The sequence below is a fragment of the Struthio camelus genome, chromosome Z (assembly GCF_040807025.1).
Source record: "Struthio camelus isolate bStrCam1 chromosome Z, bStrCam1.hap1, whole genome shotgun sequence".
Taxonomy (NCBI): Eukaryota; Metazoa; Chordata; class Aves; order Struthioniformes; family Struthionidae; genus Struthio; species Struthio camelus.
Window position 1 is genome coordinate 73,050,445 of NC_090982.1, and position 122,690 is coordinate 73,173,134.

A 122,690-nucleotide genomic window follows, 5' to 3' on the forward strand; every position below is an offset into this window, starting at 1 on the left:
AGTCTATTACCAGTATTGTAGCTGATTTACAAACCTCATAATTATTTCTCTACTTATCATTTATTTATTTTGATTTATGTAAACAATAAGGAAAGAACCTACCCCTGTCCCTAGGCACTCCTCATAACTTTTGAGTATCTTAAACCTCCGAAGCTTTAGCAGACAAAAACACCAGCAACGATATTTACTCCTCACAAATATTTTAAAGGTCACATTTTAAGTTCTTGACGTTTACCCTCCTGAGACGTTTTGCCCTCAAAATCAAGCAAATAAGGACAGGCTTTGTAGTATTGACCAGAATACCTCTCTTTGGGAGAAAGAAATGTCAAACAATAATAACTGTCAAACAATAATAATTTGGGGCAGTTCCTTCCCTTTGATGCTGTGCAAGGCCAACCTCATGAGCCGCAGGCCAGGGAGGTGAGTGGTAGAAACACCAAATCAAAAAGAGGCCCAGGATTTCACACGTACATTTTAACCACCTGAATACCAGTATGCTAATTATTGATTCCTGTTATTGCATTGTATTATATTAGCAAGTAGAGGTCCCAATTAGCATATCACTGTGAGAAAAACCTGAACTAGAGAATTTACTACTATAGGAAAGAAATTACTGTAGGACAAGAAGTGAACACGAGGAAAATGGAAAAGCTAATGGTGAGGCATTTCTCGTTAGGGTAGTAAGCACTGCTGTCTATACACCTTCCTAACCATTGTAAAGTGTTCTGTAGGTACTGTGCTGTAAGGGGACTGCAAGGAGAATTTAAAGGAAAATACTATTCTTTCTCCTTTCTCTTACACTCTTGTCTCTGATTGACACATGCATTTTTAACAGAGACATGCACTGCCTTTTTATATTTTTTATTTTTAAATATTTTCTTTAGGAATTGCATGTAGAAGAAATGCCAGAAGTTCTTTCTATATCTGATAAGACTTTCTTTTTTCAAGGAGTGGATGCACAGTAAAAGGATGCTCAGATTATTCCAATGTACTTTTGTAAGGATTTTTTTCCCTAAGATTTTATTTCTTGGTCAGTAAAACAGTTATCCACTGCTGTCACACACCCAAAATCTGAAATCCTTTGCTCTGCTATTTATTATTCACTGTCTTGCAGCTCCTCTTTGTGCAGCAGATAAAGGTGGCATTTCAAACCAATCTCAGCTGAACTTTTCTAACTTACTGAAAGTTGCTGAGCTCCTCCTAGCAAAGAAAATAGCCGGTCGTTTATCGCCAGAAGTGTTGGACAACAGATCTGGAGCGGTGGCTATCAGATACTCTTCTTCAAGAAGGCTTGAAACCCCTCTAGTGTTAGTGACGCATCCTTTCCTAGCCTGACTTCTAACTTCAAGTGTGTATGTCTGAAAGACATTTATCAACATTACTTTTTCCTGAAGGTAGCAGTGTTTAAAAGTATCGCTTTTGCCCCTTGGATGTCCTTAGTTTGGGGAACTAAGGATGTCTTTCTCCACACAGGTCAAGAAAGTTTTCAGCCTGGGATCCTAAGCTTGTTTCTAGGGAAGAAGAGTGATACAGTAGATCATAATTTTTTACCAGTATATTTTTCTCTTTTGCACTGAACAAGTAGCTCAAACTTCATTTTCTTTCCACAACAGAGCAGCTGTTTAGCCAACAGTGTGACTTGAAAAGCTTTGCCACATCCCCACGACAGTCAAAACAGTAGTCTTGAAGGCTGGTGCTCTTGCATTTGGTGGCAAACCTCCTATTGACTTCAAAGGGGCAAAGACTTTACCTGCTGTAACTCCTCAGTCTGTGTTTGATTCAAGTTGTTTATCATCCAGAACATACAGAAACCTCCTGTTGTCATTTCTCTTTCAGCAATGGAAAATTCTTCCAAAAATGAAATTCTAAAAATGGGACTGAGTTTTGCTGGCTTTTTCACTTCATATGGCTAGTGGAATAACACATCAACACTCCTATTTTTCAGATGGCATATGTTTAACATAACAGTGAGAAACATTATCAGTCTATCTTTACAGTTTAGCTGCTGATGAATATGCCATGTCATTTTCATTCAGATAGTTTAACCAAATAGTAATGCCCTGAATCAATATACATTTTCTTCCATTCACAAACAGGTACTGTCTGATTCTGATACGCTCATATAGGTACATTTGTATAAATCTGTTATACAGAACTACATCTTACCACATGTTAACCCAGAAAGAACACAGTTAAATAGAAGAATACTTAGAAGTCTTCAAATTTAAGCTAGTACTTGAAATTACACTAATTAAGTCTAGATATTTTGTTAAGCTCTGCCACTGTGCTCTGTTTAGAAAGAACCTTTCATTTGTTTGGAGAGTAATAACACCAAAACCCAAGCTGTTTCTCTCCAGCTTCTCCCTCTTCTCCAAGTTCCTCTGTGCTTCCCTCATTTTACCTTGCTGTTGCCGTGGACAAAAGCGTGCACTTCCCTGAGTTTTCCAAGAACCGGCCTCAGTTTCAAACCCAGCACCTGAGGTGCTTTTTCTATAACACAGCTGACTAGCAGTTAAATTCCCAGCCTCACACCAGTGAGTTGCCTTCTGCCATTATTTTAATTTCATCCTGAGATAAGCAGGCTTTACAAAGCTATAATTACCGCACAGAAAACATCCAGAAACTCCTCTTAGGTGAAAGTACAACTGCAGCACTAGCTAGATTAGGTTTCAGCTTTCCACAGCAGCAGAAATTGGAACTCTATTGCTTTGTACACAAAAAAGACATATTTCAGTTAAGTCTGTATGTGTCTGTGTGCAAGTTACTGCAGACAGTGTGGCCTTTGGAACTTGAATTCATTTGCTTTTAGTTGTCTTGTTCATGTGAGCCCCCATTGACCTTTGCAGTGTTGGGAGCTGACATGAGGAGAAGTAGATGTTGCACATTACAGTACTGTCACGTTCTAACCTGCAAAACCCTTAAGAAAAATAACTATCAAAAGTGGCTGATCCAGAGAAACAACTTGAAATATTGCTGTAAAGGATTGTTTTTCCCTATTGCCCTGAAAACTTTTAATGAAAAGAGTGGATCTCAGAAAAAAATAGAACAACTGCAAGAGATGGCAAAGTGATTGTATCCTGAGTTCAGGAAAGCAAAAGAAATGAGCTGCTCTGAGCTGTATGAAACATCAGGGCTTTATTTCTTTGTAGGATTGACTCCTTGGATTTGCAAATAACATTTTGAGTTTATATTCCAGTTTTGATGGGAGAGCCTTCTTCCCATTACAAAAAAAAAAAAAAAAAAAGGTGATCCTGAATGCTTATACTGGGTGTCAGAGGGGAAGCCATGAACAGCCTGCCTGGCCCAGCAGCTGCTCCTGAGCGGGTGCTCGTGCTGCTGCGGTTCCTGCCGGGGAAAAGCAGCAACGTGACCTTTTGTCTCCAGCTGCAGAAGAAAGTTCATCTAAAATGAACCAAGCGAGTCAACCCCATCTCTCCTACCACTGTGCTGAAGAGATCTTTCTTCCCTGCTCCCGTATACAATTTAATTGATGCCAAAGGATACTTCTGAAGGGAAGATTTTGATTTGATTTTCACATGTTTTTTCCTAACAGGCAGGAAAAATCCAATAGTCCTCTGGGTGTCAGGAAAATGTAGCTAGCCTCTCAGGCCTTGAATCAGAAAAGCTCGTGCTGAAGTTCCCTTTGTTAGGCTAAGAGCATACTTAGGTGCTTCACTGAATCAAGGCCTTATTCTGATTTCTAGACTATTGCCTCAAATGAAAAATATTTTAAAATGACTAGAATGAGAAAGCACTTTTGAAACATTCACAGACTGTGAGGAGCACATTATTAAAGCTGCGTTCATCAGCCCTCCAGGGGTCCAGCAGAGCTTTGTGAGACATGCTGGCAGTATTTGGCCCTGGAAATGAAGTTCACAGGCCTGATCCTTCACTGAGGGCCACCCTGAAAACCAGGCCCCAGTATGGTCCACATGACAGCATGACTTCAAGCAAAATGAGTTACTAAATTTGATCTACTGTAACTTGTATACAAGTTGCTAAGGGTGTGCGGAAGTTGGAACGAGTTTAAGGGCAGTTTGCAGAGTTTCTCACATGCTCAAGAAGCAGGATGAAGCTGATTAGGACAAAACAGCACTTTCATCCTTTGAGTTATTTTATATTGCTTGCAGGTTATGTAGGGAGAAGTATCCCACAGCTTTCTTAACCCTGATCTTTCCCAAGGGAATTAGGCTAATGTTGTATAGCCTACTGGCTATATTGCAAAAATAATGAATTTTAATTCTAAGGGGATTGTATTTTTATTAGGGATTCCTCATATCTTTTATTCACTCAGTGTCACACAAATCATTGCATTTTCAAACTTAATTTCATCTTTATAATCCAGAGCTGCACTGCATTTAATGAAACTGTTTTTAACAACTTTTCTTTCTGGTAGCAAGTCATGATGTGCAACAATTAGAACCAATCCTACAGGCAAAAAAAAAACTTTTGGAAACAGATGCTTTATTTCCAAACTTTAGTTAAAAATATTTATGACCTTTATGGAATGGTTCATTAGGTACTGCATGGTTCAGGCAACTAAGATGTTAGGTGCATAATTTAATTTGCCAGATAAGTCAAGGGCTAGGCAGCAATTCAAATCAGAAACAGAGCTGAGTACGCAGGAATCACGGGAGGAGTTGTATTGCAGAGGGTCACGCTCTCCGAAGGAAAGGTGGGACCAGCTCTTCCATCCCATCATCTCTGAGGATGGAGAGCTAGTGACTGAGCTGCACCCCACAGCCTGGCCTCTCACGTTCAGCACTGTAGGCTCTCTCTGCTTCCCTCTCTGGCTGCTCTCAGTAGCACTGAGAGGCTGGCTTCCCCTAAAGGGTATGTCAGCGACATCATGGGTCCCTTGTGAGCAAACTGAATTTATAATCCAGTTTCTCCGGGCTTTGAGGTCTGCTACTCTGGTCCCCGGCCCCTATCAGCGTTTCAGGGTGCCACCTACTTGGTTGCTGACCACAGCTGGCTGTTCCCAAATCTGTCTGGTTTTCTACCTTTCTTGGGGCCCAGCATCAGTTAGACTTGCATTTCCACAAAGCTTTGCTTGACTTCCCTACATGTGGTCCTTTATTAAGCAGTATGAGAAGTCATACTATCGGGTAAATATCATATCCTACTAACACCATGATCATCAGCAGACCTGGTGTCTGCATCTGGATCCAAAAGTTGTGAGCGCATGTTCCCCTTGCAATTATTTGACTGTCTGCACTGCATTGTATCAGTTGTTCTCCTACTGATCATCACTTTTTATTGTGCATCTTAATATCTTACTAATTCATACCCTAGCCCAGCTAGTGGGCATCTAGTTTTGCATGCCATATTTAGTTTTTCCTGGTCTGCAAGTCCTCACTGTGCTGTATCCTTTCCAGGGCTGATATCACAGAATCACAGAATGGTTTAGGTTGGAAGGGACCTCTGGAGATCATCTAGGCCAACCCCCCTGCTCAAGCAGGGACCTCTAGAGCCCATTGCCCAGGATCGCATCCAGATGGGTTTTGAATATCTCCAGGGAAGGAGACTCCACCACCTCTCTGGGCAACCTCTGCCAGTGCTCTGTCACCCTCACAGGAAAGGAGTTTTTCCTCAGGTTCAGATGGAACTCCCTGTGGTTCAGTTTCTGCCCGTTGCCTCTCGTCCTGTCGCTGGGCACCACGGAGAAGAGTCTGGCCCCATCCTCTTGACACCCCCCCCTTCAGATACTTGTACACAGTGATCAGATCGCCTCTCAGTCTTCTCTTCTCCAGGCTGAACAGGCCCAGCTCTCTCAGCCTTTCTTCATAGGAGAGATGCTGCAGTCCCCTCATCATCTTTGCAGCCCTCCGCTGGTCATCGAGGTCATTGAACAAGACTGGACCCAGGACTGACCCCTGGGGGACACCACCAGCTACAGGCCTCCAACTAGACTCTGCACCACTGACCACAACCCTCTGAGCTCTGCCATCCAGCCAGTTCTCAAGCCACCTCACCGTCCACTCGTCTAGCCCACACTTCCTGAGCTTACCTAGGAGGATGTGATGGGAGACGGTGTCAAAAGCCTTGCTGAAGTCCAGGTAGACAACATCCACTGCTCTCCCCTCATCTACCCAGCCAGTCATTCCGTCATAGAAGGCTATCGGATTGGTCAAGCATGATTTCCCTTTGGTGAATCCGTGCTGACTACTCCTGATCACCTTCTTGTCCTCCACATGCTTAGTGATGACCTCCAGGAGGAGCTGTTCCACCACCTTTCCGGGGATGGAGGTGAGGCTGACAGGCTGGGAGTTTCCTGGCTCCTCCTCCTTGCCCTTTTTGAAGACTGGGGTGACACTGGCTTTCCTCCAGTCCTCGGGCACCTCTCCTGATCTCCAGGACCTTTCCAAGATGATGGAGAGTGGCCTAGCGATAACATCCGCCAGCTTCCTCAGCACTCGTGGGTGCATCCCATCAGGGCCCATGGATTTAGGGATGTCAAGTTTGGACAAAAGATCTCTAACCTGATCCTCCTCCACCAAGGGAGAATCTTCCTTTCTCCAGACTTCCTCTCTATAAATCCTCTATAAATCAATTCCTTTCTTTAATTAGACTGGCTTGGTTGCCTGTTTAGTTTGACCTGTTGAAGTCTCATCACTTTGTTACTTGGCTGCAAGCAATTAGCCAAATGTGCAGTTTAGAGCAGGTTTCCAGGTAATGCAGTTGCCTTGTGCCCAGCTGTTAGTTATCTAGCATTTGGCCGAGACAGCTGTGCTCAGTGGTTTCCAAGCCTACATAACACTGCATGACTTACAAAAGATGCTCTTCCCCCAGTCTATAGCTCTCTTCCCCCCACCTATCCTGGAAGATATGTAGAAGAACAAGGTGTTTAGGATCGCTGTGACGTGTGATTTGCCTGTGGGATTTAACCTTTTCATAGTTCAGAGGCTACCTAAAACCCTGCTGTCTGCTGACAGGATGCGCTTGCCCACAGGTGTCCCTGGAGTCTGTCTGCCTGGGGAATTGTCAGGACAGGCGAGTATGACATATATTTTCTTGCTTCCTTTGTTGTGTTAACATCATCTAGCCTTGCAATAATCTGTAGGGATGTTGATACCACCAGGTAGCTGATCTCCAGGAATCAGCCGTGTATATCAACTTCCCCCACTGCCTTGACGGATTCTTTCTCTGTCTTTTTTACCTCCTTTTTTTTTTTTCATTCTTTTGTTCTATCCCTCTCTCTCTCCCACCTCATTCTCTTAGGCTAGAAGAACAAATATCCTTGGTTTCAGGTATGTTTTTATGTTGTTGCATAGGACATTACCTCTGAGCAACTACTGTGTAGCATTTCTTAACATCACAAAGTGGAATGGGTTTCACTACGGAAAAGGCCGACTTCCCAGACTTAGTCTTCTTTGTTTCTCCAGCACCAGCGCCTATCTCTTCCTCTACAGAAGCCAGACTCATCACCCATTTCGTTGGGGTTGAGACAGTGCCCTGCATCCTGCACTACCTGGCCTGCAAATCACAAGATGGAATGACTGTGCTGCTCATACTAATCACAGGGTGGGTGTAATTAAAAAGAAACATTATCTCTCATCCCCCCAGACATGCACTGGAGCCTAGGAAATGTGGCTAGCATACCGATTTAAGTGCGTGCTAAAATCTCATTAGTCCCGCTGACTATTTTCAGCACCTTTGGGGAGTGCTTCATTACCATGCAAATAGCAAGAGTCTGTCTGGAAAGCCTAATCCAAGATGCAGAAATGCATCTTTTATGAAACATGATTCCAGTTGACAAGAATGGAGCTGACCATCGTTAATGCTCTGCAGCTCCTGCTGGAAAGTTTCTGTATCATTCGTCATACTCCTCAGAATCAAGCAGGTTAAAAATAGGAAAGACTTTTCACCCCTAAAGGCTGAGGATATAGGTACAGTAGATGCATCAACTATTTACATAATATCTGCTCTTGCCAACTGATACTAGTTTTTCATCCAGGGAGACCAAATACCACTGAATTCAGTGGAGTGTTTTCATTATCTTCACTGATTTTGAACTATTTTTTAACAGGCAGAGAAATAGAAATATTTTGTTTGTTATTGCTCAATATTAATTGCTTAGACAGTCATTATACATTTATTTGTTGTCATTATTTCCCTATTTGATGTAGTTTCCACTTCCTGTAGCCTCTTTTAAATATCTACTGCAGAAGATGAATGGTACTTCATCTTCTCAATCGCATGGTATTTGCTTTTTTAAAACTGATCTTACAGCAGGGAAGTGGGAACTACATAATGGTGCATATGTGCAGTCACAGCCCAGATTAATTGCAAGATGCCATTCAGAGTATCTTGATGGTAAAGAAACAATCAGAAAATATCAGTCACTTTTTATAGTATTTAATTTCCATACTTTAAGAAATACTCTATTTTTAGACCATCTATTTAGAAATAACATTCCTTTTTCCCTCAGTTGCTGAATACCCTGTCTAGGACATCTGAGCTATATTGTAAATGGCTGACATTTACAATCTGATTGTATCTTTGGTGGTCCACTGTAAAATCCTGCAAATGCTATCCACCACTAATAATCTCATGCATTTCATTCCTACTACCTTCACTGATTTTTCTATGTATAGATATTTTTCTTACCTCAATGCAATGACATAATAAATATTGTCAAATGAGCATCATATTTTTTTCTTGACTTGGTTCTGTCTTGCACTTTTAACAGTCTTTACCCTGACTTGAACATCCCCATTTTGTCTATGCTAAGTACAACCCCAAAGGTAGGATGCTAGCATTCAGATAATCTGGATTCTTCTTATTCTGGAGTGTTTTCTGTTATCACATCTCTTTTCAGTAGAGATTTCCAAGTTTGACTGGCCAAAATTTTCAGTTCACACGAAGAGGTGGGTTTTTTTGACAAAATTAAATAGAATCCTTTGGAATATATGACTGCCTTGAAAACTTCATTCTTTTTGCTGTTGTTGGAAAGCTTTAAAATTGTGAGGGGAGAGAGAGGAGCAGAGATTGATTTGGAGCTTTCAATCCCCCCCCCCTTTTTTTTTCAACCAAAAGTAGAGATTTTCCTGTTCAAAAAGCCTTCTGGGAACCGCTTCAGTGCTTTTGGTTGGCTACATAGGTTATGATCAGCACTGGAGCCTGCATTGCCTCTGGTCACTCCCCTGCTAAACTAAACAATATTTTTGTACAAAACCAGTTTTCATTCTTGAGAACTTGCTGAAATCGATATGTATGAATCAAGTTTTCTCTGCTAGTTCTTTAGCAGGCTAAACATGGGGTCTTTCAGTAAGAGACACTTGTTAATGAGAAAATGTTCACGAGCATCTATAGAAAATTTTGAAACATTATAAACTCTGCTTAGAAATAAAAAATGATTTCTCTCTTGTCCTTCCCTGCTTCGAAGTTTCATCCTTTTCTGTGATCTTCTAAAATTGGCTAAAAAATAGGGCTTTTCATATTCTGCCATCACTGCACTTGTTAATTGCACTATAGTCTGTGCAATAATTCCAACCTTACCAGCCTTGTTTGGATTTAACCAGGTAAAAATGTAGCCAGTGCTGCACATTTAAATCAACATTTCAGATGCCACATAACGTGGGTGATATCTGAAGAGCTTTCATTTGGAAATGTTTTGCATTTTTAGTCATTTTCTTGTTTCACGTGGCTTTTCCTAAATACTAAATAGCTGATAATGACAGAGTGAGAAAACAAAACAAACACTCCCTTCCCGAAACCTTAGAAACATTTTCAGAGAGGGGTAGCTATGGGGACATTGACTTCCATTTGAGTTTTGGATACATATATTATCATTCATCTTTTAGTGGTTTTATTTCAGTTTTCTGGATTTTGGTTAAATATAACAAACTGCCTTTCCATACATTTTTATTATTTTATTCCATTTTAACAGTGGATGTAATATGTATTTTGGATCCAATTGTTATTCACAGTAAGACGTGCACTTTTCTTGGGACCTTTGTATGTTATTTCAGTAGCTCTGTTTTGCTTATAAAGAATGCAAGTATAAGTGTTTATCGGATATTTACCCATCTGGTTCAGAGATTCTGTAGTTCACAACAACTACAGAGCAGGAATAACGCTGCTCTTTTATCAATAAAATCCATGCCATCAGCTGCCTAGAACAAATGCCGCTTCTTTTCAGTCTCAATACCAGCACTAGCAAGGATGGTCAGTTTTTCATGGCAGAGAATGACAAATAACAGTGCAGAATAAACCATATTTTCTTTTGGTTGAAAGAAACACAGATAATCTTTTCTATAGAATCAAGAAAAGACTATTTACCCTATTTTTACAAGGCTTTTTTATTTTAAATTTTGTAGGCTGTTTTGACAGCATGAGTACTGCCAAACACAGATTGCTCAATGAACGCAAGGTGAGATTGTCAAACTAGCGTGATGAAGTATGAAATGACAATAAAAAGACTTTTCACCTCCTCTATTCATCTTTATGGTGACTTTAAAAATGATCTCTTCTCCTTCAACCATTCTACTTCCTTTGACTTGTTAGGGTTATATGCACTTGTCTTACAGATAAAATGACTTTTGACTCTTGCTAGCCATGAAGAATAATGAAGTTGAGAGTAACTTGGATTCACTGGGTTCTCAGGTAATAAGATAATTGGGAACTCAGCTGCAAACCACTGGCAGGACTTTGCTTCATGGATTTGACTGAGGGCATCATTTGAAAGCATGAGAGCTGCAATGGTGGGATGGTGGCCAGGATTTGCGCTGGAAACCTCCAATTAATGGAAGCAGGCTGTAAGAGGGAGGAAAACACCAAATCTCAGAAGCTGAATCCACCAAAATCTTCAAATATATAAAAACTGCTAATGCTTTTTGTGTTCAAAACCTCATTTTGAATTTATTAACACAGGGTTTAGAGTAACCTCTAAATGTAGAGGAAAAGATCCTGTTACTCCTTTGTTGTTCACATGATTAAAATAGATGCCAAGGACATGTGAAAAGACAAAGTATCTGACTGCTAAATGACAAAGTTTAACTGTGAATGTTTACCATTAAAATGCTAATTTTTTCGAGAATGAAAACAATAGAGAACCTTTTTTCACAATGAAATTATTTTTGAGTGCTGAAGTGACATAAGCCTACTGGCTAAATTACTTTGTTTTTCTACAGAATAGGTTGAGCAGAAGCAGAGATGTTGTCACTATTCATCAATGTGGTTATAGTCCCAGACTGGAGAGAACACAATATGTGATAAACGGATAGTATGATTTCTATTTTTCTTCTCTTCCTGCCATCTTCAGTGAGCTCAACATAATTGTCATTAGAAGAGCAAGGGTGGTATTTTTCAGTGTCTTGGCACTGCCTTTCATTTTCATTTTATCTGGTCCCTCTCAAACTTTTAAAGTATTGGATACCTGGAATCTGCTTTCTTTGACACCTCAGGCTTGTTACGCGTGGGGGTTTCAGTAATCTAACTCCTTCCCTCTAAATAGGAGCAAAAGACTGTAGGGATGCTCTGACTTTGATTTACAGCCTACCATTGTTTCAGTTGATTGAAAATGGTTAAATGGCAGGCTTAAGCTACGCCAAAATAAGTTGCTCTTCAGTCAGAGAGGAGTTTGCTCTGGCTTTTATTAAACTCTTCCCAAGTCGATACATGGACAATTCCTTATTCTGAAATTTAAAACCACTGAAAAGCTTCAAAAAGCTACCTTTTTATTTTAAGTCAAAACTTCCACATAAGTGTTTCTTTAAGCTGCTAGAGAAATGTTTCCTTCTTTCTGTTCCGTATAAGCTTCCTCTCCTATCCCGCTTCCTTCCAAATTATTGAAGTCTGCCTTCTTAGAAGTTACAGCGTATTAGAAACAAAGGCAAACGTCTTCAAACGTGGTTAGTCTGAGACACATGTTAGAAGGGAACTGGCTTTCAAAAAGTAGACTATCCATGTCTGAAAATTGAGATCTCTAAGAAATCTTACTTTGGATATCAAAAAATTAAGAGACACAAAAGCTGTAATTACTTTTGGAAGCAAAGACCAACATTTACAGTTCTGCAGTAAAGCAGAAAGCATTACTGAGAGACCTGAATGCCTTCCATCTTCAGGTCATTACTAGGTTTTCTGTCTTTACATCTGTGATGCGGACTTCGGCTTTTTTTTTTTTTTGGTCTTAAAAAAAATATGTACTAATATCAATGCTTTTGCAAAGAATGGATTAGCATACTAACAGGCAGGGAGCTAATACCGGAGAAATTATACCGGTCTCACAGTTTGTTCACTCCTCCCCCTTTTTCATGCAGTACCGAATTCCAATTCAACATCTCTCCCGAGGTCAATCATCTGTTCGTATTTCTCCGTTCAAATTCCACCTTAAGAGCTATTTCTATTGCAATAAATGAGTCAGCATATTTCCTTTATTTAAAGTATCTTTAAAATATTTAGTCATTTTCCAAGAAATTCCTCCTTTATTTTGTGGCTGAGGGAAGAGCTTGTCTTTTTACTTGCTCTGGGAATTCAGACTGAAAGAGAAAAAAAAATTGTAACTGTCTCCTGCATTTTTGTTTTTAAAAAGTCAGCTGTTACAGAAAACGTGGAGTAATATAAACTAAAAGACCACAGTCTGGTCTGCTAGGAATTCAAGGTGAACTCATAATTGAGCCCGGTTTGCGCGTGGCTCTTTTCAGGCACTGGTTCTGATGTATCAAAATGAACTTCTCTCGAAGTCAACAACCTTAAAAAAAAGTCACGTTGAAGTCTGAAGATCACAATTGTTCCACCGTTTCCGGATGGCTGACGGAGCTTGATCAGGTTCATTAATTCACTGTTTCAGAGGCAGAAATATAAATGCTTGGTTAACGCCAACTTGTAATCTGCGTCTTGAAACAAAGCCCGTCAGGTTGGGAAGAGCGAGCACGGCTACTGCCATCGCAAAGAGAAGAGAAACGTGCACCAGGCGCGGCCGGGGGCAAGAGCCGCGGCTCGGCCCGGCCGAGGGCGCTGGCAGAGGCCGGGTGGTGCCCGCCCGGCCGGGGCTGCCCCGCGCCCGCCCTGCCCGCTCCGGCTCCGCCGCCCTCCGGCCGCAGCGCCGGCAGCCCCCCACGGACGTGGATTTGGACGCGCGGACGGCAACTTGGCAAACTTGGGTCAGCGCCCGCCGCGGGGCGGCTGCGGGGGGAGCCCCCCGCGGGGGCGGTGTCGAGGCGCGGGGCGTGCGCGGCCTCCCGCGGGCGGCGCCGGGCGGGCGCAGAGGCGGCGCCGGGCCGGGGGGGCGGGCGGCAGCGAGCGGCGGCGGCGGCGGCGGCGGCGGGAGAGCGGCTGGGCACGGCGGCGGCGGCATGGCTTCGTCGCAAGGGAAGAGCGAGCTGCGCTTCGCCGACTGGATGGCAGCTCTGCCCGACAGCATCCGCAGCGCCCCGCTCACCAACCTGGCCATCCCAGGTAGGGCCGGCGCGGCCGCCCCATCCCTCCGCTCCGCTGCGCGGCGCGGCGCGGCGAGGGGGCGAGCGGCGGGGGCCGGACGCTGCGCCCCGCGGGCAGCGCCTGGTCCGGGCGCTCCTGGCTGCGCCGGGGCCGCCGCCCGCTCCGCTCCAACAGGTGGGTCGGGGCCCGACGGCGGCGGCGGCGGGGGCAGCTCGCCCTCCGCTCCCCGCGGCAGCCCCCGCGGCAGGTGGCGCCGCGGCGGGGCGAGGTGCCGGGCGGCGGGCGCTGCCCCCGCGGGGGCCCCGGGCCCGGTTGGCGCCGCTGCGGGCCCCTCTGCAACGGGGCGCACCGGCCTGGGCTGCGCGCTGCCGCTTCCCTCCGGAGACAGCGCATCCTGGTGCCGTGCGCTGCCCAAATGCGGACGAGCGCATCGGATGCTCAGAGAGGGATGGCTGCGGTACGCCCTGCTTGCAGCTGGAAACTGGAGCTAACTTGCTGGTTAACAGAAAGCACCGGCTTTCTTTTTTTTTTTTTCTTTTTTTTCTTTTTTTTCTTTTAACTTAGGGAAGTAACGTGCTTATGTGCTGCTTTGCTGGCATAATAATTCGTTCCCTGGACCAAATGTAAGAGCAAAATGCCGTCTAGTTTATATTTCTTGGTTAACTTCTATCATAAGGTTTGAAAATCTTAGCTCTGTGCTGTGGGGGGAAATCGGGGAAGGATGCAGGGTTGTCCACTTCCGTGAGGGTAAACGTACTATACTGGTATGAGACTTTATGTCTTGTAGTATTTAGAGAACATACTTTGTCGACGTTGTTTTAAATAAGATAAGAAATGACAGTTCACAATGCTCTGGCTCTACAATTAGCTAGTTAATTATTCTTTCTTGGACTTTCTTTTACGAGTAAGGAATTAACTATAACTGCAGACTTAACATAGGCAAAATATGTGTTGAAATCTGGAACATTAATTGGTTTGGCTGATCCCTGATTTGAGGAGGTCAGCTTGTTTTGCAAGTCCTCTTTTGCTGCTTCCCATTCCCTTTTATATGTGGGAAGGAGATTTCAAAGATGCTAAAACTGTAACATTTCTTAGGCCCCTTATGAGAAATGTTCATTTCCTGCAAGTTTTGTATAGCAGCTGTTAGTGTTGCAACGATTATTATAACACTAGCCAAAGACATTTTAAGGTTAATAAAACTACAGCTACTATTTACTAGCATGTCTTCTGTATCTGTTTTGTTTAAACATAGGTATGTCCGTTTTAAAGCATTTATTCATCTCTTTCATAGTCTCCTATTGTCTTCACAATGTGATATGTCTAATGTTTTACTTGCTATACTGTTTTTTTTTTACTCTTAATTGAATATATCGTATTTAAAATGATGTTTCCCCCAAGGCATAGGAACCCATAAGAGACTGTTACGTCAAACCATGTTGGAGCTGTAGACAGCTTTTGATGTTAATAAGTTTTCCTTAACCCACAAGATGTATAATATTCTTACAGAATGCTGCCTATGATGAGAAATGACTCTATTTGCAATACATAGAGGCTTTTACAGGTTAAATTTATTCTTTGAGAGATGATTTATTGGTTTTGAGGAGATCGTCATTGAACTTGCTGGCTTTCAAATGCATGTTATTGCCTTTGATAGGCATTAGAGTTAACAGGCTTCTTGATTGATGTCACTAGCATCTTAAGACTGCATCTGTCTCAGCAAAATCTCTGAGTTATTTTTTTCTCATAGCTTTTTCTGTAAAATACATGGCTGCTTTCACGATGGACTTCTGCTGAGAGCTTTCCTACAGCTTAAGCAGTAATAATATAAGCTTTCACGCTTTGTTAACATGTCTAAACTGTTTTAAAAACTAACCTACCCTAGACTGTTACTGCCACTTAATCCCAGTATAACATTAAGCACTGGGCCAATTCTGCAGTCTTTAAGGGAAGAAAATGCCCCTTTATGTTAGAAGAAGGGTTTTGCTCATGTAACGATGATGCACACAGTCCTGCTTTCTGTGAAATCAGCAGCAAAACTTCTCTGATTCCAGTGGCATAGGATTAAGACCTTTGAAATGTGTCCTTCTGTTGGTATGAATTATCATAAACCCCATTTATTTGACTATGTCACTTTTAAAATGCCAGCTTTAGCAAATAGAGCTTTATTGAGGGAGGGAACGTATTTCATATAAATTTGTCCATTAGGAAGCCTGGCACGTAGACTAAGCGTATTTCTTTGTGGGGCATTTGGGTATCAGTGCAGTTAAAGTAGTATTATCTTTGGGTAATCGATTTATTATCATGTTCAACGTGTAACGTGGAATACACAGTATTAGTGCAAGGGCAAACATTGAATTGATTTCTTCTTTCAAGAAGAAACAACCTTTTGGACATTTGTAATGTTTCTTTGTAATCTCATCCCATTGGTTCGCATGTGCGCATTTAATGCTATGTGTGCGCCTACGAGCTTTGGAAGCTTCTTGTGTCAGATCTCTGTAGCTTTAACTTGCGTAGTTTTTATCTGATTTGGAAACTAACGCTTAATGTGTTTACAAAATTGCTGATATGTCTTGTAAATAGCATTTTATTTGCAATTTCTTTTTTTTTTTTGGTAACAAAAAAGTTGAGAGTATGTTCTTATTTCTTTCCAGCAGTGCCTAAACTTCTCTTGCAACAGTTAGAGTACTGATTTTGAACTTAATTCATCAGAAGTAGAATAGAATTTAGTTCAGGAGCTTGAGTAACATTCCGGCACTAACGTTATAGAAAATTATATTATAGAAAATAAACTGTTAGCTTGAAAATGTTGTAATAATTTTTCCAAATGGATGCCTCATCACTGATCCAATACAGAGGACATTCCAGTGTATTCAAGAATAAAATGTTTTTTATTAGAAAACATCAGTGCAGTTCTCACTGTTTAGAAGGAATGCTTGGAGCTGAGATGATGCACTGTATTTGCACAGACATGCATATAATTGTAGCTGTTGAAAAAGAGAAACACAAGGAGCAGTATTCAGTCATGCTAGTGTTTAAACAGTACAATTTAAGGTAGTGTTTGTATTACATTTAATAGTATGATTGAGCACACATCATGTGGGTGTTTTTTTGGTCGTTTGTTAACCTAATGCAGGCACAAATTTATACTGCTTACCAGCACTTACATTTCTATGTGCCAGACTTTGTCAGTATCCCAGTGAATTGATTCACTCATTTCATCCTTGGTAATTCTAGCCAAGTATTTTTGATTTCCTAAAATCAGAAATCCTGTATCTGAGGCAGAGGTCTCCAATATAACTTCTGTCAGTTTTGCCAATAATAAACTTTTCTATCTGGATTTGTTCCAAATATATGAGAGGGGTTCCTTATAATGATGATGTTTTCTTCTTTCATGCCGTTTGTATGTCTTTTCTCCTGCATTGCAAATGACAGATTTTCCTCAAGTGGAGGAAGTTTCCTCAGTGCAAATTCATGTATATACAGTGTTTGGAAACAAAATAATCACTTAAGTACCAGAAAATAATACCAAGCGTATTTAATCTTATATTGCTATGACAATGAGAAGAATGTAAAGAGACATTCCTTTGGTTTCTGCCCAAGGTGTGTGTCTCCTAGCGTTTGTAAACTGCCTTTTGTGTTAAAAGATCTACCCGGCTAAAGACATAACAGTCCGATGAAAAAAAAAAAGGTGGAGTATTGTTTTTGGGGGTGCGGAGGGCAGAGTTCTTTTGGTAGTTGGTAAAGTGTAGTTTTGTTGAATGCCTGTGCCTTCTTGGCCAGAAAGAAAAGTAGTTTTCCATAGCTAATACAGGTTTATATAACGAAAACTTTATGTCCCCAAATTGGTTATAGAAAGTGAATTATAGAGTCCATTCATTCTGATCTGTTGATGACCCCTTCTTATCTAGGTTGAGGACATGAACTGTATGCAATGCAGTAATGTTTTCCTCTGCTAATCTTTCCACCAAAACCGGTGCCATGATAAGATCTGCCATATGAGCAATTTTGGCATGTGTTAGGGGCATCTCTGTAGTTCATGTCATGTAGATAACATCTTCTGAATGAATTTTAGACCCCAAATATTCTTTGTATGTATCATTTTGAGGGCAGAGGCTCTCCTGGGTTTTGCTTCGTATCAGAGTTTTGTTCTTTCTTTGCTGTCAACATGTGTGCTCGTATCACCTGAGGATTCACTGTGAGCAATACAATTCTGAGTGAAAATTATTTTTGTGGCGGCACCAGTTTGGCAGCTGTGTTTGCTTAATGTAGCTCCTTATGAGGAGTGCATTGGATCTGACTAACTTCTTCTGCCTCTTGGAAGGGATTTTTTTTTTCCTGTCTTGACCTATAATGTCCTTTGTCCAGCTGCCAGAAAGCAATTACTTAGACAAAGCAGAGCTAAAGTTGGCTCATTTTAAATGAGAAGGAGCTGTTGGCAGGTGGAATTTGTTTTATGCTACCCATATTTAGGAAGAGGCTCTAAGACCTGAAATTTCTCTTTCCCACTCTCCCACCATCGTTGTGCTTTGAAAAGAAAAAACAAGACCTCATAGAGAATAGGCTTGCAAAAAGAGAGGATCAAATGTCAAACATTTTTAGTAAATGCATTAAGATATGGGAGATGGTACCTGGAGACTTGAGAAAACCATTTATGTTATTGTAGCTGGAATATTTTAGCCATTCTGTGAATGTCAGCGCTGCTGAAGTAGCATAACAGCTCTGTTTCAAATGATATTTTAAATTCCTATCGTCTATTGTAATATCTTGCAAATGTTCAAGTGATTACTTCTTGGGCGGACACTTCTCATTCTCAGCCCCGTGGGAAACTTCTTTCGTCTTAAAAATAGCTAAATATACTTCCTTGTCAGTTCCCATACACAACACTTTCACTCTTTAAGAAGCTCTTGAATTTTAAACGTGAATAGCCAATAACATGGATGTTCTTAGGATGAAGAGTAATTGTACGTGGGAAGCACCTGAATCCTGTTTCATGCTTAACTGTCCACTAGTGGTCAACAGAGTACCTCCACTTTGCTTTCTGGGATCTCATTCGGTACACAATTAGCTCCGCTTAGGACCTTAAACGTATAATGCAGGTAAACTTATAAATAAGCTTAAAATGAAGGTTGCCCATTTAGCTTTTGACCTACACATAAATATTTGAAAGAGCAGTTTCTTTTTCCAGTGCGCCCTGCAGCTTATTTCAGTGTTTTTCTCCCTGAAATACATGCTTTTTTGCCTTGTTTTCAGGTGAGAAAATGAACAAGGATCTTTAATTGACTCTCACAACTTTTTTTTTTTTCTTGGTAACTCTATCTTCTTCCTTTGTGATGGGCTTCTCTTTACATCAGCCTTACCTGTAAAACAGCCTCTCAGAGGCCCTATACATGCTAATATGTTATTTCCAACCCTCTCAGAATTATTGGTCTAACTTATTTTTCTGTGGCGTTCGCCATTAATTTCTCCTGCCAGGGCATGTTTCTAGCTTGCACAGAATGAATCTATCTGGTTCCTCGTTCTGCCTTAAAAATCAAACAGTTCAGGCCCTTCAGTTAGTTGCCCACTTACTACAAGACATGATTTGAGGCCACTTTTGCTTGGTTTCCCAACAGGAGCGACGTATTTAGTGCACCAGTCTCTGTCCGCCCTCTCTTCTCTGGCTTAGTTCAGGAGAGCTGGCCTCTGCCCTGACCCCTCCTAGCATCTCTCTGTCTTGGCAGGCAGGTGGAGCAGAGGAAGTGGCTTTATTGCCCTCTGGAATTATTCCTTTCTCTCCACCTCATTGACTTCCTATTTCATTTAATCTCTTGGTTGAAAACATTTTTGCCGTTCTGTCTGTGTATCCAAACTGCCCTTGCTTTTTAATACATGAATGTTTTATGTTTGGTAACTTTCTACAGTTTTTACAATAGTGCAGCTTGTACTGTGTCTTTTATACAAAGTGATCATTGCTTTGCAGGTGTTCAGGTACACTAAAATTAAATGAGCAGGTAATTAAAAATACATATACAAGGCAGACAGTTATGAAAATACAACTGTAAATTTTCATGGAGGGCTTTCTGTATTTAAAGGAAAAAAGCAGTCTTTTCTACTGCTAGGCACAGAGATATTAATTAAAATTTTAGCTACTTAATTAGATATTGATTATGTGTATTTAGTAAATGCTTTTCAGATTTAGCAGACAAACTTGTGTTTAACAATTCTGCTCTTCGAAGAGCAGCCATTTGAGGGAGAACAGGCTTAGTCTAAGCCCATCTTGTCCTTTCTTCTAAGGAGGTCCAAGTTATAGGAGCTCAATTTGTGGACAGATCCGCTTGTGCACTGCTTAGCATAAAGTTCATGGGACCTTGCAAGGAGTATAATTCAAAATCTGAAAGTTTGGATTTTAAGCTAAACTTTGTGAAGGTTGAAGGATTTTTCCTTTGACCTTGGTTTCATCTGATCTTTTTCAATATTTAAATAGCTGTACAGTATCAACTAATAAATGTATGGAAATACTGAAATGCTAGGGATAAATCAGTGTAAACAAATGCAGTGAAACACTTATTTTCCTTCCTCAAGCTGCCAGTCAGAAATTGGGATCAGTGGTGATTTCCTCTGGGGCATTTCAGTGATGAATAGTTTGCGTATGTATATTTTCATGTATATGCTGGTGATAGAAACCTGTTGTGGTGCTGCATATCTTTTCACAGCTAGACAACTCAAGGTCATATTTCATATTTTTATAGTAAGGGTTCTGTTTTCTTATTGGGTATATATAGGTAGCAAAGTAATAGTTTGTGCTAAGAAGTTGTTGGATGATCTGAAGTTTTAAATTTTTTTCTACTCTTGGCTACGTGGAAGAATAGCTAAACAACAAAAATACCGAATTGGAGTTTACGGTAGCCATAGCAGTCCTTCCTTAAATAATTGTCATCTGCCTGAAATGCTTGAGGCAAAGCTGATTAAGTTTTCCCCCTAAGAGAACCGTACCTGACAGACAGTGGGGGCCTGAATGCTGAAGGGTGCTGAGTGCTGTCAGCTCCGGTGGAAACTGAAGGTGCTCGATATTTCATCAGATCAGGTCCAAGTATCCTAAAAGAATCCTTATTATGTAGTGTTCCTACTGCAATGTAGCAAAATGTCATAACCACTTGAAAGTTGTTTTTTTCAATGTGAAATAGAATTTATTTTATTTTCTTCTTTTAGAAGCATGGATTCTATCTTTTTCTCTCCAGATTAAAACCATCTCATGGTTTTCGTCATGATGTAATTTAAAACAAATCACAGGGGCAGTTTTTGGATTCATTGTCACCCTTTTAAATGTGTCTGTTCTTATTAAATAATGCTTAATCTTTGCTTCATCTAATCTTTTGTGTGTTTGGCTTTCATACCTTATGCTTAAATGCTTCAGCTTAGCATTTGAGCTGTGAAATAAAATATTTCCAGCAGTAGTTGGAAGATGGGAGAATGAGAGGGAAGAAAAAACAGGTTTCCTTTGCTGTGGTTTCAGGCTTAGCTCCCCTCTGCGCATGATGCTTAGTAGGATATTTCAGATGATTGGAAATATATGACATGTAGTGCTGCTACAAAAGCAAAAGCCTATCCAGGAATTTTATGGGATTATCAATTTATCTCATAATTTAAAAAAGCCAGGAGAAAGTGCACTGAACTATCCTAACCTTTAAATAAAGTTGATAGCACCTTTTTACAAAGGAAAGCACAGTGGAGTGAAAAGCATATTTTCTGGTTTACGTTGTTGTCCTGTTATCATCTGCGATGCATTAATGTTTTGGTGGAAGATTGTTTTTTAAATCTTATTAAAATTTTGGCGTGTGTCTTTATTTTGGCAGCCATGCAACTTGGTTTTATGACTGCAAATGGTTACTAAATGCCTTTTAAGTGAGAGTAGGAAAAATGTTTAGTTACCTGAATTACATGTAGTGCTGTGCAATCAGACTGTGTGATTAACATGTCTCGAAGTGTTTTAATTTGTTGTTTTTGCTAAATCCTTTTGTTAAAAGTTTGGATTCTTCAAAAAACAGCTTCCGACTAGTTAGGATGTTCTAACTAAAGCCAAGTGACGTGTTTGTATATCTTCTGAACTGAAGAAAACTGGAGTTGTCTTCTCGTGTTTGTCATTCTGCCCATAATTAAAGGGTAGAAGAGAAATGCACCTTTTTAGTCATTTTTATTTTTTGTGAAGCTACTGTGTGATCTTACAAAAGCTATTAGAAACCTCTGCCATGTTTTCTTTGTCTGTGGGTCAGGGTTGCTAATCTCAAGAAGACAACAGGTACTGAGGCTGGCCTCGGAGTCAGGATATCCTTTTGGTTAACCAGCTGCAGCTTTAAATTCAGGACTGTTTAGGTCATGTATGTATGTGAATTCAAAGCTGGAATTTTCTGTTTCGGGGAACATTTTTTATATTTCAACTTTTCCCCCTATTTGGTATAGTTCTGTCACCATCTTCAAGGTTGAAATGGAGGCTTTTCCAGTGGCATGGAGATGCTTTTTATGAACTTGAATCTACAAAGCACTGCTCAACTGGGGTTCTGTCTTTTTCTACTTATGATGCAAAATTGACAACCTTCACACTTTCTAGTGTAGAAGTTGTTCTCAGATAAGTCCTGTCAGAGCTGGGGAGCAGGAAACATGGGTATTTTGATCTCCTAGTCATGCTTCAAGGCTTATCTGGTTGTGCAGGCTTTTGCTGTGAGAGGGACTTGGACACATGCCGTTAGTGAAGTGTTATTTAGTGCATGTGCCCAGTGAATGTTTTGAGAAGCATATTTTATAACTTGACAATAAATAAATATAAATCAAGCCAGCCTCAACAGTTTTTGAATATAGCAGTAGTATAGGGGAAGAAAGCCAAGGGACACTGTGAAGGATGTGAACAGTGCATGTACAAATGAATACCATTATTTCTAATGAGTAAGAGGCAGGAATCCCTTTAGAAATCACAGTTCGGAATATGGAGAAAACTGGGATTTCTGTGGTCTCTTTTAATGAACTGGCTGTTAATGATGCAGCCTCTCTTGGCTGGAAACCATGTGAATATGAGCTGATAAAACCAGGCATTAAATTGTTTGAGAGCTTGGGATAGTGTTGTAGTGGTACTGGGGAGAAATATTTTGGTTTTTTGTCCCAGTATGCATCTGGTCCTGTCAAGTCCTTCTGCTCTGCAGAGATCACAGCAAGTCATTGAAAGATTTGCCAACACGTTTTACGATTTCAATTTGTAGTACACTTGCTACACTATTACAGTTTCCTTTGAGGCTGCAGCCTTTACAAAATCATGAGTAATCTCTGCTCTTTGAAAGTGACTTCAGTTTGTGCAGGAGTGCCATATTGGTATGTGGACAAATAACCTTAACAAGGGTTAAACAGAGCCAGTGTTACGAGTTGCGGGATGTGAGGATGGAGATCCAAGGCCAAGGTAAGAACTGCCATGCTGAATGAGATCGAGCGTGCAGCAAGCTTGGCGTTCTGCCTTCGGCATTTTCTGTGGCCTGTGCCAAGGAAAGAGCTTAAGAACGAGATGAGAATAAAATGATATTTTCCCTCGTACTCTTTTGGCCTGTGGCTTATGCATTTTTTTGAGCCAAAAGGCTGTGTCCAGATTATTGTTTTGTTATAGCCCTTAATGGAGTATTTTCTTCAATGATTTTTCGGTGCCCCTGTCCCTTAGACAGAAAAGGAGACTGGGTCGGAGGCTCGTGAATCTTTCCCATGAATCTTTTGCTCACTGCTGCTGAGTTGCAAGGGAAAGGCTGGAGGATGTCCACCTTGTTCTCCCAGCATTCGTGGCAGCCTTGCTGAATAGTTGCTGGCTGTTTCCAGTTCATATCAATCACCATTTTTCTGCTTTGGAGTTTGAATATATCTTTCTTAATCTATGTCATGCATTGTACCACCTACCCTACAGGAACTAACTTTTTCTGTGGTCTCTTTCCAGCCCAGCCTACTTCTCAAATAACTTTGAGTCAATAATAAGCCACCAGGATCATTTTCAGAACTGTGGATTTTATCTTTTTTTGGCATTTACTTCCCCAGATGTTCTTGGAACACAGAAGAAAATAACCTAAATGCAATCCATTTTACACAGAATTTTCCTTCATGTGTCATTTCAGCTCTGTTTTAAGTGTGAGATATTGACTGAAAATACTTTGTTAGAGAATATATAAAGCCATTAGAAATATGGAGGCATGTTCTTCCAACATACAAATCGCATTCAAAAATACGTGGGGAGGGGCAATCATGTTTCCCACTCTTAGATAATAAACCATGAGCACTCTTAATCTAGGACGCAGATGAATGCATTTTCAAAATATCCACCAATATATGAACAAGCCAAGAAATGCCATTTAGAGGGAAGGAAGCAAACATTAGTATGCTTGAAATAAGCATTTTGCATTAGTTCAACCCAGTTCACAGGTAAATATTTTTGGATGTTTTGCTGGATAGTAGAATTCACCACCTGCCAGGAGCAGTTTCAGCTTTAATGTCTGAGATGGCTGGGTCTAATTTTCCACTACTTTGTACCATGTGTAAGTGCAGATCTGTATGAAGTGTCACTAAATCGGAGCAGTAACACTGTATTTTTACTTTTGTGCAGTGTATGTAACTGTGCTATGTGGAACTGAGTCTATTTTGGTTAGCTCTTGATGTTTAAATTGCTCTGAGCAGATGAAGAAAGCAATGCTGATTAGATGATGGACTTAAATATGGCCCTCTAAAATACCAAGTGCAACTTATTTGTCAAAAAGATGAGTACCAGCCGAAGCTAGTTGCTTCCAATCTTTAGCTGAATCTTTATGAAATAGCTGCGTGAAAGAAAACATAATCTATCTTCAAAGAGCTGGAAAAACAGCTTTAAAATTTAGCCTTATCCAGAACTTCCATTGTCTTTGATTATGACCTATGTATAGATTAAGGAAAGACTAGATGAGAAAAGATGGATTTGTGATCTTAACCTACTGCAATTTGAAGTCAACAGACAGACACACTTTGACGACTGATGGTGCTAAATCAGGCCCTTGGTCTGTTGTGTTTTGAATGAGCTAGGGAAACGGACACTGACAGACTCTACTACATAGGTAACCGCATAAGACAACTGTAAATACCTGCTACCATCTCTTGTAAATTCATACAGAGGAAAGGGTTATAAAACAGAGAATATAGAGATCCACTGTGCTCTCACTTGTTACATATTTTTTTATCAGCCTAGGTACCGTCATATGCCTTCTCTAAAGCATGGTGAAGAAACTGAGTTTCTGAGAATGCTGAGTCAAAATACTTGCTCCTAAACCCAAGTGCCTATCAACAGATCAGAAGGTGAACGCTACCACATTTATCTCCATCTTCTTGCAAAGCATTGCTTCAAAAAGCACCTAGAACACATCGCAGGAGCAGTTTGCTGACGGATTTCGCTGCTAAGACTCGAGCAAAAGCAAAGGAAAATCTGTGCTCTGAAAGAGGATGCATAGCTATTACAGTGCTTTTAGGAAAAAAGTGAAATTTACAATAGCAGAACGACATTTTACTGTGAAATAAAATAATATACCCAGGCACTTCAGCAGCTGCTAAATTCATATGTGGGTTCTGAAAATGTACATCACTGTGGTATTACATTTCTGTTACATTTTGCCTTTGGGATCCCTGTTTGGAGAGAACTTTCTGTATAGCTTTGCAGCCAAGGCCTGCCTTTAAAAAATATGAAAGCAGCAAAATTTATTAGAAAGAAGTTTAAGTAAATTCCATGATAAATCATAAAGAAAAAAGGCTTATGTGAAGTCCTGGCAGAATGTGGCTGTATTCTCGAGATGCTGTAGTAAGACCAATTTACCTTGTGTTGTTGAAATACTCCGTGAATGCCAAGCTAGGATATTTAAAATGAAAACAATTGGTGGAAGTTATTTTTATAGCTACCAAATTTAGATCACGATATGAAATTGCTGAGCACCTAATATGATGTTTGCCAGTAGGACTGTGCCTACTGTTACATGCTTCTTGCTTGCTACCCTTGACAGAGAATTAATGTTGACCTTAGAGAAGTAAGATTCGAGTATTGTGGGGGAGCTGATGAAAGACTTTGGCCAAAGCTCAGAATATTTTTTTACAATACGCAGCAGGACAACAGTAAACAGGTTTTAATCTTGGCAGTAGTGCCTGCATCCAGTCAGTTTGAAAGTCTTTCAAATGGAGACAGCACTGCATTGGTAAAATTGGGTCCTCACTGTTGAAATATGGAAGTAATAAAAATGGAAAGGAACACAGGAGGAAAATAGTAGCACTTATTGGACCACAGTGAAACAAACATTTGATTAAAAAAAACACACTAATAAGCTGAGGCTGAACCATAGAATTGTTTGAAAGCTGCCTATTTGGCAGAAAAGAAATTTAGAACTGATAGTTCAGGAAGAGATCTAGAGGGGAATGATGACTGTGATTTTCATGTGCAAGGCCTCAGGGAAGAAATAGCCATTGCAGTTTTCAGCTGCACGTTCAGAAGCACTGTGCTCTAAATTGTGGCTGTAGTAGTCTGATGTGGCCGCAGATGGTGTATTGTACTCGTTGTTAGAAAGACAGACAGAAATGGAAGCTGTAAGAAATGCGACAAAACCCTTTATGGTATTGAAGTGTGGGGAGAGGAAATGAAGTGGTAAAAATGCTAGGACAGCCTCTGGGTATAACTCTGGAAATGAGGGGGAATCAACAAGGGGTGATTTTACAGTTATCATGAGGAAAAAATATCGATGATGGGTTAACATGCTACTCAATTCAAAGAGAAGAAATGAGACATGATTCCTCTGAGCTCCTTTAAACTTGGGTTGGAAAGACTGGCTTGCTGTAAAATAGGAAGTCCTTGTTAACAAGTTGGGGCTCTGGCTGACCTCAGAAACCCTTCCTCCTCCCTGCTCCCCTCTCCTACTTATCTTCAGGAAACCTCAGCTAAAATGTAGTAATTCTTCAACCAACCCCAGTTATGGTAATGGACTATACATCAAGACAGCCCATGTATAAGCGCTTGAGCGCTCTTGGGGAATCAAACATATGCAATCCTTTTGAAGCTGCAGCATGGCACAGCTTCGCCACCACTCATCGCTGTCTTTGGATCTCAGCTCTTTTTGCCAGCCTCAGCCGTCTGCCCTCCTAGGAAGTGACACTGCCCGTGGACAGCATCAGAGTGATTCCAGGGAGCGCTGGTCAGCAGCCACGCGGGGAGCTCTGTGCAGCGCCTTGATCCATGTCTCATTGATTTCTGTCAAACTGCGGTCACCTTCTGGCAGAAAATATTTAGGAGGACTAATTTAGAGAATAGCAATTAAGATTGTTTATAATTCTTCGTCAAGGACAAGACTGGAGTAGGTACTCTAAATTCATTAGAGAGCTGCTGGTGCAAAATGTGAATGAATCACTCTAGCCTGCCTTGTAAAAATTCATGCTGCTAGCACCTTGGGAAGGCCCGGGCGAGTACTGGACGGTTGAATTCTCTTACACGGCTTTGAGCTCTTCTTCTGCAGGTGGCATCTTAAACTCTGTGAAGAAGTGATGGTCCTCTTCAGTGAAGTTTTATGTTGAGTAGCTCGGTCTGGTGAAGAGCCAAGATCTGTAACCCTGGAGCTCCTCTGTAGACAGTTGGCGTATAGCAGAACCTAGATCGTTGAATTGCAGCCTTATAACTGTGCATCAGTCAGTCGTCATCAAGAACCAAATTCTGCACTCTTTTCTCTCACCGGTGAGTTTTTTGCATCAGTAGGCCTATTGATAGGACTACTTGCACCTTGAGGAACAACTCTTAGAAGCTGGAGGATGACAACCATAGTTTAGCCTTAACTTGTCATTGCTGTAATTCAGCTGAGATGTAAATTCATGCCTTAATGCTTCGCTGGCATCAAACCATGTTCTGTCTTGGAAGAAAAACTAAAGTAGGGCAGATGAGAGAGATATGTTAACACTTAAAAGTAATACTGGTCTCCCAGGTATGGTAATACTTGCAGGTTAGCTGTCCTTGAGCTATGGGGAACACCTGGCCAAACACTATAACAGGACAGTTTATTGACAGCCATGCTGTGTATAGCTTGTTTCCCATCGTGCTTGAGCTAGGCAGGCTGAATCATTATTTTTGGCTCCTGCCTACACTGTCCTTGCTGCTCTGCCAGCATCTCAACCTTAATCACGTGGAAGAACCTCTGCAAGATCCAGGCAGAGAGAAAATTTGGCAAAGACCTCTCCATGTGTGGTCCTGGGGTGCTAGTCATGTTCTGTGTTACAGAAGATGAAGGCCAAGCTAGAGGTTCAGTGATGTGGGGAAAGAAGGACTAGTGTCTTCCTTTCTAAAGCTTATCTTGCAAAACTATTTACCTAAAAAGAATTCCTCTTGGTTTTAATTTACACTCTTTCTGAATGCATGTATTAAAATGCTATGATGCCTAGCAGGGAGCCTGTATGATATTAAGTTACCCTCTTCTCTTAGAGAGTGATGGTAATTTCCTGAGCTTTTCTGGAATCTGCAAAAGAAAGAAGAAGGGGGGAAAAAATAGACAAAACCCAAGCAATTAGCGGAGTATTTGTTATACTGCCTAAACAGCCCTTTCCTCCCTAACATCATCCACATTTTACCCTTGTAAAGACATTATACCTTCCAAAGGATATTTGACTTACACAGAATGACATTGCCACATATGTTAAAAGACTGTGTTTCTTACTGTGCTATACTCCATAATCATAATAATCTGGCTGCTTCAGAAGAGTGTATTACTGTATAATATGTCAGAGTAGAATTTTAAAGCATCCAGAAGATTAAATAGCGAGGAGTTGCTTATCCCAGCCAAAGAGAGGAGGGGGCAGATGGCAGTTGGAGGGAAAGAAGTTGAATTCTTTGCTGCTCCCGTGTATGTACTGTGCCCCAGTATAGTCAGATTCAGGGTTCGGTTGAAGATGATGTCCCCTAAGTTATTCCTTGAGAATGAGCTGCCCTTTAAAAACTTTTAATAACATATTTTATGGTGATATTAGAAATAACGAAATCCTGAGGAAGCCATTTGCTGTATCAAGAGCAGAAAAAGTTTGATATTAAAGAGACCCTATGAGATTCATATTTTTGGTGGAACCGTCTCTTCCGACAGAGTATGAAAATGTTTCTGAATCTGATTAAAGAATATGAGCAATGTTTTCTCAGGATGGTTCACCAGTAGGAACATAACTATCGCAGCATGCTCTGGGGGTAGTCAAGACATGAAATATAAATGCCATTTTTACTCCATATATATTCAGCTTCGAATTAAATGGTACATTTTTACCAGTGAGGCTGCTGGCATGACTGATGCATGAAGAAGCGAAATCTGTTAAAGCAAGATTAGAGCTCTTTCCAGAAAAAATGACCCACGTCAACATGAAGTTGCAGGGTTGCTGCAGAATGCATCACGTGGGATTTTTCTGTGACCTGAACAGGAGCCTCTTCTGTGGCTTGCAGCAGTCCAGCATAAAGAGTCACTCTCTATTATGGCCTCAGAGGTCAATGAACCCAATAGGAAATCCTGTAAGACTGTTGTTCCCTTTATCCCAGGAAATTCTATATTGTCAGGGAAGGAACTTGGAAAATAACTTTTTTTGTTTTTATTCTTCATTAGCAATTGTCAAAAGCCAAGAAAAAAGGAACACTTTATTTGGGGATGGAAAAATACAGATTTTCTGACTTGAGATATAAAGTTTCACTTTGATGTTGTGGCAGTTTAAATGTATTAATTCAATAATGACAAGATATATCAAAACTGAAGAAGTTATTTCAAACCAAGACATTGTTTAAAGCATCATAAAAATAACTGTACTGTTTTGGACCAGTTGCCCATTTCACCATCATTTTGCTCTCCACTAGTAGCTACATGTAGACTCTTAGGAAAGAGCAAGAACAGGGCAAGCAGATTGGCTTTTTTCCCTGAATATTCTTGTAGTTTCTGACTACTAAAAAATGGCATAAAGTTTGCTTTTATTTCAGTGAAATATTTGTGAATCTTCTAGATGTTTTGGTGATGCACGCTTTTTCAAGATCATGAAAAGCATTCACCTGTTCTCTTCTGAAAGTCTCTAGGGTTGAAGTAGCTCTTTATTTTCTAAGTTTTTCTAGGTCCTGAAGATTTCTGACTTTTGCATTGTTTTACAAATAGGGCACTTCTTATAAACAATTTGTTTGTGGGGAGCTGAACACCCCTGTGCAGAATGCTTTACTCTACCGAAACTCTCCATATTAAGTTTCTATTTTAAAGCTGTTTCAAAATGAGCAGATTCCTAGTTGTAAGCTTCTCGTTCTATGACATCTGTAATATATATATAAAAGTTTTGCTGCATATTCTAGTTTTCTGTAAGTGTGGACTTAAATCAGAAGTAGAATTTAATTTATAGGATGGAAGCTCTTGACAAAGAGCCAAGATGAGATGGAAATACTTGAGAACTATATAGATTTTGGCTTCCAGAGTTGTAAATCCAGTCCTTTGTAGCTGGTTGTTGTAGGCACTTTTTGTTGAACAGCCTTTATCGTGTTCTAATATGCTTTTGATGTGAATCTGCAGATGTGATCTGTTAATTCCCTCAGGTATTTCTGTTGTGTAAACCTACTATGTAAGATTACTTTCCTCTGAAATAATACCTTGCAGGCATTCTTGAACAGTAAAATGTGTAAGCTTAGATTGATAGGTGATCACACGTAAAAAATTAATGTTAACTTTTATTGATTTCAGTAACAGAAAATACTCCATGTAATGGACAGCATGTGTTGTTAGTTTAGAATCAGTGGTCCGACAAAAATAATGCTTTGTCTATTATCTTCAGGATCTGGAAAGTGTGGAGGCTACTCCTAGCAAGGTTATGAAAAGAGTGATGCATCTTGATGCCGCTTTTGCTGTTCACTTCAGTAGTAGTTTTACCTGACTGGCTAAATGACTGACTGACTTGTCGGTGCCCAAAGGAAGCGAGTCTTAGTCTTTTAGAAGCATTTAGGAGTCATAAACGGACGATATTTTCTGAAAAAGCTCACTGTAGACAAAATGCAGAGAATACCTGGGCTGACACAGTTTTGCTTTCTAGATTCAACAAGGAGTGATGAATGTAGCACCGTTAATCAAGAATGTTTAATTGTGACTGAAGCTGTATCTTCAACCATTTTTTCTCATGTTATTACTTCCTTCATACTCATTAGACTTATTCGGTTGACTTATACCACAAATAGTTCAATTCAGTTCACTTGTCGCATTTTTGCTTTCTTTAGTCCTACTGTCTTTTGGCATTATTTGCAAAATTTCATCTTCAATCTTTTAGAAATCAAACTCTGATTTTGTAGTATTGGAGTTAGGTAGTCTGTCTGTTGCCTTTTCCTCCTTTTTGGCAGAAAAGAAAATATTTGGTAAGGGTTTTTCTTTGGGTGTGTTTTCCCTCCAGCTCCAGCAGATTAATATCTCCAGTATGGATGGTTTAGAATGAATTTACAGGCATAGAATGTCTTGGGGGAGGCTAGCAGAAAATAATGCTCAGTGTTTTCAGGAATGAAAAATGCATTGTATTTAGTAACTTGTATTCAGTTTTTCTGGTTAAAGTTTAGTCCTTCAAGTATCACAGTTGCTTAGAGTTGTGTGCTCAAGATGTTTTATGAAAGCTCAAATTCTGAAAACAAGCTTATATCCTCCAAACAAAATGTCAATTTGTGAATAGGTACGATATATCTGTGATCATGGTTCGGTAGTTGAAAAAAAATTGGGAAATAGTAGATTAAAAGTATAAGAAGATATTTATTGAATGCACTGATCCAGTGAACCTTCCTGAACACACATATAGCCTTCCTTCTGGGAGGCAATTATGTGCATGTAAAACTAATCTGCAGGAGTGTGCTTACCACTGCGTGCTGTAAGGACTACTCATAGGAGAACAGACTGATGACTGATGAGTCTTACTGATAAGTAGGTCCCAAAATGCAGACGTTATTATTGTCAGAGTTGATTTTGCTCCTTCAAAGCGAATTGTGAACTAAGCTACGTTATGTGAAGAGTGAATCTGTATGCTTGGAGTATGTACCTTTACTCAGTTCTCTGTCGGTCATATTTATACCAAACACAGAAACCATAAAGCCCCCAGTCAGCTCTTCACTTGAATGTGTCAGGTTTGTATGCATCAGGCGAGGCATCCAGACTTGACCTGAGTGTCTCAGAATACTTGTGAAGATAATGTCTTTTTGCTTGCAGAATGTTCAACCTGAACTTCTTAAAGTCTGTAAAGTGTAAGGACTGGAAGCATGAACAACTATGTAACAAGATAACAAGAAAAATTGTGTATGTGTATACATATACCTGTGTGTGTGTGTGCGTGTGTGTGTGTGTGTGCGTGTGTGCGCGCGCGCGTGCACCACACAAAGGTGCTAAGCCTTTTCACTAGCTGATCAGCAAAAGCTAAAGCTAATGTTCATGAAAATGTTTTTAATTCCTTGTTCATGATACAAAGCACCAGATTCCCAGTAAGGAAATGATATCTGTATATGTTTTTCAGGCTTCCAGGTGTTTAATGTCAGGCAGTGATTTATAGAATGCAAATATTTTTCTCTGGAATTTAACAGCGATAAGTACATACCTGCCATTCTGGGGTTATTGCAGCTCTTGCTCACGGAACATTCTTATGTAGATTTATTCTCACGGGAGTTGGTTGAGATTTAAATGTGGAATTTTCAAATGCACTCTGAATTCACCAGATCATACTCTCAAGAAGTTAGAATTAGGCCAGTGCTGAACTCGGTGCGCATGTTGCTCTAAGCTGACCTATTTGAACCTTAAATAAATGTGTGTGGGCTTACCTGAGGACATCATGTGTCTTATGTTTTCAAGGCGTTTTGAATGGAGCGCCATTATGTGATCATGTCCGTGATAACTGCCCCTGAACTAGTTAACACAGACCAGAATACTGACTGTCTCTGTCTGTTTGGGTTTCCTGATTTGACTGCATACAGAGATTCTTGGAGAGGGTGATGAATAGGGTTGGAATATAGCAAATGATTGCAAGGATCCGTCACAGCCTTTTAAGGATTCTGTACAAGTAGCAAGGTGACTCTTTAAGGTCCCACACAGAAAAGTCCTTCACACTTATTCATTTATATTGAATTCATTGTTCATGATGTCTTCCAACTGTTGAGCTAGGTTTTCACCTACAGAGATATTCTCAGTTAATTATTCTTTGTGCAGAGGTCTTCTAAAAATGCAGTATATGACTTCTCTACCCCAAGTTCATCACTGCTTAATTTGTATGTTGGAGTTGGCAATATGCACTGTCCTTAGCTCTGTGTTGTACGTTAGCTATGCCACTGAGTTGAGAAATAGTTATAAAAAAAACCTGATAGACTAAACTGTCTTTATCAAATATTGTAACAATCTGAACATAGAGCTTTTTAACTAAATTATCTCCTCAAACCTGAGTGAAAGTATTAGTATCATTCATACCAGAACTTCAAGACTGCTCCCTCACCTTTCTCCCTCCAGAGAGGTGTTTTAGCAACTGAGATTTCTTTCTTAAATTCTGAAAGTTAGTTCTTTGAAATGTATCGTGAAAAACAGACTCCCAGTGGCAGGTAGGTCAAAGCTGTGCGTCTCCCTGCTGTGCGCGCTCAAAGGACTGGAGGATTAAAGACAGCCTGGGCTTGCTCTGCATTATACGTGGGCACAGACCACACATGCTGAGGAGAGTAGTTAGGGGATGCATTATTTTAAAGTCTTGTTGAATTTTACAGTTACACGATCAAACACCTGCTAGAAACCAGTAGAATGTCACTTTTATGAATCAGGTCCTGAGCTAGAACAACCCTTTAGGCAGGAGAGCTGAGGGTGTCCCTGAAAGTAGCTGCATTACTCTTCCTGCATTGGGAATAAGTATGCAAAACTGACATAAGCACGAACAAGAACTTGAAAAGTGAATTTTCTCATGATTCATGGTTGCCACCTGCAGTGTTAAGCAGTGTTGTTTTTTTTTTTTTCCTCCTCCCTTTGCGCTCTTTAGTCTGTCCATATGTTGCCTTTGTTTTAGGTTTTAAAATGTCAGGGGCAGAGACTGCCTGTGGCTAGCACATCCAAGATCTACAGTGAGGTCTTCAGTAAACTCCTGAGTTCTTTACAGAAGTGACCAGTGTAGAGGATCTCACTTGGTGTTGCACTGCTTGCTGGGCTTTTTTGATGAGTGAGTGAGAGTAAAGGTCTCAAGAACTGAGAAGTCGTCCTGGGACAAATCCCAATTGTTTTGCCGTCTTGCTTTTGAAGTCAAGGCAAATCATTTCCCCCGCAGAAAAATGGTTGCCCTCTGCAAAGGATGAAAAGCTAGGTTTCAGATGGTGCTGGAGAAATCACTTGGTTAGTGGATACTTTATATTGGGGCATACATTAATCATTACATTGTTTCCCAATATATATGCTTATGTATGTCCATATATTTTTCTGTGTTTGCCCATTCAGATTGCTATTCCCTACTGAAGATTTGTAATGGATAAAACTAGAGAAAATTTATTTTGCAAGCTACACAAAGTACATGGTACAAATTGAGTGATAAAAGAGATGAATAAGCTACAAGAAGAACGTTTTTAAAAAGAAAAGACTGTGTGACTTTTTTGGTAGCATCCCCTCAAATGCTGAATGATCCTCTCTTGAAAGTGTCTGGTGTCACCTTCCTCTCTAATTCTCTGTTCCCCTGTCCTACACACGTGTTGCACTGTTCAGCACGTGATTATCCTGTGCCAAATGGTGCAGAAGCAGTTAAGCAGTGATACCTGGCTAGCTCTTCTGAAAACAGAGTTCTTCTAGGTTCTTCAGACACGAACCCCTGTGGGGGCTCTTAGAAAGAACGTACCCAAGTTATGTCTGCTCAGACACTTAGTAGTGATTGCTTAGCTTTGCTGTTTGACAAGGGTGTATTTATCAAAGCAATTTATGAACTCTCCTGTAAATAAAAGTACCGTTACCTCTTGTAAATGAAAGTACCCCTGAGATGTCAGGTTCTGTTATCTAGAGCCTTGGATAGACATTTTGCTGTAATGTCTAGACATCCCCCAAGTGTTTAAAATATAAATAATTATTTTCTTGTAGTTTATTTTTCCCCCAATACCTCTGCATACTCTAGTTGGTCTGTCTGGAAAACATTGCTGGGGGAAAACAAATTTTAAGAAATGGGATTTGTGTTCTGGTGGCTTTAATTCCAGGGACCTTCTGTTGGTGAATGCTGTAACTAACCTTCCTGTTGCAAGTAGTTACCAGGCAGTTATAGCAGACGCATGCTTTGAGCTTACATGTTTGTGAGATTACACGTAATCTTTATAGCCTGGTCTGAAGGTATGTTTCCTGGGAATAATGCAGTGTTGATGCTTCCTTTTAAATTATGAAATTACAGGACTTGGGGTCACAAGTCAAGGGCCATTTCTCCCTTACAAGCTCTGTTTATGTATGGACAGCAGTGTAGAGTCTGTTCCTTTAGGACTCCAGCTGTTAACAGCAATTTCACAAGGCCTGCCTGGACCATATACATTTTACCAATAGAATAAAACGTGGGTCATCTGAAGCAAAATAAAAAATGCCTATATGCAAAACCTCCTCCACATTTCTTTGTAGAAAAATCTGCTGTACCGTAGGCAAGGTTATTATGACTCTGTTTCCATTTCTGTCCTCTTGCTCACCCTTTTCTTCTGTTCTTGTCTGGTCTCTTCTGCTAGAGATGAACTGTTTTGTCACGCTGTTTCTTCCTGTCTTTTAAGATTTTTTTATTTTCTATGTCTGAGTTGCTATTTTCAATATCTTCTCTCTCTACTCTCCTCCCCCTCTCTTGCTCTGCGGCTGCTGAATATTTCTGTTTGCTACTGTGCTTAAGAACCATTAGCAAGTTGTCTTTGGCCAGGAGTCATCATTGCCAAGGGTCGGTGATAACTTCCTCTGGACACCCACAAAGGTATTTCGTTTCTGTTCTTGAAACGAAGAGGCATGGTGAGAGTCTGGAGTAAAAGTTAAAAGCACTTCTAAAATGAAACTGGAATTATAACTCGATGCAGTCAGATTGCCGTTATTCACTCAGTGCCACAGTTTGTTTCCAGTTGTAGTATTGCTCCTAGCGGGTTTGAAGGGCTTCAGAAACGGTCATGGTTGTGGAGAGAGCAGTGACCTCTCCCAGGACAATACCCTGAAGAATAGGTGTCGGGTCGGAAGCATGCGAAGGCTACACTGAGCATATTTTCCCTTGTGAGATCAAGTTGAAATTGATTCTATCTCTGTACCTGCCCATATTGTCAGTCGGACTGAAGGAGAAGTCTTACTTCGTTTCACTGTGATGCTACTTTTGAAATGAAGGTTTTACTTGTCTAGACAGAAGAATATAGATGCAGGAACCTCATTTGCCAGGGTTGGTTAGGGGTAAGTAGATTTTTCTAAGTGTGTAATACAGATGTAGAATTAAACTTTTGGCAGTGAAACGTTCACTGGCTTTGGAACTATATGCATGGTGGCAAACTCCATGCCCTTCTACTTTCTTAAATTTAATGCCTATTCTCCTCCCCAATTTTGCTGTAATTATTCTGTAAGACACTCTTGGATGCAAGCTAAGGACATTCTCTACTGAATGGAAACTAATAGGGCTTTGAAATATTGATGAATAAAAGGTTAATTTTTAATTCCTCATCATTTTGAAGTAATTAGAATTTTCAAAGTACTTTTATCCCAGAGACTTTCTGACTTTGTACGACTTAATGTGCCTTCATGTTTAAATAAATGTAGAGCTATAGAGTTTTACTTTACCAGAGGCCAAGGTGTTAGATTTAATCGAAGAAAATGGTTTTGTGAGCTTGTGTTTATGGTTATGTCAATTGTCCAAATTCTGTTCTTACTTATTCTTTGACTGTCTTCACGTAATACCACTTCCATTGAGCTAATCCAGCCATAAGGTCTTCAAGAACTCCTACGCTGGATCAATTATGAATATGTTAATATGAGCCCGCTTGAACAGTGATACCTTTTATGCACAGGAATAAAACTCGTCAGTGTGTATTTATGCATTCCTTCTTTATGTTGGATCACTGAACAGTTACAGCTTCAGTCTTGGCTGCCTGCTTTGGTAGTTCTCCCATATTCATGCTTATAGCTGAGACAGCTAGGATGATGGTTGTCATACTTCTGTCTGATTGTCTGATTGTTTCGCCTAAGTGAAATTTTAAGATTTCTATTGTGTGTTCATACCCAGGAATAGAGAATGATGGACGCAAACCCTGTTTTTCATTAGTATAACAGAACTTAGTAAAGGGTGGTCAAAAGGAAATTTTAATCCCTGTTTGCCGAAGTCAAATGTTGTCTCATTTGAAATAGATGAAATATATCTTAACATTTCTCTTACCGGCTCTTTATGGTGCCAGGATAAAGGAGCTTACTAACACCATGAGAAAGAGTAGCAAAGGACTGAAGAACATGGAGAAATATTTCCTTCTGCCCCAAGGAAAATACATTATTCAGTGGCTGACACTGTGATATGTCCCTGACACAGCCCAAACCAACATACTTGTGGTCAGATCACGTTTCCTTGTAACTGAGCTTGAACTCCGTTTGCCTAAGTAACAGCCACTCGGTAGATACAGCCACAAGGAGAAACTACTAATGGTAGCTCACCAAAATATCAGGCTCACTGGTCATTGTCCAAAAGATCAGTTCTGTTTGTGTATTTATCATCAAAACGTTTATATGAGCGTTAGGAGCTTAGGCACTCCACTGCCAGAGAAGATAAACTTGGACTCTTTTGCCTTTGCCTCCTTAATGCTTTTTTTTTTCCTGTAAGACTGGGAAGCAATCGCTCGTGTATGCACGGTAATAAAGCTTGTCAGACACAGCCAGCCAGAATGCTTCTGAATTCACATTTAATTTATTCGCAGCACAGCATGCAGCAGAGCTGATGGCTGCAAGTTAATGTGCTGCACTTTAATGAGATAACTGTTTGCCTCCCAGGTTTTGAGGTTTATGCTAGTTTTATTTGTCAACCTGGCCAAAGCTAGAACTATAAGAAATCACAGCTCTACACTGAAATATTTTATTTACTTAGTAGATGCTTTTGCCTGAAGAGAAATCAGTGAAGTAATTAAATAGTGCTTCTATTTTAGCGGAGGAATTTTTCTTTAGAGTCTGCAGTTCACAATATGTCCTTGTCAGTGTTCTCGCTCACAAATATTACCTAGATAAAAATACTCTATTCACAATTTCTCTGTGCTTCTGGAATTAAATATCCACCTGTCTCTGCAAACTGATTCTTTCTTCTTGTTTCCTTCTGATGTGTTTGTTTCTGAAGAGGAGGGGCATTGAGAGAGATGTAGCAACTCTGTAGTAGCAACGCCAATACAGAAATTTTCAATGTGACGGAGAGCTGCGGTCTCCCTCTAAACCGCTGATTATTTGGCTCCACTCACGTTTTGAAATCTGGTTACTTTGTTTCCAGTCCATTGCAATCCTAATCCCAGTGTTACTACTCAGTCTTTTGACAGTGGCCCTTCCTCCTCATTAATTAAATACTGGACACACCGTGGAAAGATGACGGACCCTATTTGAGGAAGATTATGATGCATCATTAATGAGAAGGTCTGTGTCGCGCAGCGGGGGTGCACAGAGGTCAGGAGGCACCTCCCGTCAGCGCTACGGGTTGCTGTCGAGCGCCAGCTCTTTGGTGCCGCTGTCCCGGCAGCCCCGACCGCTCGGCCGGGGTGCGCAGCACCGTCGCTCCCTGCTCTGCCTTCGCCTGGGTCCTCTCAGGTTGGAGCAGCAGCAGCACGTGGGCGCTGTGGCTCTTTGAAACCAGCTTTTGGCAATCTTGCAATCTAAACAATGTTTAAATCAACGTAAGTGTCCTCCGAAAGGTTTGCATTGATTTATGGAAAGCGAGTTAAAATATTATTTTAGGTCTCGCTAGTACTCATGCGGAAACATTGCTTCTGTACCAGTGAGTACAGTGAGTGTTTGAAAAACAATATTCGGGATGGAGCAAACATCTTTTGTGTGTGCTAACCTTTAATGTCTGAAATCTGTCAAAGTGAAGGTCAGATTGACCTTTCACTTCAAGCATTATACTTTTGTATGTTTTCTGCAAAAACGGTGCCTGCTAGGCTCATCGCCTTCTGGTAAGAGGAATGCAGCCTTATTAAGAAAGCATACAGTCCTCTGTCAACCTTATGCACCACTTTTAACACAAGCTATAGCCTGCTTGGGTAAAGATGCATAAAAAAGCATTATTAGAAAATAACTGCTAGCTTTGTGGCAAAATGCTATAATAGGCTTCAGCTGAGATGTGCCTGATAGTAGTTACAGCATCTTGTCTCTTGTCTCCTTCCTGTTAACAGAAGGTTGGGGGGAGTGGAAAGAGATGGGGGGAGAGTGTATGTCAGGGAATGTGCCGTGAAAGATAATTGTTTTGGGGAACAAGGACAACGAAATTTATGTCAAGCCCTGTACTGAGAGACTTCAGAAAAGGATGTTCAGGGACTGCACTGGAAAATATTAAACTGTGTTTGATGATAGAATGAGGTGATATAGCCCTAGCACAAGAGGCAACCGACCTTTCTTGAATTCCTTAAACCGAATTAAAAATGATGATGTGCAGTGCCATGAAGGTATGCACATCATATCAGCGTATTTGCTTGTGGAATCCTTTTTACATATAGGCATACAGTTTTCCTAATAAATCTTTCCTTTCTCTTGGACCATAAGCTGGATGTTAATGTGTTTGTCTTTGCCAAATGCCTTGAGCATGTCAAAAGGAAAAATTGTGCCCATGTGCAGGGTGGGGTTGCGGAGGCAGCCAGGCAAGGACAGGTCAGTAGCAGCGCTGCTGGCTTTGCCTTGGAGCAAAAGCCGCCTCCAGGGCAAGACAGTTCACGGAGCTTCTGGGGTTTCTGTCTACTCCTAATGACAGGAGCCTTAACTATTAGAGCACTCTGAGATTAGTATTTGTTTCCTGGGCAGAGGAAAAGGTGAAGTACAACAGTGGATTGCCAGGTGCTGTCTTCTGTACCGTTAGGAGCTGGCAGCTGAGGTTGTTACCTGTTGATCAAGAGTTAATACGATTAGCTTAATAAAGACACTACTCAGGATTCCAAAAATTGTAAGCTGAAAAGGGCTGGGTTTTTATTAGCCTCCCACTGTGCAAGAAATAACATTTTATTAAGGATCTTGCTCTATATCTGTGTCCAAGGGTGTCCAATCAGATATTATTTTTCTGGCTGTTTTCATAGCATTTCCAGGTCAATATGTTGCTGGCAGTGGGTATTTTCATCATGTTACAGTGATTTCATATTTTTTCTTGTTTTAATTGTCATCAAATTATTTTGGCAGCACTTTAGGGTTTGCTGTATAGTACTTGGTTTTATTTCAGGAGTGTTTTCTTTTAGTCTGGAGCATGTTTTTTGTTTCATTTATTTCCTTTTGAGTTGAATAGCTGAATGAAAGAGATGGTTTCTGACTGATTCTGAAATTCTCTATCTAGTTATATTGTGCAGTTAACACTGAGTGACACTTAAAGGATTTGGGGTAGTAGATCTTCTGGGGATTATGTATGTGTTCCTGTATAAATTAGAAAATTAAATGGTAATCTGGCTTCCTTTCCATTGTTTTGAGTAATCTCCATTCAAATACCAAATTCAGTATCTTCCATATTGAAATAGTGTCCTTGTAGCTGTGATAGCCTGAGAATATCAGGAGCCGGGCATGTAAAAAATGTGTTATCTTTTATGAGTACCAGTGGAATTAATAATTATTATATATATAATTAATAATTAGAAAAAAACAGATAAACTTTCAGGTAAACCGTTCTTCAGGACTGAAATGGAAACAGCAGTCTTCAAGCTAAGAATAAAAATACAACTTGACACTAATCTAATCCTAGCACCGTCTATGAATAAACACAGTCTGCACAGCTCAGTCTGTGGAGCATGAAACTGTCAGTGTCTGGATATTAAATTTGAGTTTAGCCTGGTTTTTGATGAGAGTATCCCAAAGGCTGGTTTTCCTTGGCACTCCAAGAGCTATTCGTCTCATCATTTTTCTCATACAGTCGGTGGAAAAAATATTAAGGTCTGTGTGTTTGTTATGACTGTATCTTTGTGATGAATGAAGGTAACTGAGACACGGAGGAATATAGAGCAATACTTTAAAAAATCTGGTTGTCCTTGATACTGTGAGGAGGTAGAGTACTATAAAAATGTTAGATTTCTGTTCAAACCATAGTATGTAAGTACAAGTAAAAACGATACCAGAAAGATGTCTACAGAGTCAAGCACTCAAAATTAGAAAATGCTTGAATTACAGTTGCTTGTGCAGTTTTAGTTTGTCCCTACTGTGTGTGTGTAATACAAAGTGTTGTACGATGATACACTGTTCCTTGACATAGGATGTCTGTATCATGTAGTTCACGGAGAGTGTTTGGGTAGCGTTTGTTTTTATTTTCCTCTGCCGGCTGTTCCATATTTTCCTTTTTCTACACTACTCATGTCTCACACTTAAAACAGAACAGTTCATTTTCCCGCAAGTATTTTTGGAGGACTCATAACAAGGGCTCTGATCTTGTAGGCTGTCCTCTCTTTTGTCCTTACCCAGACCGCCTTACCCCTCACATCAAACACAGAGTGCTCATCCTTGGTTTCATGCCCTAACTTGGCTCAGCCCAGCCTGCCAAGTCTTGGGTGGGCCGTGAAGGTATTGACTCTTGCCTACCTTCCATGAGTAAAGGGTCCCTTTCTTGAATGTGCGTCACCATTTCCCACAGGCCCCGGCATCTTTTCTCTTATGCATTTCTCTTCAGTTCTGTAGGGGAGAAATGCTGCTTCAGAATGGAAGACTCATTCCAGTCTCTTCTGAAAAATCTGCTCTTTTATGATGTAGAAGTATGAAGCACTTAGCAAGCAACTGATGAGCTGTGACCTTTTTTTATGCTGTTCACAATTATTCTAGTGTTTCTTTCAGCTCTTCTCTTTTGCTTGTTACTTCTACTTCATGCACTTGTTTTTGTACTTGCGTGGTTAGATCTTTGCAGAGATATGGGCTGTCTGTGATGTGTCTCTGTAGAGGTTTCTCTAACTGAGATCTAGAGCAAGGCAACGTTGCTCCTTGATGAGGGCTTCCTTGCACTGTCCCATTACAGCTGTCACTGCTAGAGTTGCACCTCGATGAGACAGAAAGGAAACTGAGATGTGACTGAATATGGGAGAGTATGTTAAAAAAAAAAGATGATTTTTCATTTTGAATTTGAAATACTGTGGGCCTGGATTATCATATTTCTAGCACTCCAGCTGCAGTGTGTCCTACCCCCTCCCCACACGCATGCCCTAACCCTTAGCCTGTGCCCTTTTTCTGGGCCATGTGGCTTAATGTCTGCAGTTACTGAGCACCTTCAGGTCTCTGCGATGTTCTCTTGGGCATGCTGCAAAGGGATTTAGAGGAAGGGCACCTTCAGTTTGTGGATCCAAACAGGGCTTATGCCTGTTAGGCACTGAGCTGTTCAGCCCTACTAAGACTGGTTCATTTCCAGATGACTGTAATTGTTTGGGAAAGTCTGCAGTAAGAAGTAAGGCTTTGTGGCAGGCAGGCAAGGAATATGAAAGGGTTCTCAGGGTCATAGACTTAAAACTTCTAAATTCCACCTAGAAAATCTTTAAACTCTTTAAAAGGATAAGACTTTCAGCCTCTCAAGACCTTAACTTACAAGGATAATATTTCCCTCCCCTTAGGGATATGTTCGTTAATATCTGAGATATGTATGGTGGGATTCATCTCACCTAATTTTAGCTGCCTAAAGTGAGCTGTTTGTCTCATTTGAAGAGTGAAGGAAAAGAATCACCTCCACAGGTGAATCATCCCAATTTCTATTAGACATCTCTATTCAGATAGGGTGAAGTACCCACTAGAGGAGCCTCTCTTTGTCTCTTGCTTCTGGAATTTAGATGACAGTTGAGATGAGAGGCTTAATTTTAAGTGGCTACAGTTGAGTCGGGGGTGATAAACATGGGCCAGCTAATGGATGTGCACCTGTGTGAGGAGATGAAATATCCAATATGTTGCAGTTCCTGCGAACAGCATGCATTCAACTACAAAGGGGACAGTTTCACTGCTACCATTCTACAGAGATTTCCTTCCACTTAATTTTTAGTGCTAACGATTCAAATCCACCCCATACCAAGATCCTGGAAATCTTCTCTACGTCTTAATATCACTTCATCGTTGCTGGGGCCAAGTCATAAAAAGCATTTATTTCCTTTGGCTTGCTTTCCAATAGGGTGACATCACTTTTATCAAACTGCCTCTATTAGTGCTTTAATTCAGCAAACAGAGATTGCTAAGGAAGGTTCCTTTTCCAGCCAAAACGTCAATCAGAACTACATGCTCCCCAGAGTACTGTACAAATTAACATTTTAAATCCCTATTGTAGTAATTATTCTGAGCATCTTTCTTTTATGACACTCACAAGAAAAGGGATGACTTTTTGCTGAGGTTTCCAGTCTCTAATTTTCTCCCTATATAAATGCGCTGTGCTGACATCTCTTTCCCTTCTGGCTGTGCAGTGTTACTCCTTTGCTCATACCCAGCTGGGAGCTCCCTGTCTTAGTTATTGAGCTGCCACAATAGAGGGCAGGAAGGATCCAAACAGCCTTTGTGTATGTGAACAGGTGGTTTGAATGTTCAGAGGATCCAATGAATAGACAAACATCTGATTTGACTGCTAAGGATATGATCTGATAGCAAACAAAAGGTCACATACTGGCAAAACTGTGAACTGGTGGCCTGAGGGTGGTGACTGCTGTTCTGCTCGCTACTCGTTTTCCTCCTACATTGCGAGGCCAGTTCTGCCTCAGCTGCTGCTCTTTTTGCTGCACAAGATGAGAGGTTTTTGGGTGATGTGCAGCAGGACCTTCCCTTGTTTTGTAGCATGATTACTGGAACGTGCAGAGGAGAGGGATGGATTTTAGCACAGATCAGTTGCTATGTGTGTCTCCTATTCCTCTTTGTGGAGCATCTACCTCTGGAGTCATACACACTGATGTACCTGCTACTAGCGTTCCTGGAACGCTTCATTGCTGTCCACCGTGCAGTGCCCTCGTGTGCTTCTTTGTTGCTGCTTGGCTGGTGAAAATCGGTCTGTGCTGTGAAATCTGGCTTTCTATATGCAAATAGTGGAACTCTCTTACTACTGGAATTCTTCAAAGGAGGCTCATTTGTGGATGTAGGAAACAGTTCATGTTTAACGTGGCTCTGTATCGCTGCATAGACAGCTGTTCAGACAAATAGCTGGCAAATTCAGAAGCTTTTCTTCCCAAGGTTTTGTACTGATTATTTATTTGGCTTTCATTCACCTGCACCTCTGCTTTTTATTCTTACTGCTTTGGGGAAATTATGCTTCACTGAGTAGGTCCAGCAAATTCATGAAATGCCACACTTGATAACTGGGCTGCACTAAAGCTGCTCAGAACAATGCTGGTAAATGTGCTGCCAAAATCAACTGTGGATGCTGAAGAACTGTGTAGTAACAGGTTCTGAACCCTAGTAACACCAGCAGCTAAGTCATTATTAAAAAGGGTAGAAATCTTTGATTTCAGATTTTGCATTTCTGCCTCTTCAATAGCAACTACTGCACGTTGTAGTTAAGCACTGCCAGTGCTTACACAGACTAAAACAGTTTGTGTATCTGGCTTGTAAGAGCCTACATGACACTGACTCTCAGGAGTAGTTAGACTCCGAAGAGTCAGTTCTTCAAAAGTGTCTGGGAACATAATGATATGAGTATATGCAGAGAGGGTTTTTCAAAAGAACTGAAGTAGGTTAGTTTGTGTGCTAATGAAATGTATTTTAAAAAAAAAGTAGTCACTATGTTAAAGGAATGATTTCTTCCTTTTTTTCTTCTTTAAGCTTGTGTTCAGTTAAGAGAAATTTTAATACATTTAGCTATTATTTTGGAAACGTCTCTCAAAAACCAGAGGGGAAGTGAGTACTTATTTGGAAGACATAAATGTCATAAATAATCTGCGTTTGTGATATGAAAAGAGCTCTTTTTTGCTGCATTAGTGAATTTTGTAATATTAAAACAACTGTGTGTTGATCAAGATGCAAATCTGCTTCATAACAAATGCATCACAAATTTTCTAGACAGTGATTATAATGTGTGAATTAGAGCTAATTAAAGTTTGTCAGTAACATAATGTACAAAATGGCTGACTGCCAGTACAGAAACAGAATTAGGAGCTTCGTGCAAATTTTAGTTTTTGATGAATATGTTTGGATTTCAAAACATACCCTGTGATAGAACGTATTTATTCTTTGTTTATATGCCAGTGCTGTTAGTAGCAAAAGATTGCAAACTAGGCATTTTTCATAGGTGAGAAATAACATGGCACGCAATTATTTTAATACTTCCATCTTAAAATACTAAACATTTTCACTGTATGCAAGGTTTCATGTTTTACGGTTATGAGCACAGCATAATCTACTAGTCCTAACTTCTGTGAGAAGGCTTCTTGTGTTTTATGTGGTATTAGTCAGGCAGGAGACAATCCAGGTGTAGAGTTACCAAGGAGGGAGAGGACAGTGGCCTCCTATCAACACCATCTGGAGCACTGTGTGCTCTGCCTCAAAGGAAGAAATACAGACTGTGCAGTTATCGTTGTGGCTGTGTTGGGCTTGGTGAACTGACAACAACGCACTGCTGCTGCCTGCCTGCCAGTAATGCACAGGCTTACAGGGTGGGGGGAGGAAATGCATAAAACCCAAACTCCTGCTTGGTGGTTAGGGGAGGGCAGCTGGTGGCTTGTGTAGAGCTCTGGAAGTGGGGTGGCTGTTGCCTGGTCCTCCAGGTTTTTCCAGGTTTGCTTAACTGCTCCGAATCCTTTTTTCCCCTTTGTTTCTCAGGTGACCATCAATGATGTGTGATTCACCACTGGGGGAATTTTTAGTGTCACTCTTGTGTTGCCATGGTGTAGTGTCTCTTTGGATTTCAGCCTCCCAGGTTCTTTGCAGTGCAAAATACCTTCTGGCAGGTGGCAGGAAGGCAGGTGGCGTCAGGTGAAGGATTCTGTGAAAAGGGTAGATGACAGCATGATTACAGACAAGCTTGATATGGTTATGACAGCAATGGATTTCTCTTCTGAGTGAAGTCCAACACAAGAGACTTGTTGGCTAATGGGAGATGCTGGCAAATACGACACCTAAGTGTGATAGGCACAGCAGCAAGATGACCGTTCTGGTGGATGAGAAGAATATGTTTATGTTCTGTGACTAGTGTTAACAGAAACGTTGTCAAGCCATTGACTGAATATCTGCTTGCGTCAGGTTCTCCCTCAACTACACTAAAAATTCAGCAACAATACCTAATTCTGGCGCTTCTTATTAGGTGACTTTTAATGGAAGGAAGAGTATTAATATCCTCATTTTACAGAAAAGAGAACTGAGAGATGAGATCTCCATCAAAACTAAGCACTGAATTTGTCCTCCAGCCCAAAGCAAACAAAGCTCTCCTAGTCACAGCTGTGTGTCTGAGGGGAGGAGGCAGTCCTGGGAACTTTGGCTCCGGGTGCACCATGGCATCGGTGAGGCTCCAGCCGGAGATCTGCATCCTAGAGAGTGATTCAGGTTGTGAAAATGTAATAAATATGATGATCTAAGTCTGAATCCAACTTTATCCGCTTTTAGATAATTGCGAATCACTTACTGGATTCTTTTTCTCCAGTGCAGACTCTACTGAAAGAAGTAGCAAGGAAGCACTTCTTCAGATCTCCGTTACTCAAAATTAGTCAAATTCCTGAATTAATACATATGTCTATAACTGGAAGAAGAAAGGCAGAGGGAAAAAAAAAAAACAACAAAAAACCTCTGTCTGATATAGACTCTGCTTTGACAGCCTGCTTGAAAAAAGGCAATAATAGCAGTGTGGAACAGCTGCTATTATGTTTAGTTGTGGAGTGGGACTGTAGAAACAAGATAGCATCTGTCAGTGCCAATTTATTAAATAATAACTTAACGGTTTAAAGCAAAGGGTCTACTTTCACACAAGTAGCTCGTGTCCTCTCAAAACTGAGTTGGAAATGGTCCATCCAAGCGTTGAGCAAGTTCTTGCAAGTGTCTTGAAATAGATATTCAGGATGGCATAGAGATAGAAGGGAAGGGCGACGGGGAAGGGAGTATCAAGGCAGTTTGCACTGTGATATTCATGTATAAGTAATAGGGGGCAATCTCTACTCAAGCAGAAACCTGCTGGTATAGAAGAAAAGGGTGACATATAAGTTACTGGGGAATTCAGAAGAAGAATGAAAGGACTCATGCTGGAATCAGCACAGTACTTTAAGTGTTGGCATTATCAATATCACCACCTGTAAGGTTATTGCAGACAACAGTGTTGTGGCTTCTAAGCTGAGGAAGTGTCATGTTAAAACCAAAATACAGTTGCTGTGGAGTGCACTGCAGTCATTGCTGTGTTCCAAGAAAATATGATTTTCTGGGCACGTTCAATGCTGAAAGTATTCTATATTCAGATGCTTTGACAGGTCTTTAAAATGCATTCACTAATTTACAAGTTTCATTATTTCAAAGTTGACTGTTGCCAGAGGGATAAAAAAAAAAAAGCTGATAGGTGTTAGAGGTAGGGTAACAAGAGTATCCAATTACATGTGGGGAAATTACTATGAAATGTTATGTTTCTGTAGAGTTAGTGTGAAATAGCTAAATTAATTCTTGAGTGTAAAGTCATGAGCATATCCAGAGCCTGGACAAAGTGCAGATCAGCTGAGCGTTCATTCAGTTTATCAATAATACAGTCTGTGCTTTTTCATTGACTTCCTAATGCTAAATGGTAAACACAGGCAGATCTGCAGCAGTATAAATTGGCATAACGGGTTGTTAAAGCTGTACTGATAAATACCAACTGGGAATCTGGTGTAGACTGTGGAGGGGAAATTTAGGAAATGGAATACTGTTATTTTATAACTTGTTTCATTCATTTCTTATACTCCTTGCTATTGTATAGTGGCTTATTTGATGGCCATATTGAATCAAACAGGCACACTGTTTGCAACAAATAATAAAGGAAGAACTGGCTTGCTAGGCGTAGAGTGTTTGGCAGGACTGCAGGCTGATTGATTGTGCAGGGCTTTAAATTGCCTGAAGAGTGATGGTAAAAGAAATGAGTAAAAGACAGGCATTGACAGTTTGATTCCGTTGTATTCTGGGTGTTATTTTACTTGTTGCTGTTTTGTTTGCAAAATGAAACTGTGATTATTAATATCCTTATGTTTCTGGACCAGAGAGGATGTGCACCAGGTGATGTAGCTGATTGACTCATTTCACAATCCTAGCTAAGATTCTTCCAGCAGTAGCCCTGGTAATGCTTAACTCTAAGGCAATGTGATTTTTTTTTTTTTTGATCTACCACCTGAAATAGCATCCAATTGCTATGCATCTGTTTTTTGCATATTGGTTGATATTGAGACCTGTCTTGAGGCCTCTAGTGTTTTTTTGTGTTTTCTCTTCTACTCTTTTGTGATATCTCTTTTACTTCAAGGTCAGAAATGAAATCAGTCAGTTGAGTGGATAGAAAGATTACTCCGAGTAATAATTAAAAGCAATAATATTTTGGAAGGAATATTAAACCTCATGTTTTAGGGTTTAGCCTTTTTTTGTTTAAAAATCAGTTTGTAAGCTAGCGGGGAAGAAAGGATGGGATGGCAGATTATCCCAGACCTCTATCTGGAAGTTTTTTAAGCCTTCTCTGAGGGGCAGTCACTGCAACTTGGAGGACAGGTCATGTTTATGGTCAGCAAAATGAGTTGGTGTTTACTCCTGGTAATGCTGCTCCACTTACCCATTCTCTTGCACTCTGTTTAGTTATAGCAAAGCAAACTGAGTGCAGGAGGCCACCTATGGCAGAGCAGTACTCCATTTGTACATGCGTAAATGATATCTTCATAAAGCTCAGGCTCCAAGTGCTTAAGATTGTTTTCTGGATTTTGGAAGGAAAAAATGCTTTAAGAAAGACGACATAGTGCTTTCACCTGCTTTCCCAGCTTTTGCCCACAAGAATCAGATTAACTGCTCAGATTTGTCCCAGCTCTTCAGGCCCAGTGACTGAGAAAATGAAAATGAATCTAGCCTGGATTTCTTGCATGGTAATAGAAAACTAGCAATATTATCCTTAGGACAGCCCATCCTGGAGTGCTGATAAAGTAGCTGTCAGTGTACTCATTAAAGTGCAGGAGGAATCCTTAAAGTCTACATCACAGGTGTCCTTGCAGCAGAGTATGGTGCTTGTACAAGCAGTTGAAAAAGTCTTGCCTTTAAAATTCTTGTGGTGGTGCATTTCAGATTGGAGTGGCTTTCTCATAGGGATCTTAAAAGTTGCAGAAGACACGTTTTAAGGCATCAGTCTTCCACTGGCTTTCTTAAGCAGCCTCATTTTGTCCAGTTATACCACCTGATTTTCTTTCTCTTAGCCTCAAAATAATGGGTAAAGATGCAAAAAATATATATGAGATATAAGAGATCACTGGAATTGTGCAGTAGCAGTATTTAGGTATAATAGAAAATATTGCATTATTTAAAAAAAAAAAAAAAAAGAGAGAGAGAGCACAATGAAGCGAGAACTGTAGTGAGGCCAGTACCTGCCCTCAATGCAGCCATGGACCGTACTATGTATACCAGAGGAAAAAAAAATGCAGATCTAAGAGGAGGGGAGAGGCAAGAGATGGGGAAAATGCGAAATCAAGTATCCAAAATTCTTCTTGTTGCCAAAAAGATGTAATAACTGGCAAGAGTGAGAGCCATGTAATCAGAAGCAATTATTTCAAGGAAAATTTCTCTCTTGTTACCAAGGGTATTAAAGGCTGTTGTTCATGAAAAGAAATCAAATAAATAAAAGCACAAGGAGCAGAGGTTGTCTGATTTGATCCTCTTTTTGGAGTGTGAACATTAAATTACTTGTGGCCATACATAACAAGTAGTGCTTTATGTTCCTCTGTGCATGGAGAGGGAGGGATATGAACGGATCAAGGGACTGTTCTCTTTGTAACCTCCCCAGTCACACACTGCCCTTCGAGGCTGTCCTGTCACTGGTAGCATTAGGGTTATGAACAAGAATTATGATTGGGAGGCACACACTGTAGGGCGATGCCATTTTGCGTGCTCAGCAGAGCTGCCTGGGGTCATCACAGCTTCTTGCTAGTCCCAAAGCTATTGGTTCACAATTCAAGTGTAGCTGATTGCCCCAGGAGAGGACTTGGATGCTGATGACATATTCAGCCTGACTGAGCTGGTGCTGGAATAAAACATGCCCCAAACTATTCCTGGCACTGTAATGTTATGCTTAGAATCAGATATACCTCTTGCTATTTTTTCCTCAGTGAAATGTTCACGTTTTTATATGCTACTCCCTGATTTAAGAGAAAAAGTGCTAAGATGGTACTTTACTTCTGAGACTAGTATTTAACTAGAATGTCAGATGTGATAGAAATTTCTGATGCATCTGAACGAGTGGCAGGGAGCTTTCAAGGCAAAAATAAAAAGTAACAGTAGATTTGTTTGCTCTGTTCGCTAAGAAGTAAAAACTTGAAAGAATCCTCATTTGTGGAGCAGACAGTAGCTAGGGCTCTGCCCCAGGTATTTTGCTTCAAGGAATTAAGTGCTCTGTCCTCAGATACAGCTGTCCATAAAAACAAGGGTGTATGGACTGCTCGTTGGTTGTGCTATAGAATGTACTAGTCAGTCCTCATACGTGTGGTTACATTCATAAACGATAAGGTCACGGAAGCCTGTCTGTTGCAGGGTGTGACCTGCATCATGCAAGCCACAGAGTTTTGTCCGTTCTTCTGTCAAGCTTTTATAACTTCTGGTGATCGTAAACTCTATGTTTTAGATGCTTGGTCAATCTTGATTCCTTCAAAAAAATTGGCAGTTAATCTTGCGGTGTCAGAAACAAGAACTGACTTTTTTTCCTTTCAGTTTGAGCTGAATTTCTTGCTACGTGAATCCTGTTTATGTTTTTGCCTATTACGTTTTTGCATGATAGTGAAGCCAGCCTTTCAATTTCACATCCATAATAAAAATAGCTTCTTAAATTGCTTACTGTAGGGCAGGCTTTAATAGTTTTAAGTTATTCCTACACCTTTTAAAATGTTCAGCACAGGACACACACGTCCGGCAGCTATTATTTTGCAGCTAGCGTACAGACAGGCAGTATCATCCCCTTCCTCCTCTGCCTCTGTGTACAGTCCAGAGCTTTAGACCATGTTTGAAAAAGGTAGCGGGGAAAGACCACCGACTGATTCTTTTGATCTTCAACGTGATCAAAATTTATAATTTCTACATTTATAATGCAAAGATGTTGCCCATGCTCTTTAAGTTTAGATGTCTGCAGGAGTTCTGGTCGCCTGGCTTGCGCTCTGCTGAGCAGCTGAGTATGGCTTTCGCGGTCGCGGAGATGGGGGAAGCTGTGAGCAGTGCTGCTGAGAGCAAGCCGTGCTGTCGCCGTGTTACTGTCGTGCAAATTCTCCGCTGCGCTGATTAAACATGGGAATTAGTCTACCGTGCTCTGCATATGGCAGGATCTTGCAGCCCCTGTTCAGGCTTCCACTGATGTTAATATTACATTTTTCTAAGTAAAGGCTGGCTCATTTACAACTTATGTTCAGTGAAACTAATTATTCACTTAATGGTGAGCTTTTTTGAGTTTACCATTTGAGGCACTCAGAAAGCCTCTGCCTTTTGAGTAATGTTCCCCATGCTGTCGTCTCTGTATGCTGTCGGCACGAAGTCTGTGCTGAAATCTATCCGGAGGTGGTTTGACTGGGAAAAGGTGGGAGGCTAAGCAGTGTCTTAGAAAACATTGCAACGCCTCTTCCTACACAAATAATTACAGGACTGTGAGGAAGTTATCAAGTGAGAGGGAAAGCCTGCTCGCAGGAGGGCAGCAGGTGTTAATTTTTTGTTAAAGAATAGTTTCTTTAGCAGAATTGGCCTTGTGACATCCACAGTTATGACACATGCTCTCAGTGTTTAGAGAGCTAGAAATACAATTACAGTTTGCTTTTTCTATTTCTTTACTTTACAATACAGCATTAAGAATTTGAAATACGACATTAATTGACATAGCATTCTAAGAAGAAAGGAACTGATCTTTGCTTCTGCAGGAGGGAGCTGGAAGAGGCCGAATGTGGACACATTTTCTGCACGCTAAGTGTGCTAGTATGAATTGAATAATGATTAACCTAATCAGATTTTTAGCCACAGCTTGCATGTAGTGCTGTGATAACTACCGGTTATCTTTGTCCTAAAAACAAAGTAGATCTTTCCCCGTCTTCTGCCTGGTTTGGTTTTAGAAGAGAGATCCTCACTCAAGTACTGCTTCTTTCCTATGTGAAACAGCTTGGCATGGTCCAGATGTTGGAAAAAATTCCCCAGTGCAGGCACTGGTCATAGTTCTCAAGCTGTCTCTTAAAAAACCTAAAGCTTAAAATGGTAACACCTCTGGCCGGGTCAAGAGCATGCTGTTCTTCATGGTTGTGGAGATTCCTAGCAATATCAATATTCAAAGGCTGCCCTTGGAAACGATTGTCATGATGTTCAAAAAAACCAAAACATGATCCTCATAAATATTTCACAGTTGATAGGGACATGCCAGAGAAACAATAGTAAGTTGTTGCTGAAACAATTTCTTGTGCATGAAAACTTAACTTGCTTAGAATGGGAACAAAAATATAGACCCATTTCTGATCCAGCAGTTGGTCACTAAATACGTGATGCCATTTCTAGACGTAGGGGTGCGACTGTAGACAGCAGACCATCTTTACCAGCTCTTCTTTCTCCCTACATAAGAAATAAGTAGGTTCAGAGAGTTTTTTCAAGCAGTCTTTCATGATTTGTAGTGATCTGTGGAAACATCTATCTTTCACTTCCTTCTCTTTGGACAGAGTGGAAGGAAAAACTTTCTCTTTGTATTATGTTGATCACAGAGCACTTTTTTGTGCTGGGTTTTGAATGTTTTGTACTCTGCCATGTATAGTTCGAGGCTTGCGGCCACTGATACAGTAGCTGGTGGGTCTGTTGCTTTGTGTTGTGACACTCCAATGCTCAATAATGTTAGTTAACGTGCCCCAGCTAAGATATAGTGGCTGAGAAACGCAGAGAGGTCTACCCACAGTAGAAGGAGTTTCAGAAATCGTGTCGGGCAGAGGTTGATAGAATAGGACTTTTGAAGAGGTTTATAACACAATGTAGGACTGTTCACTGTTGCCAACAAACAATGTTAAAATCTCAGCATACTGAAAATGTGTTTAAAATCAATTTTAAGCTAGTTCTGCAGCCCAAGTTTGAATAGAGAAGGGAATGCTCAGAGAAAAAGCTCGTGTGTGAATCAGCTCTGTCCTAGGAAAACGCCTTGGCCGAGACCTAAGATTTTTAAGGAGAATGCATACAGCCACAGTAAATAAGAAAAACTTCCAATTAAACTAAAAAGGCCCTCTAGATTAATTTCTACTGTAACCAGACTACCAGTTCGAGGAGGTAACTGGGTAGGAAGGTGAAAATATCTCCTTTTCCTTTTCTGTATTGTCACTAAGGTCTCCAAGGCAGAAGAGGATATTGGCCACAGGAGGAGGAAGAGTATGTTGGGGCTGACAGGAGTGGCCCGGAGGCATGGGGAGACTGGAGAAAGGATTTCTGATGGGGATGTTCTGATTGTGCAGTATTTGCAGCAGCAGCTACATTTTCGAAAAATTAATCTAAAAAATGGTGCTTCAACACCTTCGTTCTTTGTCACACCCGTCGCGTTTTTTGCTTACCTTCTCAAGCATGAGGAGAATATATTTTCTCCTTTGTCACTGCCTACCTCTTTTTGCTCCCAGATATTTAAGGACTTCAATTTACCTGGTGTTGCATGAATCTCCAAAGCAATTTGGAATTCTGTTATTCTGGAAGAAGCTAAAGCAAAATGGGTCTTTTTGCCCACAGACATCTGTGTACATAATGAAAATTATTCAAACAGTTGAGTGTGCTTAGAATTGGGCTCTGGATTTGAACTGTATCTTCCATTAGAAAGCCAAAGTTAGTTCATCCCTGTAGTTACACTTGGAAAGAATTAAAATGCTTACTTCACAGGTTTAAATTGTTGACTTTGAGAGATTTAACTGTCTGGATATACGGTTGTTTGTGGTGTGTGACCTGAAAAAAGATGTAATTTAAAAAGTGGATTGATTTACGTTCATGTTACCTTCCAGACATTTCAAGTTAGCTTAATGAGTTTATTTTTAAAATATCTTTATTTATTTTGTTGTATGTCTTTTTCAATAGAAACTTCAGGGCTTTATATATAAAAAGTAAAATAGTGGCTCTGTTGTCACCACTTGAAGGGGGCAATTCAGTTTTACCTGAGCTATGTATCTACAAAGTCAAATATTATCTTTTCATGCAGGGTTATAAAATAATATTTTCTTATTTTCCCATCAGATGATTTACTTTTATAAATCCCAGGTAATAGCTTACCTATTAAAAATATTGATATTATAATCTCTTGTAAAGGAAAGTCTGACTCTTTTTCTTTTTTTCTTTTTTAATAAAAATAGTAATCTCCACACAGCGATCGAGTTGCAAGAATGCATGGTTGTTTGGCTGGCCAGGACTCTGCGAAGGACTCTGAACCCGCTGTTTGGGCTTTGTCAGTTTTCTGGATGTTTGCATTTTCTGATGTCTCTCCTTCCATTGCCTTGGATAGTGGCATGCTGTTTGTACACAGATAGTTAAGCCTTGCGATCATCAGTTTGGTGGCAGGGAGGTCCAACCGATGATGAGCGCTGGATGAATAGCTGATCAGCCACTCGGTTATCTGTGGGGGAGCTGGGTCACTGCATGATTTATAATCTTTTTTGTTTGGTTGGTTTTTTTCCACCTAATGCTTTTCAGTTGTTTTTGTTTTCCTCTCTTGGGTAATCTTTTTTACCAAACAAAGCTTGAATCACCCAAGCAGTTCAAATGCTGCAGATAACTGGATCGCGAATTGTGAATCACACTGCTATGGGCAGCACCATTTGAGTTCCTAGATGTGCTCTGGCTTTGGCTAGGAGGACAGTGCTCAGTCATCTTAAAAAGGAGGTTAAACACAGTATTAAGTTGCACCAAGGTGCACGCAGCCTTTGCTCTTGAAATCACAATTTGGCTAGGTAAAGACTCATAGCGTGTAGGTGGGTTTGGGGATTTTTTTCAGGGAGGAGGTGGGGAAGGAAGAGTTTGGACCAGATGGGATGGTGAGAGCATCTGCTTTGGTCTCCTATATACCAGAGGTCAAAGGAACTTGTCCTAGCTGTCCTTTGTGGTGTCCAAGAAATCTGTTGTGATCTGGTCTCCATCACTGTAGAGTCTTCATTGGCAAGGATGTTTTCAAAAAAAGGTTAGGTTGCCCCGTCTGTGACTTTTCAGCAATAGTCACCCAGGGATGTCCTTTCCTACATATTGGAGGACAACAGCAAGTGAAGCTTTTAATGACACCCAAACCAGTAGTAAGAGTCCCCTTTCAGTGATTTTCAGTAATTGTTGGATAACTCCCAGCACAAAAACGAGAGAAGCTGTGGGAGAGGGAGAGGAGAGCAAACCATGCCTCAAAACGTGCAACTTTGCTTCTACCTGTTTGTGTTTTTGCTGTGACTTGTGAGTCTTCAGAATGTGATGGCTGCTGGTAGGAGCATGTTGTGCAGCTCTGTTCATTTCAGTACTTCTATCTTGGTATTTACCACGCTTCTGTTACGAAATCAGAGCCACTGGTGAGGCAAGGGGAGAGCAGTGCAAAGGCCAGCTACACTTGCCCTCTCTATGAATGCTATGTTGAAGCTCAGAAACCAAAAACAGTGCCTTCACTGTGCCTCTTCGTAAATCTCTGTGGAACTGAAGAAACAATTCTAAACTGAAGCACGTTCTCCCTGAGGGACTCTGTTCAGCACTGAGTCCAATTATTTTTTAAATAGGGGGTTTAGCCCTCTAGGGAAGCCGTAAATATGTCCATAGCGAAGCTGTAGTGGGCTGTATATTCCCAATAGTTCTAGTAACAGAATTCAGCAAGGAAAACAGGAGACTATTCTCCCCAGTAAAAGTACTAGCAGCTCTTTTCCTTGCGGTCTAGGCGATACTACACGTTTTACTCCTGAATGTCTACATAGTGTTTGGCTACATCTAAGTTCATCAAAATTTAATGTATCAGTGGTTGAAATTGACCACTTTAATATTTGGCTCATGCACGGTGCAAACACTTTTGGTGTATCTTGGTAATTGCTTCTAAGGCTGAGAGACAAACAAACCTTTTGTTTCCTGGGGCAGGGTGGTGGGGATTGATGAGCAAACAAAGAATAATTTAGGTTGGAAAGGAGCTCTGGAAGTCATCTGGTCCAAGCCTCTGCTCAAAGCAGAAGCCAGCTCAAAGTTAAATCGGGCTGTCCAACTGAGGTTTGAGAATCAGGGATACAGACTCCAGCCCCTCTGGACCCCTGTTCCCATGCTTAACTGCTCTTGTGGGGAAGAATGTTTTTTTTTCGCTTGTGTTCAAGTGGAATTTCCCTTGTTGCAGCTTGTGACTATTGTCTCCTGTGCTATGTCTGTGCACCTCAGAGAAGATGGAGCCCAACTCTTCTCAGTGACCATCCCCTAGGCAGTTGAAGACTGCAGCTGGAGCCCCCTTTGCCTTCTCTTCTCCAGGCCAAATAAACCCCATTCTCTCAGGCTCTCTTTGCACATGATGTGCTCTAGCTGTATGCATCTTGGGGGCTCTCTACTGGGCTCACTACAGTTTGTCAGTATTTCCTTGGCCCTGAAGAACCAAAAGCTAGATGCAGTACTCCAGATGCAGCCTCACAGATGCTGAATACAATAGACTAATTGTTTACCTTTACCTGCCTGCTTCACTCTCAATAATGCAGAGCTGTATGTTTTGCCTTCATTACTGCAAGGGCACACTGTTGGCTTGTGCCTAACTAGAGCATTAGGACTTCCAGGTCTTTTTCTGTAGAGCTGCTTGAGCTGCTTTCCAGCCAGTTGATCCCTAGCCTGTGCTGTTGAATGGGGTTGTTCTGTCCCAGGTCCAAGGCTTCTCTGAACCTTTTAAGGTTCAGGTCAGCCAGCTCCTCCTCTGTGTTGAAGTTTCTTTGAATAGCAGCTCTTCTTTCGGAGTATTATTCTCTCTCCCAACTTGGTGTCATCTGCAAACTTGCCGAGAGGGCTCCCCATCCCATTACGTGTGTCACTGATAAAGATGTTAAACAGAATTCGCCCCATGATTGATCCCCAAGGAGTCACTTGTAATCACTGCCAGTTAGACTGTTAGACTTTGAGCCTGATGATCCTCTGGCAGTTTTTCACACAACTTATAGTGCACTTGCTCTAGTCCCTATCGCCCCAGTTAGCTTATAAGGATGTTAAGAGAGTCTGTGTCAAAAGCCTTGCTGAAGTAAAGGGAAACAAAAATAACAACTCTCCTCCAAATCAGTCATTTTGTCCTAGATGGCAGTCAAGTTGGTGAGGCATGATTTGCCCTTGCTAAATCCATGTTGGCTGTTCGCAGTGACCTTTTTGTCCTTTATAAAGTGGAGATGGCTTCTCTGAGGACTTGTGCTGTAATCTTCCCTGGGATTGAAATGATTCTGATAGACTGTAGTTCCCTGGATCATCCTGCTTTCCTATTTTGAAGATGGATGTAACTTTTGCCTTTTTCCAAACAGGGATGACCTCCTTCAGTCATGATGACCAATCAAGGATGAGACAAGGCAGCCTCACAGAGAAGTTGGCCTGCTCCTTCTGCATGTCCAGATGAATCCTTTCTGGTTCCATCTACTTGTTTATAATCTACATAAGTAGCCCTAAACTCAAGTCACCCTTTAGTAGTGAGAAGTGGCAGTCAGGAAGAGGTGCAGATGACTAGGGTGCTTGAGAGCAGACCTGGCCAATAAAGATTAAGGCAAGGAAGGCATTGAGTACTTTGATCATTTCCTTGTCCTGTATTATGTGGTCTCCTGCCCTATTCAGCAGTGGGTCAGCATTTTCCTTGCTTCATTTTGCTGCTGACATATCTGCAGAAGCTCTTTTTGTTGCTTTTCCCATCCCTTGCCAGTTTCAACTCCAGTCAAATTTTGGACTTCTGACTCCCTCCCTGCATGCCGGGGCAATGCTCCTCTAATTTTCCAGGTAGCCTGTCCCTGCTTCCGCCTTTTGTACGTTGCCTTTTTGTGTTTGAGCTCAGTCAGAAGTTCTCCATTCAGCCAAACTTGCCTCCTGCCTTAACTCCGTGTTTTCTTTGTACGCTGGGGGAGATGGGCCATTTTCCCTAACTGCCTTTGCACTTCAGGTAATTTTCCCACAGGATACTGCTTACTGATTTCCTGAACAAGCTAAGACTGCTTGCCTGAAGTCCAGGCTCTTTATTCTGCTACTTGCCTTCCTCACTTTCCCTAGGATCTTTAACTCTGTCACCTTATGGTGACTCTAGCTAAGGCTGCCATTGACCTTCACATCCCTAGCCAGTTCTTCCTTATTCATGGCAGATCCTACTGAGCACCTTGTCTACTTGAAGGAGCGTCTGCAGAAAAAAATTCTCTCTGATGCTCTCCAGATTGCCTGTGGCCTGCTGTTTTGCCCTTCAAGACCTTAATAATGAAAAATTATTTTTCTAAACTGTCCTGCTTGTAATGTTCAATGGCTTTCAACCATGCTGTGTTCCCCCCTCTCCCACTCTCTTCTCTCTGTGTTTAGCATTACCAATAGCTAAAAACTATCTGCTGACAAGGTGTTCAGCTTAGTTTTCTGCTGTAAGAACTGTGCTGCTTCTCTGGACTTCATTAGTTTAAAATTGCAGTTGGCACCGTGTTGCATATTGGCTGTGGTAATCAAGTTTAACTTCCTCTTCTGCAAATTTAGTGAGTAAGGATAAAAGGTCTAATTAATCTTACTACCATCCTGGGCCCACTGCTGCAATTGGTTAATAATGTTTATACATATATCCTTATTCTGACATAAAATCCTACTGAAATCAAAGAGACTTCAATGGATGAAGGATTCACACAGTGAGGGTTTGCAAGATCCATCCCTTGGCAATATCAATAACTATGCCTTGTTTTAAACAAGACTGGATTTACTTTAATTTCTAGATTAGTGCAGGTTACACTGAGCAGAACGTTTTAATGTATCCCATTGATTTTTCCTGTAATGCTGTTGAGACACAAGCCACTGCTCTAACCATTTGTTTTATCATTAAAATTCGGTAGGCAGATCTGATGCCCTGGGATATCACTGGGTAACCAGATACTCCATGATCTAATCGGGCTCTGCAAAGATTGTAGTATCGCTTCAACACTTAGCAGTAGAAAGCATCATCAAAATTGAAAATTTTTCTAATATTTAGGGTAAAATGCAGTTCAAAGGTGGAAAAGCAGGGGTGTGCAAAAACGTTAGACGTTTCTCAAATTAAACAAAGCCAAATTCAAACCAAAGTTTAAGATGGTTTGTTGTAACTGCATTTATTGTTTAAGAAGAAAATCTTATAACTGCCCTTTCGGTTTGTAGGGTTTGTTCCAGCTCAGTTAAAATAGTATCACCATCAGAAATGACTGACTAGCAGGATTTCATTAATGTGATGCTTACTTACCACAAAAATCATGCTTGGGGAAGCAGTTTTCAAAAGCACTACAAATCATCAGTACTAGAAGGGCAGGACTTGTGTTATGAACTCATTTTGATGCTAGGAGTTGGACCACTGAGGGCCCAGTGCCGCAGAAAGACACATCCTGTTTCAGAAAGACACATCCTGCTGGCCCCAAAAGAGCTTTGCAAGCTGTATGAGTTAGTCGGAGGTGCAGGACCTCATTGCTGCAAGGAATTTGACCAGAAGTATCCACCTCAGCTGGGATGGGGGAAACGCAGTAGTGCAGTTGGACGGTCTTGCTGTATAAAGTGCTAGATTTACTGCCAGATTTTACCACGAGGTATTTGGAAAGCTAATGGTATACAGGGATGATAAACATCCCCTAAGTTCAGGTTGTTCTGTCAGTAAAGCAAGACAAAGTCCCTTACAGAAGGCTTACCATATAATGGCAAATGCCCTTAGCTTTATCAGCTGTTTTCATGCCAAAGGTCTACATGCTGGTCAAAAGTATGCATTTTCATTTTCTCTTTTTTATTTCCTTTTTTTTTTTAAAAAAAAAAGGACAGACCTTGAAGCAAAGGGAATTCTGCATAGTGAAGTGTTTTATGTATTTGTATGTGACTGTTGCATTGTGAAAAATTGCAACTTCTGTACCTAGGCATGTTAAGCAGCATATCGCATTCTTGTCAAAAGCATGCAATAGTGTTTCTCTGTTTTAAGCAGTGGAAATCAATGCTATTCTTGGCTGCATCTATTAAACTTATGTAGTTTCCTCTATGGAATGCAAAGATTTCAGATGTGTATTTAAAAAGGCACACAACGTTTAGTGGCCTCATTGCAGGCCAGATGAGACTTGAGCTGAAGAGGAGTTCAGCAGAAAGGTTACATGTTCTTGGCATTTTTCAACCAATATTTTAGTATTTGAACTGGCCATAAAGGGCTGGAGGCAGGGATGTTGTTCAGCAGGGTCAGAGTCTCTCCCTCTCTCCCTCTCTCCCTCTCTCCCTCTCTCCCTCTCTCCCTCTCTCCCTCTCTCCCTCTCTCCCTCTCTCCCTCTCTCCCTCTCTCCCTCTCTCCCTCTCTCCCTCTCTCCCTCTCTCCCTCTCTCTTTTTGTTGGTGTTGGCGCTAGGGTCCTTTCTTATTATGTGACCAGCTTTGCTGGCATTACACTTGGCTTATTTTGAGGTTCAGAGCCTGCTGACTTCAGTTAGATTAAAGGCATAAGGAAGAGGTAAAGAGAGTGGAGGAGTGCCTCAGGCTCTAAAATAGATACTGCCTTTCATTCAAGTTCCTGGGAAGTGCTAGGGGAATAAATACTGCCAGACAAATATAGTATTATTGAGTAAAAGGTCGGGGGAGGAGTCTGTTGGTGAGTTTGTGCAGCTCAGAATATTATGTTTATTAAGAAAGTATCAGTATCATTAATAACTTTTAATATATGAATACAATGTTGATTGTTTTCTTTTGTTGTGTTTTTCAGGGTCTCATGACTCCTTTAGCTTCTACATCGATGAAGCCTCTCCAGTTGGGCCTGAACAGCCAGAAACCGTCCAGAACTTTGTCTCTGTATTTGGGACTGTGGCTAAAAAACTGATGAGGAAGTGGTTGGCTACACAGACAATGAACTTTACTAGCCAGCTGGGGGCAGGTATACGATATTTTGATCTTAGAATTTCCACTAAACCCAGAGACCCAGACAATGAACTCTACTTTGCTCATGGTTTATTCAGTGCCAAAGTCAGTGAGGGCCTGGAAGAGATCAATGCATTTCTCACTGACCACCCAAAAGAAGTGGTCTTCTTGGACTTCAATCATTTCTATGGGATGCAGAAATATCATCATGAAAAGCTTGTCCAAATGCTCAAAGACACATACGGAAACAAAATGTGTCCTGCTATATTTGCCCACGAAGTAAGCCTCCAGTACCTCTGGGAAAAGGAGCACCAAGTGTTGGTGTTTTATCACAGTCCGGTGGCTCTTGAGGTACCGTTTCTTTGGCCAGGTCAGATGATGCCAGCACCCTGGGCAAACACAACAGACCCAGAAAAACTGATTCAGTTTCTCCAGGCATCAATCACCGAAAGAAGAAAGAAGGGCTCCTTTTTTATATCTCAAGTAGTGCTGACGCCAAAGGCTAGTACAGTGGTGAAGGGGGTTGCTAGTGGTCTCAGAGAAACAATCACAGAAAGGTAAGTTTCTGGAAGGTAAGGTGTGTTTTTACTGTGCTGAATCTGTGTTGGTAACACTGCTTTTCTAATTCTTTTCAAAGAGAAACTAGCAGGTGTGTTTCCTTCTTCCATGGTACTGTGGGTTAGAGTGAGAATTTAGGCATAATCTGAAAGTATTTAAAGAGAAGCATGTTGAAGGGGAAGCTTTTGTATCTTGAAAGAAAATCTGGGGCTAAAGCCTGATGAGATCTGACTGGATTGGCTTTATATATATATATATATATATATATATTTTTAAAGCTCTCCTGAATGCAGCTTTTTCTTTTGTTTCAGATTTGGTTTCTTACCATGAGCACTGAACATCTTCCTTCAGGTTACCTTATTGGATGTGGGCAAATCTATCTAAAAGATCTAGAACTTAAGTTTTGATTTATGCAGCAAGTTTCAGGTATTAGGTCAATCATTACCTGTTTTGGCTCTTCACCAAAGCCTGACAGTGCAGAACCTCCATCCTTAATTACCTCTGGGTAGCTTAAGGAGACATGACTTCTTTCTCCACATATCATCACACACTATATTAAAGGTGTCAGGACACCCTTAGAGTGTATTTGCCTCCTAACAGCATCATACCGATTTCCTGAGGGAAGACTCTCTGCAGACCATTGTAGTGGTTGTGTAGATGGAATACTGTGCTGACAGGCCATTAGTTATTACGTTACAAAAACCACTGTCCATGCAAGATACACATTTTGACTTTGAAAAATCAGAGGAAATTTTCAGCTGAAAGGCATTATGTTCTTGGCAACTTTGTGGGAAACCTGAAATTTAACGCCAACGCATAACATCTTTTTCTAAACAACAGCAACAATAACAAAAGTTGCAAAGTGGAACATTTCATAATGGGGATCAATGGCCTGTTAATGTTCTCTGGATAGATGTGCCTGTGCCAGGAAGGTCTATCGGGAATGCTATCTCCTGGTAGATGATGAATGGCCCAATGACTGTGACATTACACCCTGCAAAGAAAACATGCCTTTTTTCAGAAGTGCTTAACCCTTTGTATGACGGCTTTCCCAAGTGAGCGTAGACTAGAAAAAACAGGGTTAAACTTCACCTGAAATGATAAAACAGCAACACAAAAGGTTTTATAAGCAGTTGAATATGAATCAGAAATGCCTGTGCAAATGTACTTCTGGCTGTTCATGTAGCCTCCTCCTATGTATTTATAGACTCCATTTGTCTGGGGATCTTCCTCACTGGTGGGTCTGAAGAGCACTTCCCTGTACTGAAATTCTACTTTGACTGTGGATTTTACTGTTAAAAGCTCATCTGGTTTGGAGAGCTTGTTCTTCTATCGTGTTCTCTGCTAAACAGCTCTCTGTGTGTTCTTAACAGTATGAGGTAGCACAGCTGAGAAATTACTTTTTTTTTACACTAGCTGGTCACACCCTCCCCCTTCCCTTTCTTCTTTCCTCTCCAGCTCATAATGTGCTTCCTTGGAGCTGTTGGGGGGTGTGGGGGGGTGGGGGGATAAAAACTACAAAAGGATTCTGGATGTGTTTGGTTCAGTTTTGAATGACTTGAACCTTTGAACTCTGTGTATCTCTTGTCTACAGCAAATTTTGAGTTTTTCACCAACTTACTTGCAATGTCAGTAAATAATAGGGCAGGAATACCTGGCAATATCGTTTTTTGAAATTGTAACTGGGATTTTCACAAATTCTAAAAACTTCTTTTTTCTTTCTTTGCCTAGCTCTTAACTATTACAAAAGACATAGACTTTCAGAACTATCTCCAGAACTAGTATTTTGCCTCCAAAGTGCGGTGTCATTATGAAAGCCTGCTACTCACTACAAAAATACACTGCAGGAAGACATGGGCTTGGAATATATGTTAATCTACAGGGTAACTGAGTTCATATATTGAGCTTGCTTAGATAGCTACTCTGAAAGTAAGCATCAAGTATACTCCAAATCATTCCTCATGTGATGAAGATCCTATTAAACAGATGAGCAATTCAAGGATGCCAAGCAATTGCTAGAATTTACAAAATTCTCTCCAATTTCACAGCATTCATATTTCAGTAATGTAAAAGTATGTAATCCATACTAAAATAACTAGGGCATATGTTCCAGCTGTACTGTTTGCTACTTTGAACCATCTAATTTTTTTGTAAAAACATTTTTTTGTTCTTTTCATAATAAATACATAGCTCAGATTCCGTTCTTGTGTCCAGGTAGAGAAAACATATGCTTTTATTTGCAGTCACTTTATAGATTTATAGATTTTTATACCATTTTACTGGTTATCAATAGATGCTGGCTAGCAGCTTCACACTGAGAATGTAACATGTTGGTTTTGGCAGCAGTTTTGTAACTGTAGTGGGACAGGTTTCCCTTCCCCCCACCTTTTTCTTTTTGGCAAACTTGGTCTTCATTGAATTTTTGGAAGATCTGAACGTGGATCGTTCCGGAAGATCTGCCTGTGGGATAAAGCTTTATTTATCAAAGAAGTCTACCCCCCGCCCCTAATTACGTATTTTATTTAAGAAATAGTTCTTTTTGGCATTTTCAAAGAAAACCCTTGGTTGTCTCTCTCTTTCCCCTCCACACAGTGATTTATTTGCATTTCAGTTTTAACTTAGTTCTGAAAACAGAGTGAAGTTTGGATCCTTTTAGATCCAATGAGACATACCAGATTTTGATCTCTGAGGTTTTTGTTACTCATGAAATTATTTAAGATTTTTAAGAGCAGTGGCCTGCTGAGAGGGGAAAGTGTTTCTCTGAGTTGCAGCGTCCATCAGACCAGGAAAACTGAAAGCTGACGCCGTGCAGCAGTCCATACTCCTCCTTGTTGCTTTGCGGGCTGCATCATGAAAGAAAGTAGTGAAATCTCCCTGCGCAGCCCCGGTGAGGTGGTGAGTGGAATATCGCCTGTCCACGAGGCTGCTCCTTGTGGCAGCCGAGCAGTCTCCGAGGGCAGCGGATGCTCGCTGGTGACGCTCATCAGCCCGTTTCAGAAATGGAAAATGATTTTATTCCCAACTTTGTTCCCCACACCATGGTGACAGGTGTGCTAGATGGGAGGCCCATGGTAACCTAGATAAAAGGAGTTCCAAACCCTCCTAAGATTAAATTCAACAGAAGATATATACAGATAGGACTGTTTCTTACTGATAATGATTGCTCACTGGCTTTCCGGCTGTTATCACATATGATACTCAGTGGGATAATAATTTGAAAGAAGGTGAAATTATAATGTCATCCGGCTTTCTGTCCTGCACAAATACAAAGGAAAAAAGCCATTTCTTAGAAGCTCTTCCTAGCGCCACCACCTCACTGTTAGAAAACTTTATACTACGGCTTTTACCTTCGCTGTAGGAATGAGGAGAATTTGTCACATGCTCGTGCGTTGTGTGTCTTGGATTTGATGAAAACTTTGAGGACTAACAGTATGTTTTCAGACTTAACATTCTGTCATGCACGGTGTACATGCCAAGAAACGTTCTTTGATTAGCAAACAATACACACCAAATGAATTACATTCCCTCTGCTTATTGAATTAGCGTCACAGTGAGGCAACTGCCTTTAGTACATCTGAAAGACGGTTGTGAAACAACCTTTTTGAGTGTAGAGCTGTTCTTCATATTAATTTAGTCTGTTTTCTGATTTGCAGCGATAACACTAATTTTATCTCTGCCTGGTCAATGACACTGGAGACAATAATGATATTCTCCTCTTTGTTGTCTCTGAGGTTGAATAATACAGAATTATGTAGAGGACACAGAAATGTTGAAGTACTTTTTGAGGGTTTTGAGGAATAGAAAATAAACAGATACCCAGCCTATTGTCAAATTAGTCTCTATGGATAATGTTCCTGGCAGCTCACATGTGACTAAGTCCTTGCCCACCACACTAAAGCTTCCCCCTTAGCAACCAAAAAAAAAAAAAAAATCCTGCACATGAGAAGCTTTGAAGTGGAGGCAAAACACAGACAGTATTAACAAAAGGGGTGGTAAGTAGGCCAGAGAAGCTGTCTGGAGAAAAGCTATCGCTGGGTGCAGTCATAAACGAAGCAGGGTCAGATTTAGCTGGCAAATAGGTGGATATTAAAGGAAAAATAATCCCAGAACTTGCAAGGAATGAGATTTTTGAATCATTTACTGGGGTGAAGGAGCTCTCCTCCTCCAAGACGTATCTCAGCCGGCTTAGTTTTTCAGAATTTCTGTGATGCTGGAAGAGTGGGATTTTGTGATGTTTCTTAATCCATAGTTGGTACTGATGCCATTTTAAAATTATTTTATGTGGAAAAACAAACAGCAGCAGAAATGTTAAGTATATTTTGCTAATTAGGTAGGCATCCTGCCTGCCTGCCTTGTTGTCTATCTACATTATGAAGTGCAGGAGAGCAGCAAGTTTAGAGGAGCTGGTTAGGGGTTGGGACTGAGCGTAGCCATAGCAGCGCAGGTGCTGGGTGAGGCCTTTCACTGCCAAGAAGCAAGTGTAAGCTCGGTCCCTCATCAACGTATATGGTACCAGCACCCTTGTTCCTCGTTACGTTTGACTTTGGAGGCTGCTATCCTTTCTTTCACATGGTGCAAACTGTTGTTGAATATTCTAGGATATTACTATGGACTTTAAAATTACACCGTGAGATGTAAAGCCTTACTATTTCCATTCTCCTGTCAACTATCCTAATTATTATTTTAGTCCATCCAGACAAGAGGCAATCGCTATATTTTTACACAAATGTGCACAGGGAGACCTTGACTTTGTGGATGTTCAGTCTGATTTTACTGGCAGACATTTTAGTGGCATTTCATCATCAGAGAGCATCTGTGTGGACAAGGATTTCAGCATAGTGTTCCCCTGGGAAGTGTTAGTTGGTGGTGTCTCATGGCGTTGTCTGGTCTTGAGCCTGGAAGAGTATTAAAATACCACAAAATGCAAGAGCACAGGATTTTTAATAACTGTGTCAGGGAAAAGCATGTATCTAAATACATACTAACAGCCTGCGGGATTTAGTCTACAAGGAAAGTTGACTTGGCAGTCACCAGTTCTGTGTTTTCCTGTATGTGGCATGCTCATAATGTAGATTATGTTAGGCGCTGAAACACTTATTTGCAACTACTGTATATGTTGTCTGGCTACTCATAACTTCATGCGATCCCATCATCATACTCTCTGAGCAGCATTGAGTTTGCGCATATAGAAAGCAGTAAGTGTTTTTCATTGTGAAAAGTAAATTTTAATTCCTGCAGCTCCGCTGCTGTATGCTGTCACTCACATCTACTTGTCTCAGAGATGTCGTGCTTCAATCCATGCAGCTGCTGTAGTGAAATTACGAGTGGGTCATAAAGTCATTTGGGTGTTCTTTCTGACATTGCTTAGATTGCTATGGAAATTCTACAGCCAACAGATGGTAACAAATACTGACCCTCGGGGAAATGTATTTGTCCATACAGGGTCTGGGACTGCCTAGCTGCTTTGTGCTTCCTGTGAAGGGAATGGTTCCTTGATGGATTAGCCCTTCTCCTTTTCATTTCTAAGATACAAGATAAGCACTGAGATCTGCATGAAGAAGCCTTTCCAGGTTTATTCACAAGAGGGCTTTCAAGCTGATAGTGACATTCTGTAACGCAAAGACATTTAAGACAAACTCAGACAAATACAAACTAAGCAGGTATGGCAACATCAAGGTTTGTGTTGTATTAGCGCTTGCATACTGCAAACCGTTGTGTTCAGGACTATGTGAGTAACTAGATCTATAGAAGCGTCACTTCTAAGCAAAGAACTGGGTAGTTCTGGACTGACTAACATGCAGTCACTACATGTTTAGAAGTTGTAATTTTTAATCATCTCTGTCCATCTGCTCTATGTTCTTGGAGTGATAAGATGTGGATGGAAAGTTGTCAAAAACTTCCTATCAGCTCTTAAAAACCTTTATACATGCTGTATCCTTCCAGATGGATCTGAGCCACTCACAGCTTCCTCCAAGGCCCTGGAGGTTTTTGGAGGCGTCATCTAGAGAGAGTACATCCACAGTCTTTCTAGAGAAGTCATCTGAATATCTCCAGTTTCTGTCTTCTCCTTGGGTAGTAGCCTGCAAATGTGGGAGTGAATGTTGAATGAGTAGGCTGTGGTGGCATCCAGGGTGTCACAGGGTGAGGAACCAGCCTTCTAAGGAAGAAAGGTTGAGGATACAGTTAGAAGTGTGGCTTAGCTATGAAAATCCCCCCGGCCAGGATCTATTGCTCTGGAGAACTGTCACTTCTGGTTATACGCTCTGTTGTGATAGGGAAGAAGGGAGAGATGGGGCTAACAGGGGAGTCTGAAGGGCACATCAGGAGAGTAGGGCACTTATGTCCCACAGTAACACTGGGTGAGAGATGGTACTGACATGTATCATAAAACATCTGAATCATCTCTGAGGTTAGGAGGGGAGAGGAAGAGTTAGAGGGCTTTCTCGCCAGAAAACAGCTACAATTGAGGAAGATGAGCCTGCCATCTATGAAGTGGACTGCCAGACTGATCTGAGTCTTCTTGGAGGTACACCCAAGCCTGAAATTAATTTTATGAAATGCTTCCCCATGCTTATAAGCGAGTAGCCTGTGTTCTGAATGAGCAGTTAAGCATGCAGGATATACCCAGAATCGTGTTAGTACATAACGTACAGAGGAAGGAAGCAGTATGGGAACCTGGCAACCTATTGCCATGTTTGTACAAAAGAAAGAGCTGGAACAGCTGGAAAGGTAAAGCACTTGGTAAATAGAGAAGGCAGCCAGGCAGAAGGTCTTGGGGATGTACCATGTTCTATATGAGGCAGAACTTGCATTAAGCTAGAAAAATGCCTGTTTGTCATACTGCCTTCTATTAAAACGGAAATGATGATGTTTTCTTCTTAGGAATTCACTAATGTCTGCAGTCTGAGCTTTGAAATTCTTTCCTGGGGAGCCAGAATCATTGTGAAAGATACTATTTTGATACAACATAAAGCGTATTGTGATATCTTCTGTTCTGAAAGTCTGGAAATGTTTAAACTCATTTTACTGAACTTTTCTTTGCACCTTTACTCGTAGGCAAAAGCTTCTTTATTTCATTTTCTGCCAGGAATTATTTTTTTGTGGCTAAGATATAAACTTCATGTAATGGGAGATTATAATAAGATGATGTGTATAAATGTAATAATAGCATTGCACGTATTGTCCTGTGTTGTACTGTTGCTTCAACAGAGCACAAGCTATTATAGTAAAATGTCATTCGGTATTTATTTCTGGTACTAAGAAAAATAGTAAAAGACATATTTTTAAGACACTGAATGATCATTCAATGGGATTTGACCTTTGACAAGATTTTAATATTGTAGCTGTTGATCTGAGAGTTTTTGTAGCTAAGCAACTGCCATCTAGAATGTATTATATCGTAGAATTGTATTAAGATATGAAGCAGACTGAGTGGTGAGAGTCAGGTAGGAGCCATGGTGATAGGCAGGTATTTTCCCGCTGAAAATTTGTTTTCTGAGCCATAGCATGAAGGAGAAACCTTACCAGCATTCATATCATTGTGTGATAGCAAAACCTGCTTAGTTTTGTGTTTCAAGTAGTGCAGTGCCCCTTTCGATTATTGCTTGTTCTTATGCTGGCAGGCACTGTTGTTTAGTAGATCAAAAACTGAACTAGATCTTGGGTGACACAGCTCCTTAATTTTGCTACTGGCCTGTGATGGGGGACAGCTATGGGCCTTTGTTCCCTTCCTACTTGGATTTATATACTATAACGTCAGGGACTGTCATATGATGAAGTCCAGGTCTCTGGTTCCAGTGAGACCCATTCAAATTAGATCTCTTAGACAATGCCACACTGCACATAATTCATACAGGTCATACTGTACTGTGTTGCTTGATTAACTAGGAAGTGAACATTTTAGCCAGTTCATTCGTTGTCTTGTTTCCCAAGCTGTTTCAGTGGATATTTCGGAGAGACTTGTATGGGACCTGCTGCCGTAACTGAGCTGAGCCATTGGTTGTTCGAGGCTGTTAGCACAGTTACTGTTTCAGAAGAAGAATCTGCTTCTGTTCAGGACCACTATTATTTCATCCTTTCGACAGCTTTCTTTCTCCCTTCCACTTGCATTCTTTTTTCTTTGTTTTCTTTTCTTCCTTTCAACTGTTGCAAGTAGTCAGTCCAGCAAGCTTCATTTCTACTACTATTTCAGATCAAATAATGAGTTCTGGAACCAGAGTGGTACCACAGGTGTTAAAAGCTGAGGTGTTTTGTCACTGAGAAGAATAAGGGAAAGAGTATTTCATGTCCAGAAATGCTGTTTCAGGCTGCCATCAGATACTAGGTAGACAGTCCTGAAGGTCATTGTTGGAAGGTACCAATGTAAATGTGTGTTATTTAAGGCTACTACTTATTCTCTGAAGAGTATGATTATTTCATGGTGTGGTGAGTCTCTGGCCCCAGTTTTGTCCATCTGTTAAACATCCTAACATAGAAGTTAAAGAACAGAAGTCAGCTGATATGGATGAGTGGGTAATGTCATCATGAAGACACTTGAAGTGCCCTGAAAACCACTCTCTCCTCCTTGTTAAGCACCATACACAGTAAGCTTTTTCAGCCTGTTGCTAATCTCAGTTCAGAAAATGTTTGGTCAATAACAGTCCACCTCACCTCATTTATTTGCTGCTGGCTCCTTCTCCCCCAACACAGTATTTCAATGCCATTGCTGTCTCACTACACTACAGTGGGAAAGATGGATATCCAACAGAGCGGTTAACCTCTGTGTAGGAAGCTTTCTTTGTGCTCTGCAGTCTGAGGGACGTTTGTGGGAATAGTAAATCGTATGAGCGACATCTGGATTTTTTTCTTCCAAACTGTTTCTCATGAGAGCTATAGGTAGGCTGTCTCTTAGAAAAATATTTTCTAGCTCAGGCAGCACTTTCCTTTACTGCATAGTAACTCTGGGAATGCACTGCATGAACTCTGACCACAAGGCTCCGTTGCTCTCAGCAACCTTCTCTGCAGGGCTTCTGCCCTGCTGACAACCAGTGCTGACCACACCAGCTGGCCAGCTCGGAGACTGAGCAGCTCTTCTCAGAGTATGCATGTCCGTTCTCAGGCACAGACTCCCAGTGGCTAGCTAGGAGGTTATTGCTTGCTTTTTTAAAGCAGGATGTGTGTGTGTGCATGTGTGTTTTTCTCTAATCCTCTGCTTGTCAACTCTTGTCATCTCTTAAATCATGTGTCCACTGATGCACAAGGTGTCCCTGTGTTGGGTCACACTGACGGCTGTAGTGGACTGTATTGTCTAGCAGATCTCCATTTGAATTGGTGCTGGGTTGAGGAGTGCAAGGTCTCGTCGCCGTTTTCTGACCCCTCATGGGAAGACAGCTGCTCAGACGAGGCCAACCAGCCACCTCTGGCATGAGGGGTCTGCAGAAGGAAACAGGCTGCCGCAGCTGTATTGCAATTGTGTGACTCAGCCTGCATCTCACAAGAGGAGCGTGAGCCACCTGAGTGACTCTCACACTCATGGCTGATGTGACAGGTCTGCTTTTTCTTGTGCTGATGGCCCTGAGTGATCCAGCACAACTCAGTGTCACTGAAAGAGGAGGTAGTGACCTCTTTGCTATGGCATCTCTCCACCCAATATTTATCCTGGCTTTACTCCAGAAGGATTTTAGTTTATTGTTGATGTGTCCTCTGCGATCCCTTGGTACATTTTTACAATCTATAAAATGCATTTTTCAGTCTACTTTTTCCCTGATGGTCTATGATGTGGTTTGCTTCATTTGTGGTATAGCAACCCTAGTTCATCAGTGTGGGGATGTCACTAAATAAAATATGAGATCATTTCGGAAGTTACCATTACTGGAAAAGTGAGACTTCTTACAATGACTGAACACGTTTAGTGCTGAATACCCAACTTGTGAATTTCAGAACCAGTAAGAACTCTCCAAATCATTATTTGCACTTGAAAAATCTTGGCCGTTTTTGTTTTTAAAGCTGATTTGAGATCACATCGGTGGTATATTAGTTAATATTTTATTTCCTTCTTTAAGATTTTGGTCTGCAGTTAGTTTTGTTAGATGTGGCAGCAAGTGCATGTCTGCATAATTTGGTTCAACCAAGCAATTGCAAAATCGTTTGTTCTTTTTCCCACTGCTACAGTTTTCAATTGAAAACTGCAGCTTTCTTAAGGTCTACTCTTTTTCAGAAATCCATCTTTTAATATTTTTCCTCCAGAGAGAAGTCTATTTTAACACTATTGTTTTGTCAAAATATTTCAGCTTTATATTTCTAGTAATTCCATCTTTTCTTCAGATTTCTGTTGCAGTATTAATTGCAATATTTAATGCTGTTTCTATATTTAAAGCATTTCATTTTTGTATTCAGAAACAGATTTGAACTTTATTTAATGAGAAATACCAACATTTTGTATTTGCTTTCCAATTTGAAACAAAGCCACATTTTGAAATGCTGGAGTTTATCACAGAAGAGCAGTTCTCGTTTCTCACTAGATCTGTGTAAAACCATGGTAAACATCTAGCACTAAAGTGCCCAGCCCTTATTGTCCCATGGACATCATTGTTGATCAGGTGATAGTCTGCAGACACTACTGTACTTTGCTCTCATTCAAAATCTCCATTTTAATATGGCTTATGGCTATAGGAAATTGCAGTCTTGCCCATCATCTATAGGGTGAATACTACTGCTCAAGCAAAATAGCAGTGTTGTTAACAATAATAATTCATCCGCTGTGCATAGTAGTAAACCCTATAGAAGGACAAAGTTCTTCAGGGAAAGGCTATCATCTAAGTAATATACTGTGGCATGTTTCCAGGACCTTTTCCAGGAAAAAATAAGTCAGAGTGTGTTTTTTTTTTTCTTGTGGTACAAAAGTTCAACTTCATTTGTGTGGCTGAGAGTGAAATGGCCTGAATGCCCTGTTTAAATTTTAAAATGATTTGAAACCCAGGCAGACAGCATAATGGTAGATGTAATCTAGAGTCAGTAATTTGTGACATGTAATATAGAAGAGTCTAGTGGAGATGACTTAGCTTTACGAGAGATCTGATTTTTGCTCTCAGTCATGTTATGTTGATTCCATCATCATCTAGACACTACAGTATTGTTGACTATAGTTGAATTTAAAAAAAGATGACTGTTAGCATGTGCTTACAAAATCTGCCAGTAAAGAATGTTAAAAAGGATGACTCAAAGGTCAGCAAAAATATCTACCAGAGTGACGTAAGCCATTTTCAGTCATTTCAGTAGATTCCATAGCACAATACAGTAAATAACCTATAGCACCATTACCTTAATAGCACCGTGTGAAGTTGCTAAAATAATTGTATTAATGCTGATTATCATAGTAAGTTCTGCTTAGTTTATTCCGTGTGGAGCTTGGAAGCTAATTTTTCATGCGGCAGGTAAGAAAAACTACATGTAAATATTTTTTTTATCAATCAACCTTTAATATGAGAATAAAATTTGACTTTATTAGCAAGCTTCCTTTGCTGAATGATCTGTTTCCAGCTTTAACCAAACTTTTAGAGAACGACCTCCACACAACTGGATGCATTCCTACTCCCTCAAGGCCAGAAGCCTGGAAAGATGTATGAAAGAGCCGTACTACAGCCTGAGATACCGATGTTTGAATTGCCCGAATTCCTCTTGGAGCCTTCTTTGGGACTCCAGAGAGCAGTAGAGTAGATGTTTTATTAAAACTATAAGAAATGAATACATTAAAGTAGAGAGGAGACCAATCTGTATAATCTCCACCTCCGAATTCCTAAAGCACTAACATGTCTTTTAAAGCATTGCATGTCTTTTAAAGTAGACCTATGAAAACAATTGTGAAGCTGGTTTAGAGTGGAGAATAGCAAATGTAACACTCCTATATAAAAAGGGCAGAGGAATGGTCTGAGCCCCCACCAGCTGTCAGGAGAAGGCAAAGACTGTAGAGCATAATTGGAAGGAAGTGATAATTAACGATACAGAGGTTAATGGAAAGTAAGATAAACGTTGATGAGGTTTTGCCAAAGGTGGATTGTGTCAAGCTATCTTGATTTGTTTTTATAAGTAATTTTATGGAAATTTTACAAGAAAATTGACCTCATCTGGATTTCAGTAATGTAGCTGGTAAAGTGTTAAATAGGAAATTACCAAATAAAATGGAATTTGAGGATCAGAAATGGAGTTGAGAAGGACTGGAAATACCAGATTGAAGAGAAGGTAATAGTAGCATTCCTTTAAGAGACTGATCTGTCGCTAGCAGGAGAGGTGGGTTCTTATCAGCTGGAGAAGCCAGACAAAATAGATGGCACAGTATGACCAGTGGCTGGCTAAAGCTGAAACCTCGGTGGAACATATCTGGGAAAAAGAGAGGTATCATCTCGGTATGTTTTCCAGGATGCACAAAAAGATTCTGTTACCATACCAAGGCGCTGGTAGGATATCTTTTTGGAGATCATGTACAATTCTGATCATCTTTGTTCTGGAAAGCAGATCAAAATTGGAGCTGATGCAGAGAGGGACTGCTAGGATAATCAGGGAATGAATTACTGAAGTCATCGAGAGAGCTTGTCTTGTTTATCCTAGCACAATGAAGGCTGAGAGGCTACGTGCTTGCTGTCTGTAAATATCAGAGGGGCATAAATACCGAGGAGGGAGAAGCACAGTTTAGGCCAAAGGCTAGTGTTCTCACAAGAGCAAAAGTTATAAACTGACTGGATAAATTTAGGCTGGAGGTGAGTGAGAGTAGAGCTTCCTGCCATCAGAACGGTGAAGTTTTGCAATGATCTTATGGTTGGAAAAGCAGGAGCAAGAAAGCTGACTGCTTACTGCTTTCAAGATGAGCTTTATCAGCTTTTGAAAGAGGAACAGGTAAAATTAATTAGCAGATTCCTCCCAGGCCTGTGTTTCTAGGGAAGAGTGGCTGACTGCTAACCTACCTTTCAAAAGGCAGCTGTGCACTTTCCTTACCATGCAACCTGCTTTGTGACCTGAGATGGAGGTACGGGACAGCAAGGCACAACTTTCCTCTTTCTTGCTCGGCTAAGAACAGCCTGTGCTCTTCAGACGCGTTAGAAGCCATCTCCTGGTTATTAGGAAAAAAGACATCCTTGCAGTTTTCATTCATAGTCTGGGTGGCTGTTGGAAAGACAGAGGCAGACATGTTTGTGTTAGTGGGACGGATCTTTGTAACTTCTGACCATCGGGGCTGCCTTGGCAGGAAGGTAGCCCGATCAGTAAGTGTCCCTCCAGCTGTACCCAGAACAAGCATTTCTCATTGTGAAAGAGCAGTGGCTATTCTCTGATATTTCCTGGATACTGTATTGGGTGTAATTGCTGCACTGTTTACTGTATGAATGCTTTGGGATGGTTAATATTGGGTTGTGAGGAAAACAAGCAGAAGGAATGAACAGCTGAGGGTAAGCTAATGCTGGTAAATGCTTTGTGGGGGTTTGCAGTAATGCCCTGGACGCTATTTGGGAGGATTCTGCCTCTGAGATCCAGCTGATTAACAAAGCTGATTTTGCTGTGTGAGGCCAGAGCTAGAAGCCAGAAAATTTAAAAGGATAATAAGGAGCTAAATCTCTCTCTTTTGTGAGATTAAGCAGTTGTTGAGCTGCTCAGTGTTTGAAGAATCTAGACTCGCTGGAGGTTGGGGGTGCTGGGCTGCCCTTTGTTCTGGCTTCCTTTCTTCCTGCTATTCGGAGTGACCGCTGCTGGGCTGAGGCTGCCGCATACCATTTACTCGTGTCCCAAAAAGAAAAATTGCAGTTGCTGACCCTAGGCAGATACATGCCAGAGAGCTGTGCAGTAGTGTTAATAGATCTGAGTGAGCAAGCATGGCAGTGAGAGCCTGTAACCGAGACCCAGCCTGAGAGTCAGTTCTTCATTTTGCTTGTTGTGTATATAAGGTATTTAAAGGTGGTCTAGAAAAACACCTCAGGTGGCAATGTCAGCAATGTAATAAGGGTCTTCAGTGCTGTTTGTCTATTTGATATAGAACTTGCAAGTTAAGTGATAAAACAAACTTGGGATATGAAGGCTTGGTGGTGAATGAGGTAGAGGAAGTTCAGTCTGCACAAGGAAGTGGTTCCTGATACAGTCAAAGGAAACAACAGCAGAAAGTAGAAGAGGTGCTATTTCAGATGAAGATAACCAGAAATTTGCTGGAAAAACAGCTTTGTGAGAAGCACTCATACTATTTGTGAAATTGGGTCAAACTTGGTGAGTAATTATATTTGAGGCAAATATGTAGGAAAACATTTCATCTTCATATATTCTAACTTAATGTTTTAGAAATATTGAAATGTTTTGACAATTTCAAAATAATGTTCTTTTAAAATGACACCTCATTTAAAACAATTTAAAATTAAAGTGAAAAATAAGAAAAAATATTTCATTGGCTAAGCTGAACATTAACTAGACATTTAATTTTTTTTAATTAACTGAAAAACTGTATATGTTCCCGTTTTATTTTGTCTACCATTATCTCCCTTCCTTATATTTTTTGTTCATGACATCATTCAAATCAAAGCTGTGGTTATTCTCAATTTCTATTACTTGGATGTGCAGCCTGGAGCTCTTATTTTAGTCTCTGCTGCTTCTTGCTGTCCAGATAGAAATGATGAAAAATGACTATTTCCCTGTACCTTTTTTTTTTTTTTTTAAAGGCAGTGATTTTTGTCGTAGTTTTCCATTCCAACCTTGCTGGGTGGATTGCTTTGCTGTGATCTACTTACTGATGTTTCACAAATGAAGCATATTTCTGCACTCTCTGAAGAATCCAAAGGCATTAACTTCCTGGAAATGTTGCAAGACCCATCTCTTTACTGTGACTTTCTCTGGAAAGACAGCTGAGTTGGAAGGGTTTAAGTCTGGTTATTTTCCTTGCTGGGGGGTGGTTTTTCAACTTTAAATTCAATGTGAATTCCTCTGTAGTTTGTGTGTCCCTTACTAGCATATTGTGGAATGTTTGAGCAAGGTATTGTGGTAAACAGCTGTATGCAGTTTTGTACGCTTGGACTGGTTGTCTGCCACTGCAGACTCTAGCTATAACTCCACTGGATGGAACGAAAAATTAAAATCACCTAGTCTAGTTCTGTCGGAAAGGAAATGGAAATTGCTTTGCTTTGTATTCAGTAGCAAAGGATTCGAATATAGGTGAGATTAAGTTTAATTTTGAAGCATCTGCAAGTAGTTAGGAAGACGAAAACATTAATTTTGCAGGCTGCGCTATTAGACTGGAAAAATACATATTTTATCTATTTAATTAAGTCCTTTAGATTTATTTTAGTATCTATTTCAGGGGAAACTGTGCAACCATGTGTGAAATTCTGTTACAGGTCATACAGTGGAGTGATACTGCTGGTAGCCAGAAATTTCTCAAATAAACTTTGCCTTCCACCTAGCTGTTCTGCTTTCCCTGATAATAGTACGTACCTTTTGTTCTTCTTTCCAGTTACTAAGAAGAGGTTTTTCCGAATCTCTTTGCTCGGTGGGCTGTGTTCCAAGATTCTGGGCAGGGCTAAATATTGGTAACAATCTCCTCCTCTTCTGCAGTAGACCCTATTTCAATGTTCTTCACATCCAATTTCAGTAGTTTCCTCCATCCACAACCTTTTTGGTACTCATTGCCTTTTAATATCTCTTTCTTGCATCATTGAAATTTGTCATGCTCCAGAATTTGAGTTATGTGACAAGGGGCAAAGCCTGTCTTGCCAGCAAAAGGGGCAAAACTGAGAATTGGGAGTGATTGGGCAGCTCCGCACCTGGAGTCCCTGGAAGCATTCCTCAACCGGAGAGCTCTTGGAAAGGTCTCAGGCAGAGCATGGGGCAGCCCTGGGAGAGAATGAAGCCCTTGCCAGAGTTTGATGGAGACAACCTTGACTCCTTTTACCTGCATGGCTACCAAGAATAGTCTAGTACTGGCTATAACTTCACTGCAGATTAAACTGAGCAATCAACCCCTATTCTTGGTGTAAATCCGTACCTCTGAAGTTGTATTTTCGTATGTGGTCTGTGCTCCTGTTTGTGTCACTAGGCTTTCAGAAAGCAGCTGCTGCAGTTCTTCATGTCCTTGCAGAACGAGGCGATCTGCTATCCGTCTCTTGGGCACATGGCTGGGAAAGCAGCGGAGCCCGTTCAGCAAACCAGTTATTTAACCTATATCCCTACTGCATATGACACAGGCCTTTCCCTCTGTGAAATTTTGAACCCCAGCTGGTATCATTACCCCAGCTAGCTAGCCCCAATTTTATATCAGTAACAAATTTTGGTGAGAGGTTTGGATGTGTTGACAGGGTGTGGGGAGAGTAGGCTAACACGAAATAAAACCTTAGCCTGACGGTGGCTTATGTCAAGTTGAGGGGCAGAAGTCTTGGGAGGAGATGAGACTAGTGTGACAGCAAGTCCCGAAGTCCTTTCCCTTACACAGTGTGGTAGGGTCCAATTAAGTCTAAGGTTGCTGCACGTGGAGCCGTAGTGAGGCGCCTTCATTAAGTGTCTTCATTAAGTTCCTCCGGGTCATCAAAGTTGCAGAATTCTCTGCTGGGCTTGCTAGGTAGATGGCCAAAACTATTATAAGAATTTATCCTTCTATTTCACAGTAAAGCCAATGCTGTTTATATATAGGGGCTCATATTTACGCATGCTTTCTTCTCTCATTTCAAAAAGAAGAATTAAGCCATTTGTACTTCTAATTGCTTGTTTCCTTGAATGTGAATATTGAGCGCAGCTGCACCAACTCTAATACGCTTTTATACTGTTCCGTAGTGTTGTCTGCTATGTTAAAGCTTAAAGAAGCGCTCTGAAGCCAAAATGGCATCTAACTATATTTCTTCTATTTTTGTTAACATATTTAAGATATCAAATGATTAATAAGAACACTATTGCCAAAATAAAAAATTGAAATTTTGGATAGAAATGAACAAAAATATTAAGAATAATTAGTTTGGAGGCTTTTCAGCTATCTTCTTGATTTTATTTCATTTTTGTTGTTTAGGTTTCATCTTCTCTGGCACATTTCCATAACTTCAGTGTTTTCTTTTTTTTTCCTTCCTAAAAATATGGGATTCTTACATTATGTAATTCCAAGCGGTGAGGCTTCAGTAAAACTGCCATCTATCAGGAGACCCATAAGAAAATATGAGAGTTAGTCCCAGATGACACTTTGGGAAATTGCTGAGAAAACTTTTGGGCTTAGTACAAAATGCAGTCACTCCGTTTCCTTCCTGTCTCGCATGTTGGCAAGGGGAGGAGGGAGAAAGTTTTTTATTCTGTCAGAGTCGGGGCTGGACACCCAGAAGACAGGATTTTTCAAGACAGCAGTTTCGGAAACACATACTTGCTGTAAGTAAGACATTTCTTTAATATGAAGTTTTTAAACAGAAAAAGATTTTTTTCAGTCATGAAAGTGCCATGTCAGATCATCCTCTTGAGGTCACTGTCAGCCTGTGATCATTGGATGTAATTCTCACGTCTTTCACTGTCGTTCTACCCTGCACTGACGTCTCACTTCTGATTTCGTTCTGGGTGGTAATGTCAGGCGCCTCCACTGTATCCCTGACTGTCGCCCGATACCCAGGGCATCAGCAGAATCTGCTTCCAGAATTAGCTCATTGTAATTTCATTAGGTTTCAAGCCAGCATTTGTGTGTTTTTTTTTTTTTTAATTTTCCTCCTACCTGTCTGGTTAACCGTGGCAGTATTATTCTTGTTCTCAATTTTCTACTAAGTATCCTACCACAGAAATTGCAAAGGCACACCGGTGTATTGCTATCTGTTAGCAAAAGGGAGAACACTTATGCTCTGTGTTTTGGAGAGGAAGAACACGATGCGTCATACACAAAGCACCTTGCAAGCAGGGAGGCCATCGCTGCCTGCAGCTCTGCCCCCCCCCAGGCGCTTGTCAGATCTCATAAGTGAAGCGAGGTTGTGCCTAGGCTGCCTGGAGGTGGGAAGCTCCAATGGGAGCTGGGGGGCTGGCTCGGGGAATGCTGGTAACGACGCTTTCGGGACACGTTTACAGCATGTTGTGAGTAGCTGGAGTTGCCAGAAAGCAGACAACTGAAGCCTACTGTCTGTTTGGGCTTCCACCTCATTAACGTCCAAAATAGCATTAATACAGCATAAACCAACTTAAGCTTTCTCCCTTTGGAAGCTAGGAGAAAACCCGTTGTGTTTTACTCCTTTTAAAAGTATGATAAAGACGAGGAAAGCAGTGGCAGGATTTTTAATGTATATAGTCATGTGTTAACAGTACAGATGGCTTTATGTTACTTTGCATGGTTACCTGGTAGCCACAGGAGGAAAGAATTTATTCTCCCCTGCCGATGAAGATGGACTTTACTCTGCAGGGGTCTTTCAGAAGACACCTGGCTGTTCAGAGCCTCCTGCCCTAAGAGTCATTTGCCTTTAGTTCGTGTAAGATGACTGCTGCCACTAAGTACAGCTTTCTCAGCTGCAGGCTCGGGCAAGAGCTTTGAACTGAAAAAATGATGTGTCAGAAAGGAAGCTCAGTGGGAAATAAACATTTGGGGAATGGAGATTTGCTGTTGCTGACAATGTGGGTCTGCTTTTTTGTGCGATGTTTACTCATGCAAGATTCAACGAAGTGATTCCTAATTTGTAACAGTGCAAATGAGGTTTATCAGCGCTTTATTTCTTGCAGCTTGGAAAGAGTGAAAAGACACATTTCATTAAGCAGCATTGCTAGGGTTATATATTTGTGGAGCTTAGAGTCAGCTGGCAAGATTTCTGTTTAGCTACATCAGTTCTGTAGGTGGGTGCCACAGTAAAATGGAAATACTTGCCTAATGTGAACAAAAGAGAATTCTGTGTTTAACTCTATGCAAAGGGAACCATGGTGTAACCCAAACAACAACAAGAACAAAAAACCCTAACTTGGCCAAGAAAATGCTTGACAACTTAGACCAGGACATGATAGAGAGCCTGGGGACTGAAAACAAATGTCGGTGAACATTTGGGGTTATGAAGCAGAAAGAATATTCAAAAAACATTATGCACATGTGACAAAGCAGTTCCCAGTGTGTGGTGAACTCTAACACCTTATTTGAATGGTTTCAGTATAGTGAATCAAGTATAATGAGTTAAATAAATCACAGCTTTTTTTTAATAGAAGATAAGGGGGCAGGGGGGACCCGTACCCATAGCTATTCCCTTGACTGGTGACAGAGGCTTTAGTCATGCAATGGGCAGTGCAAAAAGTTGCAGTCTTTATTTCTGTAACCTGTTCTTATTGCCATTTCTGTGCAATTCTTAACATTTCTTCAGCACTTCTGTTCGGAAGTGGGTCCAGAACTGACCGTCTCAAGCACACAAACTATACCATGTACAGACACCTGAGTAAATGAGTGTCCCGCCTTATCTCTGTTTCAACCATGAAATGTTGAAAAGAATGACATCTGAACAATTTAAGCTCTCGCAGCTGGAAGGTTAATTAAGAAATAATTATGATTCTCTGTCCCTGGTTTTCATAACTTAAGACTTACAGCACTCCTGTGATGGGAGATGATTTACCCCTCTGTGATCTTCACAGAGATAATAAATTAGAAAAACAGTTAAAGAGTTTGTCTGGCTTGATGTGCTGGATCGCTAAAAATAGCCATGTTTAGAAAACTGCCATCCTCTTGGCAGTCGGTAGTTTTCCTGTTAATACATGGTCTATTGGGTGTTTGTCCATACTAGCATAAGTGCATGTGTTACAAATCCTTTAGTCATGGCATAAAAGCTAAAAGCCCCACTTCATGTGGTAGCGGTTCAAACTTTTGTAGCTCTGGGCTTTTCCACTTCAGTTTCCCACTATGTTGACCAAGAGAGTAGCCGAAATATTAGTGTTGCCTCATTAGTGAATTCTCTTATAATACAGGGTCTCCTGAGTCCTTTACCAGCTGTCTGGATTTCTAATGCTATTAGATAATGCTGTAGGTGCAATGGCTCAAAAACAGAATCAGGAATAAATAAAGGATGGTGAACATTAATCAGTAACCTCCTCTACCATCCATTTGCTGCTACTAAATATCCCGTTACCTTTTTGTACAAGCATAGAGGTCCAGGTTCAATAAATTCAGCTGAAATGTTCCTTGAAAAGAGGGCCAAAACGGCTGCTTTCTACTCCTTTCTGCCTCCTTTTTAAAAAGAAACCCAGAAAGCCAACCACAGCTCAAAAGACATCTTGTGCCTTGTGACTCTGCAGAGTACAGCGCTATGATCAATCACGTTAAAATATTCATCTGGCCCCAGAATTGTAGTCTGTGTCATTTGATGTGTTTCCAAACTTTATATAGCAATTGGAGATAACTGAATTATAGATAAGCATTTCAGAAGAATAAATTCAGGGCTGTTGGATGCTAATATAGATAGCACTTGCAACATGGCTACTCTTGGGGCGGTGAAACATGTCCATTCAGGATCCTGAAAAATTAATTCCCATCCGTGTCCCTTTGGGACTAACTATGAACAATAAAATTTACTAATTTCACTCAGCATTGCCCAAATTCTCTGGTTCTAGTCAATCTGACCTTTTTAGTGCCAATTTTATGACCATGCACGCGATTGCTGCCTAGAGAGGATTTGAGTGATAAGGAAGTTAATTTAAAGACTTCCTTCCCATCCCTTCCATGCCTGTGTCATGTAAATCTCTGTACTTCAGTTCATTTGTTCCCTGGCTGTGCCAATTCAACAATTTGTGAGGTCCTGCTGTAAATCAAATCTCTTCAGCGAACTGGGGCTGTTTGGGACCGGGGAAGAGTAAAAAGGTTGATTTGTTTATTTTAATTCAGACCGTTTCTATGTACTGCTTTTTATCTTGTTTCTACAGGTGTATCAGCACAGCAGAGAGGACAGTAAATGGTGACAGTGAGACAGAAACAAATGGCTGGCCTATGAAGGAAGGGAAACTTTTAAACTGATTTTGCCACCAAAAAAAATTATGGCAGAATGATATACGGTGGGATGGTATCTAAGCTTCATGTTTTGCAGGAAAGCTTATTTATTAGTAGTAAATCTTTAGTGGCAGCAGAGTGAGGGCTTGGTGAACACTCTTGAATAGCATGCCTTAATGCCGTTAATTCTGGTAGCATCTATTTTTGGGTGCTCCAGTTGAAACTAATGAGGAAGGATAAGGATATTTATGAAGGGATGTTCTGAATACACAGAGGAAGATTATGAAATTTCCGTCACTGGAGGTTTATAAAAGCTGATTAAGTTGAACATTTGCCAGGAATGGTTTGTACAGTTGATGTTTGTATAGTTGATCCTGCCTTAGGATGGGCTGGGTGGACGTGAATGACTTGTCAAGGTTCTTTCCGGTAGTGATGTTTATGATTCAGTGATACGCAAGACATCCACTGCTCCCACTGGAGCAGTGAATTCTCAGCAACTTTGAAGGGCCACAGTCAGCATGTGCTGAATTATGGATCCAGAGTTAATCAGAGTTTGTGCAAACATGGATAGAATTGGATGGGCAGAAAAAGGTTTTGTAAGGTTTCAAATGCAGGAGTTCCCAAGAGTCTGCACTGCTGCTCGTGTGAGTACATCCTCCTGCAAAGGAGTCCTGTTCTTCTTGAATGGTATCACTTCTTTAAGGAAGACTGAGGGAAGGAGGGTAGTGTGCTTTGCTGGAGAGGGGGAAAAAAATGCCACGTGTCGCTTAACCTGAGCAAGGGGACCTGCTTCAGTTCTCTCTGGCATTGCTGCTAATGGGCACGTAATGCTAGACTACTTTGCACTCTGTAAATGAGACCAGTTTCCCTTTCTGGATTAGGTTGCATTGGCTCCATATGCTCTAAAAGAAAACCTCTTGTCTGCCATTTAGTGATCAAACTTTTATCAAACGGTGAACGGCTCTTTTGTTTTATATTTACAACATTGCTTTTTCTCCTTCTCCTCCTTTGAAAGCTCTGCAGAGAGGAATGGCTGTTTCGCCATGGGAGGTCCTGTCTTAGCATACTGCTGTCGTTAATGTTCTGTCACGTTGTCAGGCTTTGATGACTCAGACATTAAAAAAAAAGAAGAATCTCATTCTGAACTAAAATAGCCTAAGAACACTTTTTTTTTTTAAAGCAAATGTTAATGCAATTAGTTAAGTAATATTTTCTTTATGAAAGCTCAGAATGGAAGTTCTCAGTTTTATTCCATCAACTGAAGCTAATTGAATGTATTATTATTATTTTTTAAACAAAATTCAATAGCATGGGAGTCCACTTAAGATCTTTGATAGACCGAAAGAGAGAGAGAGAGAGAGAGAGAGAGAGAGACCTTGAATATCCAGTAGCTTTGAAAATGGCTGTACGTCTTGTAGTTTATGGCAGTATTTCGTTTAGTTCTTAAACACATCAGAACATGGTTCCTTAAAGAAGAGCGAAGCTGAAAAAAAGGTCTGCACACATTTCTGTTCATACAAGCAGAACAGGGAAGATAGAGGTAATAAAGTAACTGTCAAAGCTGAGCCTCAATTTTACTTGGTTGTAAATGAAAATCCCTGTGGCAACCCTACGTGAGAAAGTACGTGGCTTTTCAACAACAACAAAAAAAGCTGAAAACAGCGATGTAGGGCATGTTTGTACTGCATGATGCAAGTCATCTTGATACCTACGCCACGCCGAAATGATTGATGTGTCAGACTGACCTAGTGATGTGCCAGTTAGAGATAAAAGCTTTGCTCTCAGAAGAAATATAGCCACGTTAGATATCTCTGTACAACATCGCATTGTCCAATGCAGTTATGTCTTTACTCTCCAGTACTCTAGTCTCCCTGTTTTGCATAGGCTTCTCAGCTTATTTGGGTGCTTCTGGACAAGGCTGCTGAGCAGCGTGGGGAATGGAGACAGGTCTGCCCCATGGAGCTGAGAAGCTGTGGTGATGGGTTGGTGCTGGATTACAGCCCGTCTCACCCGGCCCTTCCTCGTTGAGCCTGTTCACCTCACTTTTGTTCTCTTGTTCTCTTGTCCTTGTGGAAGTGAGAGGAGCAGCAGATGGTTACCTTGTTGTTCCTAGGAAACTCGAAGCATGAATAAATGATATGTTCCTCCTTAAGGAGAGAAGCTAATGACCAGGAGGCAGCCATGGTACAGAGGTGAGAATAGAAAAATATTTCTCTAAGATTAATGAGCACAGGCCACAGTTAGTGCGGGTAACATGCGATTCTTCTCTTCCCCACAGAGTAACCTTCCTCCACTGCTAAAAGCTCTGAGACTTGTGACTTTCTTCTTTATATTGCTCCAACTGCTAGCGCTTCCCTAGTGCCAAGGGAGAGGAAAAATGACTCAAATTTGGATCCTTATTTGCAGGTCAGTGCTGTGCCTTGGCAAAGAAACTTATGCTGGTCTGGCACAGTGTAAAATCTGGCCAGGCCCCCCAAGGTCAGTGAAGTTAAAGTAACTTGAAAATGTTAGTGAGACTGGGTGTGTAAATTAATGAGACGAGAGGAGGAGACTTCTGTCTTTTTCTCCTCACTTAAATTTTGCTGTCAACATGCCTTTTCTCATAAGTGGCTACAGGCTGAGGCAAGCAGCACTGTCCTGTGTACTTGGTTAAAAGTTTTAAGGTGTTTTTCACGACCCTTAACAGTTAGAAATGTATTCTTTGTGAAGACTTCAATTCTGGCATGTAATTCCGTTGCAAGGCCTGGGTTCCACAGCTGTGGGGTAGAACAGACTAATTATTTATTAAATAATTTTTAAAGAGCTCCCAGTATTCTGCATATGTCAGAATTTTCAGCTACTTGGCTATTAATTTGTGACACTCGTGCTAACATAGTACTTTTCATCTTGTATGCACCTCAGAACGTTTATTCACAGAACTGAAATCTCACAGTCTTGCCTCTGATATCTCTGAGGCAAGTAGGATTTCTGATTAACTCATCAAGCTTTCACCACATCGTTTTACAGCCAGATCATCTCGGGCGTGGGAAGGCTAGAAGGCTTAAGATTGCTTAGTGCCATAAGGAGAGCTAGAGCCTGTCCTATAGGTAATTCCAGAAGTGGCATCACTGTCCTTATCACTAGTGTGATACTGTTTTATTATGAAAACTTGTTATACTAGCACAATGCAGTTGTGGATGTAGTTACAGTATGACTACACCACTGTAATTTGCGGAAGTTACCTTTGCATAAAAGTAGAGATCACTAACTTTGACTGTCTACAAATGCAGCCTGTGCTGAAATGGCTCTCAGCCCTTCTGGTGTTGGGATGAGAACCCTCGGTGCTAAACCCTCAGTGAAGCCCTTAAATGTGGACATCAAGAGCCCCCACAGGAGATCCCAGACCTCCTTAACACAGACATAGTGGTGCTGTCAGGATCCTCCATTTGTCTGGATTTACAGACTGAGAGGCTTGCATATATGCTCATGCACAAAATCCTGCTTATCAAGATCACAAGAATATTCATTAAGACCATGGTATCTACTGGCTTTCTATGAGCATGGAGTCGTGTAGGTGGCTGTCGCACAGCATGGTCTGTGTTCTTCTGACTAAAACCCTTAATGAGAACAATTACTGGTTTGGGGCATGCAGAGACTGGAAATTACAAGGAAGGGTGAACAAGGGTTGTGTTGCTGTCGCAAATACACCCGGAGGAACGTTAAAGTAGGCTTATTCTAATAATTACTGTTAGTGTGTGTGTGATATTTATGCTGAAACTGAGCAATCCGTGGTGTCTTAAAATCATCATATACACTAGCTTTCAAGGTGGCACTGTGGGAGGAAGATGTGTATGGTGTTTTTTTTGTGAATTTCTTTTGTAAGCAGAGTTGCATAGCCTAGACTGAATCCTTAAGGTCAGTGGACTTTTTTGTTCATGTACTTATTTTTAGAGCTGTGTTCTTTGGCTTTGCTATGCAAATAAGCTTTTGTTGGATAATCTGATTCACGGGCAACTTATCTTTGAACGTTCTCTAGTCTCTTAAACAAAAGATCTGTGACTTTATCTAACAATTTTTGTACGGGCAAAGGGTCGTGCAACTGAGTTCTGCTTGAAGGATTAATGAAATGTAAATATCTGTGTTTAACAGCCAAGACTATTTGGAGATAATTCCATGGCAGGGCACACTGAGTTTAAAACAGCATTAATCAAAAGGAAGCATGGCTATCTGTGAAAGATTGGATTAATAAGAGCACAGCAGGAAAAAGAAAACAGTGTTTTAATGTATATGTTTAAATGTATAGAGAGTAAACTCTATGGTCTGAAGACAGAACTACATCAGAATCAGATTCAGATCAAATAAAGGACACCAAAGAAGATAATTATGCCTCAAGGGGGAGTAAAATATCAAGGTTATCAACTTCTGCTGAAAAAAGGAAGGAAGAATCTGCGCCTGAATACGGTCAATCAGTTCATCCTTAAACCTGAAACTCTTTATGTTTAAATAGGGTATTAAAGACAAAGGAAACATACTGCCATCTTAGAAGTTCACCCTCATGTCTTTCTCCAGGGTTCAGCAATATATTTTGTGTATGACGATGCAGTAGAGTTTTCAGCTGCTCTAAGCTGTCTTTCACCAATTTGGTGGTCCCCACAGTTTTGCTAAGATCTTTCCTGGTTCTGATTGCTCTCAAATCTTTTCGAACAGTCCAGGCATTATAAAATATTTAACACCCGTCGTCTGCCTATTATAGTTCTAAGGAATGCAGCTTTTCAGGGTTACATACGCTTTAATCTCAAGTCATTGGTTGGGTGATACAGCAGAGCGCTTGAGCTCAGTTTTATGAGCTGGTATGGATACATGCATATGCTTCAGTCACATTGAATCAATGCCTGAAGTAAAATGCTTTGCTGGCCTTAGACCTATATCTTATGATGGACTTAAGCACACAGACAAGCATTTTGCTGAAGCAAAACCTTAGTGTTGTGCTTTCTTCTGTAATATTACACATGGGTCTAGTTATAACTGGGATTTTTTTCAGTACTGAATTATTTAGAAAAAATACCTGATTCTGGCCACTTAAAAGTGAAAAAGTTCTTCTTTGTTAAGACTTGTTTTCCCAAAGCTTTTGGGAATAGGCTCAGGCCAACCTTTTACATATATCTTGCTGTTGTGAAAATGTCCATACAACGTGCTGGTCGAGAGAAAATCACAGATTTACAGATTTTAGGGCAAAGGAAGAGCACGATATTCACGTAAACTGACTGCTGCGCTATCCAGTCCATAGATTCTTGCATTTAACTCAACAACTTGTGGTTAAATGAGAGTGTATTTTAAAAATGACAGCGAGGCTTGATTTAAAGACTCCAAATGCTGCAGAATTTATCACAGTCTCTGGGAATTTGTTCCAATGGTCAATTACCCTTTCTTTGAAAAATCTGTACCTTACTTTATTTGAGCGCTGTTAACTTCGATCTTCTGAACGTTGTATCTTATTTCTTGACTTTCTACTGCAGAACTAGAGAATCCTTTATTTTCCCGTAGGTTTTTCTTGTGTGGATGATTCTAGATAATTGTTTTCTGTTTTCATGGTATCAAAAAGGTTTCTTTATATTCACAAACCCAAACAGGCAGACACCTTGTACATGCCAGTATCCCAGTGCTAGAAGTCTGTCATGATAAAAATATGCTGTTTTAAGAAAAAAAGTCAATATGACTGTGCTGCTTTGTATTTCAATTACTAATCACTGTGTTATGATGAAATAGAATTGAAAGCTGGGATATTGATACTGAGAAATAAATTATATTCGGCATATGCTGTACTTACACTGCAGAAATCATAGTTGCTCTTCTGTCCCGAAAAATGTTTTTTCAGAATTTCTTAGAATGTGTCAAACTTACTTTACAAATGGCTCGAGTTCTCTGTGATTTCTTTTTCCTTGAACAATTCCCATGAAATCATATGGCTGGATGATGTCAAAAAGGTATCTGGTCCATTCCATTGCCCCAAGACAAGATCAGTAATCACTGTGGGACTGTATGACGTTTGTTTTTATTCTTTTCTACTGAGAAGCTGAAATGCAATCAACATATTCTTTCTGTAGATAATGAAAATTATAAAGAGTAGGATTTTCCAAAGGCCTGAGTGGTAACCTGTGTCCTTCCACACTAGGTTCCCTTAGAAACCAAGTAAGATCAATTAAGGTCACTCTTGGTAAATCTGACCTCGATGCATTTGCCTCAATGCTTTATGAGTAATTATTGTTCCTGTTTTCTCCTTAGAGCTCTTCCTGCAATGATGCAGTGGGTCCGAACTCAGAAACCAGGAGAAAGTGGCGTAAATATTATCACTGCAGATTTTGTAGAACTCGGTGACTTTATCAGCACAGTCATAAAGCTCAACTATGCCCTGGATGAAGGTGAAGATGACACTACTTGATAGTATAATATGTTTGTTGTTGCATTATTTAGAATTAAAAAACAATGATTGCATTTTAAAGAATTATCTTGTTAAACACTGATCTTCCTATAACACTGAGGTGTTTAGGGCTTTAGTGGGTGGGCAAAGGGGAAATGTTTTAATCAATTATGATTATTTTTTACATTTGTGTTTCAGGTAAAGAGCAAAACTAAACATGTTTACAGTGTTTGATAAAAGAAGGCCACTTACATGTTTTCCGTGAGGTACCAAATGTGATTCGTATGTCTTCTACAGTTATGAACAGTGCCAAGAAATTTGCTGCATTCAGAGCAGTGAGATGTACACTGCCCTCTCTCTGCCCACAGCAGGATTCCCATAGGTGCGTGCATTACGGTGGGAGACTAAGGCCCCACTGCGGCCCTAAAATTTTGAGTTACTACACTTCATCTGTCAGTTGGTGTCACCGATTGTATTTATCAATGAGCCACAGGTTTAAATACCTTTGTGAAAAATAAATATAAAGTCATGCCTCCAACATTCACATAATCAGTGGACAGTAAACGTGATGTATTATGTAGCTTGCGCAGAGCACAGCCTGAATCCTGCTTGCTTTTCATTTTTGCAATGGGGTTTTCCAATGTCTCTGCTCCGTGTAAAGTCAGCAGTTATGTAGTGCTAACCTAACTCTGTACTAAATGCTGCTGTTGTGTATTTTCCATGGTTTTAGCAGGAACAAAGTCAGGCTGGCTTGGAGCACCACTCCCTCTCAGGATTAATCTTATGTAAGAGTCTGATCCAAAGTCCAGTTAATTTAATATGAAAACTTCCTTTGTTTAGCAAGACTTGGGCTTGGGATCACAAAATTGTGTGCACTGTAAGGTGGGCAGGATTTGGTCTTATAGCGGAAAGGTGCGTTCTGCAGGATTAAAACTACGCTTCAAAAAAAAAAAAAGGTGCAGTCTAAGGTTCTCCTTAAGGCAGCTATGAACGCAGAACTTCTCTGCTAATTACAAAGAAAAAAATCAGTGCCAATTTCATCAGTCAACAATTGCTGTACTAAAGAGTGGAGTAGTTCAATATCTAGCTAGCAACAGTAAACTATACTCCTTACATTGTTCATGAGAAATAACAGACCATAACAAAAGGTCGGAAATGTACTGCATGGCACTGGTCTGGTGGCAGAATCTCTGATGACCCTACTTTTGATGGAACACAAAACTCAAATATATGGAAAATGTGGTGAGTTGTAAAATGAGAGCGTTGCCACTGTATGACCCCTAACAGGATACAGTGCAGTCGTATGTCTTTGATATATCAGTGTGTGTGCACACAACTTTTGAAAGCCAAACACTCCACTTATGGAAAATGATAGATACTGTAAGGTCTTACAAGGAAAATGCTCCCTGAAGTATTGCAAGGCTTTATAGGATAAGACTAAGGTTAAGTTTCCATTGATACTACTAGAACGCTTACTTGAGTGAGAAGAGAATGGTATCTTATGATCCCTTGCTGTTTTCGGTCAGCTGATAAGGCCTACCATCTCAAAGATCATCCGGTCATATGCAAGCAAAAATGGTCTTATCAAAGAGGTGGGTTTTTCTTTTTTTGTGTTTTGGGGGGCTTTTTTATGAAGAAGTGGAATAAAATGAACGCTTGCTGCTATTTTGTACAGGGAGGGTGCCTTGGAAAAAGTGTGTGTGTATGTAAACTCTAAAGACATTTACATGTATGTACGTGATACGAAGACAACCATTCAACACTTGCTTAATGGTATTGTGGTTTCTAGACAAGGGTATTATAAACTTAGTTAAAGAAAACAGTGCAGGTGTTACAGCATTATGATGCCTCCTTCAGTAGCAGTTTTTTGTGTAGGGATTAGGAGTGTAAGATTCATCCTCAGTGAAATCTGTGATCCAAGCCAGTTAGGTTTTTTACAGCATTAAAAACTTGACCCAAAGTGGCCCCAAAATTCATCAGGAGTCACACCCCATCTTTGCACTGAAAAAGGAGTAGGACTTGGGCTTCCCCCTTGAGGGGGAAGGGGATGGGGATGATGCACTTGGTTTTCAGTTGCCACATACTCTCCAAGCAAAATTCATGTAACGGGCACACAAAATGAAACATAAATGAAACATGAGCATATGTTTTCTTTGTGCAGACTGGAAACTTGTGTATTTTGCACAGTTCCTGAAGCGGTACCTTTTCATCTATTTAGGGTATCCTATATAGAAACTTGAAAATGTTTGCTTATTTGTTGAAGATGTGGCATGAAAAGATCTTTTCATTCTTCTTAGCTAGATTTGTTTGCTTCTAGATTCTCCTGTCGTTCTTCAGTTACTTAAATATAGTCAAAACATTTAAGCTCCCTATAAGATGGCAAAATAATCTGAATATTACTGAACATGGGTGGACAAAAAATGATTTCTTTTTCGGGGTTTTGACTGAAATTCTGTTGAGTCTGAGAGCAACAACACTGAGTTCCTCCTGGAACCGCTGGCTCAAGCACACACTAAACACACCAAGCTTTTCACTTACACACTTAGGTGAAGGTGTGCTCAAAGCAAATGTTTTACTGTATTTAAGAAAAAGTGTGTGCCTGTGTGTGTGTGTGTGTGTGTTTGTGTGTGTGTATATATATATATATGTAATGCTATATCATATCTTGAGCTTATTGGCATTTTTAGGGAATGTTTGTTTAGCATCAGTTATATTCTAATTGTCATTTAGGTGCTGGAAAATAAAAGCAAAAAAAAAATCCTCTATGAAGAAGGATAATAGACAAATCATGTAGTTTCTCCATTAATGGGGGAAAAAAATCTTAGCAAAATGTTAAACAAAAATAGTTAGAAAAATTGTGTTTTTATTTAGCTGCCGATCTCCTTTCTGTTGGAGAAGCACAGCAATTTATTGTAGGGGACAGGTAAACAAACTTGCCTTAATTACTCAAACAAAAAGGGAGGGAAGTATTATCTACACTTTTCTGGCAATTTTATCTCTGAGGCACCAAAACTAAAATTGAACTGTCCTAATAGGGGTACACTCTCAGTTGATGTAATCTGGGAAATCTTGCCAGAAGAGAACAATCTGGAGAGGACTATGCAGCACAACTGGGCCATTCTAGAGCCCAGTTTGGTCATCCCTATGCAGCTAAAACTCTCGTTGATTTCAACCAGAAGTGTGCTTGCAGGATTGCTCTGCAGGACTGGTTCAGATTAGCTATCTGACCTCATTTGTCTGGGGAGGTTTCTACACATGTATTATGAGGAATCCTGTATGAGAAATTAGATGACTGTAATCAGTTCAACAGCAGAAAAATACCCATCCACATTACTGGTCTTCATAACCATCTGTTTAGTCATACTGTAACATTATTCTCTGTCTTAATATTTTTTCTCCACCTGTGTTCATTTCCCCCCCTCGTTATGTTCATTGTACACACTTGAAGTATTACTGTCTTTTCGAGTTTCTAGACATTTTTATGTGATTACTTGATGCTTTCTGTCAGTCATACCTGAAAAATTGCAACTGCGTTGCGCAACACAAACTGAATGGCAGTAGAGCAGATTCTCAGCTGGTGTAAATCTCTGTGGCTCCATATTTCAATTTATTAAAGCTGAGAATCTCTTCCGTAATGTTTGATACTGATCCAGCTTACACTGATTTGAACTAAAATTTAGCAGCTGGCCCCAGGAGTCTGTTTTCCACCTTATATGAGAAGGTAAAGATCAGGATCAGGCCAAAGGAGCCTAATTTTAAAATCAGTGAGTTGTTTGCATTTGTTTGCTCTTGGTTACATTAACAGTTCTGTCGGTTCTGCCATTTCAAGTCATTCTTTTGAAGTATACATGTGTATATATACGCCTATGTGTGTGAGAGGGAATGTGCGATCCTGTGTGCTGGGCTAAGTCTGTCTGTCATATTGATAGAAATCTAGACCCTTTCCACTAATTTGGTAGTTACTAAAGTTTTGCGCTGGGATGAGAGGGAGTCACTGTATAGTAAGTATATGCTGTGTTGCAAAGCAAATTAAAAAATTTGGAAGTTAATTGAGAAACCTCAAAAAAGTAGAGTGCCCCTGAAGACATCGCTCCAGTGCTATTTATTCTACATATGGTATAGGGAGCACTAGGCATTAGCGACTGAATAGGTTATTTGGTGATTTCAGGAGTTCAGTTAACACCATTGTTAAACTTCTAAATTCCTTTTCAGTGAAGCAAAAGCTAATAGTATATCTCATGTATTTGCCATATCTCAGTGGTAGCTTCTGTGTCCCATACAGTCGAAGTTGTTCTGAATTGTATATGTTTACCCAATGATGAGGTTAAAATATGCTGTATAGTTTGTGCAATGTATTGATTACAAGTTTGTTGGAGTTCAGTGATCTATTTAGTTTTTACTGTGCTGCTGTTTTGTAGGTATGTGTGTGTATGTGTGTATGTATGGGAGTATGGATTGTCTACAATGTACGAGGAAATAATAATTAATCCTAAAGGAAAAGGGCAGTTATGTAACCTGCCTTAATGCATTCACATAATCTTGTTTAAATCCCATAATTATGAATTCAGATTTCAAACGTTGCTGAAGATTGTTCGTACAGCTGCCTTTGGCATTAAGAAGTTAAACTTGATCTTAATTGGAGCTCACTTATATATGGATAAATAAAGAATAGTATGTTTGTATGATCAACTACCTTGACTGTATGTGGTGATAAAGACCCGGTTTCCTGTGTGATCAGGCGAGATCAGTTCTGTGTACACACAGCCCCTGTTGATGCCAGTGGGAGTTGCGTTCATGTAATGAAGGGCCTAAAATTCCTCTATTGAGATATAATTGCGGTACTCTGGCTTTGTAGAAGTGCCTGGATGCTATGCAATATTGCTCATGTCCCGTGCTGGAATGTAGCTGTGAATTCACAGGAAGAGCTCTGAACTCTGTTCCAATCCAGGTTCTTTTCTTATGTAAAAATCAGATGGCTGAGGTTAGTGTCCCGGCCTGGCCTGCCCATGTACAGCATTCTGCTTTAAGGAGCCATGGCAGCTTTAATTAAAAAAATTATAATAATTTCCCAGAGGCTGGCAAGAGCTAGTGCTCTGCATTGCCCAGGGATATGACCCCTCTACCTTTCTCACAGCCAGGCCTAGCTCTCCCGTCTTGGTTTCCGTCTGAGATGCCTCTGCTGGATGACAAGAGGGTAATTACGAAAGAAGTACAGAACGTGGGAAGAGTCTACCTCATGCCTGGCCAGTTGGACAAGGTCAGATAGAGCATGCCTGTCCAAAGGTGTATTTGATGTGAGGTTGGCTTCCGTCAGTCCCATGTGAGCAGTGGTTCAGGAAAAGCCAAAGTCTGATTTCAGACCCTCTTCTGTTATCTTTGTCTAGTTAAAATACAACATCTGCCCACTGGCTCTACTCATTGCTCCTTATCTAAGTCTGTGCTTCTGCGTACTCATCCCTTTATTATGAGGTGTGAGCAACACTGTGCTCAAAATATTGTTAGTTTGTCGTCTTCAGCACACCATCAAAATCTGTAACTTCTGTATAAGACTACGTTGAATACAGAGCTAAGAGATGGGGGCAGACTCCCACATCTGACATCCTATAATGGTTTACCTCCATTCCTCAAGTTATGTATGCGTGACTGCTTAGGCCTCACCTTGGCTGATGAGAATTTAGTTGCAAACATTCCCACTCCAAATTAAAACCAGATTAGATGATAAGCCAATAAATATTGTCCAAGTGGGAGATGTACTTAGGCTTATTTTCTTTAGTGAGATGACATGTTCTAGTCTCTTCCCTCCGTGTGGGGCCCCCCAAAGTCAATTTGATCTACAAAGATTTCAAGAGTAGCTGAAATGCTTGAAGCTGGCAAATCAGTTTGGCTATGAAGCTGGAATCCTTAAAGTAGAATCCTGGGTTTTATGTGTAATTATTATTATTGAAAGTAAGAATGCCTGTTTAAAAATATAACTTAAAAGAAGAAATAGCTGGGCTTGTCAGGGCAGATGTTAAGTTTTTGACTGCCTCAGTCATGAGTAGTTTTAGAATCACGCAAGGTGATGATTATGATGTTATTGCCGCACTGCCTCCTGACACTGTTCAGGTTCTCTGTATAGAAGCCTTATTATTCCAAAAGAGCATTAATGCATTTGAATGACTTTACTCCATTTCTGTGGGAAGGATGATTATGTAACACTGAGGACATAGAGCTCCCTGTGTGTTTTGCCCACAAAGGTTCACAGAGCTGCACCTTCTCTTTTTAGGATCTATTCAATGGTACTTTAATAAATGTTGTGTAAAAAATGCCTACAGTTCTGTATAACAAATGTGAATTTTTATGACAAGAATGTGTATTTAATGTATAAAAAAAGAAAGTAATATAAAATGCAGTTTCTTTGTATCCAGTGAAACATCTAATAAAGCTCTGGTACCTATATTCCTGTTTTATGGCTTCATTGTTGCATTCAAGACATTACACGGGGGAAGAGTCTTAAAAATAGTTTTGCAAAATGGGCTACGGTCAGACATTAAACTCAGGCTGTGCTGTTGTGTTAGAGGTTTACGTGGACTGTCGCCATGAGGACATTGTGGAGGGAGTACTGTTTCCGCATCGTTGCTGTGGGATCCTTGAATACTGCAGAGCGCTGATATTGTGTTCATGCCGCCCCAGGCGCAGCAGGCTCTCAGGTACCTCCTCCACCTGGCAGGGCTCTGCAGCCCCGGTTTGCCTGAAGTACTAAACCTCTGACCACGTGAGCCTGCAAAAGCCCCTGCTGCTCACTCTGGCCTTTAGCAGCACCTTGTAGCAAGAAGGGAGATGGTAAGCAGGGACTAGACCTCAGAAGTGTTAATCTTTCCTACTGCTCCGCTGGGCCCTGTCTGCATTGGTGGCAGCTCACGTTGGCACGGTGAAGAGTACCTGCCACCACCACAAACTCAACTCACCAGGTGGAGCAGAGCAGCTGCTGCCTCAAGCCTGGCTCCAAGCTGTGCTGGCCAGTGGGTGACTTTGCTCCGTCATCTCCCTGGTGACTCTGGTAGGGCTTGGGGACCTGCTCTCCAGAGGTGGACAAAGGTCAGCCCAGCTCACCTGCGCCTAGAGCCACAGGGTGAGGGACTGGGCTCTGAGACTTTCAGCTAAGGTGAAGCATGGGAAGCTAGAAGCTAAAGCCTTGCTGCAGGGCAAGAGCTTGGGATTTCAGGTGTATACTGCCAAGTGATAAAGATTTTATTTCTGGCACGGCCAAAAATGTGACATATTTTTCAGGACAGACCTCTTCTGTTACCTCTCTTGAGTCCCAGGCAAAGGCAGCTGAAGTGCTCTGCTCCTGAGCAGTCCACGCCCTGTCGCTTGGCCTGGTTTGAAATCAAGGAGCCAGGCCCAGGCAGCTGGGGCTGGAGAAGAAGATGCCACGAAAGATGAGCAAGGCCAGGAAGCCTCTCTATCAGTGCCTCCGCAGAAACCCATGGATTGTCTTTGCCCACGTGGCAGCTGCATGCTGCTTAAACTGTCTCCCTCCGCTTCCTACTCCACGGGTACCGTCTTATTAATGGGAGAGCATGGTTAGCCCAATACATGGAACGAAGACTTCTCGTTACAGAAGTGATTCGCCTTGGTTTTTTGTTTTCTTTTATTTTGCTTCATTTCTTCAGTAAATAGTCAGAAGGCCAGCTTTGTCCTGCTGTTGTCATAGCTACTTTACTCCAAGCGTGGGATGTTCCTATTCTGGTTAACATACCGATTTGATGACACATGAGAACACAGCCAGCTGAGATAATATAGCCTTTAAAACTGAGAAAGCACTTGTAGTACTACAGGAAACGGAAATTCAGTAAATGGTTCCGATTCCAGAAAATAATTGTGCGTTAGGCCATTGAATCTGGGAGAAAGGAGAATTTTTTTTTACCTTTATATCTTTTAACAAGATAAGAGCATTTAATTAAAATGCAACTATTCTTCTGGAAGATCAATTTTAAATAGATTTTATGGAAGTAAGCGTTTGTGGTTATAGGCACAGTGTGAGAGATAAATATGACTTCCACATTTTCGGCCTAGCTTCTTGCTCCTTAGTGCCCCAGCTGCAGTTTCTGGCATTATTTATTTTTATTTTTCTCCCAGCAACTGGGAAATTTGAAAGGAAAAAATATTTGCAACAGTAAGTGGAATGATTGAAATCAAATGTCTTAAATAACTGGTTTTAATCATCTTTACATCTTCAAGTACAAAACATTGATTTTGATAATGAACTTCAGTTTTGCTTTGCCTTTGAACTGTATACCTTTTTTTCCCCAAAGACAGGTTGATCCTTATGGATAACCATTAAGACCTTGTTTAGTAAATAAGTGCAGTCCTCACAGTGAACTTGGTATGGCTTTGCTAAATAGGAGGCTTAACTATGCATATGCATAACAAAGTTTCTTTTTAACAAACATTCATGCAGATGATTGTTATTTTATCTTTTATTTTGTGAGGAAACGGTAACTATCATTTCTTATTTATGAAAGGTTTAATTTCTTGTTTTTGTTAAGCTGTCTCCTACAGGTGGTCAGAGTAAACTAACACACCAAATCACCAATTTTGCTAATAAAAAGTCTTGTAATTGAAGCTGAGCTAAACATGATGGATCCCAAGGAAAATCTGTAATATCAACACTGGAAGCTATGGAAAGTGAAGGAAATTAAGTGAAGGAAATTTTATCTAGAGTGAATGAGTTTTTATAATTACCAAGTTCTCTAATATTTTTAGGACCAGAAGGCCTCAAAAACTTCCATGTGCTCTTTTGTCGTAGACGGGCAGAAAAGGGAAGCGTTCCTAGGTTTTAGGTTAATTTTTTCACTTTGAATAAACTAATGATAGGAATACACTGAAGAGAAGGAAAATTATTGATTTCTACTGCCAAGATCCCACATGCCAAAAGAGTCAATCACTTCAGGAAACTTTTTTCCCAGGTGCTTATCTGGGGACATCGTCTGTTTCAGTGGTTTATATTTTTCCATGTTTTGATGTCAACCAAGTGATTGAGTAAATGTACACCTTAATTTAGATTAGGATCAATTCAACACTTTCAGAGATTTTTCTTCTAGAAAAACCCTTTTAAAAGTGTCCCCTTGTTTTTTAGAAACTGACTATGTTAATGAAATTCATATCCAATACTCTGTACAAAGTGAGTTATTTTTTCTTAGCTGGCGTGAAATCTTAATGCCGCACAAAGCTCCCATTTCTCTTTTAAAATGGTGGAATTGATACCCAGTTTTCATATAATCATTAACAACAAGCAAACTTGCTTGGAAATTAAGGCACCTGGATTAAAGTCTGCATCCTGCTGTCAACTCTTGAGAGAGAAGGAGAATTCGACTCTTCTGCTGATGCAGAGGAGAGCAGTGGGAGTAGCAAGAACTGTGGAGGGAGGTAAGCAACTTGAAGGGAGAGAAGTGTAGGAATGAATTTCCCGGGATGGCTCTGAACAGGATTTATTGGGGGGCGGGGGGACTGTGATGTGAAAAGAGAAATATTCTGTGGGAGAGTCAGTCAGAAAATGGGAAAACCTAAGAACAAGAGGTGCTTCATTCACCCACGAGGAGGATGCACATGCAAGGGGGGTTGTGTTTGCTTCTTGATAAAATGCAATAGAAAATGTTCCAGGTATTGTGTAGTTGGGAGATACGGATGTAAATATTCTGCCCAGTTAATCACACTGATTCACCCCAATGCACGGATCTTAGCACTTGGTTCACCTTCAAACAAACAGGTTTGAGCCAGAACAAGCTGTGGAACTGTATAAATATTAAGATGGAATAATGAGCTACAGGCAGATAGAAGCTTGCAGCGCTTCAGGGGAGCCATTGCTCCCGTATAGTCAGAGTTTAGGTTAAAGAAAGAGAGCTTTAAAAAAATCCTGCACTTGATTTACACAAGGCATATAGTCTTTGCTTGTAAACACTGGATAATCTATGCAAATATATTCTGTTTTCTTGCTCCAATGCTGCTTACGCAGTCAAGGAAGCATCATACTCATTAGTAAAGCCATTGTTCTGACCAAATCACTTCCCATTCTGTGAGTAGCCAAGCACCCTCACATTTCCTATCTCCTATCCAGCTTAAAATAAAACTTGCACAATTAGCAAGCAACAATTAGAGAGCATGAACTCTGGTACGCTGGTGAGTATTTTAGATATTTTCAGTACAATATGTATGAAATAGCCAGAAAAGACCTTACTTTGGAGTACAAAAGACTATTATTAGTCAGTTTTCTAAGTCCTATGGCTTTGCTTTTCTGGTAACTCAGAACAAAAAATGAAACCAGGCTACTGGCATATGTTCACATCCGGGAGGATGGTGTGTTACGTTGTCTGATGATATGTGAAAGAACAGCATATTCCTTAGCCTCTAATCTCTACTTGCCTGAGTGCAAATCTAGACTTCAGTGGCATTATCCCCGACTAATACGCATGCAAGAGAAAGCAGGAATTTCTGTTATTGCATATTGATGTACCACAAAGCGGCAGACCCATAGGGAAGGAAAAGTATGTTTTTCAGGTGTCATGAAAGCCAATTCCTTTCCCTCCCAGATGCTTGGAGCTGCAGCTCTGCATCTTCCCAGAAATGCATGCTATGCAGCAATTTTTTAACCTTTTAAAAACTTTAGTCTTTTTCCATGAATATGCTTTTGTATATTTTTGTAGTTTTGAACAGGAGAGGAGGCAGGCAGTGCAGCAGGAACAGAAGGTCTGCTCCTGTTCTGATGCTGTGTATCAAAGCTCAGCTGAGAAGGCTATTGCTGCAAAAGCACTGGGAGTCTGTGATGCTGCAGATCACAGACATTAGGTGAATGTAGAATAAAAAAGAGAAATCAGTCTAATCACAGAGGTAAAAGCTGATCAGACCAGTCAGGCGGGACTGGGAGTGCTTCTGAACATAGACAAGAAGGCAACTCTAGACAACTGAGTCTAGACAACAATCAAAAATATTTGTAGAGCTAGGTGAATACGATCTCAGGATTGCTGTTGTGGATTTTGGGTAACACCTTTCTTGAGTCAAGAAGATTCCTGTTTTCTTGTAGAAGACATGGACTGAAATGAGTTTCTTTGCCCCTTAAACTCAAGTTCCAGCCACCTCCTGCTGCCCACTCAGCCCTCCTTCAGTTATTAAACGTAGATAAACAAATTTATTAAAGAAACGACAACAAATTCGAAAGAAGGAAGCCTGTTCTCATACTAAACAGAATTTGTGAACATCTATTTTCTCATTACAGTCTAGTAATAATCTCAACTTTTACTTTGTATTACTTTTCTACTTATTAAATTAACATTTTCAGGAAGAAGTACAAGATCTTTTAGAAAGTTAAGTCTAAATGCAGGTGAAAGACCTCCATCTGCTTTGTAAATAAGTACAGTGTAGCTTCATTTGAGAGTTTCCAAACTTTGGTTGAGAAAAATTCTTTTTCAAGAAGATCAGAAACTGTAGGTCACTGAGGTTTTCCTCTTGCAGACAGAGAAGCCATAAAAAAGAAGATGGAAATAAAGTCTGCCTATGTGTGAGACCCTTGTCAATGAGAAATTGCAGGGATGTAAACTCTCCAAGAAAGAAATGATAAAGCAAGGAAAGAAAAATGATCAAGCATTGTGAAGAGGTGATACTGTGGTGAGAAAGGGTAGCGCAGAGCCATCTGCCTGGCTCAGATCAGGTTAGAGGTTTGGCTCACTGCTTTTAATTTGGTCTATTTGAAAAGTGTTGTTTTCAAATGTGGGCCCATTAGAAAGTCTGTGGTACTGATAAAATGGGCAACCAGCGTCATGCCTCCCTGCAGAGGGGTATCTATCCCCAAACGTAATACTTCTCCTTGCTTCTAAGTCCAAATTTTTATGTTTTTACTGTTTTTTATTAAAAAAATTGGCTCTTGCAGCAAGTTTTCAGAATGATGGCCAATCATTAAAAGGCAAGATGATGCAGGTCTGAATGAGGGTTTCCTGGACAATGCAAAAGCTTTTGTTTAAAGCACACACTAACTATGCGCGGTTAGGCTGAGAGAGGCAAACAGACACTGCCAAGAGTCCATCTTGAACTGTGAGAAGTCACTAAAAATACCTGGAGAACAGGATCGCTTGCTAAGGTTTTCATTGATTGGAGTTAATTAATTAAACCTGCGAAGTGAGAGGGTCAAGGCGCCTGGAACGTTAGTTGTGGCAGGATGGGGGAGGCCCCGGGGGGCCTCATCACTACAAGTGAGATTACTAATGCCAAGTTTTCATACTTAGATCTTTTTCTAGCGCTGTGCTGGTCAATCTGGCTGTAGTCTGATCAAATTTTGCAAGAGGCTTTTGAGGGTAGGTTTCTTTGATAGCGAGTCACCATTTATTCCCTGCAGTAACCAGAAGATTTGCTCACATTCATTAAAAATTTCACGCCACCCAAAATCGGAGCAAAATCTTCCTCTGCTGTTTGTTAATAGGTAAAATATTTGCTACTCCATAAAATTCACCTCTGTTCTTCCTCCGATTACAGCATTCAAAAATAGAAAGTGTGAACAGTTGTCAAAAATCAAGCATACTGGATGCCTTTTTACGTGCTCAACAATTACAGCTCATATAGAGTCATTGCAAGCTCCCAAACTGGTCAATACATTTTAGTCATTCCATTGACATTGACTTGTTTCAAAAATAAGTGTCTAGTTTTATATTTTAGCTGAAAATAAATATTTGCTGCAATGCAATTAGCAGTGAACACAGTGCATGTCTGTAGCCTGTTCTCCAGGCTATCGAGATTCATGGGTTTGTTGTCTGGCTACCTTTCAATCTTGGATGACTGTTAGCATCATCACTGAAACAAACAGATTATTTTTATCTTTGCCCTGTAAATAATGGAGCAATAAAATTCATTCTGTTTAGTGGTCAAAAAAGTGAATCAAATTAGGGATAATGAAGAAAGAAACAGAGGAGAAACCAGAGCACATCATTATGCATTGTGTAAATCTAAGTAATGCCTGTGTCTTGAATACCGAATGCAGTTTGGTTACCCAGTCTTAAGGAGGATGTGACTCAGCTGAAAAAGACTCAGAGAAGGGCAACAAGGATGGTCAAAGGCATGGATGACGTCCAGTCAAGGAATGACTAAGTCAGGACTCTTCAAACTGGAAAAGAGGCTAACACAAGGAGATGTGACAGAGATTTCTAAAATCGGGAGTGCCATGGAAAGGGCGCACCACAACTGGTGGTCCACAAGAACGAGGAGGCTTCAGCTGACTCTCGCTGGCAGCATGTTCGGAACAAACAAAAGGAGCTGGTTTTTCACAGGCTCCTGCAGTTACACAGCGGAGCTCTTTCCATGGGATAGCGTGAGTGCTGACACTTTACTCGAGTCCAAAGGGAGATGAGACAGGTTCATGAGAAAGAAATTTCTTGAAGGTTACAGAATACACAGAAACTAGATTCCTCTCAGGCAGTCCCTCAGCTGCAAATGGCTGGAAGCTGGGAGGGTGCTAAGGAGCTGTAGTTTCATACTACAAAAGAAAGAAAAGCTATTGCTTTTGGCTGGTAAAATCAGAGGAATCTTTCACACAAATCAAGATTCAATAGCAACTGGATAGTGTTAAATAGGAAAAAAAGTTCATTCCTGTTATATTGATACCAAGTAAATAAACTGCTGAGTAGCTCACCCTTGAGGACCCTATTGATTTGTTATCATAGAATCACAGAATAATTCGGGTTCATCTATTCATCTATTTCCATATTTAATCTTTGCAGATCCCCTTGGCTAGACAGGATGATCTTAGAGGAAAAGATCTTGTTATACCTTCATTCATCTATTTGATGTACAGGTTTTCCTAAAGCTGTCTGCAGCCATTCACCCAACGTGCATTTGTGTAATTGTATTTTGTGGGCTAAAAATTTGCATATATAATTTACAGCAGAATGCAGAACCTGGACTACTTTACTAGCTGTAGTGCTGGCTTGTTACAGGGCTTGGTATCAAAAAGGTCTTTGTCCAATGACATCAAGGCCAAAATAGCTTTTTCCAGATGAAAAACAAGCTACCTCATTGAATCTTTTGCGTATGATTAACTATATAGTTATACAAAATATGTAATCATAATCACAATTCATGGACTCACAGAAAATAACAGGGCTCCAATTAATCTAACATTTTGGAGACCAGGTCTTGTGCTTGAATTACTGTATTACTAGAATTCTAATATGGTCAGATCAAGTGCATTTTTGTAATAGTAGGATTATTACGCTGTACGTCTGTTTGTGCAGACATCATACTCTGCAAGAAAATCAGATAATCTGAATGCTCTGTGCTAGAACAGTTAAATGTACAAGCTAAACTCGACTGAACTTTTTTGTATGCATGCATAATCAGTTTGCAATATAGTAGGGAGGGGAGGGAGGCTTATTAAAGAGCCATTTCCAAAGTCTGATAGTATCATCATAATCACTGACTACATATTTTGAACACAGAGGTTTTAGGTTGTATACAGCAAAATCAAAGTTGAAAGTGAGAGAAGGGTTTGCGCAAGTAGCCACATCCTCTTTGAAATACAGCAAGGCAAAGATAAGGTGTCTCAAGGTTAGTGAAAATTAATGGGGGCTTTTAAATCACGAATCCAAAGCTAGTGCTGGAGATGCATTTGCTTTTCTAGGGAGGGCTAAGCCTCCTTGCATTTACTACAGAATAAGAACGTGTACCATCCAGCCACTGCAGAGTACTTAAAAGAGTATCAAAAATTCAGGCTTTTGGTTTTTTTTCCTGCAATTGTTTATTGAGAGCTTGCCCTCTCAGCTACCCTACCATTCTACCTAGGAGAAAACACATCAGATAGGATCTCAGCTTTCTAAGAGCTCAAATAAATGGTTCTGATTTTATACTATTTCGCTGCAATTTAGCCTGATGATGACAAATTGGCTGTTTAAAATCAGAAATAGGAGCAGCTGAAAGCAAATGCAAACCCCATCCTTCCTGGAGCCACGCAAGAGGAGTCTGTTTGCTGGTTAAGGGAGTAAATCTGGCTATTTCTGCCCTCAAATGTTTGTCATCTTCCCTCTGCTTTCTTTTTGATAATATCTGAGTCCTACATTAGAGATTGCTGAAAGGACTTGACAAGGAGAAATGTAAATTAGCAACTTATGATGAAGCTGCTTTTCAACTTTTAGAGCTGCTCATTCCGTATGTTGAAAGTGCCTGTTGTGCAAAGGCTGCAGTTAACGAATATGTGTGAAGTGTGTTAATTTGCCTGTAATCATAATGTTTAACATGATAGAGCTCTGAAGAGATTTTCCCCAGGTATTCTCTCTCTGCTGCTTTCTTTGTGCAGCTGCAATTAGGTTTTGGATTAAATAAATGCAACTTTTAAAGTAAAAAACATAGCTTAATTTAAATGACCGTTACTGAGGCACTGATGTGGGAGCGTGTGTGTATATGGAACTAAATTAATTACTCAGTGAACCTCCTACTTCTTTAAAAAAATTTGCACTTTTTCAGACATTCAGAAGAAGCTCTTAACCTTCTAGAAAGATTAAATAAATAACTTAAAGAGCTACACTGACAATTTCGTGGTAACTTTTACTTCCATAGTATTGTGTGAAGAAATGGAAAGACTGAGTGAGATTTCTCCCTTTTCATATCAAACCAAATCCTAGAATTGGTTAATGTTTTCTGAGGAGGGAGTAGGGAAGAGGGTGCTTGGACAGTGTTTGAGGTTGTGTACTTGGTTGAGTTTTGGCCATTAACTGAAAGCCGTGAAGAGACATAATTTGGTGCCTACTAAAGTCCTTCTCGACAACCAGTTACAATTGGATTCAAACCCCATTGAAGTCCAGGGACAGGGGGGAGGAGGTCTTTAAATCTTTTTCTGCTCTAGGGGAAAAGAGTGATTCTGCCATGCAAACATCACGTGTGCACGTGTGTGAGTGCTTGCATGCAAGTATGCACCTGTGGGAGGTGAGAGGCGACCTCATTCAAAGAAGAATTGTCCTGCTTTTTGTATCTTCGGAGTTTGCCTATGTTTCTCTATTTTTTTTTCTTCTTGAATAATTCATTTCCTGAAAAGTACAGTTTTGATCAACCCCAAGCCATACTCATCTCTGTTGTATTAGTCATATATTTTGGTTGGTCTTTGTAAACCAGCAATATAAGGTATGTCCACTTATGTCTTAAAATGTACAGAGCAGAGCACCAGCTCCCAGCGTGGGAGGCCTGGGCATTGTGGGCCAGCTGGTATGGGGCTCTTTCCTTCTCGCTTCTTGGAGCTCTTTCATGTTGTATGAGGTACTTAATTGCCAACAGGCTGGTGGAAAGTAGACTATCGCGATTCAAGTCCATCTTCCCCTAAAACCTGGACAAGATGGAAGGGAACAAAATGGTTCTCGGACCTTTCTGTTTCTGTTTTTATACAGGGCGTGGGTAGCTTCAGAAGAGTAAAGGAGAAGAGAAAACGTGTTTGTCGCCTTTTGTTTTTTGTGCATCTTTTCTCAAATTGCTATACAAAGCCTGTATGCTGGGCAGTTCAGAACACACTGACCTTCCAGACACCAACCATTTTCCTTTCAGAGGGAAAAGGGGCACCCGGTTCTCCCTATTTGTGTTGTAAGTATGTATTTGCATCTGTGTAGTTGTTTGTGCGGAGTTATGCGACATCTTTTAACATGGCATTACCCTGTGCCTGCCTTTCACCAGATTTCTGATGTTAGGGTGTGCCTACAGTTTGCTTTGTCTTGCTTGCTTTATTTGCTTCGCTACCTTGGCGCTTGTCTGACATTTGTACTTCTACAAGGTGAGGCTAAAAAACTGACATTCAAATTTGCTAGCATTTCACATTCGCTTGGCAAAAATGTAAAGCCTTGGGAATTGGAGCCTTTAGGCTGATTTTGGGGGATGGTGGTGGGGACCCAGCGCTGGGACTGTGCTGCAGCCCCAGACCCTGGCAAAGAGGAGGGACTGCCTGCGGGTGAGCAGGTACCGTGTTCCCACCTGCTGGGAAAGGAACCTGCTCCCATGCCAGAAAGGGGCTGTGAAGGTTTCTCTTTTTAGATTACAGCTGTCAGTGCCTATACCTTCAAGCTGTTCTTAAACAACAGCATTTTCTTTGGTTGAATGGCTGGGAATGTTGCTTTTGCATCTCAGCTCTGTCATTTGGAATTCCATTAGCTGCATTTTTTTGTGAGAGATGGAAATGGTGCTTCCATTCGTTTCCCATATTTCAAATTGTTTTCCACTCTGAGCTGCAGTTGGCTGTTCTGCGGGGGTAACACCTCCCTTACAGTCCTGGGAATGGCAGGATGCAAGCAAGACTCCGTAACACATACAGGTACCTTTATGTTGCAGCTGCGTGTCCAGATGGCTGTTAGAGTACTTTCTTTAAAACACCATCTGCAAGTTACACTAATTCTTTTGCTTTGAAGGTGATGAACTGTGCAATTCTCCAGCATTTCTGAGTGTATTTGTGTATTACGGGGGGAAAAAAAAAGAATTTTCAGAAAATTCAGGAGCAAGATATGACTCTCTGAAACAAGCTCCTTCTTCACAGCTCAGAGCTGGGGCTTAGATAAATCTCAGCCTTTTAGGGCCAGCTTCTTGGTTGCTAGAAATTCAAGTGTTCCCATTACAGTTGCTAAAGCAGCATATATTATAGTTTATTGCCTGGCTCTGATCTTGCTATCTAACACTTTAATCAATCAAAACACTGAATCCAGCCATCTGGGAATGATAGAGGGTTCAAAATACTGCCTCTCAAGCTGACCTACAAGTCAGTGCTTAGAAACTAAGAATGTTGCACTAGTATTGTGGTTTTTACAGCAATTTAGCAGTAGCTAAGTATGAACTAAGCTATCCCTAGGGTCCTCTGTTGGTCTTTCTGTTTTCAAAACCAGAAGTCTAGCATGGAAATCTTTGTTTGTTTGTTTGTTTTTGTTTTGCTTAGGGAGTGGAGGGCAAGGGGGAAAAAACAAGCATTTTCAGGACTGTTCCCCCACCCCCCCAAAATGTGCTTATGAAATCTAAACACACTAAAGTTCAATAGAGTGTAGACGATTTGGGTTGTATCCGTCTGTGATAATTCCTTTCACAGTGTCGTTCAAGGGCCAAACCAAGAGAAAAGAGACTGTTGGAAACAAACAATGAATTTGCAACATGGGCAATTGTGAAGCTGCTGGGAAAATATACCTTAGAGTATTCAAATATTCAAATGCATTTGTGTGATGATATTTTTAATAACTTAAAATTTAAATCACGATGAATGCTTTACAGTCATCAGGCTTAGTAATCTATAAAAACCCTGCGTTAAGGAACCAAACATATGTAATGCAAGATGTGCTTGTTTTGTCCAGAAATCCATAAATCTTTTGCTCTGCAAGTGCTCAGTATGTTGATTTCAGTGCCTGCTACTGTTGAGGGCGGCATGACTTGTTTTTTCAGTCTCTGCTGCTTGATTCCACAGTGTTGTGATCTAAAAGTTATATAGTTATGAATTATAAGACGCAGTAATTCTTACTACAACACTGATCCACACAGTCTCAGCGTTAATTAGTCCTGGTAAGTAGCAGTGAATACGAAGGCATTAGATGGCCGTGTATGCTTCCCCTTACATACAGGGTTATGGTGCTGGCTGCAAATCACTTCCCTGAATACAGGTAACAAGGTTGTGCTGTGACTTATTTAATAAAGATCCAGTTTTCATGGCTATCCCTGAGGACTTGAAAAAGATTGGATGTTGCTTATGTTTGTGAATTCTCAAGGGAACAGTGCAATGAGGCTTCAAGTAATATTTAAAACATTAAATCAATATTTTAGTAGCACCTCTTCAGCATTCTTGCCTTGTGTAAGGCAGAAAACAGTAAACCTAGCTATAGTAAACACACATGTATACACTAGGCAATATTTATATTAAATTATGTTAAATAATAGTCATGATCCCTTGGGAGAAAATCTGGTGCAAGATTCCCGTTGTAGAGTATTGTTCTTCTTCCACTTCACCTGTAGCTGAATTTGTGTCCTACAAATCTATCCCAAATGATATTGGTACTATTTTGTTTTATTTAATATAACAGCCTAAAAACCTGCCCTTGGGTCACATCATCTTTCCTTTTAATCAGATTGTAAGGGTTCTAGAAATGAGAAGTCTGTGCAGTCAGTTGCCATGAGGTATCATGTCTAATTAGATAGCACGCATTCTGGATAATTAATTTTTTAGAGAATTGATCCTGCTTTTCCTCAGCTGTTCTAATTCTTCTAAGAGACCTTTACAGTCATCAAAACAAGAATACCAAAATCCTTTCAGTGAGGACGAATCTCACTTCACTCATTCATAAGAAAAATAAAGCTGAGTTAAAGTGGTGACAACAAAACCCTGAATGTATAGCTGTCTCTTTGAAAACCAATTAAAACTCCTTCACGCCTCTGGTCACACAAAACATGATCCTCTTTGCTGTCATCCTCTTCTCTAAACTTGCAGCTCTTATCACCAGTCCCTTCTTTGCATACTCACCTTTTATTATACTAGCCATCGTCTCTGACATTTCCTCTAAGAGAAGTCTCTCACTTGACTTACTCTTACCCAGCCACTATGATCACAAAAATATCACAAGCATTTCAAAATGAAGAGTCCTTTGCTGTTCTTCACAATGTTCTGTTTGTGACCTTCCTTTGAATTTTGACCTTTTTCTAATTTTTTGTCTGAAGGAATGGCCTGATTATATCTAGAGATGGAGCTAACCATGGCTGTAGCATTATAATTGGACCATGCTGTTCCTACACAGCTTAGAAAATTCAGGTCACTAGCCATTTTCTCACCTCTGCAGAACAAAGTGAACACTACAGTGTCAGCTGGACATTAATGGCTTAAATTACCTTTAATGAAAGGAAAGGCATATTGCATGACCTTCTTGACTGGGATGAGGAGGGGAAAAAAAAAGAAGGCAAATGTCTGAAATATGCTGCTTAGTTTGCTTCTGCAAGGTTCCCTTGGGCTAAATTACAGCAGTACAGTCATCTTCATAAGGCCTACCACCATTAGCAGTATTGGGAAACCTCTCATTAGGAGTATCTTTACAGGGCAAAGGTGGTGTTAAGAAAGTGTTACGCATAATGTACAGTGGGTTCGACTTCTTAGGATTAATGTAGCCTGGCTTTACAGATTACAGTGTGGATGTCAGTGTAGATGAGCCAGTTGCCTGGGCCTCCCTTTTTCTCCCTCTCTCCAGATGCAGTGAGGTGCTCTTGGGGCGCCGTTCCCTGGGCCCCCACCTTTCACCAGAGCTGGCCACGAGAGGCAGGGAGGGGGTTGGACTCTGTCTCAGCATGAATTCACTTTACAGAATACCCTTTGCCTTTTCATCATAACTGCCTTCTCACCAGCATCAAGGATGGCTGGCAGCATGCATTTGGCCAGGTTGTTCCCTCTGTTCCCAGGTGGGTTATGGAAAGCATGTAAAATCTGAGAGCTAGGTTATGTGCGTCCAAGCAGAGAAAGTGTGGGTAAGAAAGCAAGCCTCAAAACGCCCATAGTTAGCAATGCTGACGCACCAGAAGCCCAAGCACAGTCTGTTAGTCATGAGACTTCCTTCCTGTGGAATTAAATCCTAGAGGGCAATGTGGGCTTGTATCTTTAACAATTTCCTCTATCGGCAGTCTCCTCACATCCTGCATCCTTGTGGTTCACAAGTATAGAACATAAACCCTTCTGGTATATTCTTCCCTTCTGTAAAACACTATTTTCTGTCTCCAGTGTGACTTCATGTAGCTGGCAGGGAGCAGAGATGTGAATCCAGACTGGTTTTAAAAGGCTATGCTTGACTATGCTGCAGCGTGTGATGAGAAGCAGAGCTGATTGTCAGTGACGTCTTTATCCAAGAAAATTAACAATTTAAAGATCATGTAGTGGGGTTGGAGGTGAACACATCTTTTTAAAAATAGGTAAATAAACCATGGAGCCTAGAAATAGATGGGCAAAAAAGTCAGAAAAGTAAGTGACTTGGTGAAATCCATAGAAAAGAATCAGGAGCAGACATGGGACTGGTTGTTGTAGTTTCTAGTTCCTAACGTTGTGTTTGGTTGTCTGGACTTCCCTCTGCTGCCCTATTCTGAATTTAATTAATTTAATTACTGCAATGGGAACAGGAGCAAGACCTTAGGCTGGGATTTTAAAGGACAGCTGAGGGAGTTAGAGACTCACTGTTGGTTTCCAGAGGGATTTAATTGTCTTTAAAGTCTATAGAAAAGCCAAGGCTTCAATTACTTGTAAATGATGTCTTAGGGAATTTAAGTTCTTCTGCTCTCCATCTGTCTGCATATAAGGAGATTAGAAGAATTATGAGGGCCCTGGTAGAGATGTTAGTTGCTTGTCTTATTGGCCATCATTATCCGTGGCCATCGGGTTCCTTGACAGATAAACACTCACATATGCTTTCTAGGGTACTTTTAAAACAATACCAAAAAATGTAAACCAAGAGTTGTGTGATAGATGGACTTACAAACATAAAATCAGGTGACTTGTTGGATCTACCTCTTGAATGCCTCAAGATGTTTAATATAGGTGTTGGTAGGAAGGCTGAGGTTCATAAACTCCTCAAAAATGGGTGTTTTATCTGTCTGTTTAAATCATTGAATTTTATGGCTTTCACTGTCAAAGTGTCTCTGTGTCTCAAAATATCAGTGACCCTACTCTTCATAACACTGATGGCTGGTAGGAAAGGACAGGATGTTGTCTCCTTTTTGTAATGCAGCATTGAGTCACTGAGGATCTATCAACACCTTGGGCAGGGGAAGGAATAGCATGTAACTGTACGGACATGAACAAAGAGTAGGGAGCAAGCACAGAATCAGCTCTCCCCTCTTCATCACTCTAACGGTGTGGGTTTCCATCCGTGTCTGTTACGAAGGACATAGCAGCATGAGACCATGTAGGCTCATAATGGAGATCCCTCTTTATTCTCCTGCATATTCAGGGATTCATGGTGCAGCTCAGGAGATTAAAGCTGTCAAATATAGCAGAGCTGGGAGCTGGGTCATGCTGAGGGTTTCACCATGTAGTATGAGAGAGTGCAGTGGGAAGGGTGAGAAGGAGCAAAGTTTCTAGCAGAATGACTCTCTGAGCCAAATTATATAGTATATCATTTTTCTTACATCTTCATACAGGTGTTCAAGCAGTCATGTACACACAGTTATCCTTGGATGCAAAGGCAGACATACGATTTGCATAGCCAACTGTGCTCTGTGTGCAGATCATGTGAAGGCAAATGCACACGCAGCAAGTTTGTCATGCAATTCCGCTTCAGACACAAAAATGTTGGTGCAAGGCACAAGAATTAGAAAGCAGCTAAAAACCTAGCCATCAGCATGCAAAAGAGCTTCAGTACCGTCAGAGTCCCTTGTGCTTTGTCATACTGTAAATGGATCATGAATAAAACATTCTGAGTCATGGAGAAGAGGACAGTTCCCATAACTGCAGGAGAGCTATGTACAAATGGTATGGCAACACTGCAAACTCCATCTCACTGTAGAGTGGGAGTGGAGGGGAACGGCAGAGAAATAATCATCTCGGCTCCCTCAGCAGAGTCATCTCAGGGGTCTGCCTGCCTTCCGCCGAGGCATGTGTTCACCTGGACAGCACAGTTAGAGGAATCCAGAATCAGCTCCTGGCAGGGCTGTGGGGATGCTAGTTTGGGCATTTAGGGGTATTTCAAGGTTTGAGTGCCTCCCAGGGTACCATCCTCATTGTGCCCGTGGCAAGAATGGTACTGGCTTCCTGTGACCCAGCAGAAGCTACGATGTAACCTGCAGTCTCTAAAGCCTTTCTGTATGGGATGGAGGAGCTGCTACCTGTCCCTCTACTTCAATTGTGGGTGACGTGTAAAACAAGGACACAAATTCTCATACACACACATCTGTCATTCCACCTGTGGCTGTAATTATAAAGATCTAACCATGTACTTGTTCTAGTTACTTTCTAAATCTGTCTTGATTGCTGGTGTGCCATGTTTCTTGGGAGCAGCCTGTTTCAGGTCACAGATTGTAATTAAAGGGAATTAATGCAATTACTCACATCTATGCTACTTACAATGTTCCAGATGCCATTACGGCACTATGCTTCTTGCCACTGCCACTCACAGGCTAGCTCCTTTGTGTTTTCTTCCTAATGTTGTCATTGTGCTTAAACTAGGTGGCTGGAAGTGGGAGGAAAATGCATAAATTTATTGTTCTCAGCTGCCCTTACCCTCACAAAATGTCAACTACTCTAGACAGGCTCTAAACCTATTTTTCTCTTCCCTTTTTCGTTTACTAATTGATGAAGAACAAGAAGGGGACAAGGTGAACTGTTTGGTGAAGACGTCCATGGAAAATGGTCATAGCTAAAATGCTATAAAGCACTTCTAATATTTCCCCATACACTCTGCTACAATTAGACATGTACCAAATGTGTTGACTTCCACTAATGAGTTTTACAATTATAAGGACTACCTGTTCAAGGAACTATGGCTTTAGGTAGTGAAATCTGAAAGGCTTGAATTGGTTGTGAAGTTAGGACTTTTCCTTTGACATTCAGCCTTGCCTTTCCCTTCTTTCTCAGCTGCTGCCAAGTAATTTACAGTTCAGGAAAGGCTAATGGAGCTATGAACAAAGCACAGATGCCTCTCACATTTCCTTTATTGGCCTATGGTATGAAAATAGCCGCTGCTTCCAGAAGAGGGAACATTAGTAATTATAGAAATACCTCAAGTCTCCTGTTTATCTGTAGAATAGGTACAAAATAAATCATCCTTTGTCTATGGTGAGACCAGCTTAAGGGGCAGAAACCTACCTTAATTGACAGTCTGTCCTCTGGGTTTATTTTTGTAAAATGGGCATTGGCCTACTGGGATGATCGTTAAACTCATTAAACCTCTAAAGAAGAACTGACTACTGCAAACTTGTTTTTAGCAGGTGTCTTAGGTAGATAGTAGGATATCTTAAGATAACCCCATGAGCCTGTCAATCACTGCAAACACATTTAAGTTCAAAATTTCCCACTCATACCAGCATGAATCAAAAATAACTCGGCTCAGCTGAATGGTGTTAAAACCATTCTGTAGTGATACAGTCATGACCAAGTTAATTAGCACAAAGTTAAGGCTGCCTGATGTTCTCCTATGTCTTCCCTTTTTCTTCAGCAGTGCTGGGGCTTCTGCAGGGGAAGAGATGAAGGGCACACATGCTGGTGCCCCCTCACTGGGGATGTCCCTGAGCACCTGCCCACCTCTAGGGCAGCTCCTGCTGCTGGGACTGGGGTGTGGGGTGGCCTGAGCAAGGAGGGCTGAGCCCGAAAAGGGGAAAGGGCAAGGGCACGAACGGGGAGTCTGCGCCCTCAGAAAGATGCAGGCGGATTTGTTCAAGTTTTTCTTTGGAGGGGGCTGACTGCTTGTGGATGCGGAGAGCTGATGCTCAGCTGGTCTGTTAGGACATACATGGATATTTCAGGATGTGAGTCCAAATGAGCAGAGATAAGTTTGCCTATGCACGCACCTTGCCTTTCACTCTCTCATTTGTTGAAGCAGCTTCTATGTGCAGTGGGTATTATTTACATGCTACATTTTTCTGCCCATATACAATGGCCAATAACCCTCAAGATTTTAGCCCTCTGAATGAGTCCTTCTGTCTAGCTTTGCAGAGATACAAGCCTACTTCACATATGCTCCTGCCTGGTGTCAGTTTAACTTGTCTCAGCTACCTCATTTCTTTCCTGTTGACCCCAAACACACGGCGTCACGACGAGGAGAGGAGTGCCCAGCTAGGGGATTGGCATGCCTGCCCAGCCTAGCAGTGCTGCAATGCAGCAGCAGTCCCTCTGTACATGTCTCCTTAATTTTCATTGCAACAGGCAAGTGAACAGGACCTTTCCTGTGGAATTCTATTACCCCTTTTCTTGATATGAAGAGCGTGTTTATTACAGTAATAAGACTATTGAGAAGAACAAGATGTGAAATAGCCTGCCACTGTGGGGGAACCTTAATCCAACTGGAACTGGGCTACCATGCTGGGCTAGATGAATGCCGTTTAGGTTCCATATAATAACCAAAAGGGTTTTTATAAACTGGCAATTGTAAATTCTGTGATAGCTTAAAATTCACAGAGAAGGCCAGGCTGAACCTTACTGCTATTCTTTTCAGGGTCTGTATACCTTTAGGCAGCCACTGTGTCTAGCAGTGTTTACCTACCATTCCCATTGTGAGAATACTAGTGTTTTTTCCCAGCTTGCATACAGTGCTGTACGTGGAGGATGCTCACATGGATGGCATGCCGAGAGCAGCAGTGCGATTGCCTGGTGCCCATTAGAATTGCGAGCGAGCAAGTGCTAATGTTCATGTCAGCAGCAGACTGCTCGATTCACTTAATCGGTTCTGTAGACGCTTACAACTTGCGTCTTTTGCCAGCTACTGCATAGGTATGCTTGTTTTGAGAATTTACTTGCTATCATGGATTCAGTTGCAAAAAAAAAGCCTCTGTGAAGCCCCTGTAGTGGTAAACTGGTCAACAATCAGCCTCCTCCTCTATATTGTGGGAACCAGAGTGAGGCATGCAAGAGGCTGCTTTCCAAAGGATGGCGCGCTAAAGCTGTCATGTCCTGATTGTCAGAAAAAACAAAAAATGGGAAGAGCTGTAACTTGAGTGGGTCCTGAGTCACTGAATAATCAAAGCTAATCCCATTTTCTAGGATTAAAAGCTGAAGACGAGAGATGAAATCTTACATTAATGATCAGTTTATTATACACTTTGGTGTGTATTCCCAAAGCCATTTAGGAGTTGAGATTGTATCGACTTGAGCCTGCCATTCATTTCAATGCCTTTCGGCTCCTGACCACCCGTGTGAGGCGAGGCTGCTGGGGGCATACACAGCTAAAACCAGAAAGTCCAAAAAGTTTCACAGCTGAGTCTGACACTGTGCATAGACAGGAGAGTCATGCTGCTGTTTCCTGTTCAGCTCAGATGGAAAGAGAGGATGAAGAGGATATGTAGCCATGCAGCTGACAAGAGGAAGATGAATGAAGGCAACAATCTTCTGGTCAGTCATTTTGGCTGTACAGACCAGGATTTGACCTATAGCTCTGAATTTTCTCTAGTTGACTCTGAGACAGTTTCAAACACTGCCAGGAACCTCTAATCGTGATCTGCCACAGAGAAAAACAAGGTGTTTTTTTCTCTCAGCTCTGTAATATACTTCAGATTTGACCTAGACGATTCAGATCCAGTGGAGAAAGACTCTTTCAGTGCCTGGTATTTGTCTTTTTTGATTGTGATAAAGATGTCAATCCAATGGAAACTGGAAAAAGAAGAACTACCAGTTGCCGAGATGATTCAGCGCAGCTCTTGATTGGTATCATCTTGATTAGTGATCAAATAAATTAAAATCTCTTGCCCTATTGCCCCTGACTCATCTACATTTTCAGTAAGCAATTTTTTTAAATTACAACTTTAAATGTTTATTGTATCAGTGTCAAAAGGCTTCTATATTGTTCTTTTGTATTTATGTTTTGATTTCAACACCAGAAAACTCTAAAATAGTTTGTCTTTTGGTGCTCCCTAGTGGTGAAGCTTGCCTGCGGAAGTACTACAAGAATTTTGCTACTGATCATACAACTTCATATTTAATTAATTATTTCTGGAGATTTAAATCTCTCAAAGAACCTGTTTTGGGACATAAAGTCATTCATTCACATCAGTGCTTGGAGGACTGAGGTACCGCGCCTTTATGACATGAAAAATACACATACCAGCGAAGAACCCCCTTTTTTTTTCCCCCAAGGCTTTGTTCATTTCTCTCCTTAGTATTAACTTGATATGTAAACTTTTCTAAAGAAGATGAAATTTGAGACGCTCGTTTCTTTTCTCACTCCGTATCAGGCAGAAAGTCAGGCACCGACAGGGTCGGGCGGATAGACACAAATGCAGAGGCACAGGGAATATTTCTGTTCTTAAAACCATCCCCTTGGATCCGTTTTCTGCAAAGAGCTATGAAGTTGCCAGCAGGGCATTGCTCACATGCTGTGGTCCGTGGCTCCCTCCCCATACATGTCCCCAGACCAGGGACAAAGGATAGGCCAAAAGGACCTTGATAAAACCCTCACTCTCCCTTGGTCTGAATTTTACCGAACTGAGAAATGGCTGAGAGTGGAAGAAAACCTGCAGCCTCGAGTGTTCCCCTGCCTGTGAAATCACTGTACACCAGCCACGCATGACATCCCCCGCGTGCAGACAGCGCGTGCAACAGAAGTGTAACCCCACTGTGGCTGAACAACAGAAATTAAACCAAAAAGTCTCCTCTGCCCTCATCCATGCTTTGACGCTGTGGACTTCCAGCTGCGGTGTGGGAATTGCCCTGACCTTGAGATAGTGTACAAACCCCTGCTGACACTGACTGCATTTGCACTGGTAAATCTACATCATGTGCATCTCTTCCAGCACTGAACCCCTAAAGGCAATGGGTTTCCACAGCACACAGTGGGATTTATGTCTATATAGCCAAACAGAGGGGAAAAGGAGGAACTGGTGGAATTATATATCAAGATTTGGTATCTTTTAAATATGTATATGTATTTATGTAGTATATATATATATAAAAACAAATAAAACATGCATATACCTTTTACAGACACTCAAACCCAGTGCAATAGTATTGGCTGGGGATCATTAATCTCTGCTGTGGAAAAGGTTAGTAAGATACATTCTAGCTTAAAAGTTGATCCATTACAACAAACTCTTCTTTCCTAGAGTGTCTTATAGTTTTGTGTGTTATGCTAGCCTGGTTTGGAGCTGCCTCATGCCTGAGCACAGTGATATATACGTCTGAGAGCAGAGTCTCATTTAAGCCAGTTTATGTAGCATTTCTGAACCTCATAGGACAGATTTTGTTTTCTGCTGCAATTACTTCATTTATCTAAAAATGTTTAGTTTCCAGTAACATCATTGCTCTATTCTGGAGCATACAATGATTTAGCAAATTATCTAGCTAACTCCAAGGCAGACAGTAGGGCAGACGTACTTGTGTTGCAAAGCTAATGTGGCTGTTTAGATTGCAATTTTCTTGTTGTTCAGACAGGGCTAGAACAAAAAACTGCCTCTCAGCAGTTTAGTGTTTTTACTGCTCTGTTGTGGGTAAAATGTCAGCTGGTTTCCATGTTGTACTGACCCTCTGTAGATATTGCTTGATCTTAAAACTCCAATAATTCCAGCACTTCGGCTCTGAACTGATACAAATGCAGCAGCTCAGAGTCTGTTCCAAAAAAGACAGATTACCTCAAAAAGATTACATGAAACATGATATCAGATAACGATTCTACTCAGGAACGCTTAGCAGAATTAATGAAAGACTTATCAGAGAAAGATTCATAAGAATCACTTTCAGTTAACCACACTGTGAGTAACTAATATACAGTCCAGTTTAATATAATTGCAGCAGTATCCTCTCTCTGCTATCCTACTTTCTGCAGCCTTTCACAGCAAAATGATTTGTTCTTCTTAAGGACTACACATTTCCTGTCCAAAGGGATATAATTTGGAATTGGAGAAGCAGCATTTGCTTTTCCTCCATTTGCCTCATTGAAAGTAAAACTCAAGTTGTGATAGAGTAAGCATGGAAACAGGTTGCTATTCTATCAATTGTTGAAACAGCACACAAAGATCTCTGCCAGTGTAATGACATTACATTCAGACTTTTTGATACTGCTGCTCTGTACTGACAGGAGCTGCTACCTTTCTTGTAAGCCTCAATTTAAAAAGTTTTATTATTGAATCTTATTTATACAGGACCTCAACTGAAATTAAATTAAAACTTGGCACGCATTTCAAATGCATTCTGCATTTTTAGAGTGTTTTCAGGGAAACCATTTGTAAACCTTATGTCAACATCGAGGTTGTGAAATGGTGGTCCGTCTCTGAGGATACTATTTTGAGTTAGCATTCTCATTGCAATGCACTACATCTGAGGGAAAGTGCCACCATATTTCACATATTCTAGGCAAAGTTTTTTTTAAAAAAAGAAAAAATGCATTCTTTCAGTGTGAACTAACTGTACTGGAGAACAGAGGGAACACTAGAGAAGAAGAAATGAAGATGTCAGTCTGTGGGAGCACAGACGAACATCATGCATCCTCCTGGTCTGATGCAGTAGCAGCTGCTCTGCCCCTGAGTCCTTCTGCACAAGGCAGAAGGAAGTTTAGTGATGGAAGATGTTCCCTGACAGCTTCTGTGAAAACACTGCTGGAGGAAAGACGCTAAAGGGATGGGGGATGTTTTGCTGCCTACAGGCTGCCATTTATGCTAGCTGGCAGGTTGTTTTATCTTTCAGGGAGAAAGAAAGGTAACTGTTCAAATGCCCCTTCATCTCTCCGGCCCAGAGACGGTGTCCCAGCATGTGCTGGGGAGCACTGTTTTCTTCAGCTAGGCGTTAAGGTAAATCTTGGAGGGTAACATCACTGCAGTCCTTGTGCAGGTTCCCTGTGCTGGCCCAGGTTCTCGGTGCCGGGTGCGTGGCGGGGTTTGGCTCTTACACACCTCCCCGCTCACATAGTTTTGGTGGTCAACAGTTGGCAGCTCATCACACAGAGACGCAATTGCCAAGACACCCTTAGGAAGGAGTCCGGCCTCTCAATGCCAACCAGTGTAAGTGCTTCCAGGGGCCAGTTTTGCCTGGTTGAGTACTAGCGGTGCAGGCTTTGCCCTGCTGCCCCATCCACACTGTCAGGCTGCTCATACCCCATGTGACAAGAACCGCGCGCCTGCCAGGTGCCCCAGCCCCACAGCTCCAAGGTGTCTGCGGGCAGAGGCAGCCGCCCGAGAGACATGTCCCCCCAGTCCCTGAGGAGTGCCTCCTACTTAACGTGGAGAGACACGTGCATTTGTTCCTGCAACCCACACTTCTCGTACGGGCCCTATTAGGGATCCTGTGAATGTCTGGCCTTTTCCTGGTCCTGCTCTTGCTTTATTTCTTTCTTACCAAAACCTCTGTGGATTTCCCTGGTCCTCCTGTGTCAGTGACAGCTCCCACAACTCCTCTTCTTTAACCTGTTTCAGAAAGAACGGAAAGCTAATGTGGTGCTTGTTTCTTCCAAAAGGGATAAACGCTTAAAAACAAAGGAAACCCAACACCAAGATACCTAGAGTGACCTCTAGAGTGCACCTCTGATTTCCAACATGCAAATCTATCCAGAGCTTCCCCTCAAGCACAGCGGGAACCTACTAGGGAGCTCCTCCAGGATCATGAGCCTTTGGCTAATGCCATGTGTCTTCCTAAGTCGGGGTCTCCTGAGCCTGAAAGAGAGGAAGGTATGTGCTACTTCATTGCAGAATGGATCAGTTAACAGTGCAAGGAAGGAATGGAAAAGACCTATGGTTTGTCTGGCAAGGAATTTCACAAAGAAATTAGAAGGCATACAAGGTACTGGTGACACATCTGGCCAGATTCTGGTCACCTCTAGGAAAAAAAAAAAAAGGGAGGAAGGGCTAGGAAGTTTAACATGAGTGGCAATGGAAGGGTGAGTGAAAGGGCTTGTCCAAAGCAGAGAGAACTGTACCATTTCTTCTTGCTTTGAAATACCCCAGAAAGAAAAAAGAACGATTTAAGCAAAAGTTTAATATTAGCATAATAGCAGATGGAACTAAGCTGGCCAGAAATAAAGGTAAAATAGTTTTTATAGCTATCAATGCAGTGAGATTTTAGAGTCTTATTCCACAAGGAACGGGAACAAAAGCACTAGATTATAGTATTAAATCTGATAAATTAAGCATGATTTAGGTACTTCTAACAGCAGGACCAAGAAAATCTCTTCCAGGCCTATACTCCTACTTGGCAAAATTCTTTGTTGCTAATGCAAAGCAAAAAATCTATAAATAAAATAACTCACATTAGTGGCCGGAATGGGTTTGATAGACTTTTAAACTGATACTGCCAAATATCAACGGGCTGGTGTTAGATGTGTTCAAATCAGCTAAGATACAGTGTGTACTACAGGGAAAATCTCAAACAGTCAGCAAATATTAGTGCAGGAGGGTTTAACCCCAACTTTGCAGCACACAAGAGAAGGTCTACTGAATTTCTAAAGGCAAGTGGACACTTCCTCAGGTCTTTGCATTTACTGATCTGTAATTACAGACGAGGATGAAAAAGCTTTTGAAGGAGACTTCGCTGTTTTTGTTAAACAAGACAGTTTTCACAGAGCTTTTAAGTCACATCCAAAAGCTTTTAATCAGACAGCCCAGCTGTACCAGTTCTCTCAGAACTCCTTACTCGGGCCCAAGGCAGGGGGACAGTATGGGGAGAAATGTTTTGCTGACACTCATGTGGGATTTACAGACATTTTTATTTTAAGGCAGCTTGTGCCATGTGAACACAGCACTTAAAGGTTAGAGGAGCACTGCTATATGGGTAGTAAAGTAGAAGAGGGGAAACAGAGTCATAAATCAGACTGCAAACATTGGCTTCAGTGGGGAGGATTCTTCTGGAATGTAAGTTTGTTCACAGATTCCGTATCGTGATGCCTGAAGGAACAACACAGCTTAATGGTTTTTATTTAGATCTAAGCATACTGATGATAAGTTTAATTATATCTAAGCACACAGTGTTACTTCCAGTTTGCCTATTTTTCTGCTATTGACAGATTAGTCATAAAAAAGCTTTTCTCCATCTTGTTGCATTTGAAATACGTCATAGAAGTTAATTAAATCCAGCATCTCCACTTAGGCAGAAGGTAGCGTTATTTTACTGGGGTCAGATAATAAATTAGAGGAAAATATTCAGCTCCTTTCCTTGCTCCTGCAATTGCTGTTGCCAGCTACGGGCACCGTTGGTCCTACCGCCGCCGTGCGAGCACAGCCTGTGACTCCTGCATGGAAACGTGTTCGCCCAGCGAACCTCCATCCTACAGGAAAGCCTACACAGACAGGCACTTTGCCTGAACAGGATTTTATCTGGTTAGAAGGGACACTATGGAGGCATGAAGCTATTGCAGGAATATCGTGTCAGTCTTTCGTGAGACAGGAGGTCTCCGCTTCGGTTCAAGGCTTTTCCTCGCAGTATCCTATGGCCGTGCAGAATGTGTAGGGTGGCACTGGCTGTACTGCAGGAAGGGACGATCTCGAAGCATTGCACGCGCGGAGGCAGCGGGACACTTCTGCCTCAGAGAAATTGCCTGTCTGATCTCTGTCTAATACTGGATGAGGCTGATTATTTGTTAGCTCCTGCTGAGCAAAGGAGATCTTCCCAGGAGTTCAAAAGGCCCCTGAGAAAACAGCAGTGCAAGAAGATAGTCTCTCTTTTTGCACAGCAGCAGTGGGTCTGAGCAGCAACCGGCAGAGCTGGCATGCAGAAGTGGTTCCCAGGAAGGAGCACAATTCCCAGCACCTTCTTCCCTGCAATGTGGCATTAGGGTTCTGGTCTGCTTATTTCTCAATTTTAAATGCCATTGTTTCTCAGGAATCCTTCTTGCTTCACGTTGTTCCTTTTGACATAGCCCTAATCCTGCTCCTGACCAAAGCCTTGCCAATATTCTGCCTAGGTTTCCAGATGGCAAATCTGAGGCCTGTAGTAGCAATTGCAAGCTTGCCTTGAGCAGCAGGCCAGCATCAGCTATGCTGAGCCTTTCTTTCAGGCTGGTGGTATCCTATATCAGATGCAACCAGTAGCTTAGCATGAACACTGCTTCTAATACCTTTATCTCCTTTGGAAGCTATTTCTGTCTGTTTTTCTATCAAGCAGGATCTTTTCTTCCTACTCTCAGCATTTTCAGTGCCATCTTATCTCTTTCAGGAAGAGAAGAGCTACCACCAGCAAACTTAACTGAAAGCAAATTGAAGTTAGTTTGTGGAACTTGTAAAAGAAAATTTCAATTTATAGTGTACATTTCTAGACCTTCCCTCCCTACACAAGAAAGTGAACAGCTTACTCAGTTGCAAAGCATGTGCAGCATGGCTTTGCTTTTCCTCCAATGGACTGCAATAGAGCCTTTTCCCATGTACTTTCCATGACCTAAAGAATAGAGCCTTTAGGCAGGCCATGCATATCACAGCTATCTCACTACAAACAGGGAGAGGCTGCACTGGTAAGTACTGGGGAAAGGCTGAGCAGCTGTGACACAAGCTAATCTCTCCTGAACTTCAGGTAAGCTCACAACTACTCACAGTACTCCCATCTACATCAAGCGTTGATATAGCTGCAGGCTTATTTGTTATGTTAAATAACAAGCATTTTCTCCTGTCTTTTGTTGGAAATATCCACTCAACTCTGCTACGCAAATGCCCCATGCCTTGCAACTGCTTGTCCTAATATTTGCTAGGACCCCAGAAGTACTATCACTTCTTGTAGAAGAAGCAAATGCAGATACAGCTTCCAGCATATCTTAGCTGCCAATCCTTTCAGAGATTTCTGTAGTTTTCCCAGAACTACTAACCATATTTGGTAACTTGGTCCTTAACATCCATCTCTCATTTCAGTACTATGAAAGCCTCCAGGTGCCTATAGTTATTAAGGGAGAGTTAATTTGCTCAATGATTTAAATAGCGATTGGAATTAACTTAGGAGATGTCTGCAGGTGAGTGCACCATGGTCTCATGTTGCTGGGTGATAGACTACCGCTGTAGGACAAAGTGGCTCACAGGGATGAGCTGTGCGCTAGTCACTTGATGTAGCGTTGAGGAAGGAGAGTAAGTGGCTGGAAAGCTGCCATTCATGTCCTGTTACTGTGTTATTATTTTACCTCTCCACAGGCTGAGTGGATCTTATGGTAACTTGGGTAGTCCTTAACTGTCTCCACAGAGCAAAAAAAAGGTCGCTTCTGTGGAGGTGACTTTGGTGTATCTCCTCTGGCTCCCGTGAGGGAAACTCATCTTTATACAGCTCCTCCTCTGTAAAAAAGGGGCACCCAACCCCCTTTTGTAACTTGAATTATTCACTGTGACATGAGGCACTTCTAGATGCAGCCTCCAACGGAAAAGTTTGTCTTTCTAAATCAGGTGTTTGAAAGGTCCAGGTAGCTGGTGCAGTGGTGGTAGAAAGAGCCTCCAGCAAGATGCTGCTTATTACTGCAGGCACAAGTTGTGCTGGGGGTGCCTACCATGGGTGTAAAAAGCAGTGAGGGGTACCATCAGTAGAAAATACTATACTTTTCTTGCTGTCCAAGGAGGAAGTGAAAGGAACAGATCTGAGGGGTCTGTACAGGTTT

At 41.0% G+C, this 122,690-nt stretch overlaps 1 protein-coding gene across 2 annotated transcripts; it reads left to right on the forward strand.

The window, feature by feature from the left end:
* Positions 1 to 13,260: 13,260 nt before the first annotated feature.
* On the forward strand, positions 13,261 to 94,950 carry LOC138064703 (PI-PLC X domain-containing protein 3). 2 transcript variants are annotated; one of them, XM_068928504.1, is made up of 4 exons: positions 13,261 to 13,401; positions 60,510 to 61,218; positions 88,377 to 88,513; positions 88,711 to 94,950. In XM_068928504.1, exons 1-4 carry the CDS (start codon positions 13,299 to 13,301, stop codon positions 88,725 to 88,727), a joined length of 966 nt encoding a protein of 321 aa, XP_068784605.1. In that variant the 5' UTR covers positions 13,261 to 13,298; the 3' UTR covers positions 88,728 to 94,950. The 2 variants fall into 2 exon arrangements, with proteins under 2 accessions (XP_068784605.1, XP_068784604.1); XM_068928503.1 differs by having other exon boundaries at positions 88,377 to 94,950.
* Positions 94,951 to 122,690: the final 27,740 nt, after the last annotated feature.

What these genes read in the sequence shown, in the direction of transcription:
- LOC138064703 (XM_068928503.1), top strand. Translation starts at nt 13,299, where the DNA reads ATGGCTTCGTCGCAAGGGAAGAGCGAGCTGCGCTTCGCCGACTGGATG. An exon ending in CACCAACCTGGCCATCCCAG is followed by an intron (nt 13,402 to 60,509) that starts GTAGGGCCGGCG and finishes TGTGTTTTTCAG; the next exon opens with GGTCTCATGACTCCTTTAGC. An exon ending in AGAGAAACAATCACAGAAAG is followed by an intron (nt 61,219 to 88,376) that starts GTAAGTTTCTGG and finishes TTTTCTCCTTAG; the next exon opens with AGCTCTTCCTGCAATGATGC.